Raw genomic sequence first — 144,179 nt, 5'->3', positions numbered from 1 at the left:
CGTTTTTAAAGACAAAATCTGATGTGAATCATGTATTTTGCAAAGCCAATATATAAATCTGATTTACATGTGCAATTATTAATCTTGCGTATGCATTTATCAAGATATGCGATTCTTTATATCTTGAGTAAATCGTGAATATATTCCTTTTTGAGACAAATCTCTCCACATATAGATGTTGGGTACAAATGACAGTAATATGTAGTGTACATTTTCAGTTGCAGAGGGTTCTTCCCAATAGAATTTACCACTGAAAACCTTTTTTGGATGGGCATTAATAAATGTCCATAATTGATGAGTAATCCTTGCACTAATACACATTTCATAGTTCTAAGTTTAGGTGTAGTATGCACCTGTCCTCTTGGGCATGACCCGTAAGGGGCGATGACACTTCATGAGACAATACTGTACAAACTAATGCCAGCTGCAGTCAATCACAAAGGAAGAAGAAATGCAATGGCAATGCAAAGCCACCAGAGAGCAGTGTCGGCCTCTGTTTTAAGTAGACTTGCTGAGAAACATGGCAACAATTTAAAGCATTTACAAGTAATTCAAACCAAACTCTTGCGATTTTCAAATTCAAGCATTTTCAAGGATTTCAAGAACCCCTATACATGTAGCAAGCCAATAGCAAGCCAAGCCATACAGTAACATATACATATACATATTTCTTGGGTTTCTCTTTTTTTTTTTTTTCAATCATGTTGTAACCAATCCGCTTAGTGGCCTTAGGGTTGGGCGCCCACTTCGGGAATAGGAGGTCACAGGTTCAAGCCTCGGCCGAGCCATACCTAAGATATACAACATTGGTACCCATTGCCTCACTGCTTGGCGCTCGGCATTAGCGGTTGGAATTGGGGGGGTAGGGTCACCTATTGACTAAAGATCGATAAGGCAACCAGTTCAGGGTGTCCCCTGCCCAGTGCTCCAGCACCCCTGCGGCCCTACTGAGGATAAGCAGTGTAGATAATGGATGAATGGATGGAGGTTGAAGCTTCTTCTATCAATAATACAAACAAATGATCATATCTTTTATCCTTTTTAACAATCACTTGTTAACACATCAACCTTCCTTTTAGTCATCATCCTTCCAATCTTCTCTTTCTTCCACTCAGTCGCTTTACTTCCACATCCTCTCACATTTAGTGACCCTATGAGTAGGGTTTGCGAGACCTTTAAGTCTCCCGCCCCTTTTTTGCTACTTTTTCCTTTTCTTTGTTTTTTTTTTGTATGTGTTTGTCTTGATAGACAGACTTGTTAACACATTTCTGAATAACAGTATATAGAGTATTTGACATTTCCCGAGATTTTTCCATTCGTCTCCCCCCTCATTCTCTAACAACAATATATGTTAGAAGTGTCCTTTCTCGTTTTTAGTGTTGCATTGACCTTGCGAATAAACTAATTTCATAGGTTAAGAAAGACAATAAAACGTGTTTTTCTATGCTGCAGTTTATATATTGCTTTTTTGCCCTGCTAATAAAATGATAAGATGTAAATTCATTCAATTGGAAATGCGGATGTACTACACTAAACACGAATCTCACCACATGTCACTGCATCATGCAATCGTTAGAAAAGGTGGAGAAAGCGTTTCCCTCCTTAATTTAGCCAACCTTCCCCTTTGTCTACTTCAATTTGGGACAGCCCTCCCCCCTCTCCTTGAGGTCTTTCTTTTCTCGGTCCTCTGCTGAGCTGTAACAAAACAGCTGCTGTCTCTTTACAAGTTTTTCGTGGCCAGGTCACAACATAAAACACTGGCAGGGGCATTACAAGCACGAGTTGGAGCTACAGCTGTCAGTCAAAAAAGAGAAAGGTTTTGCTATTAAAGAAGGGGAAGTAGTTGCAATCAAATTCAAATTTTTTAGAAGGACATTACAAGAAATATATTGTTACATGCTAGCCATCCAAAGAGGGTGCTTTTGATGTCGGGAAATGTAGGACTATTCATTTTGATGCCTTTTTCGAGTCATTTCACATAAAGAAACCTACGACTGCTTAAAGCCCCGGAGTGGATTATTTAGTAACCCTAGTGGTGTAAAAATACTTCATTTATCTAAAAAACACAATTGACTCCAATAATAAGCAAAAGCATCCACTATCTAGTAAACATGTTTTTTTAGGACTACTGTAATCCCTCGCTAGTTCACGCTTTTTACTTTGCGCCCTCAGTGCATTCCAGGTTGAAGAATATTCCGCGATCCGTTATCCCCGATCGCATATTGCTGCAAGCGGGGGCCTGTAGAGCGCTCTTGCAGTGAACTGCACTTGTGCCGAAGCCATCTAATATCTCAGATCAAATACAGCTGTGAGTAGGGACCGGCAGAGCGCACTTTTGTTGAGCCGTTTTTTCCGCTTAACTTCGCCTGTGCGACCGCAATCCATTATCTCCAACTTAGGGTGGGGCCCGCTGAAGACACTTTTTCCCGGAGGTGTACTGTTCTTGCCATGCTAAAATGATATGTACAGTTGTCGCTGCAGTCCATTATCCCTGGTTAACTATTGCTGAGAGCTGGGGCCAATCGGGCTGCATTTTTTTTTTTGTAGTTCAGGACACTAAAGAATGCCATTGTGGGCTGCCTAAAATAAACTTTTTTGGCCACGATCTATTAAGCCCCAGTTGAGGGGGTGGGCAGGGAGCACGTCAAAAGTGGAAAGCCCTTTGAGGCACCGTGTGATTACGGGCTATACAAATAAAATTGAATTGATGTTTTTAGCTTCTCCCACTCGCTGTTAACGCGAGCTGCTTACATTAGCTCTGACCAACTCAAGCTAATCGCTCTTTTCAGCCACTCCCTTTTTTGTTTACGTATGCGGGGAATAAATCCAAATTTCATTTCTTGTCACTGGCTGAAAATTATCCTTGCTCACGCAAGAAAATATGAATGGCCTTCAAATTTTGTGAAGTGGTATCCTTCGGACTTACATAATGTGTTGTCTTCAAATTTAGCTCCATTCTAAACTACGACAACCTCTAACGTGAATTATTACACAGTGTTTGAATGTCAATTCATGTTTATTTATTACACTTCAATAAACATTATTATAGTTACAAAGATAAATAAATAACAGAAAGTGTCTGTTAACAATATGGCCTTGGTCTTCTCCTGGATTTCTAATGGAAGCCTTTGGTAGGCCATTGTCTAACTGTAAAGCACAGCTAAAGACAGGGACCATAAAGTTTTAAGCATGAAAAAATGTATAGTTTCAGCAATCAGAAAGAGGCACTGACGATCTAGAAGACAAAGTCACAGAAGGAATGGTGGTCCTGCTGAAGCTCTGTTTACAGAGCTGGCTTTGATTATAGGCCACAAGCGCCCTCTGGTCTTCATTAAGGCGCCACATTGTGGAGGGTGCCACTCTTTAAAAGCATGTGGACCATCAGGACATTTTTCCTTACAGTCTTTTAATCCATCAACAACTTCAGACCATGCGTTATATGGGACATCTTGAGATGTTTTAATCCGACATGAATTTAAGAAATTGCTCTGACATCTTTGAGAAAATCATCCCAGATGATGCAATTTAATTAGGGCCATTACAGGTGGAAGTCCAATTCTTTCGTTTGTCTAGTGTGGGTAAAAAGGATTAATTGTCAAATACTTGTATTGAGTTTTACTTCTTAATTAAAGCCATGAAAACAATATTGTCTACTTTGCATACAGTGATGTAATCTGAGGAAGAATGACCAATGGTAAATGAATGTCAACAGGCGGACAAAAAAATTCAACTTTTAATATAATCCAATATTGAAGTAATGAATCTGACTCACACTGTAAAAAACAGTTGTATCATAACCCCTTTATCACTGCAAGTTAATTTGTTCTATTTGAATATTTTCCTTTAAAAATATTCAAAATTCACAAAATAATGAAAATGTTGCTCTTTTTTAAATTTTACCTTACTAGAAAAATCTGTTATATAATGTAGGAAAAAGCCAGTAAACGGTATATACATACAAGAAAAAGGAAGAAACTATCCATAAAATAATCAAGAGAACTAAATTGTCAAACATTGCAATGGTAATATTTTCTTTGATGAATAATTACTTTGGAGTTAGACAAGAAAAATACTTGAAGTGAGATAAATGATCTTCTGTCTTTCATATCAGAAAATGTTATAAAATAAGTTTAAGAGTAAACATTAAACAAGTGAAATTAAAAATAAAAATGACTGCGACAACCGTGGTTAAGGTAACCAATGATCTTCCCCTGGCAATGGACTCTGGCACTTCATCACTGTTGCTGCTGCTAGACCTCAGTACTACCTTTGACAATATGGACCATAATATCTTAATAGATCAGCTAGAAAAATTGATTAACCTTTCAGGAACTTTCCTCTCATGGTTCAGAGCCTACCTCTTAGATAAGACGCATTGTGTTAGATATGATGAAATGACCTTTGAACCTTTTAGCGTTACCTGTGGCTCAGTACTGGGTCCTCTTCTTTTCGGCTTGTATATGCTTCCGTTAGATATTATTCGCAAGTATATCAGATTCCATTGCTATGCTAATGACACTCCGCTACATTCCAATGGAGGAATCTGCCTTACTACATTGTGGAAATGGCTCCCTGTCATCTTAAGATGTTATTTGAGGATTCTGTTAGCGTCATACAAAATTATTGATGTACCTGCCCCCTCAATTCTTTCAGATTTATTTACCCCCTATGTTTCTGCTTGGGGCCTTCGCACGGAAAGTGCTTGTTTACTGGTGATCCCAAGAGCCAAGAAAAGATCTGCAGGTTTGAGAGTGTTCTCAATTCAGACCCAGGTGCCTTGGAATGTTATGCCCTCTAGGATTCGAACTGCAACCTCAGGGGAACAGTTTAAATCTAGGCTTAATACACACTTATATTCTATACCTTATGAATGACCTATGTATCATGTTGATTATGTCTGTGTATTGTGTGTTGATGCCCTTGCAACATACATTGCAGCTTGGTCATCGTGGAAGAGGGATTACCTCATGTGCAGTCCCTTGTCAAGGTTTTCTCATTTTACTCATACTGAGGTTAAGAGTTTTTCCTTGCCCTCTTGTAGGTTTTAGATCAGGGAATGATGTAATAATGGTCTGTAGTCTGTAATAGTCTGGTCTGTGCAGCCCTTTAAGACTTCTTGTGACTCAGAGCTATACAAATAAACACGACTTGAAAAAAGAGAAGTATCCCTATATTGTATGCTATTTGGTTAAGATTCCCATTTATTCTGTGTATCCCAAAAGCCCGTGTGCATAATAAATAAATTAGAGAACTGCCTCCCGTTTCATAGGGGCAATCCTGATGAATTGTTTACATGTCAAGGGAGGGTAAAACAGTGGCTTGTCAAAGGCATAGACTTACACTACATATGGATAGATACAACTGCATCATTTTCATTGTTGGCGCACAAAAAATTAAATGGAAATGTCTCGAGTAATCAAACAATACACTTGAGGATTTTTAAACAAGTCGAAGTTTGTGTGAACTGTTCATTTCTCTACTGCAAGTCCCACAGTGCTAAAAATATTCCAGATAAGGCAAACTGTGCAATCCCAGTAATGCCACAAGTGTGTTAAGCTCTAATAGATGTATGAAGGGAAAACTATTCACCAAATATTTACCTTTGATAGGTTTAGCGCAAAGGAAAGGCCAAAAATAAGACAAATTTCAAAGAATAACATTTTACTTGATGAAATTGATGAGATTGAAGTAAGCATAATACAATTTTGATAAACTGTTTAACTATCCGGTGACGTCTCATACGTTACGGATAGGAAAGTCATGGCCTGAGGGTAGGGATGATGTTCCACTTGCAGGATGAAAGCGATCGCTCTGAACAAAGTTGTGTTGATTTTGTGTGACCTCTCACTCCGAGAGAACAAGTGGCCTGAACCGTGCCGGCCAAAGGACCTCTGCAGCATAACACAGCCTCTCCGTTCCCCTGCGGGGGTTCCTGAACTTATTATTTCGAGTTTCCTTCAATTTGTCAACTGTCTGTGATCAGGCTTCGCATGCCGGACTTCAGAAATACCGAGTTGTTGACCTTTCACAAACACACACACACACACGTAATAAAATAAATGTTTTAAAAACGATTGCCTCTCTAGGACAAATTCACATTTCAATGGTCTGTCAGGTGGCAAATTCAACCTCTTTTAACTTTCCCCATCAGTGGTTTTGTCAGTCGAGCAGGTCGTACCTTTTGCTTTTAAAGGTCGTAAACCACCTTGTGAAATGGAAGTATGTGTACACACACACACACAAGTGCACAAGTCAGGCTTTGAAGAACCATTGTGAATTCCATTGGAAAAACAACATATGCACCACCCCAGTATAAAAGCCCTGGAATTGCACAATGTAAATTGGTGATAGAGTGATATTATGTAACATTTGACCACTAGATGTTGCTGTATTGTGTAGTGTGACCGAAAATAAAGCACAAGGAAGAATAGAAACGACGGAGACTCAAAGTGACCAAACAACACTATATTTGTTTTCATTTTTTTTGCCCAAAGTTTCACAAGGTTTTTGGACCTTGGGTTTAATACTAGTTTCTCAATTTATGAGTATTCGGAAAAATATGAAATGAAATGAAATGATCTGCATTTATATAGCGCTTTTCAAGTCAAGACTTCCCAAAGTGCTTTACTGTGTGCTTCACATTTCCCAATAGCGGTCGTGCAGCCATGTAAGGCGCTAACCTGCTTTTTGGGAGTATTAGGGGTTCAGTGTCTTAACCAAGGACACTTCGACATGTAACACGGAGGAGCCGGGATTCAAACTGCGATCTCTTGATCCTAAGACGAGCGTTCTACCTCCTGTGCCACTGCCGCCCCACATAGCAGGTTCATATGATAATTCATGTATTTATACTTATTAAAATCAATATATATATTATTACCACTAGAAGGCACTAAAAATACACATTGTTCCGTTTAAGTTTTGTGAGTTCTGCGATGTCAAGAAAGGCATTGCCATGTGATAAGGTGAATGGACAAGCTTGTGTTTGGAGTAAAAAGGTTAATTGAGTAATAAAATAATATGTGAACAAAACATGAGCGACATCAATTAAATGGAAAAGAAAACCTCAAAAAAACTTTGAAGGTAAGCAACACTTGCTCATCAGGTTGTTCAAAAAAGAGTAGTATTACATTATGTTTCGTGGTCCCGTCGTCTTGGCATCCTTGTTATTGTTCTTTCGGTGTTTGAGTAAATACCCTGCGTCATCTTTTTTCATGTTTTGTTCAGTTAATGCTAGTTAGTGTTCTAGCAAATCGTTTGTTGACTTTCATGTTTTGATCAGTCTGAGGTAGTCCGTTCTCCAGCATTGTATCATGGTCTCTGTCATTGTATTTTCGTGATTGTTCTGTCCACGTGTGGGAATGTCCCTTGAGTCATGTTCATTTCATGTTTTGTACTGTTATGATGTAGTTGTTAATCCAACATATCCCGAGTTGTATTTTTTTCACATATTGTTAATTATAGCTAGTTTGTCTTACCACCATTAATGCTGTTCTTTATATTCATGTTTTGTTATTTTGGTTTAGTTTATGGCATTTTCCTTTCATGATTTGTCCTGTTAGAGCTGGTTGGTGTTGGAACTTTATGTAGTTCTATCCATGCATAAGTATGTTCCCTGCAACAGTTGGTATTACACCATATTGTGCGTCTTAATTCTCTAATGTTTTTTCTTTTACATCTAGTGTGTGTTTTAAATGCTGCAAGGATGTGTAGTTGAGCCTGTGTTTGAGCTGTTTCAATGATCTGTTGCAGTTCATATTTCGAGACAGTTTCTTTTTCTGTAAATAAATCCTTTTATAAAATGTTTCACTGGAAACTGACACTAATTGGAGACAAAATCATGTACAGAAACGGGTGTTATGTTGTATGATTTACAAACACTACTAACATCTGACGATTTATGTGACGAGACTGACTAGTTTTGAATTTATGCACTTCTTAAATAATGTCTATTTCTTCTTTTCAGAACAACACTTTCTGAGACTTGACCGTCTGTTGGAATGAATCCTACAATAATAATAGCTGCACTTTGGTAAGCTAAATTGATCATTTTAATCTTTATTGCTTCACTTACACTGTAAACTTCCGTACCTTATAAATTATACTGTATTTCCATCTTTTGTGTGATGCATGTGTGAGACCCTGGGAATCCAAGAATCATCCGTGGACTCCAACAAGTCTCATTTTAACCCCGCACTCTCCAGACAAAAGCCACTTTGTGTGTGAGAGCTGTATGTGGACTGAAAAGGTTTCAGGAGGTGAATTTCAAATAAGGCGATCTCTTTTTTTTAATAGTCTTTTGCAAGCGTGTCTTTCACTCACTTCCTTGCCTCACAAAAGTAACAGGGCATCTAGACCATTCAGGAAGCTCAAAAAGCTGTGACAACCTGCAGCTGGGATGCTGACCGGCAGCGTTGCCAGTTACTAACTGTATGCTTATCCGTAGATGCCATTCAACTCTTTCGGCTTTCATTCGAATCGTATTAAACGAGACATACACACTTAGAGTAATGAGCGCAACCTTTTGCTTGTCTTTCCAGCTCTTCAAACATAAGAGCTGCACCAAGGGGGAAAAAATGGCCTGGACAAAGGTGAAAACGGTTTCTTGCAATGTAGGACTCAAATGAGGTCAAATGGTTAAAACAAAAGTGGTGGAGCAAAATGAGCTTTCCAGTGAGTATCAAAAGACATTACATAATACTATACCTTCCAGTATATATTCAGTTTTTCAAACTAGTTATTTTATATAAACTAACCGTACCAATAAGGCTTCCTAAGACCAATTATATATTTTAACTACAAATACAATACTGAAAAGTACAAATACACCGAGAAAATTCATGTTTCTTGTAACCTGTATGACTTTGTTGAAAATAAAAACAAATTGGGAGAAATCCTTTTTTGCTAAAAGATTACTAATATATTGTGGTTACACAAGAATGCACATGGATTGATAAAAATGATGCTTAGTTAATAAATACAAAGTCATTCAAACTAGGTTGAAATGAGCCTGTGCTTTTCAAATTGAGGTAATAAAAACAGTCTTAGCAGGTGGGTTAAATTTTTCTATACATTTGGAAGCAAAGCATCAACCTGAACAGTTTTGCAACGAGAAATATAGAGATACAGTAAACGTAGGATAATAAGAATGTCATGACAGATAGGCCTAAATCGTAAGGGCCTAAATCGTAAGGGCCACTCAAATTAATCTATTAATTTAGGGCAAAAAATCAAATCAATCCATTGAAAAAAATGTATTTTGGCAAATCTTGAAATCAAATGTCAAAGTTCAATAATGCTTGTTCTTATTATTAGTCTGGAGTCACGATTATTAACTTTTTTTGCTAGTTTCTTCCTTTTTTTACATGAGCTACCTTTGTATGTTAAATTGGCATTAAAATGTATTTTAAAGTATATTTTCCTTTCCGAAAACAATAACAGTCTTAGCAAGTGGGTTACATTTTTCAATAAATGTGGAAACAAAGCATCAACAGTGAAAATATTTAAATGTAATTAATAAATTGTCTTTCTCAGGAAGCTAGTGTATAAAATATATATAATACTTAGGAGTTTACAAAAAAAAAAGGGGTTAAGTAGTGACAGTTAATTGATACGGTACACAAAAGAAACACATTTTTTTCTTTTTGTGTTCAGTTGCTCAAAAATGATCATTTGCGATGGAAACAGATTAGGGCTGAGTGATAAAGCAGTCGGTTTGACCAATATTGATTTAATATGTTTTAAATGATTGACTTCATCCAACACACGTTTATTCAAATAAAGCTAAATGGGTTAAAAAAAAACTATGTGAAAAAAATCGGAAAGGAAAATATACTTTAAAATACATTTTAATGCCAAAGTAACATACACGAATAACTCATGTAAAAAAAAGAAAGAAACTAGCAAAAAAGGGTAAAAATAATGACTCCAGACTAACGATAAGAAAAAGCATTATTAAAATTTGACATTGGATTTCAAGATTTACCAAAATGAATTTTTTTAGGATAACAAATCAATGGATTAATTTGATTTATTGCCCTAAATTAATAGATTAAGTTGAGTGGCCCTAACAATTTAGGGCAGTCTCCAATCATAGACTTATAGATATTATTGCCTATCCATCATGACATTCTTATTATCCTACGTTTATCTTTATATTTCTCGTGGCAAAACTGTTCAGGTTGTTATCAATGACAATTCAAATCCATCCATCCATCCATTATCTGCACCGCTTATCCTTAGTAGGGTTGCGGGGGTGTTGGAGCCCATCCCAGCTATCCTCGGGCATTGGGCAGGGGACACCCTGAACTGATTCCCCCAGAGAGACAACCATTCACTCGTTCATTCACACCTAGGGACAATTTTAAAGTGGCCAATTAACTTGACATGCATGTTTTTGAAATGTGGGCGAAAACCGGAGTACCAGGAGGAAACCCACACAAGCACAGGGGGAACATGCAAACCCCACACGGAGAGGTTGTGATAGCTAGACTTGAACCCTGAACTTCTGCGCCGTGGGGCTGCGCACCAACCACCCATCCACCGTGCCGCCGAATTCAAATCTATTTTATTATATTCCATTTCTTGCCAAGTACTAAAAGTTATGCTACAAAAGGTTTTTAGTTGTGTTGGTAACAGTCTTTACTCCCATTTGAAGATCAGTATTTTCCCCCCCTCATTGGGGAATTTCACCTACCCTAGTGTTTTTTACCCCCCAATTATTTTTCTGTGACGTAAACGAAAAACATTTACCATAAATGTAGACAGAATGTTAACCTCCCCTGTGACCCCTCGCGTTTAAAGAATGATGGAAAAATGTTAGAAAAATGACAAGTTCCTAGGCCAATATCAAAGCCACCTTTACATGAAAGCCCAATCAGGCGTTAACAAAAAACAGAAAAGGGTGAAAAACTTTCAAGAGTCACAACTCAAGCACTCGTTTCGCTAACCAGACGCTTGGAGCAGGCTTCGGCTCATTCAACGACATCTTGCCAGACCTGATTCTGGGCTCCCAAATGCTCTTAAGAAAACACAGGGTTTAATCACGCATGCATGCCATATCATTTATCACCGAAGGGGATAAATGTCTGAAAAGCGGACTATTTCCATTGTGCATTCATGAAAAACAACAGTACATGATCAACGACTGCTAGGAAGTGAGACTAGCGAGATAACAATCTTTCATTTTTTCCATTACACATTATTAGACTAACAATATATGTAAGCTTAGACCAGTATTTCTCACCTGGTGGGTCAGGACTCAAATGTGGGTCATGGACTAGAATCAGTGGGCCTTTGCAAAATAATGCTAAGAATAAAAAAAAAAAAAAACGGTGGACCAATTACACTCCTTAACAGTACATGGTGATATTGCCCTGCTTGATCTCTTCTACAATTTCAGACAATGCATTTGAGAGGGAGAATAACATTTTATTGTGATTCTGTCGGTTTTATTTCCCTTTTCTGCTTATAATAATTGGTCCCAAGTAAGTTAGTGATAAGCGGAAGGAAAAGTCGAGAACAGTGACAATGATGGAGTCAAAGAAGGAAATGATCCCGAAATAAGAAAAAGTTGTACGAGTGTCTGCCATTGAAACGCTTCTGGAAGCTATAGAAACTGGTTAAAGATTTTGATATTTTAACCGTTTTACCATTATTTTATTCTTGATTAATTACATAATAGTAGCTATTTGTAGATACACACTTTATTAATATTAATTAATATTTATTTAATAATTTCCTTTAGTGTGTGGCTATTTTAAAGCAGTTTTATGGTGTCACTTTCACATATGAGATATAGGCTTATTCTCAAACATATACAGTACTTGCTGTTGTTTTGGTTTTGCTGTTTTTACAATTCTCACAGAAAGCCAATGGCAAGTTGGCCAAAGGGCTACTGCCAACATTGTTTTTTTGGTACATATTTATTTTATACTGCGGTCAACGTTATCAATTTTGATACAGAAGCCAAATAGCTTAATTTACACGGAGCTGCCAATGTTAACAACAGGGGCTGGTGGTGAGCTATAGCCAACAGCCAAGAGGCTAATGTGAGTGGCCAGAGAAGGAAACAGTGAAAAACCAATGATGAATCACTGGATGCAGTGACAATCACTTGCAGGGCTCAGCTGTGGAACGTGATTGGGCGTTAAGTGCTAATAACATCCCCTGGACAAGCTACCTTTGCAATAGCCTTATCTGAGCTTTCGTAGTTATAAAATGATGGCCAATCATGTCATCTTCTCAAATTAGGTCTTTACAAATTTATAAACCTAATCCCCAAATCCTTATAAAACACTTTTTATGAGATCGCACATGGGTTTTTGCTCATTATGTGAATTAATAGTTGGTTATTTAACTCAATGAAGCATTTTACACCCCTAAAGGTCGCTATATAACACACACTAGGGTTTTAAGGATAGCTATTTTTGTGAAGGTCCTTGTTCATCGTTTTATTTTTTAAGGTTTTCTTTTAAGTATGCTGAAAGTGTTCAAAATATATGTGTGTGTGGGGAATGAGTGTGTAAAGGAAGTTGAATACCTCCATATTTTTTCTTGCAAAGTATGTTTGTGCTGCAGGAACATAACCTACTTTTACAGTAAATTTTTGGGGCCCCGCATGTTAAAAAAAATATACTGATGAGCTCAAAGTGGCCTGGCTTTGCATTATATATATGACTTCATACTATTAGTTTGAAGGTTTTCTGGCACGGAGCAAACAATGGATCTGAAATAGAACTATAAACAATCTTACCACTAATACCTAAATGATGATTATCAAGCAGATCTCGTTATTAAACTTCCTAGTTTTCAGTCTTAAACCCACAGAACAGAAAATAATTTACTGGTACTTTCAGGTAAGTAACAGCTCCTTAGTTCATGACCTTCAAACACAAATATAGGCAATATTTCCAGCTCTTGTTGGATTTATTTGCTGATAATGCGTTTTTCAACACCCGTGTCTGACCGCAGAGATTCACGGAGAGATTAAACTCTGGCAATAATTCAATAGTAATTGCATTCCGCTCAAAGTGAAGGAGTCGCGAAACGTAAACACTGAAGTAAACACAGGGATGTGCGTGGATTTGCGTACGCACAGGAAATGGAAATAAAAATGGACGTGAAAAATCAGCAAATGCTGCAGTTTATTATAACTTCCCTAGTGGGAGAGTGGATATTACACGTTTCATTCTCATGTAAAAAGTAGAACTGATTAAAGAGAAATACGTTTCTGCTTCAGGATTCTTTAAGTTTTAAATTATTACATTGCTCTTATTGTCTATAGGAGTATATTTTTTCAGCTTATTTTTTGACCCAACATACACTTTTTTAATTTGAAAAGTATTTTAAATATTTTAAATCAAGTCATATTTATTTGTATAGCCCTTATCTCAAAGGACTGCACAGGTTACAATTACACTGTCCCCTGATCTGAAACCAACATGCTGGCGAGGAAAAACTCAAAACCTCAGCACAAGGAAAAACCTTGAGAAGGGCCCTCACTAGTGGTAATCCCCCTTCCAGGAGGACCAGGGTGCAATAGATTTAGCATTGGGAAACAGTGCACAAAACGTAGTGAACATTAAAAAAAAAATAGGTAAAATTTCCAAAAAGTCCATAACAGCAACGACGCAGCTTCCAATCCCTGCCAGGTGGTCTATGCAGGCGAAGATTTCTAAAGGTATCTAAAAAATATCAAATTCATATTTTAAAATGTCTTTGTTTGTTAGTCTGCACAGGCAGACACAGGCAGAAAAGAGGCGGGGTGACTGTATAGCCAATCAGAATGCAGATTGCACGATGAAAATCCATGAAGTATCGAAATTGCGATACGTAAACTCCAATACAGCAGGGAGTTACTGTATTATTTTAAGTCAAGTCATGTTATTTGAATAGCCCTTAACCACACAAAGTCTCAAAAGGCTGCTCAGACCACAGACTATTACAGACTACAGACTATTATTACACCATACCCTGATCTAATACCTATTCTATTCTATATTAATGGAATCACTATTGTACTGCTTTACTTCCTTACTTGTACCTCGTTTATCAATACTGAATTTAAAGAATCTTATGGCGCTGGTGCTGCAAATTGTTAAAACGCTTGTTGAAACGTTTAGCTGTTGTAAAAGGATAGTGGGATGTTTGGACGCGCTCTAATGGATGGGCAGGGCACCTGTATGATGGGGCAGGGGTAAACCAGTGAAAGCTGTCGGGCCCTGCTATTAAACAGAAGAGTGTGTTGTGTCACCCTGACCAGAGTAACAAGGCCACTTTCTTGTGTCCCGTTTCATCTGGAGGGACAAAAGCATGACCAACGTGGGTGCCCAGGTGCTTAACTTATTTGGATGTTTGGGCATTTGGGTTGGCCATGGTCCAAAAATGTTTGTGTGTGTTTTTTGCTATTTTTTCCCTTTTTTATTTTCTTTTTATTTTATTGTATTTGTTATTGTATGTGTTTGTCTTGCTGTTGGTCACCCCTTGAGGGATATGACCAAGGTAGATAGATAAAAACGCTTAGCGAGTCTTATGTGGCCTGTGTGCCATATCTTACTCACCCCTGCTCTTTGGTTTGGTTGGGAAGAAGCTCAGATAATCCATCAAGATCTGCCCATCCATCTCAAGACTGATTTGATTAAAGCAAAAACAATAAAACACATGCAAAAGCCCCCCACCTCTCAAAAGCAGACACGTGAGCAAATATTTAAAGTGGCGGTCCGTCATTGTTTTCACGCCTCCCGAAGAACACGCGGCGTGGCCATCGCGATTTCACGGGTGGAGCGGCGAGGTGAGTCACTTGGACGGAAAACAAAAGCGCCGCGCCGAGCTTGTTAAGCGTTGAAAATGTCTTCCTCAACCTGAACCGAAGGAGAATGTTAATAGGTTTCAAATTAACGTTGTTTAGTTGTCCAAATACTTGTAAGCCTTTCCATGCGCCGGCCCCAGCTGTGCAAATACGAAAAATTTACCCACCGGGAGTATAATTTTCGTTTCGTACGAGAAACCCCGTGGCAGACGTAGACGGACAAGCAGATAGAGTTCAGACCTTGGAAATAAAATATGGGAGGGGGACAACTAATCTGTCAGTTTTGGAGCTGGCAAGTTGATCCCAAACCACATACGTGCACCCTGAAGAGTAAAATCTCTCTAATCTTTTCCAGAGGTAGCCTTCAAATGTAATCGGAACATCGATTTATGCTTATTTTGGAGGGGAATGAGAGGGATGAGGGTTGAAGTTCCTCCAATTAAAAGATATCCTATAGATTTATATGATTTTCTTATAAGTAGCAGTGTGTAATAGTTAACCACTAGAGGTCGTTGTAGCTGAGAATGGAGCTGAAGTATGTGCATTAGAAGAAAACAGACTAAGAAAGCCTGAAATATACTGCTTCAAAAAAATTCAGAAGCTAGGATAAAGCTCCAGGACATGAAAGCTCGTCTTAATCCCTAAAAGAAACAACAAAAGACTGAGTGCTAGATACATTTGGAGCAGCTGAAAAAAGCCAATAGCCATAGTTGGTAAGAGTTGGTTTATGTTAAGCTAACGTTAGCGGAAGAAACTACTAAAAACGGTATTAGAAGATTGAAAGCAAACCAAAATTTGTGACGCGTCAGGACCCTTAATTACAGAACTCCGCGAAGTTTGCTTGCATGAGTAGCTGTGGAAGGCGAGTGAATCTGAAGGATGAAGCAGGAAGCAGAGGCAGCTAACGATAGCAGTAGAGGCTAGCTGAGAGTTATAGTTTGCAGCCCAGTGGTTAACATGCGTGGCTATAATGAATTCATTTTGTACATTTAAGGATCTGATAAACCAGTTTTTGAAGCTCAGACCAAAATGGATCTAAAGTGTGTGCATTCGAAGATGGTCAGGCTAACATTGTCAGCGAGCGTGAGGAGCTACTAAAAATGCTAGTAAAAGATTCAAAGAGCAAAGCAAAATGTTTCAAGCGTCAGGACCCTGAATCACGGAATCCAGCCGTGGAAATCGAGTGATCCCAAGCTTTATTTACATGGAGCTGCTAACCATATCCATAACCTCTCATATCAAACCATAGCCTTACCAAGTGACTAACATGAGTGGCTAGAAAAGGAAATAGTGGTGAAAAAGTCAATGATGCCTGAATCACCAAACTCTGCAGATATCAGAGCTCAGTTATGGAAAGCAAGTGGTCGCTATGTGCTACAAACACCACCTCGAGAAGCAAACTTTGCAAACCTGTGTTTTGGGCTTCTATAGAAGTAAAATGGTGGCTGAATTTGGCATAGCAAGCTGTTTAACATAATTACAACTATCTAAACCTATGAGTGTTTTAGTGAAATCATATTTATGAAAAAGTACATTTGTTTACTTATTATTTGAATAATTCATATTTTATTTGAATGAATTAATAATTTTTACACCAACAGGGGAGGCAACATAACACAATGGGGCTTCAAATTAGCTTCTATATTGGTCTCAACGAGTGAAGTAAGCCTTATAGTCAGAAACTGAGATGAATATCAAGACAGTTATTTTGAATTTTGTCAAAAATTCGATTAAACGTTAAACCCAACAATATATCTAATTAATATTTGGAGGGGGACAACGCTCCGCTGTTAACATCCATGAGTACTTCCACAAACAATGGACGCAGATCAAGTTGCATCCAAGTCGCAATTAGTTGGAAATGTGAACGATCCTGTAAAAACATCGGATTTCACCCCAAAGAATCGAAATTGAGCATTAAGCTCTGCAGTAAGATTCTAGCCAAAGTGGTGGCCGGGTGAGGTAATGATCTTCACACGCATCCAGAAATATTTTGTATTCTGCCGATGCCATGAATAAAAGGACGTTTGAATATGTTTGAAGAAGCAATATAATGTTTAAAAATCAAATCCGGGACGTTTTTCAGTATTACGATATATTTCCAGCCAAAAGTGTAACCTCATTACATCAATAGCAAATAACTTCTTATCTCCTCTCTCCTGAGATATCAGCTTTTTCTCACCCTGCCTCTTATAAACAAACCCCACACCCATAATTAAAGCTCGACAGGTCTGTTGAAGTCGACGGACCACAGGGGTCACTTGATCCTGTCTTTGTCCCCAATCCTGGGAACAAGACATCCCTTATCAATATCACAAAGCGACGCAGAACTGCGAACCAAGCTCATCTGATAACGGCAAACAGGCAAAGGAAGAGAGACAAGGATAGTAAAATATGGAAAGGAAGGGATGAATCAAAGTGGAAGATAAACACAAAGGAGTTTCACGTCGGCAATAAAGCGATCGGTTCCGGGTGCGAGCAATACGAGCGCCAGCTATCAATGGCATCCCAAGACTTTTTGGGTGTTGATTGAAACGGAAGGGCTTTTGCTTTTGTTCTTGATTAACAGGGACTGTAAAAAAGGTTACACTACCATCATTTAGGTATTTGTTTAATGTGTAAGAGTGCCGTATTTTCACAAAATGAACACACTCATAATCACATTTATATGCACTGTCTGAGATATCTAAACAATGGTATCTTGGTGGTTGAACAACTCTGTGTACTAAAAAATCGGTATTCGACCCAAAATTGGGTCATTTTTCTCTGGTATTCAGACAAAAAAAATCAGAACTCAGACAACTGAACAAAGCTGAACACATGGCCAAGTGAGACAAGTGGCTTTGTCTGCTTCTTTTGCTCGGTCAGTGAGCATCATTTCCGGAGAAATCGTCAGTCCCAGTTGAGAATTTATTGTCATTTACTGCGTTTTATTGCCTTTTATTGCCCATAATGATGAGTCCAAAGAAAGCTAGTGATAAGGGAAGGGATGGAGAAAAACAATGCGAACAACGATCAATTAGAAGGAAATTCTTGTGAAAAACGAAAATGTGTATCCAAGGTACAGTAAATAGTTAAAGTTGTTTATCTTTTTTATGTTCATTCTTCATTAGCTACGCATTTAAATAATCATTGTTGTTTAGTTGCATGTTTTTTTTATATTTCGGGTGTTGGGTAAAAACTTAAGGTCCCGAAAAACAAAGAATAACATGCTCAGAGACAGTTTCTTCCCGTCGGCCACCACCACCTAAACAAGCGCACACAATTTTAACTGTAGAAAAAATTCTATTTTGGAATACGAAAGAACACATAAGAGGAAGGGCAGCACAGCGGCGCAGTGGTTAGCGCGTGTGTGCCATAGGTCTGAGGTCATGAGATCGAACCTTCCTGTGTGGAGTTTGCATGTTCTCCCCATGCTTGCGTGGGTTTCTTGCCGGCACTCCGGTTTTCTCCCTCATTCCAAAAAACATGCATGTCCGGTTAATCTGCCGGTCCAAATTGTCCCTAGGTGTGAATGAGCGAGTGAGTTGTCTTTTCTCTGTGTCCCCTTTGATTGGCTGGCAACCAGTTCAGGTATCACCTGCCCACTGCCTGAAGACAGTTGAGATGGGCTCCAGCACCCCCGCGACCCTACTGAGGATAAGCGGTGCGGATAATGAATGAATGAATATAAAAGTAAATACTATTATTTCTTGCAGGAAAAAAGGGTTTGATTCATTGTTTAGGTACATGTTTCAGGTTTTTGGGGGTTTATTGTTTGTTTATGTAAACTACATTCCAGATTAAAGACGACATTATAGCTTTCACTTTCCACAGCTTTCCTCAATACAATACAGTGAGTTGTCCTCCAAATTACTTTTCTGGGAACCAGTACTGTAACGCGTTATAATTAAAAGGTTGCAACTTAACTGACTACATGGTGCGTTACTGCAATATTCCACTCCTTTGTTATTTGCAAATTGTGAATAGCGCCGTCCTGATCCAGGGCTGCAACAATGAATCGATACAATGGATTATTATTTAAAAAAAAAAAACAAACATTAATTTAAAAAGTAGGCAAACATACGTGCCTTTTTAAAAAAAAATGCTCGTAGGTCAAGTAATTAGCATTTATTTGACATAACATAAGCCTCGCGTAGAAGGAGCTAAAATGGTGTGGTTTGGTCACTACGACCTTCCTCAATTTGTATTCTTCCTAGTACTCATTAGCACTGTTTTTGGGTTGCGCGACAAAATAAAGCAACATCTAGTGGTCATACGCACTATCCTTTGAAAACTCATAAACACTCGTATTATTTTTTGAATTTGATTCCCACCATCTATAACTTCTCAATTGGTTTTGGCTAAGACCTAACGAAAACAATTCCTCTTCATTGTAAGGGGACTACATTTTTAGCCATGTTTATGAGTCTTAAGTGACTGACGACATTAGCATTTCTGCTCGACGTTATTGGAAGAGGCTGATTTGATGACAGAAAAGCCGCAATGATTTATTCCTCATTTTCCACGTCGGTGTGATGTGAACCGAGCAAAGTCTCTCATTGGTTAGCGTTGACCTTGATTACGTGGTGATAAGAATTCCGGCATGCCTGGAGCAAGCATATATTTGCGAGAGCACCTGTCACATCCACAAATCACTCGGAACTCTCGAGAGAACGCACAGGAAGAATTCTCCCAACTAGCAGTTCCCATATTGGAATGCGCTAACACGCTATGAGTGACACCAGATGCGAGAGCTGAGTAACATCGAGCTTTATGATGGAAATAACAAACGGGACAAACGTTGTATATCTCTCAGAGGCGGACATTTTCTTTTAGAATTCCGTCAGAACTTGAGATTGCTGGGATTTTATTGCAGACCAAACAATCAGACCAAAATAAAGATACCATGAATTCCAAACTACAAGCGGCTGTTTTAATCACTGCAGCCTTAAATACTGTGCTTCTTTTTCGTGGCGGCACCGAAGAAAATGGCAAGCTGCTCTTTTCCAGGACACATGCACTCTAAACAATACGGTGGCATCTGGAAATATTTATGACGCCCTTCGAGAGAAATTAGTCAATTTTTTTGCCAAAATTACTCATATAATACATAATAGGACCAAATCGGGGCGTGGACTGACAGTATTCTAATAAATACAACGTACACACAATATTTCAACTTTTTCACCCACAAATGAAGTCCTCTATCCGAATTGAACAGAAGTGGAAGTTATCAAAAAAGCTACACTTCTCTTTCCATATCATCAGGGTCCTTGTCAGGTCGCTGAGTATATTTTAATCCTCGAAGAATGATAATGCAGTTTGGTCCATTACCGCGGAAACCACCAATGACAAAAAAAATAAGTTCGTGTCTGTGTTGCAATCTGGCACTATCCTCCCTAGTATGGTTGTACCATTACTGCATCCACCTGAGACACAATACCTCAGCATTCTCTAGCAAAACTACGCTTAAAACACTTGTAATCTCTTCAAGTAATTAACACGTAAACAATATGGCGACCTGCTTGCCAGGATGCTGGTGTTCCTCCGATGACGTCACAGCTCAGGATAACAAAGCAAGACAGGCTGTCTTCAAAATGCATTACCTTAGGAAATAATTGGAACATACTGATTGAATATATATAGAGATCTAATGCAAAAAACTATTCTATTTCTTCACATTTTGTATCATTAAGAATTTAGGAATAATTTTTAGCCTGCGTCTTAAAATCTGGTGCGTCTTGGACAAAGTACAGATTTTGGATTTCACCATGTGGCTTCTAATCAGGTGCACTCTGTAGTCTCGAACTTATGGTAATTAAGCGAATGGTAAGGGCAAGATGGATGACATGATGTGTTGAACTCCCTGGTGCATGCTAGTAGTTCGCTGTCATTCGGGAGTGACCTTCCACTCATCTTCTTCTCTGATCCGTTGACCCACTTGACCACACAGAAGTGCTCCATCAGCGGGGTCACAAATGCACTTTGACCCCTTTGGCTTTGGTGATGTAGGACATGTGTAAATGCTGGGAAGTATCGCCGCACCCCCGTTTACTCTGTGGCTCGTTGCTATAGTAACGGAACGGATTTCAATCGGATGCTGTGATTTACACGGCACGTGTATTGTTGGACCTGAAAGTTGGGGATGAATGGAATGATTTAGGATGTTGAAAGTGATTGTTTGGAGGTTAATGAGGAGGTCAATAGGATTTCATAAAGCTGTGTGCCTTGAACAATGTAAAAGGGTAAATCAATTGGTAGGAGAATCATGGGGAGGGGCTTTTTTAGTCAGGGTGATTTATCTCTATAGAAGCCATACATTGATTGCGTGGACAGCTCGGTCGCAGCTTCATTTATGAAAAAGCGAGTCGTGAAAAGAATGCTTCGGGTTCTAACTGAATATTTTATCATTTGAAGAGGGAATTAATGGCAACTTCCCACTTTTTATATTGCAGTGGCATCTCTTTCTGAATTCAAGGCTAATGAATTGAAAACTCGTGCTCACCACCGGATATAAAAGTTGGGATAACTATGGCTGTTTTTATTCATTTGTGAAATTTCCCTGCCATTAACAACCCATTACAATCATAATTTAAAGGATTTACCAAACTATGTGACATCCTACCCACCCAGTTAGTAAATAGTTTGTAGCAGATCGATGTAAAATATCTGTTTTTTTCTATTTCAACTGGTCTTCTGCAGCCCTTTGAGACGTTTTGTGATTGAGATTTATACAAATAAATATGACTTAAATTAAAGAGACAGTGTGTATTATGTGACCACTAGACAAGTGCGAAAAGGCATACAAACTACTGAGACTAAAATTAAACAAACCCCACCAATATGGCAGACAATTATGTTAGCTCCCTCTAGGTGACTTATGCTAAGTCAAATAAATGCTAATTTCTCGACCTATGAGTGTTTAAGAAAAAGCATCTTCTATTTTTGCTTTGTTATTTTAAATCAATATTTTTCACCAATTGTAATATATATGACTGCATTTATTCACGTATAACTTGCATTTTTTTAAACCCCATAATAACCTCAAAGTTTGCGTTACACCAGAGGTAAATTACCGTATTTGTGCACTGATTGATCGGTAGAAAAATATCGCGGACCACAATTACAAAACATTGGTTGCAACAAGAATCAAACCTAGGTTGCAGCAGTGAAAGCGCCAAATCCTAACCACTGGACCACCAGTGGTACAGACAAATAAAAAGGCACTACACTTTTATTTGATTTTCACACTATGTTTATGGTGCCACCAGTCTCTGGTACCCTGAGTAAAAATTGTGTGATGATGAGATTAAAGCTGATGCCTTTTCATGTGTCATATACATCACTAGTGGTCCAGTGGTTAGAATTCGATGCGTTCAATGCCACAATCCGTGTTCGATTCCCACGGCATCCAACCACAAAGCTTGAGCTGAGAAAAGTGCAACAAAATGTAATAAAGATCTTTGATCAAGAATTAGGGGTGTGTGTTATACACAAGTGCATATTACACATGAAAAAATACAGTACTCTGTACTTCTTCATTCCTTTATAGGACCTATTAGCAGTCTAACAATGTGCCTTATTTAACCATTACCCTTAAAGACAAGGGTCTTTGTTTTTAAAATACAATTTTAAAATATATATATCAGTGTTACCTCTACTTACGAATTTAATTCCTTCTGGGAGTAGCTTCATAACTTGAAAACTTTGTAAGTAGAGCGGCATTGTTTATGTAAATGTGCTAAGACCCACAAAAGTACAGTATGATATTTTTTTGATAAATCCTAAAAGAGCTTAAGAACATAAAACTAACACATGTTTAAATTAGATTTCCGCACAAGGAACATAAAACGAGTGGCACAAAATGTAAAAAAAAAAAAAATGAAAGGAAATAATAAAAATATCCATATACCTTTTTGCCTCATTTATTGAAAAACTGATCCAATGACGTTTGCCATTGCCAGTTTTTTCATGGAATTTTGCTAAAATGTCTTTAATCTTGGCTGATTGAATGATGGCTGCTTCATGCCGGAAACCCTCCTCCCCATCTGTGAACTCTGAACAATCACGGTGACACGAAGAGTATGCTGAGAGCACGCATGCGCACTGAGTTGCCAGGCAGATTAGAAGCGCATACTGTACTGTATTTTTCACTTTGTACCTAGAGGCAATATTTTACCGATCAGGTACTTCGTAACCTGAAACGTTCTTATGTAGAGGTACCACTGTATATATTTCTAACACAGCCAGCCACCCATGCTTCAAAGATCACATTAAGAGATAGCAAACTGTACATTATCACCTGACAAGATATCCTAGTAGCTCGTCCTTGGTCGCGATCCGTTGACCCAAGGGGCAAAGCTCATCTACCTCCTGGAAACGCTTAGGGAAGCCAAAGCACGGCCCTCACCCCGACCGCGACACACGGCAACTCCTAAAACGCAAACATGTGCAAAGGATTTATCGGGATAATGACTTCACTACAAGCAGGTGAGACCAATGACTTCTTCATGACGGCACGTAAACTAAGACGCGATTACTCGCTCTTTAGTGGGATGCTCGTTGTAATATTATAATTGATAGCGTCTTTAAAATACAGATGCAAATGTGGTTTTGGCAGCTATCGGCCGTATTAAGGGGAAAAATTAACCTGTAAATTTGAGAGATTATTCAAGCGTACTGGTTTGGTTTGTAAAGAAAATGATTCTGAACCACATAGAAAATGAATTAAATAAATAAACGTTATTAGTAATTAAACTTGAAATTGAATCATGTAAATTACACACCCGCCACCTAAATCCTTCTTAATAGATTAAATTAAAACTAGGTAAACTTTGTTTAATGTTTTGATTTATTTGTTTAGTTACATTATCAATCAATTGCTGATACAAGGAAAACCCCTGATTTTTGTTGTTTGATTTGGTAAATCATAAACACAAAATAAGAAAACTTTGAGATTTGATTTGTGATTACATTTTAACAATTGATACTACAATTTGTAGATCACTATTGTAAAAAAGCCAACTTAGGCAGCCAATATTGGCTAATACCTGATATCATATGAGACCTGCGATCAGGGTTGGGTAGGGTTACTTTAACTGGATTACTTTCAATTACTTTTGGATTACTCCAATACCAAATATGCTAATAAAAGACAAAAGAAACTAAATATGAATAAAATGATGACTCACAACACGTGGTAAGCTTTCTCTCCTGGCTTTGATCTCTTTGATCTCCGGCAAAACTAACATAAAATGCGACAGAAACGCAATAAAAATAAATCCAAACAGCTTGCCAACATCATTTTTGCCGTTCCATGTATTCCGTTACTCCCCAAGCCTGCACAAAATTTAGTTATTTTATTCATATTTAGTTTCTTTTGTCGTTTATTAGCATATTTGGTATTGGAGTAATTGAAAGTAATCCAGTTAAAGTAACCCTACCCAACCCTGCCTGCAATAGAATAAGACAGTATTAGTGTCCATGCCAGTGGCAATACCAGAAACCAGATACAGATACTCTGGTATTGAGCAGTCATTATTACTATTACAAAGAGACCAATACCAGTACAGTAGTACATACATTTCCCTCCCCTGACACTAAAGGTTGACCAATAATAAAATAAAATAACAAGAAATTCCAAAATATTTGCTTAGATCGGAAGGAAGTAAATAGTTTTATTATTTGTTATCCCGATTGTGAAACTTCCTCCAAGGAAACCTTTATTGGCTGATACCTGGTACCCTAGGATACCTGAGATTGAATAAGGTTTGTATCAACAGTGATATCGACAGCAATACCGTTCCGAAATATATATACTTTTGTAATAAATAATCTTTGACACTAATTGAAAATACAGATACCAATAGTGGATCAAATTCACTCTCAACACACAAAAGCATAATAATTAAAGTAGATGCTTACAAATTCCCAAATATTTAGCTTATATCGAAAAGAAAGAAATATTCTCTAATATGAAGATCATGATTGTTGAACGGCCACTAAGGAAGCCTATACGTGATACCGTGCAGTATGTTTAGATAAATCAGGGCTGGTTTAGACACTGGATACCGTATAACAGTGTTCGCTCATCCCTAAATTTTTCTTTAACAATAGTTAGAGCTTACACTATGAAATTGTTTTATATACTTAGCCTTAAAGTTGCCAATGATGCAAAAGTTCCATGCACCTTTTTAACAATGCTATAATATATATAGTATTATTGTCAGAATATGGCACACTAATGTTTTTTGGAAGACGACAACAGCCAGACCTGTTCCTCATTACACACACCTGGCTCATAATCAAGGACTGTGCCAACAGCATGGGCTGTTGAGTCATTGTCTTTGTCTTTCATTTCCAATTCAGGTTTGTTTTTTGGCTTGTTAAGTGTGTTTGACCTCTTTTTAGTTTGTGACTTTGTTCATGATAAAAAAAAAATAATTATACATATACATATTATTGTTGTTTTCTTTAAACACCATCCGTTAGTGAGCGCCCCTGCCTGTGTTCCCACTTCCAAGCATTTGGGTCCACCCGCAAAACGTGCCAAATCATATGGGTAGAGTTTAAAATGAAAAAAAATTCAAATGTTGACAATTACTAATAATCTGTGTCACATTATTCAGAAAAAAATGAACTAAAGATCAAAATATCATAAAACATCTTATCCCCATATGCAGTCACTGCTACAGTACTGTATATCAATCATATTTTGTTATATGCGCCCTCAAGCTGGATAAGGTATTTAATGTTCATCCAAGTTGCATGCTTTATATATCTTAGTTCCTGTCAGTAAATAACGATGTTGGATAACGTGTTTCATGCATTACAGTCGCTTGAACTCAGCATCTGGGAACTTTAAAGTTATCTCCACCGAAAGTCGCTTTATTTAAGAGCAGTATATGTCAGCCGTGACGATGCTTTACCGCTCCCGAAACAGACCATACACGAAAAGGACTTTGCTCCTAATCCCAAACAGACCCTAAACGTCAGTCCTAGTGATGAAAGATTAAAACCGGCCAGATCCATCAGACGGCAACCACACACTGGAGTGTGATGTACAACAGTGTTTCCTCGTTCCCTAAGAACCCCTGCCACGCTCTCGGGGATCTTCTGAAATCCACACTTCCTCAGGAAGACCACTGTAGATAAACTTTACAGCAGGGCCAGGTTACTTTCACTGAAGATATGACGACGATAATCGAGTAATGTCCTTGTCAAACATTCATAAAGCTCAAATTCAGATATACAATGCTGTTCAAAATAATAGCAGTGTAATTTGACTAACCAGAATGTCCCTCCTTTTTAGTCCATTTTTACTGTTACATGCCAGACAAGTTACCAGTAGGTTCTCAGAAAACAAACAAGACCTAGCATTCATAAAAGGCACGCTCCGAAGGCTGTGCAATTGGGCAAACAGTTCAAAGGGGTGTGTTCGAAAATAAAGCAGTGTCTACTGTTGACTGTACCATCTCAAAACTATTTTGTATTTCAAAAAAGAAAGGATTCAGCAATCCTACTAGCAGTGCGGCAACCTATCTCTGAGTTTATCAATTGTGGGGAAGAAAAAAAACAGGTGTAAATCAAATGTGGATTGGGTAGAGTCTATTTAAGAATGATGAAGCCAGCACAGGTTGAACATGCATTTGAGCAAAATGGGTCGTTCAAGACACTGTTCCGAAGAACGGCGCTCTTTCATTAAAAAGTTTATTGGAGAGGGAATAACCAATAAAGAAAAAAAAATGTTGGCTGTTCAGCTAAAATGATCTCCAATGCCTTGAGATGGGTAGAAAAAATAGAGAAATGTGGAAGAAAACAGAATGGACCGGAGAACGGCACTATTTGATTAAAACGTTGATTGGAGAGGGAAGAACCTATAAAGAGGTGCAAAAATTGTTGGCTGTTTAGCTGAATTCATACAATGCCTTAAGATGGGTAGAAAAATTAGATAAATGTGTAAGAAAACAGAATTTACTGGAGAAAAACCAAAATGGTAAAGGCTCAGCCAATGATCAGCTCCAGGACAATTAAACAGTCTGCAGTTACCTGTAAGTGCTGTACAGTTAGAGGTCGTCTGTGTGAAGCAAATTTATTTTCAAGAACCTCCACGCAAAGTCCCTCTGTTTAAAAAAAGGCATATAATTTTAAATATTACTATATTTTTTAATAATACAATATAAGACTCTGGCAGGAACGATTAAAACATGGCGGCCTGCCAGAATCTTCCCATGTATGGGAAACAAATCTAAAAAAATATATGGATGTACAATAGAAGATACATAATTTTAGCTATACAAATATTGCACAGTAATGAACGCATCTGGGATAGATGTGCAAAATAGGCCTTCAGGTCAGCATATGTACACACTATACAGAACAGTACGTAGTGCAGTAGTGTAGAGGAGACCAGATGTGTTAATGTGCAATGAGTTGATAGGTACTATGAGTACTGTCAGTAGTTGAAAGAGCAACAGATGTGCAGTTTTAACAGTCAAGTGGGCTTGCCAAATATGGGATTGATCATTTGAGGGTCTATTGGTCAGGAGGATGAAGCTGTTGCAGAACCTGATGGTCCTGCACCAGTTATCATATTTACTCATTTAGTACCTACTAATCAAATAATGAATTTATTCCTTTTGGCTTCCTCTTGCAGAGTGTGTGGAGCATACTTTTATCATAAATTAACTCATTTGAACTTTATTTTCTCGAGTTGTGTGTGTGTGATACATGGCTCAGGAAATCCTATCAAGGGTTGGACCATGGGACGTCTCATGATCATGTTAATGTGCTTCGAATGTTGTCAATTAAATGCCAGGAGAACAGAAAATAGGCGAGAGGGCGCAATTGCGTGATGCCGCCACACATGCATGTGTAAATCAAGCTTGAGTATCCGTTGTGTTTGTTGTTCTGGATTGAACAAGGCCCAACTAAAAGGGCCAGGCAGCCCGAATTTCTCTGCAATTTCTCAGTTTCAACTCATGTTTGTCCATTATGTCTATGACAGTCCTTTAAAGCAATGTTATATTGTTCTTTAGAAACAATTTTTAGATGTACTCCCTTCCTTTCAGTTTGAATTTCTAAATTAATTAAATGGGACTAGAGTGCCACAGTGTGCTTCAGTTGCTGGGAGATTATTTTACACTTTGCACTCACACCCCTCAAATAGAGCTTTAAAGTCAATTGTTATCAGCGCTAAAGCTAAACATTATGTTTCTGACTTATCTTGTGGAAAACATGCTGATAGTCTATTAGTTTGAAGACCAGCTGAACATAACAATTTGGGCCTGTGCCAGCACAAAGTGGGGGAAAAAGATGAGAATATGTTGGATGGGCATTATACAGTATAAACCTTTCTGTGTTATTTTAAAGGGAGAGTGTGTAAAATATAGTGACTATAGTGAATTAGGTAATCAAAATGGGTAGTAGAAGTTCACAGTGATACTGAGCCAACAATTTCAAATATATTTTCCGTTTTTTCGTTTGCAACTTCATGGCTAAAAATTACCAACTGTTCATGCTTGCAAGATGTTGTAATGTCTGTTACTCATGTTTGTGTTCACGCATGGTCACTTTAAGAAAAAAAACGTGTTGCGAGGAATAGAAGGTGACAGATGCGGAAGTTTTGTGCTTTGAAGAAGTTTGCTTTAAAGTCAGTTTGTGTGTGCACGCGAGTGGTGTGATTTGCGACTAACAGTAGCTCTTGTGTGAATGTTTATACTGCTTGTTATTTTGTTATTCAATTGGCAATGAGACTTAATCAATGACTGAGTGCATCATTGATCACATCTTGGGGAATTACAATATATACGACCAGTATTAAGACTAATGCATTACAAAGGAGCAACTGCCTGAAACGCAATTACTTTTCTACCATTTTGTGACCAATGTCGCTACTAGCTGATGGTCTTTTATGTTACTCCGCTACTTTATAAATGCAGGACGTTAAAGTGTCTTTCATTTGTGGTGTCACATACATCCCTTTATCTAATTGAGTCAATCCTTGAAAGATGTTTATATTTACCAACAAAATACAACTAAGTACAGTTATGGTAGAGCCACAGAGTACGAGGACACGGAATGTTTACGTATATACCCGCAACAACAAAATAAGATAGTCAAATCAGGGTGTCACCTTAGATGCGCATATTTGGTGGTGTGTCACCAGTAGCGAATGGTAGGCAGCGCATGGGAGGGGGGCGTGGCTTACACAGGAACAACAAACTAACAGGGCAAAGGTGAGCACAGAATTTACAATAAAAGTGTACTGAATTTTGGTCTTATTCGTAAAATCCTTTTTGCAATACAACAAGCCAGGAGAAGAAAAAACACTTTTCGGACATTACTCAGAAATGAAGGAGATCTTCGAGTGGGAGACAAAATGGATATGGAGTTTATCGTCTAGGTGTTCGTTTACAAGCCCTTAATATTGCACAAGCCGAGAAATATAAAATATGAAAGGCATACTGTTTCCACATGTTGGTGTATACGTTTTCTTTTAGATTTTTTAATTATGTGGCTATTTGCAGTTTAAGGGGGTCAGCTTTTATGCAAGCATGGAATGTAATTTGAAACTAGTTACTTTTACAGTAAAGCGCTAGTTTGTTGTGTCAGGATTCTGTGGAGTACCTTAATTACTTTCTAAATAAAGTACTATTAACTAACTAATTACTTTCAGTAACGTGCCCAACACTACATACGACAGATCATTGTTAAGATGTGTGGTACTTATTTCCCTAGCATGTACAGTGGTACTTCTACGAACAAATTTCACAACATAGGAAACTTTCAGGTTACGAAGTATCTGAACGTAAAAATATTGGTACGAAGGCATTTCAGGATACAAAGTTAAAAATATAGTACTGTACGCGCTGCTGTTAGCTGCTCCCAGAGTTTGCCGAACATAAACCAACAGGCTATCGCTTAAAATCTGCCTGGAAACCCAGTGCGCATGCGTGCTCCCAGCATGCTCTTCTTGTCACCGTCACAGTTCAGACGAGGAGGAGGTTTTCCAGCAGGTTAGCGGGGGAGCACGCACCTATCATTTAATCAGCCAAAATTAAAGACATTTTAACAATATTATGTACAATAGTATTCTTATTATTTTCTTTTCTTTTTTTTTTTACATTTTGTGCCTCTCATTTCATGCTTTGACGCTCTTTTATGATTTATTAAAAAATATACTGTACTTTTGCGGGGCTTGGAACGGATTTGCGTTTTTACATTCAAAAGGCGTCTCTACTTACAGATGTTTCAGATGAGAAACCTTCTTCCTGGACAAATTAAATCGGTAAGTAGAGTAACCACTGTACTTTTTTAAGTGTCAGAAAAAACTGGAGATGTTTTTTGCCGGTTCTGAAAGACACCAGATACCCACAGCGGACTGGAGAAGATGGGAAAGAAGGGAGGCATGGACATTCTTAGCCAACAGCCAAATGGCAGAGGAGTGAGAAGTTGATGATTGCAAAAAGGAGGAGGAGAAGGAGGTGAAAGGATGTGTTTGAGTTCACAAGTCAGATTGAGGTGTCATTTTGACACATACCAAATTGATCTTACAGCAACATTTATCAGCTAATGCAAAATGGAGCGATGGAGATAAATCACAATTACCACCCTCTGGCTCGTCTTTAACGGCGACATAACTCACTTGGTGTCATGCAGGACTTCTTCACAGCGTATGTTGACCTAGTATTGTAAACTATGCTTTTAGTAGGCTGTTTTTCCGTCATCATTGGGGTCTTCGGTGTCAAATAAACACACAGTGGGTTGCAATACATGACACGGTTCACATGCGTATATTTGTACCAAGTGCTATACTCCATTTGAAGTTACAATAAATGAAAAAACTAGCTATAGTCAGTTTGAACATGGAGTTCAGTAGCTAGCATAATAAGCTAAATGTCGTGAGCATAAACTGAAGTAACAAACAAACGTGTGCCTGGATACAATAGACCCCGAGGTTACAGCGACTCTAGGTTACAATGTTTTCTCTTTACAATGTAGAATACAATGTTTTTTCGGCCCATTGTTACAGCAATTTCACCACAATAGCAACAACAAATTGTTTTCCATACCCAAAAATTCACAAAATCAAACTTTCTGCCTCATAAATTTGTAAGATGCGTGACTGCTATTGGATGACGTCACATAAGATAACGGTCTACTAATGGTGTGTGTCGCTGCATTATGAAGATACTATTGGCTGAACTCTCTCACAAAATTTTCCCTTTTTCTTTTTGTTATGTGTTCTAAGACATGCTGTGATGCTAAAGGGAGAAGCAAAAACATGATAACCATGGATTTTACCTTTACATGTATATTTATTTGTTATGTTACATAAATATATCCAGTAATATTGTTTTGTTTTACCTTGGTTCACCTAGGAATGGAACACATTTTCTAATTACCATAAGTTTCTGTCCATCGTCTAACGGCAATCCCACCTTACAAACCCCACCGCAGGACGGAATAATGTATTCTAGAAATCTACTGTACTACTTGATATAGTAAATGTTAAGTATCAAAGAGAATAATCATAAAGCCAATGGCCCCAAAAAAGTAAATGTTTTCAGTATCCTTTCTAGAAAATAGTGAATTACGTCTTTAAAGGAATGTTTTATTACTCACAATTTTAAAGGTTTTTGCACTACTAATTACTGGGGGGAAACTAACATTCCACGTACCCAGTAAATAATTATTTTACACCAGATTTTTATTGTGTACCTTTAAATAATTTCAGTATTCTGTTGGTCTGTCTTCCTAATAGTTTCTCACTTACTTCGGTCAAGAACCGGAACAGGAAGAAGACCCAGTGGCGTGACAAGCTTTATTTCACGGGAAATGGGGCAGTCATGCACGTTAACCCAAACGTCAGTGATTCAGAGATCGTTGGGCGGAAGACGTAAGGCAGCAATCTGGCGGGGAATGACAGAAAACCAGAGGCAGACAAGATCGATACCAATTGCACGATCAGATAGCGGACAGATGGGGTCGATACCTGACAGGACGGGACAGACAAGATTGATATCAGGCAGTGGAGACTGGAGTCCGCTAACAAGCAGGACAAGATAGACGGAAACGATACCAGACACTGGAGATCGAAATTAAACAGGACAAACTAGACCGGAACGCTACCAGATACTGGAGATCGAAATTAAACAGGACAAACTAGACGGGTACGCTACCAGACACTGGAGATCTATATCAAACTGAACAAAATAGCCGGGAACGATACATGAGATCGATATTAAACAGGACAAAATAGATGGGAACGATACCGGACAGGAAACACAAGCAGGAATCGCACGTCGAAACCCACGTCTTGCGGGTGCGGAGGTTCGTTGACGTACTGACAAAGGGTGAGTAAGAGGACTGAGCTTAAATAGGAGGGAAGCCAATCAGTCAACGAGCCGCAGCTGGCGCCAAACGGGCGGGACCAATTGTGCGCCATGGGCAACCGTGACAACTTAAAAAAAAAATCTTCAAATGGTCCTTTTACATCACGGACGGGGGAAAAATGAAAATTAGCTATCTGTCCAATTAGGGAATATAAAACCATGCTTCATGTGCTTTGTTAGATTGCATTGTCTCCTTTAAAAGTATAGTGTATAATATGTAGTCCCTCCTAGAGGTACAAACAACTTTCATCCGGTAAAAAATCTAAAAACCATAACATTCATTTGAATAATGTCGAAGTGTCTTCGGGCAATACACTGAACTCCTAATGCCCTCAAAGCATGGCATCAGTTTGAATGGGTGAGTGTGAAGCACATTGTAAAGCGCTTTGGGAGGTCCTCAGTGATTTGAAAAGCGCGATATAAATGCAGACCATTTACCAATATTAGGCAAAAATACATGAACTATTTTCCAATTTTGGCATTATTTATGAGTCATGAAGGAGCCATTGAAATAAATCTTTACTTTTATATGGTACATATACAAGTGCATTTTTAGTTTGTATTTAATTATTTTGAAATAAATCCAAATGTATTTGACCACTTCTACCTTTTAACCATTGTTTACACATATGCTAACGATTAAAAAAAATATTGATATAGTTTATGAAAAGCGCTATATAAATGCAGACCATTTACCATTTATGTTGACTTTATGGACCCTGGAATGGATTAAAAAGCTATTTTAAATAAATTCAAGACAAAAATATTGCCTTTTCTTCAGAACAAAACCTGACCCCGGTCCAGATGCTCCAAATGAAAAGCATTACCAGGGTGATTGGGACTCATTGTCTGAGAATGTCTGTTCAAGTGGACTCGATTGCACTTCAAGTGGGTATAAAAAGCCGAACTGGAGATGGCACTGGAGGACATTTCAGGCCTACCACACACCATGCGAATATTTAAAGTCACAGTGTGTAATAGTTCACCACTGGAGGTCATTGTAGCTTACGTTTTTACATTAGGAAAAAAACACACACTATGGAGGCCATAAGGATACTAACATTCGGAAGCCTAATTCCATATTGTCTTTCATAAGCAAAGATGAATTTCAGCCTGCGAAAGGACATAAAGGCTGATGTTTATCCCTGCGAGCAACCATAAGAAAACAGAGGGAGCAGCTGCACAGAGCGGTTAGCTGGAGTTGGTCAGAGCTGGTGTAAGCAGCTAATTCTAGCGACTAAAAAGGAAATCTAAAGAAATTCGAGTCACGTTTATTTGTATATCCCTTAATGACAAATTATGAAAAGGCTAAAAATCTTTGTTTTGGGAGGCCATTTTGCAAGTTGGCTAGTAAAAGATTGCAAGCGCAATCAAAAAATTTGTCAAGCTTCAGGACCCTGTGAACGATGAAACTCTGCAACGTTCAGTTACCATGAAACTGAAGGATGAACTAAGCTTTATGTAGAAGTTAAGCTCCGCAGCCCAAAACTGGACCCCCAAAGTTTTCTTTGGTTTCTCCTTGATTCATTATTGTATCATACACCGAGAGTTGTAGTGTATTGGTTTTCACTGTACTGTATGTATTCTTGAATTCTATCATTCAACAGAATGATAGAGAATTGGTATTATATTTTTTCTTTGTGATTTTAGCACACTTTTGTTAAAATATGAAATATAGGCTACCGATGCTGCGTGAATAATGTCAGTATATTTCATGCAATAGGGATTTTCATATAAAGGACATTTTTCTTTAGTGTCTGTTAAAAATTAAAGATGACTGACATCACCATCAGAAAATAGGAATGTTTCTGATCAGATTGAAATATATTTGTTAGCTTTTCAGTTGGTTCAACTAAGTTCACCAGATTATACGAGGGCTTTTGAAAATGTTCAACATTTGATCAGTCTGGGCCTTTCTTTGTTGCCTATTTTATTTATCAATTTGACTTTGACACCCCTGATTTACACATAACAGCTAACAATATCAATGGCGATTAGTGGCAAGCCATTACCTGCAGCCAAGTAGCTAACATGAGTGCCTAGGAAATGAAACAATGGAAAGAGTTAAAGATGCCTGAATCAGCTATGGAAGGTCAGTAGCCATTAAGAGCTAGAAGAACCACAGCCGGGACAAGCTACCTTCTCTAAATCGTCATTTGGGCTTTCGTAGTACAGTACTAAGATGGCAGCCAAACATGTCAGCTTTTTCAAAGAGCTTCTCAGGTTCTGTAATATAAGTAGATTTATAAAAATACCGTTTTTTTAAAAAAGAATAACAGGTTTATGAGACAGTACATGTGTTGTTGCTTCTTATTTTACATTTACAGTGTTTTTATTTATATGAATACAATATTTTTTCCACCACTCAGGGTCGCTATACGCTCCACACTGCCGCTTAAAGAAGGAATGCAAGTGTTTGACTACCGTGACACACTCGCAAGGACTCATAAATGCCACAAATAACCTGCATGAAACGAATACAAGGGTACAAAAATGTCTTTGTTCGAGACCTTAAGCAGATTTACATAGATTACCTTGGCACTACTAGGATCGCACGGGTGCGTGTCGAGGGGGCTCAGTGCTCTTTCTGAAAAACGCCTCCGCTGTGTCTGAACAAATGTACAGCGAGCAGCCAAGCTTGTGTCAGCTCGTAATGCCGAGTGCTGTTAATTCCTGCTCGAGTGGAGGGAAAGCTGCACTCAAAGTGAAAGTTGGATTGCAGAGGACAGACTCTGAGTATCACTGAAAAAAGGACCAAGAAAATCAAGTGTTTTCTGATAGCTTGACACCTAGAAGGCAACCAGTTCTTGATCTCATGTCAAGTGTGGTAGATAAATAAAATAAAGTTTGTCGGTTTAAAAATCATTGATTATACCGGACCATTGTTATTAAAGGTGGTGTCCGCAACTTGAAGTTTTTCTCCTCTCTGCCGCCATCTCCTGGCTTATAGTCATGATCACGACCTCAGTCAGCTCATTCCTCAAGTACTAGTAAACTTTTTCTTTGTGGGAGTTAGGTTGGCGTTCGAACTGTAGTCCAAACAGGCCTTTTCTTATTTTTACAATATTTCTGAAGTGTCAGAATGCTGGATTGGATAGCTTAAATTAAGACTGAGTCCATTTTAACCAAACTTCTAATAAATACAAACTGGTAATAAAAACACAGCAACATTGTAACAACATTGTAATAACATGATAACTTGTTATTTAATAAATGCATATCAAACTGGTAGCCTTTCGCGTTAATCATTAACAACAGCTTCATAAAAGTCTATGACCCGTGCACTCCTGTATTAATAAAAAATATGTGTATTACAGTTAAAGCATTAACTCTGTTTGGATCTTTAACTTTGACAACACCATCAAAAATCACAAAAAAACAATTAGCATAATAATTTAGAGCGCCTGGGGGAAGTATGCTAGGTTTGTGTATGCGAGAGAGCAACTGATTAACAGCTGGGTCATTATTGAGTCACAAACCTCCGACTAAGAGGCTTCAAGCATCACATTGCAGCTCTGAAGTCTCCATCGGGCTAAGGCTCGGCTATGTTTCCGGAATGTTATTCTAGACTCTTTAAGATCAGCAGGTAGCATTAAAATAGAACAAAAGTCGAGATTTTGGAGAGCAAAAGAAGATTCCTCGCTGTCATGGGCGACTCGGAGCATCCTGGGTGGATAGTGGTGGAGATTGCCTGCAGAATTCTTGGCATCTCCACAGCAACAGGTAGGAATATACAGTGTTTACTTTGAATAAAACAAGAAAGCTCACAGAACCATTATTATTTCTGTCCTGCTGCTCTTAGATTCTTTAGCAAAAAATCTGAATGTCATGAGACATGAAGTGTTGCGACATGCTGACATCTGATGCTGAATCAACGCCTGCTCATCCATATTAAACAATACTATTTTTAAACGTCAGCTGGGTTGAAATAATAAAATCGCTGCTTTGAAGGGTTGCTCATATTAAATAAACTCTGGGAAAATGCATTAGAAGTTTTGAATCAGAAAACATTTGAATGGAGATTTTTTTCTATCGATCTGTTTTAGGACTTTTCTTGGAGCTTGCTCACTTGCTAGCAGCAAATGGCTACTTGTGTAACTAGCTAAACAGCTAGCAATGACAACTATTTGCCAGGCTAGCTAGTGTATTAAAAAATAAAAATTATTTTGTTCTTTTGATTTCGGGTAGTGAGAATGATGGTTGTCCAAAATACATGCTGAAAACGATGAACAATTCCTTCAAAAAATTTCATTTACAGAATATTCCAGGCACAAATGAGTTACAGACAATAGCAGGTCACAAGTACAAAGACAAAAGGGCTTACAATCATCCATCCATCCATCCATTATTTGCACCGCTTATCCTCAGTAGGGTCGCGGGGGTGCTGGAGCCCATCCCAGCCATCTTCGGGCAGAGGGCATGGGACACCATGAACTAGTTGCCAGCCGGTCGCAAGGCACACAGGGACAGACAACTCACTCGCTCATTCACAATTTGGACCGGCCAATTAACCTGACATGTTTGTTTTTGGAATGTGGGAGGAAACCGGAGTGCCCGGAGGAAACCCACGCAAGCACGGGCAGAACATGCAAACTCCACACAGTAAGGTTCGATCTCGTGTGCCGCACACACGCTAACCACTGCGCCGCCCTGCTGTCCGTGCTTACAATCATTTCTGAAGTAATAGAGGTGGTCCAAAGATGGGAACAAAACCTTATCTTAAACAAAACCAAAAATTTTACTGGTGGAAATTTCCTCTGCACAGCAAGGGTATGTCTGAACTGGTTCCAGCAGGTATAGTACTGAAATGATAACGCTCAAAGCCACTGCTGGCTACAAAACAAAGCACAGATAAAATAATAAAGTTTTATAATCATGACTAATTAAGTTATGAATTACTGAATTTTAGAAAACTCACAATCATGACAAATAAATGAAGTTATAAATGAGAAAAAATAAAATAAAATCATGACTAGATTTAGGCAGTGACACACGTCACTAGTTAGCAATTTTATACATCTTGCTATATATCCATGAATCTATATCTGTCGTTCTGTTTATCCATCTTTTTATGCTAATCATGCTTCTGAACAGCTTTTGGCTAGCTAGCAACAAATGGCTATTTGTGTAATTAGCTAGATAGCTAGCATTAGTGACTATTTGATCAATTTCCATCCATCAGTCATTCCATCTCTCCATATCTCTCTTGTCAATTATGTTTTAATGACTTACTTAACGACTATTTGCATAGCTAATTAGCAAATTTGATCAGTCCATCCATCTTTTTTATGTCCATCATAATTTTATTCGTTTTCTGTGTAGCTTGCTTGCTAGCTAGTATCAAATAATTATTTGTGACTAACTACAGATATAACATTCATGAATATTTGCGTAGCTAGGTAGCAATTATCTATTTATCTATTATTCTGTCAATCAATATTTGTTTTGTCAATCATGTTGTTTTGAAATAACTTTGGTGTCGCTTGCTACCTAGCTATAATTAGATGGCTATTCGTGTAACTAGCTAGATAGCTAACATAAATTGCTATTTGTGCAGGTAGCCAGCATTTTTTATCTATTTATTTAGTTTCCTTAGCTGAAACTGTTGCCAATGCTCCTCATTCTCTACAGCTAATGTCAGCAGGTTTACTACCCCAATTTGAACTCGTATTGTTTTATACACTCATATTTACATTTCCTTTCCAATGTGTGCGCACATTTAGGTATCTGTCTACTCCAGCATGTTTTCAATAGACAAACAATTACACTTTAATGTGGATTTTCAACTGGCCTGTGTCTGGTGTTTATCACACCCTATAAACGAGCAGCAAGATTCTAAAGCATTCTCCTGACTTCCCGCCGATACCGATTGTATCGCTGCATTTTTGCTAAGGCGTCCGTAAAAACTGCTTCCATGTGTGGTCAGAAAGGCGATTTAGCTGCCTTAAAAGCATTTCCAAACCAAAATATTACGAACACTGAAAGGAATTATATTTAGTGTGTTTAAATCTGTTAAGTACGTTTTAATGAATTTATGGTAAACTTGTTTATGTTTTTAAACATCTGTCATCAAAGCTGTTAAAACATGGATAAAAGGGTACAGCAACTTAAAACTGTCTAAAATTATGGTACTTATTGAGAGTTGAATAGTCAAGGTCAGTGTTTTTCAACCAGTGTGCTGCAAGAAATTGACAAAATTTGTCTTTTTAAAAAAACATGTAATTGTTAAAGATGTTTGCTTCCTACATTTGATCAGTTGAGTAACTAACACCGAATCCACCCTTTCTAAAGTTGACTCGTTCTCTCTTTCTGTTGACAATTCCTCAGTTTTTCCCTCCCCTCTGGTGAAGAGTCTGGGTGTCATCCCCGACAGCACACTCTCCTTTAACTTTCATATAAATAACATCACCCGGTCAGCCTACTTTCACCTGTGCTCCATCAACCGTCTTCGGCCCTCCCTCACCCCCCACACAACTGCCATCCTCGTCCATAGCCTTGTCATATCACGCCTCGATTACCACCACTCCCTACTCTACGGTTTACTTCAAAAGTCGCTCCATAAACTTCAGCTCGTCCATAACTCTGCTGCACGCATCATCACCAAAAACCTTCTGGCCATCAAGTCACCCCTGTCCTTCAGCAACTCCACTGGCTCCCAATTAACCACAGAATCAACGACAAAATCATGCTCTACATTTATAAACTTGCCCCTCCCTACTTCCTTCACACTGCTACACACCTTCATAGCATCTTCCTCCTTTCCATGGGGAGCAGAGCTTTCAGCCGCTCTGCCCCTCAGGTCTGGAACTCATTGCCGCCTGACATCCAGAATTCTGTGACCCTGTTCACCTTCAAATCCCGACTCAAAACTCACCTCTTCAGACTTGCCTTTTCTTGATCATCTGCCTCACATACCACCCCCTTTTAACTCTACTGTGTTTTTATTTGCTATCTATTACTTGCTTGTTTTATTCTTACTTTATGGTTGTTTGTTACTATATGTACAACGACCTTTGGTGTCCTGAAAGGCACTTCGAGGTACAATGTATTATAATTATTTATATAAATATTATTTATAAATATATATAGGTGGCAGCATATTAGCATGTTATTTTATACACTAATTTTCTGCTCAGGAGGAGGTACAGTCTGTTTAAAGACTACCATGTGTAGTCTGAAAGGCGATTTAGCGATACTTGCCTTCAAGGCATATCCAAAACAAAATATTATGAAAACTGACAGAAATTATATGTATTGTGTACACAATTAGTAAGGAACGTTTCAAATATTTTGTGGTCAACTTGTTTATGTTTTTAAAGCTCTATCGCCAACACTATTGAAACACTACTAAAAGGTTACAGCAAATTAAAACGTACTATAATTATGATAATTATTTAGACTTGAATAGTCAAGGTTAGTGTTTTTCAACCAGTGTGCCCCTGTAAATTGCCAAATTTTGTCTTCATACACTGATTTTCTGTACATGATGAGGTAAATCTATTATACTGTGTATTATGTTTGATTAAGCCATTGAAAATTGCACTGCAAAAATTGGTATAAGCAAATATTTTTTTCTATTTCAATGAAAAAACTCAAAAAAATTGGAACATAGTAAAAGAAAAATTGGCTCCACTAGCAGATCTCGTGCTCATATTAAGTAATGTTTTCATTTTTCTACAAATACCAGACATGTAGTAAAACTTAAAAAACAGTTTAAAATGTAATAAAATCCCAACGTGTTCACCAGAATGAAGAAGCTGTATCTCTTCCCGAGCTACGGTGATGACAGATGATGAAAAAACTGTCTATTTAGGGAATGTGATCATTTATATTTCAAAGAAAAAGTGATACCAGGAATGGAATATAAATGTTTCTAATTTAAAAAAACAGATATGCCTTGGAGGGCAGCACGGCAGCGCAGTACTTAGCGCATGCGTGGCACAGTTCTGAGGTCAAGAGATCGATCCTTCCTGTTTGGAGTTTGCATGTTCTCCCCGTGCTTGCGCGGATTTCCTTCGGCCACTCCGGTTTCCTCACAAATTCCAACAAAAAGCGTGTCAGGTTAATTGGCCGGTCTAAATTGTCCCTAGGAATGAATGAGCAAGTGATTTGTTTGTCTCTGTGTGCCCTGCTCTGTGTGCACTGGTTGGCAACCAGTTCAGGATGTCCCCTGCCCACTGCCTGAAGATAGCTGGGATGGGCTCCAGCACCCCCACGACCCCACTGTAGATAAATGGTGCAGATAATGGATGGATGAAGGAATGCCTTGGCTGAAAAAACGTTGAGAATTACTGGTCACATTTATTGTAAAATGAGGCAGCATATGTCACTATTCTATTTACCAACGGCAGTTGCATTCACTGTAATAGGAAATTGCACTGCTTGACCTTTATTTTTTTATTTTTTTATTTTTTACAATTTGGTTTGAAGATGAAGCCATCTGAATTTTACTCGGCTCCTCGCCGTCAAGTTGAGACTCCGCTAAAGCTCGACTTGTTTCTGGCTCCTTTTCCAAAGAATTCAGTTTTAAACAAAACAATTGTATGTATCATCGATCATTTGTGAAGTCAAGATGTGTGATAAGAGCATATGCAGTGATATCAAAATACTGGGTTGTATTTCAGCCCATTATTGTAACTACAATAACAAATAGCACAATTCAGTGAACCTGACTTCTGACACTTGGATTGGATGCTACAAAGTGTTTACTTCCTGTTAACCCAAGCAAATCAGTTCTCAATTCAATATGTCAAAAATCAACATTATTCTTTTATATTTCACGGGGAATGTAGACAAAGACCACTTTTGCAGAACAAAAATCCGTTTTAGGAAAATGATGAACCAAGCCTGACTCCTGGTGGACATAATTTGCCAATTTCAAATGTAAAATTAATATATGTTTATTCTTTTTTTTAGTGTTGTGTGCTGTGGGAGTGGAGACACTACAGCAGGGAGAATTTGACAGCCTTGGAATCTACCTATTGTAAGATTTTGTTGGAAATCTGTTGTATAGGTTGCATATAGGCCTACATTTTAATTATTACAATTATTATTCCAGTCGTTCTCATTCAAAAATACAGTGGACTGAACCCTGGGTAATCTCAAGGAATACATTTCAAAAAGAACCAGTGATAGGCAAAATCTTTGAAGTAAAAACCTTTATTATATTTTTTATTGTTATACAATAACTATTAAACACTGAAAGCAGAGGAGCAACCCCTTTTTACAAGTAATAAAAACCAGATCTCTTTTTTTTTGCTATACTGTCAACTAATAATTTAATCATCAAGGTGTAGGGAAGGTAGGAAATAAGCGGAGAGACAGTTATGCCAATCAGAATGCAGAACACAATCCATGATGAAAATCAGTGAAGCAGCGCAATAGTGAAAAGTGAACCGCGTTATGGCAAGGGTTCACTGTATTTGAGTTTTATGGTTAATACAGCCAGTTACAGAATGGATTAAGTGAATTTCCGTGAAATAGGAACCATTCTATATAAATAGTGTAACACAATTAATCAGCTTACTTGTGTGGATTACTGTTTCCCTATATTTATATGCCCTTAAACACTGAACAGGTGAATGATACAAGCAGACTTCAGCTTACCCAATGAAAAAGCCTAATGTGTATTTGTTAATTTTTCTGGGAAAATTTACATTTTATTTTCTACCCCATGGCAAACAAATAACACAGTTGAATCCATCCATATATAGTGTAATGCAACGGTTCTCTTAAGTCACATACGAGCACAACTTGTAAATACACAGCAATGGAGCACACGTTTAAAGCTAGATCAAACAGGCACGGTATTTTGATGATTTTAATGGGTGACGTGAATACATTTTCCTTTATTTAACGTCAAAATTTAAATACAGAAACGTAGTCTTGTTGTTCTTGCTCGAAAATGGCATGTATTGGCGTTATTTGTTTGATACCAAATATGTTCACAATTTGTTCAGGTCTCAGATTGGTTTTCGTGTACTGGTGCTTGTAAAGTGACGCTGAAATCCCATGAACTACAAATTTATCCGTGGAACAAAAATCGGCAACGCGACAAAAAACGTGAAAATCAAACAGCAAAATGGCTAAGTAATACGGAAATGCAGAACCACAGGAAGGTTTCTCCCATGTGGGAGAGCTCTTATCTCTGTTCTCCTAGAGGAGACCAAATAACTGTTTACAATCTGTTTTCCAAGATGAGGCTTTTTGTGTGATGAGTTCCATCCAAGGGGCTTATTTTTCTGGTTCACTAGATGGTAATCAGGGTTTCAAATGGGTCAATTACTGGTTCTTTATTCAGAGAAAAACCTGAATTTACTCACAAGCTGACGTTTCAGTCTGTTCTGGATGATAAACTTTTGTGGTGTGAAATAATCATTTCTTTCTCATCAGGGTGTCTTCTGCTGGCATGGTGATATTTGAGTTGGCCTATTTCCTGGATGCGATTTTGATCATGTGCCTTCCGTGAGTACAGATTTTGAATAAGTACATATAATAAATACGTGTTTTGTTGAGACTCAGTTTATAAACATTCATTTCAACATACTTTATACAAAAAAATCATAACCATATGATATCATAGGACTCAGTTGGATTGGAAGTTTCTTCATAAAATAAATTTCACAGAGATCTTCATCATGTGCTTTGTAGCAAATCGTATTTTTCTTCTCCCGTGTGTTTGTTTGAACACGAATAGTGAGACGGAGGGTTATTAAATGAAGCGTAGAAAGATGAGCAGATCCCTCAAATATTTTATTTACACAATATTGTGGGCAAAGATGAGACACAGACAATGGCTGTTGACTGGTTATGATTTCGAAGGGGAAAATGGGTAACATTCATTCTTATACTTACAGATCACTCCATAAACCTAAACAAAAACTAAACTTAAAGAAGTACAGTGGAAATTTCCACAAGCCTTCGTCTTAACAAGTACTCATATAATGGCGCTCAAGGCTATGCCTGGCTGTAAAATAAAAGACAACTGAAGTTACATAACTACAACAAATACAAAATAAAAAAATATAAAGAAGTTATAAATGACTGAACAAATGAAGGTTATAAATTGAGAGATTATACAATCATGAGTAAATACAGACAGTGGCACATTTCATTATTACAACAACTTTTTGCAAATTTAATCTAACAGACAAACTCATTAATCTTAATTTTGTCAAATTTTTACAAGTACTATACGTTCCTCCAAACTTTAAATGTAAATAATACAAAATGTAACAGGGTGTTTGTCAATCAACTGACTGATTTTTAAAATTCTGCCAGATTTAAGCTATTTAATTACGAATATATCTGGGAGGTTTTCAGTAATAACAAACAGATGGTAGTGTGGCTTTCATGACGAATTAAACACAAACATAAATACCACTTTATCAAACTTTATCTGATCTTTATAGTAAGTATATAAGACTTAGTATGAGAAAAATGGCAGACATGTGCTTACTGTAGAGTGGCTGAACTTTGGATGACCTAGATTTTCCTGTGAGGCATCATTAGCTGTCAAGGCTCCTGGAAATAGGAAAAAATAGAAATGAACGAATGAATGTGTGAATGAATGAGTAAATAAACAAAGAAGAAGTAAGGCTAACAGCTGAGCTTAGTTTAGCACATATTATACAAACTTCTTCAGCCCGAAGGAAAATCCGTCAGAACCATTTTAAAGAGAGAATTTTTATGGGAAGATTTTGCAGATGAGGCAAAAGCACAGCAAATAAAAAAATAAAAATAAAATAAACGAAAAATAGTGGTGCCTGTTTTTGAAGAAGCATCACTTGGAATGTAGCAATTTAAAGTGCAAATTAGGAAAGTTGATTTTGTTAAAAAGAGTTTATATAAAAGAACACACTTGTAGTTTAATATATTAAAATGGGGGGGGGGGGGGGTTGTTTTACCTATGGTAAGATCTGACTTCACAACTGATATGCTCGTTTAAACATGATGCGTTTGCCGAACACAGGACATTTCCCATTTCATACCAGGAAGTGTGCGTTCAAATCGTGATTCTTTAAAAAGCAAAATCAATAAATTTAACACGTATTTTTTTGTACTCTTTAATCGTGTTAAATAGTCTAATTTAGAATGACTACATGATTTATAATTGCTTTTGACGTTAGCCGGAGAGAGTTTTGAGGTCAGAGATGGACAAGTCCAACATCCTACTTTCCACAAATGTAGCATTACTGAGGCTTCATTTATACTATAAATTTTATAGTGACGGTAAAATGAAGCCCCATAAAGCAGTGAATCCTCAAGGGGAATGCTCCACACACGTAGGTGCTTCAAGATGATTTATTACCTCGACTCCGCCATCATGTGGATAAAAATGTATAACACGCTTGTGTAAAATACTTCGATTTAAAAAAAAAAAAACATATTTGAAGAGTGTACTAAGAGAGTAAAAGAGTAAGCGTGTTTTATGAATTGTTCTGTGTTACTTACATACGCAACAAGTGAAAAAAAGGAGGTAAAATAAGTGCTTATTCATTCTAATTTTAAAACAACATTTTTTTCCGAGGTTTTTAGACCCCAGCAAATTTTTTTGCAGATAATTTCACCTGCTTTATAAAAAAACTATTTTACAAGATAGATGCAAGTTTGTAAAGAATTATAGAGTGCATACTTCTGTGATTACCAGTACTGATTGAGGACTTTCAATTCTGCGGCTCGTTTCTCTGCCGTTTTATTTCGAAACTACACTCAAAGTTTGCGAATTATTTCCTGAATCAGTAATGTGGTACACCGTCGCCGCGGGGTTTCAAACATCACCGCTTGCATCATTATTACACACCTCGACACGGGGTTCATGAACCACTCATCTAAAATACTCGGCACACGCTTTAGGGATTCGAGGCGAGGAGCACATCACTAATATTTTTTTTGAAACAGCACGAATGTGCAATTCAAATGATAGTTTTATTATATTATTGACTGTGGCACGGCAGGTGAGTGGTTAGCGCGTCCGCAGCACAGTTCTGAGGTCGTGGGATCAAATCCAGCTACCACCCTTCCTTTGCAGAGTTTGCATGTTCTCCCCGTGCTTGTGTGGGTTTCCTCCGGGCACTCCGGTTTCCTCCCACATTCCAAAAACATGCATATCATGTTGATTGGCCGGTCCAAATCGTCCCTAGGTGTTGTTTTTTGTGTGCCCTGTGACTGGCTAGCAACCAGTTTAGGTTGTCCCCTGCCCACTGCCCAGAGATGGCTGGGATGGGCTCCAGCACCGCCGCGACCCTGCTGAGGATAAGCAGGGTAGATAATGAATGGATATATCATTGTCCTAAAATAATTCTTAACAATGAATGAATAACTTGGAAAATACATCATTTTTTGCGACACTTATTTTCTCTACCCTCTGTGCATTCCTTGAAAAATACATTTTGTTAATACTTTTAAATATTACCTATGCTTATAATCTTTTTACTCCTACTTTTTTAATCCTGGAGTGTGCACGTTTATCTCGTTGTAAACAATGTTCACTACGTTGTTATCAATGACAATACAGTAAAGACAATTCTAATGATACAGATGTCGCCCAATCTCTGATGAAGTTCTCTGCCATCTTTGCAGATGTCCACCAGACTGTTTCCTCTTAATTTTGTGGGGGAAGATGGCAAAAGTAGGAGGCTTCCAGAAGTTCCTCTATTATTCCATCATGTCCGTAGTCTGTTTCCTGCATCCTGTGTTGGTATGGCATGCTGTTATTCCAGGTATTACTACAAACCTCAATAAAACAAATGCAATTACACATATTTAAATGTATTTGCGCTATTTTAGGAATAATGCTTCTAGTGACTGCTTTATTCAACTTCATACTCAGCAAGAAACCAAAGACTGGTTTGGCTAAAAGCCTGGAGGACGGTTATATCAGCCGAGGACCTACCACGGTGCGTGTGAGAGAAGTGGTCTTCCAAGCGGCAACGGGGAAAAGAGTTGCCCTGGAAACCAGGGACCAATTCCACGGTGTGGCCGAAAGTGCAGGAGAGAGCTTCCAGGCCATGCTCGAGCAAGCACCAAAAGAGAGAAAGAAGAAGGAGAGGAGGCCCACGTGGACGAGAGGACGGAAGGAGGTGGTGGAGAGGGAGATGGAGGAGATGAGAGATTTGGGAGATTTGGAGATAGAAACCACCTCGGACACTGCACCTATGATCACCAACTGATGCTCGCTTATAATCTACAAGCTGTTCCACAGAGCTATGAAGATGAGGAAAACTTTGGTGAATTACCTGTCATCAACAGTTTTACAGAAACAGACCTAAAGGAAAACAGTTAGCTAACACGACCATCTGAGAAGTAATGTATAAGATTAGGTCTGGACAAAGGGTACCACAAATTAAAAGAAAAGAAGTCCCCGAGCTGTGCTTATTATTAAGAGAGTAGAAAAGACAAGTCCTCCAAGATGACGTTTTATACCGTTTAAGACCTCATGGTACAAAAAACGCTTGTCTTACCACTTTTGTGATTAAGGGCTATATACTGGTAGGTATACGTCACTTGACATGATTTAGCTACAACTGCACAGTACTTATTAAACAGAAAACTAATTGTTTGTTTTTCACAATGACAGGTGATGACATGTAAAACATTATCCCATGTATAATTACCAAACCAAGAGTAAAAAAATCTAAAATAACTCCTGGATATATTGAAGTCATGAACATTTGTTGAAGAGGAGGTCAACCCATATTTCAAACAATACAAAACTGTCTCGATGACTGATGTGACTCAGCTGTGCCCGCTCGTTTGGCGCCACCCACCGCGGGTTCTGATTGGCTCCCTGTCACTATTTGAACTCAGTCCTGTCAATCCCCTGTTGTCAGTCCGTCAGCGAATCTCTGTGTATACTAGGCAAGCCTTTTTCGACCCTGACTCACACCTGTCCCATTTTTTTGCTCCGGTTTGTCTCTCGCTACGACTTGTTTTGATCCCTACCACGTCTGCTCCCTATCCCGGGTTACGACTCGTTTCCGACCCCCACCGCGTCTTGCTCTACCAGTCCCGGCTACCGACCAGTTTTTCCGCCCCTGACACCGCCATCGCTTATTACGGAAGATCCACTTCCGTGTTCGGATCACAATCCGAGTACGAGAGCGACTTGTTTCTCGCGCCCAGCGCACACAGGATCGTGGGCGCAGCCCTTCCTCTCTCTTTCAATAAAACTTGTGGTAAACGTCACGCAAGTGGGTCCTGCTTCCGTTCTGGTCCTGACAAAAAACGTGTAAAAGTTGACTTTCTCATAAAAAACTGTGTTTGAAGAAAAGTTACATGCACCCATTTTTTTAATTCGAGTTGAGACGGCTTTTTTTTCCCAGTTGAGTTTGATATAATGTTGGTAAAGGTAGTCACAATTGTTTTTCAAAGGACAGCATGTCAATAAAAGACGTTTTAAGAAGATGAAAGAAAGCAGGGGGTCCCTGATTGGTTAATGCCTGGAAACTCAGGATATCCCTAATTGGTTGTTACCAGAGCAATTGTGATGTCATATTTAATTGACAGCAAGTGGCAACATGTCTGCCCCTTGGTTTAAAAATGGTGGCAGTTTGATTTTATTCCACAAATGCAATATAATCCAAATATTATGTAAAGACCACGTAAAACATAAAAAAACGACTTTGTCAGAAATTAAGCTAGAAATTTAGTTAAATAATAAAGTGTCCACGTTGCAAAATAGTTTACCGTAAATTCCGGACTATAGAGCGCACCCGATTATAAGCCGCACCCACCACATTTTAAGAGGAAAACCGATTTTGTACGTACACAAGCCGCACCTGTATATAAGCCGCATGCCCCCACATTGAAAAAATGTAACACAAGCACAAAATTAACCCAAACCCGACTTTAAGCCCCGCGATTGAAACTGAATGTCATTCATTAAAGTACACAGTCCAAAAATCATAGCCGGCAAAATGAACGGAAAATGATAGCGGTACTTAAGGTTTGATGCAGACCTGCAGAGTCCGGGTCTCGTTGAAAGTAATCCAAGGAAAAAAGTGTATATTTCCAAAGGTAAGGGTGGGAAAAATATATATCCACTATTGTCCGCTGCATCCACAAACAGGTCTCACCTTTACCCCACTTCCCGTCACACCCCGTTTGTTCCGCCCCTTCTTTTTCATTTGCCCGTGCAAAACATATCAGAATAAGTCTCTAAAATAAATACATTACAAAAATATACAGTTGCAAATAGATATTATACATGGTTACACATATTTACAAAGAAAGACGGTACACCGAAAGAGTTTTCAAAGCTTTAATAATAACAATATTTCATCCCAAACGGTGCCTGTGACAGGGCAGTTAATGGTAGCAACATGCTAGCAACACGCTCGCAACACAGTTAACGGGTCTGTTAAAAAAACATACGGTACTTGTAAAAACACGGTAAACCGTCCTCATCTTCCTCCTTAGAACTGAAGCCATCAAAGTCGTCTTCCTCAGTGTCAGAAAGAAACTTTGTCGTATAGACGCCGTCCCACGCTCCCACAGCCTCACTCACGCTGTCACTGTTGATGGAAGTCTCATCCACTCCTGATTCTGTGCCCTCCTCTCCGTCACGCAGCAGACCAGCTTTTCGGAACCCGTTTGTGATGGTGGATTTTTTGATGTGCCTTTCTTTTTGCATTTTGCATGATGAGGGTATGTTTACGCTAATTTAATTTATGCACAAGCCAAGAAGTTGCAGTCTTCCTCGGCGCATATATTCCACCGGTCTAAATCTTACCTTTTGTACTCGAGCGCCGCTGGCGGCCGTTAGAAAAATTACATAAATTGGCCGCATCACTGAATAAGCCGCAGGGTTAAAAGTTTGGGGAAAAAAGTAGCGGCTTATAGTCCCGAATTTACGGTAGTTATACAATTTTTTAAAAATGCATATAAATTGATTGACGAAATAAAATACAAGAAATATTTTCTATTTTGGATATTTCATTTCTTAATTTTCTAACTGGACTTATGGTTAAACAATTACACAGTGTTTTTATTTTTATTTTTATTCTAACCACATCAATTTGTGTGACAGTAATACTCCAAAATGCTCACTAGTAAATCATTCCAAGTGTTATTATTTAGTTGAAGCCGGATGAGTAGGAGACTCTTATTCACTAAGGGCTGTGGTATGGTATGTAGACTAAAGGGGAAATTTAAAGGAACAGTGTGTATTAATTAACCTCCAGAGGGATTGTGTCGTGCTACTGAAAACGAGTGCTAAAAAGCACAAAGAAGAATACAAACTGCGGAGACTCCAAACCACACTGTTTTCCTTTTACTTTTCCCCCCAGCCTTTTGTGTGGTTTGAGGTTTTTGTGTACCTGTAGCATGAATATGGCAGGCAATCATTTTATGTGTGGTTATAGGAAAGACCTATTTTATTATTAAAATCAACATTGTTTCTCTTAATGAATAAGGTCAACTTTTACACTAGGAGGACCTAAATGTCACAGTTAGCAAAGCAAAATAAGGTTGCATTAAATATCATGTTTGCATTTTTAATATTGAAAAAATGTGCAAAAGTTAGCACTAATCCTTCAATACCTAATTCAGGTTTCATTCATTTTGCTAAAATAACATTTTACAAAATTTCACGTCATATTTCAAGTTCCTAGTATGCGTGTGCATTCATAAACGCAAAATCGTGATTTCCTATAGCCAGTTTTACCATTTGAATCAATTAACGGCACACATGGTTCTCTTCAGCCTGATTTAATCCGTATTTTCCTGAATAGACCAGGCCAGCGACACTAATGCACACCAATCCAATCTAGTTAATATCTCATTCATTATTCATGAGACCATAAAGTGGATTAAGTGTTTCACTCGTTGAATGACAACTGTGGAAAAATGTGCAAATGAGAAAAACGGGAATTACAGTCACATTCAAGTCACCCTGCATTGTGTGTTTATCAAGTGGTTACTATAGTAACTGAGCTCTGGCAATCCTGCACAACGAACAGTGTTAATATCTGTAACGTGACTTTGATTTGTTAGAGATATTTAATGCCTTGGGTAGGGAATGATAAAAAGCCTACTTTTCATTCCCCAATGGACCATGAAGGCTGAGTGCAAATCATTAAATTTATACATTTCACTAACTAAAAAAGCCTGATATTTTTAGTATAAAAGGGTGTCCCCCCAAAATGCATAATGGTACTTTTTGACTTTAAATAGCCAATAGACAGATTTGGTTTTGGAGTAAAAATGGTGGACAATGGGCTCATGCAATAATAATAATAATGATAATAATAATAATAATAGATAAATAAGTAAATTAGAAAAAATCTGAAAATATCCTGGAAATTTTAAAATAAAGCTTAAGTGCAAAAGAATGTTAGGGGATCTGTGCGTGGAACTCTGCACTTATTTTCACATTTCAGAATGTTTTCTGAATATTTTTGTACAAATGTAAGCCCAGTGTCAGCCATTCTTACTCCAAAATCAAATATAAAAAACAATTAATTGGCTGAATCCAGATTGTTTCAATTTTTAGAACACCCTGTTTATATTAGCCCTATTTCTATTTGTGCTTCATTTTAGAACACAATAAATGTGTCTTTATTTTCATTGATTAGTAGTGTAAACAAATGAAAATGACTTGACTTAACTTGACAACAAGAGTAAAATACTTGGAAAAAATATAAAAAAGCTTGATAGAATATACAGTATAGGCAATATTTACAAAGAAGTGTGCTTGTAGACAGGACTAAGTTGTACTGTAAATGCATCAAAAATAGTGCAATGAAAGTAGTGCAATGACAGCGGCAGCAACATTGTGCAAAAATAAATCAAATATGAATACAAATTCTTCCATACATATTCATATGCAAGATATTTTTAGAGAACAGACTGAATAATAGACGCAATTTCCTAGTAGTCATAAATCCCCCTTGTGAGCATGTGAGGGAGACTTTCTGTATTTTTCCCCTCTAGTACAATGGCTCAGATGGAAAATCCGGGATAAAAAACAGGAAGGGAGGAATAACCCGTTATAAGCAAAACAGATGGTTTTCTTTTTAATTTTATTTTTAAATCAGAAAAATAAAAGTTCTCATAATATACTTATGAAGGATAAAAATAGAATTCAACTACTTTCCAAGCCCACACGAGAGTGCACATTAGATAAAAAGGATTAATTGTTCCCTTTAAAAAAAAAAGTGGTCAAATAAGCTCCAGGACCTTTATTAAACCGTAGAGCGGAATGCAAAACTAATACGCAAGCCCCGCCTCGGCATCACGCTGATTGGTCCAATCATCTCACTGTGATCTATCATTGGTTCATTTTACTGTCAGTTTGGCGGCTTTCAGGGAGCAAGGAGGCTGCAGAACATAAGCAACAAAGAAGACGAAGACCTCAAATGCTAGGGTAAGAAGCTTATTAGTATAATGTTATTAAATTTAACTCTGGATAAGATATTTTAGCTTTAAAAGTTATGATTTTGTTTTGGTGATATCATATCTAGAAGCTAAACCCTCCGTATGTATTGGTCCTAAACAATTCTGCGTCGAAAGCGTCACAGTTAGGTGTATTTAATGTATAAATGAGTGGTGGATCACGTGATGATAGTTAAAGGGCACAGGTGTGATAATTGGACTCACATCTCGCGATGTTTCTTTGTCTACGCGGCAGGCTAAAGAACGAGAAGACGTGCATCTTTTCTAGTCCAAATCTTTCGATGGTCACGTGATAATGGTGATAGATTTAGGAGTACTTTTTAAGGTGTCGATATTAATGAAGGGATTTCTACCGTTTCTGTGGAGTCTTAAGATCATGTAAAGAATTAATAAACTAAATGATGTCATGTTTCTTCACTCTTGTTTGATGGATTTGACCCAAAATGGTTCATTGAGTGTTTTACAGTTGCATCTTTCTCTTTCTCTCTTTTTTTCTCTCTCTCTCTTTCCTCTTTTTGTCATTTTATCTCGCTTTCTGTGTATTAATGTATCTCTCTCTCTTTCTCTTTCTCTTTCTTTCTCTCTCTCTCTTTCTGCCTCTGTCTGTTTCTGTCTGTCTCTCTCTCTGTTTGTGTGTGTGTGCGTGTGTGTGTGTGTGTTTATGTAATTCTTTTACTCTTTCTCTTTCCTCCTTTTCTCTTTTTATTTCTCATACTCTTTCTCTCTTTCCTCCGTTTCTCACTTTCTCTTTCTCTCTCTCTTTTCCTCCTTTTCTCATTTTATCTGTCTCTGTCTTTGTCATTCTCTTTCTCCTTTTCCTCCTTTTCTCTTTTTATTTCTCATTCTCTTTCTCTCTTTGCTCCGTTTCTCACTTTCTCTCTCTTTCTCTCTCTCTCTTCCTCTTTTTCTCATTTTATCTGTCTCTGTCTTTCTCTTTCTCTCTTTCCTCCTTTTCTCATTTTATCTGTCTTTGTCTTTCTCTCTCTCTCTTCCTCTTTTTCTCATTTTATCTGTCTCTGTCTTTCTCTTTCTCTCTTTCCTCTTTTTCTCATTTTATCTGTCTCTCTCTTTCTCTTTCTCTCTGTCTTTCCTTCTTTTCTCATTTTATCTCACTTTCTCTTTCCTCCTTTTCTCATTTTATCTCTCTTTCCCTTTCTCTCCCTCTGTGTAATTATCTCTCTCTCTCTCTCTCTCTCTCTCTCTCTCTCTCTCTCTCTCTCTCTCTCTCTCTCTCTCTCTCTCTGTATTTCTGTTTCTCTCTCTGTGTATCTTTCTCTCTCTCTCTCTCTCTCTCTCTCTCCCTCTCTCTTTCTCTCTCTCACTCGTTATTTATTTCTCTTTGTTTTTTATAAATATGAATGCAGTCAAAATGTATTAATATATGTGTTTTTGATTTAATTCTATCTAATCATGTTACTTTAATATTTTGATTTAATACAATTTAAAACTACTTACAATATGTTCTTATTTTGACTTGCTTGAATGTCATCTTTTTGTTTAATTAAATACCACTTTACACGTACTTTCAAATAAAATCCAATGTGTTTATTTGAATTTGATTTAGATAGTTGTTTTAATCAAACTTGTGTTTTTTATTTTTACAAATAACTGAGTAATTTAAAAGATCAACGAATGAATAAACAAGAAGTTGAATGACACAAACAAACTTATGATTAAATTGGCTTTTCATCCTTACATTTTTTTTAATCTTTAATTTTTCTTCTTCTTTTATCACGTTTGTACTGGTGTGCCACGGCTAATCTCGTTATAAACAGTGTAGACTACATTGTAATCGATCACAATAATATTCTATTCTATTCTATTCTCATCTCATCTCATTAACTACACCGCTTATCCTCAGTAGGGTCGCGGGGGTGCTAGAGCCCATCCCAGCAATCATTGGGCAGGGGACACCCTGAACTGGTTGCCAGCCAATCGCTGGGCACACGGGGACAGACAACTCACTCGCTCATTCACACCTAGGGACAATTTGGACCGGCCAATTCACCTGACATGCATGTTTTTGGAATGTGGGAGGAAACCGGAGTGCCCGCAGGAAACCCACGCAAGCACGGGGAGAACATACAAACTCCGCACAGGAAGTCTGGAGCTTGATTTGAACCCACGCAGGAGGTTCCCAAGACATGAACTGTGCCGCACATGCGCTAACCACTGTTCCGCCGTGCTGCCCCTATTCTATTCTATTCTATTCTATTCTATTCTATTACTGCATCTGATTAAGACAATTCCCGGTTAAAAGTCTTCATTACTCTATATTGTGATTCCTGTGTGTGCAGTATGGTTGGTTGGTTGGTTGGATCCCTTAACCACTAGGGTTGTAGGGGCACCATTTCCTGTGGTGTTTCTTGGTTATGAACAGCCTGGTGGTGCCCAAAAGTCACACAAATAATTAAATGATAAAGCCAGACAAGAGACACTTGCATTCCTGTCTATCAACGCAAGGGAGCAGCATTGTACCGCTCAAAACAGTACAAGATCGAGTTTCTTTCTGACTGTATCAACTCTAGTATTTTTAGTTTCATCTTTTCATTACTTCTCTCCAAATTAACTAATCCCAAATTGTCTATAAAGTGCAACTAAAACCCAGAAATGTGCCAGAGGTTCGCAAGTGTGTTTTATAACCTGGAGCACCGTTTAGTCCGGGAACATTGCAATGCTACTTCATATTGTAAATATGTTTAAATCAGTCACTTTATTTGAGTTGTGACAACCAGATTTCATAATGTTTGTTTATGTTCTATGAAGCACATTTTTAATATATTATTTAAATTCCCTGACATTTTAACTCTTATACGGTAGTAATATTGATTTAACGTATCTCATAGTCCAGTGCACCTTATACATAGAAATATTCCAAGAAAGACTATTTTTGAAGCTGTGCTTTAAATCCTGGTCGGTCTAGTCTGAAAAAATACAATCTATAAGTAATTAATTAACCAGAACCCCCTGTGAAACGTCATAAATATGCAATGTAGAAACCTTATTTATTTAATGAATTATTACTTAAGAACAAACATAATTTACAGGCTCAAGTATCTGTTTGACAGAAGTACTGTACTTCTGAACTTTTTTTTACAAATAACTTCTGTGCTGTAAAGTTATATTTTTCCGAATAATGTTGCTGTTTTATTGCACAACTTTATGAATTATGGGCCCGATTTATTTCACTTTACATGATAAGTTGCCACCATTTACCTTCCGGTTCTGTTCTACAGAGATCAAACATTATTTTAAAAAAAAAAGAGCCATTAGAGAGCGCCAAAGACCCGCATGCGTCCCCTGAGCAGGTTAAGCGGGTGTAGAGGTCGAACTTTGTTGGCGATAGAAAGCATCTTCCTCTGTTTAGCCAATCAGAATGCGGAACACATTGCACAATGAAAATCAGCGAAGCAGTGAACGAGCAATAACAGAAGCGCGAAGTAGCGAGATGTCTCTCTAATTGTTTTTGCCCAGTCTTTTGCTAGGTTTTTTTGTGCCACCCGTAGCAGCAAAATGACAGACAAGTATGTCAGCTCCCTCTAGTTGAGGATCATGTTATGTAAAATAAAGGCAAATTTCTCGACCTTTTTAAATGTACATTTATATAATAGTTCATGTAGTTTTGCCTGATATTTAAATCAATAATATTATTTAATGTCGGAAGTGTTTTTTATCACCAAGAGTCACTAAATCATGTGCATATCTTCCAGAAAATACACTTTTTACGACATTTTGTCAGCCAATCACAGATCAGTTTGTGATAAATCCCCTAAAATGCTTTTCTGCTTTTGACAAAAGGCTCTTTTTAAGCTGCCCACTTTTACTTTCCATTTTGCAACACCAGAATCCTGGAAAATAGGGCTTGTCATGACATGTTCATTGATTCTCCAGTGTAAATAAAAAGTGATAAACCATCCTAACAAGAATGTGCGTGGGAGTTGTAATACACACCATAAACTACTCACTTTTATTGTTTAGTGTCCTGTTCATTTTATCAGTTATCATTTATCCGTTTTTGATTTTCTTTTAACTTAATATACTCTTGAAACATAGTTATGTAGGTAAGTTATGTGACGTGTGTGTTATGTTAGCATGCTAAGTTTGCCAAAAATATCAAAGAAAGGTGTAAAACAGGGCTCTTAAACTCGATTTACATGAGGGCCGCCAAAGCTCGAGTCTCGGTGAAATTGGGTTTTCCGCAAGAAAAGCTCTGAAATCTATAAATAAAGAATTAAGAATAAATATGAAAGGAAATATATCAATCAGTGATAAACAAATCCATAATCTGCATGGGATGCACTTGAACTTTTTATTTAGGCGAGGGTCTCAAAATATCATCCCACGGCTGGAGTTGGCCCGCAAGTTGCATTTTTTTAGACCCCTAGTGTAAATATCGCATTTTTTTTTCAATAAACTAGTTGAGGAAACATATATACATTGGATGGTATTGTCTTCAACCGCCCTTATATTCATGACTTAAAGCAAAGCATGAAGTATTTATTTTTGCGCCTTGAGCAGCTTTAATCGTTTGTGCCACAACTTCGACCAGATTTTTACCTGGTTTAACATTTAGTCCAATTTCTGGGAAAATTGACATTTACTGTCCAGATTCTCATCTTAGTTTCCGACCATAAAGCCCGATATCTTAGTTGGAGACTAATTTAGGGGCGGCATTAGCTCAGGAGGTAGTCTTGGGACAGGGAGGTTGCAGGTTTGATTCCCAGCTCCCCCTGATTAAATGTAGATGTATCCTTGGGCAAGAGAATAAACCCCTAATGCCCCCCAATAAACATGGCTGTCCCCGCTATCGGTGTGTGTGAATGGGAAAGTTTGAAGCACATTATAAAGCGCTTTAGGTGATTTTCAGTGACTTGAAAAGCGCTATATAAATGCAGATCATTTATATTTAGTAGATTTATTTTTTACTAAGCGTAAATTTCAAGTCTCGGTGTGTGTTAAGTAGTGGCCCCTAGTGGTGTACAATACTGAATTCATTTAAATAAAACACTATCGATTAAAATGAAAAGCAAAAGCGCATGTACTATTACGTGAACGTGATTTTTTTTAAAAAAGGTTTAGAGATTTTTAATTGTATTACACAACTTGAAGAAGGTGACATGCTTGCCAAGCATCTTACTACTATGGAAGCCCAAATTACCATTTTTGAGAAGATAGCTTGTCCCAGTGGTGCTTCTAGCATTTAATTGCCTTTTACCTTCCAAGTTCTGCATGTGAAAATTGCCGAGTCCTGTAATTCAGGCATCTGGACATTTTCCCGACTGTTTCCTTCTCTAGCCACTCATGTTAGCCACTTGGCTGCAGCGTATGCCTCACCGCTATCTGCTATTGTTATAGCTAGCTGTTCCTGGCCTTGTCCTTCAGGTTCAGTCCCCTTCCACAGCTGAATCCCTGTATGTTTTTGTTGCTGAGTTGTGTGATTCAGGTGTCTGGTGCTTTACTTTGATCTTTTGTTCCTCTGTTTCCATCTCCAGTGACTTCTTCTAGCCACTTGGTTGCAGGCTAAAGAAAACTTATGTCCTTCAGTTGTACTCACCTTTAACAGCTGGTTAGTGTAGCTGAGTTCTGTGATTCAAAGTCTTGTTACTCGACTAATTCTGCTTGGCTCTTGCAATCTTTACCTGGCCTTTTTTAGGTAGCTTCTCCCTCTAGCCGCTAAACTTAGCCACTTAGATTAGCTCTGACTATCTCAAGCAGTTTGCTCTTTTCAGCAGCCCCGGTGTATCCAGCTTACTCAATTTTGGGGGCAATCGCAGGGATTCACAAAAGTCATTTGGCTTGCTAACGTACGAAAAATGGAAGCAGGCTTATACATTTTCAGGCTTTTGTAGTGTGTCTTCTTTGAATTCACTCACTTCAACTCCATTTTAAGCAACAGCAACCTCCTGTGGTGAATTATTAAACATTTTAAAGGGATATAGGGAAGTATCAAGGCCTTCCTAGTGGTAAAAACTGCATTTACAAAAATAAGATTGAGTTGGATAATAAGCAAAAAATTCATGCTATCATACTAACGATCATGTAAATGTGCATTTTATTTATACTTGTAGGTCAATAAATTTGTAGTTTTTTTGCATAATAAGGCTAACCTAGAGGGAACTAACATTATTGCCTGCCATCTGGCTGCTAAGAGTATACCCAAAGACCCAAACAAAACCTGCGCAAAAAAACAAGAAGAAAAATGATGCAGTTTGGTCACTTTGAGCCTCAATAGTTCATGTTCTTCCTTGTGGTTTGTAGCACTCGTTTTCAGTTGCACTACACAATACAACTCTCATTACCTCAGTTGTAGACTGGCAGGACAACCTAGCTTTGTATCTAGTAATTTCATGTACTTGTTAAATAGTTTGACATTTCTGGAGAAGACAAATGACACATTCGGACACACTTCAAGTTGTTTATTTACAAAACAACACCTAAAATGTCAATATAAAAAGTAATAAATACTACACATAGACAACATTGACTGTTTAAAGCTGTAGAAGGTAAATTACATTTAGCCTCCAGGGCTATGTAGTAAACACGATATATGCGGCGATAAATAAATAGCAGTACTGCTAAAACAATCTCTTTTCAAGCAGACGACAGAATTGAAACTGTCCCGACACTTGATGCAACATGACACAGTGTTGAGCTGTCTAAAGGGCCCTGATATCAGTCTGGACCGCAAAGTCCAATGTACTCTTGTACAGCAATTGTATTCAAGTTCCACTACTGACGTTTGTCGGAAATTCTCCCGCGTTGTCGAGAACGCTGACCTCTTCGCCTTCGCCTCCTCCTCAGGCACGTCTTTACGTTGCGACCCACAGATTTTGCTCTACAAAACAAACAATATCCTTTTATAACATTGAAATCACATTCAATGTCTGTGACCTTTAACCTTGGCGGTATATGATGCATCGCCGCTATTATGTATCGAGGTCAACGTCTGTTTTTAACCTAAATTAAAGGATTATACGGGGGTTGCCTCAGCAGAAGAGTTGCAAAGCATTGCAACACAAAGGATGTTCTTCTTGTGTGAGTATTACGGGTGTAATGAAAATCAGTTTGAACCAAAAGTCATTTTTAATTTAAAAAACAAAAATATATTGTTAAATGTATTTAATTGTTTTTCTTTTTTTGTGGAGTTCTCTTTAATCGCCAACTGAGCTGTAAAACTTTGAATCTATTTGTAATTACAGTGATTTTCATTGTCTGTCTGTCTGTCTGTCTGTCTGTCTCTCTGATATGTATATGTATACTATATGTTTGTATGTGGTAAGTCAAAAAGTATTTTTAGGCTGAAAGACTTTAAAGAGTTTTCAATTTATTTAATGTTTATAAGTTCATATTTTTCATTCATTATTTTTAATTAGTTTACACACACACACTCACACATATATTATATATATATATATATATATATATATATATATATATTAATTAAATCTTTAACTTGTAACAAAAAAATTACAAAAAATCGATTAAAGTTGAGCTTAAATACATTTAAATTAAACTATAATAACATTTATTAAATTGGCTTAAATGTATTAAAGGTATTAAATAAATAAAAACAAATTGAATACATTTGAAGTAAAATAAAAATAAAACAAATACATAACTAAAATGCAACAAAATGAAATAAATTAAATAATCATATTAAAAGAAATAATAATAAAAGAAAATTAAACAAAACAAATTAAATTAATACAAAAAAACCTAGCGAGGATAAGTGGTTCAGAAAATATAAGGATGTATACATGTTTAGGATTTATGATATTACACGATGTTTAAATACGAAAACTTGGTAAAGGAGAAAAAGCCCTAATATCCGGTGAATGCAAGAACAGTAGCTGCCAATGATTTGACCTTTATAGTGGACCATTCTGTATGTCAAATGTTTAAAAAAATAACCTAATAAATTGTTTTGGGTTTTTTGTATGAAAAGTATTAATAAAATCAAAGTACATAAAAGCAATAATCTGGGTGCACTTTCAATGTATTTCACACCTGGAATCATCCCCCACAATTAAAAAAGGAATACATCACATTTTATATAAAAATAAGCCTGAATCTTACCTATTCCAGCATTTTACCAGGTGCTTCCCCATCTGAGCATCCGGATTCAGACAAACCGGCTCATTGTTTCTCCTCAGCGTCACTCTGTTAAACAAACGCAAATACGTTTAATAACTTAAACACGTGCACGAGCGTGCATGCGGCAGGTGCAACTCACATCACAGTAACTTTATCGCAATTTGGGTTCTTGGGGTACACAGTGAGCTCCTGCAACCTTCCCCTCACCGCGGCTTGCGTCTCAGGACACAAACATCTTCCCGGAACAAATGTGGCGTCTGAACAAACACGAATAACAAGATTAGGTGGTGGGGGTCACTCTGTGTCGTGGGATTAAGTTACAGAGTAGACGGTAAACAAAGAAAATCGGATGGATTTTCTCACCTGCATTTAGCAGCCAGCAAGCAGTTAGCAAGATGATCTTGCAAAGCGACAGAAGGTTGAGCCTCATGTTGGCCGACTTAGTCTTGACAATGATCTAGTGACTTGCACGCCGCTTTGCTCTTTTATTCCCTGCAGCTCCTCCCACGCACACTCCAGAGCTGGGCTTTCCACACCCGGAAATTCCCTTAAGCACTTTCTTTCTTGGGATGGGGCAAAGAATCTGGACATCATTACTCTGCTGGCCCAGACACCCTCAAGGACCCTGTTAACAGTTTTTTCCAGGATGGAGAAAGTCCAATATACGTTTTACATGACCTCATTTGGGTTAATACTTTACATCAGTGCTTCTTAAATGTGGGAAGTAGAAGAGTGCTACTAGTACCCCTGGGGACACAAGAAAGCATTCCAAGAGCTACTTGGGATTTTACAAAACCTATGTTCAATCACACCAATGTTTCCTTCCTACCCACACTCCAAAAACTGTTTTTCTCCAATTGAGAGATCATTTGGCTTCTTGAAGTATTATTTTATTACATTGAAAATTATTTTGCAAGCAACATATAATGTAATCTGAAAGGCAAAAGTATATCTTATTAAATAATCCTGAAGAAATAATAATAAAAGGAATATTATTAGTTTTATTTTATTAAGTGTTATTTTAATGCATTTTAAATTAGGTTGCCAACTTTAAGTAGGATATTTTACAAACAAAATAGTGTAGATTTTTCAAGTGTTTTTGTTGTTGTTATTTTGCTTGTAAAAGTACACGTAATATTGTAAATTAGGACAAAAAATACAATTTTAACCAAGCAAAAATTATATATCAATAAAAAAAAGTTAAGGAGCATCACTTTACATAGTAATATGCTCTGTTCCTGGGGTTCCTTAAAACTAACCCCCAAATTTTCCGAAACATGTTTCAACGCAAAAACAACACTGCATGACCAGAAGATACCTGCGGTGAAAAGTCATGTCTTGTGGTTGTTATTCTCCATCTGGTAGTGCGGTGGCTTTTTGGTTTCCTCTCGTCCGCCAAAAAGATGACGCTGAGGAGGAATTCCGCCATTCAGCATGACCATGTTAAACATGTTTTATTGGCCCATCTGGAGCCTGGTCCTAAAGCTCACCAAGAATCAGCCTGGAAAGATCTTGGAGATCATTTATTCTTATTGTAATCTGTAATAGTACAATAGACCCCTTGGGATACAACGTCCTTATGACATTTTTATTTTACAACATCAACAAGAAATTATTTTGCCCAAGCGAAAATGTACAAATTCAAACTTTGCTGTGTTAGTGGGTATGACTGCGAGTTGTTTCTCTAAGATGCCTGTCTGCTATTGATTGAAGTCGTATTCGATGCTTGTCTACTATTGGTTTGCGTCAAGGCATCAGGAAAATGTGGATATTCTATTGGCTGAACTCCCTCCCATAATGCATTTCTCTCTCTTCATTCGGTTCAGAATCTTGTGTGCTTACAATACAATACTCGTTGTTCTGGCCCAAGACACTCAAGGAAGTGGTGCACCTATGACCCTGGTGGTTAAGGGATCTGTGAGCCATGAATTAGCCATGCAGGGATTCTGAATGTAGAATTAAAACTTGATAACCATAAAAAACAAATTTGTGATGATCAAGAAATACAAAGAAAGCCCGCGTATTGTTCCCCTCGCTAATTAATATGGTCAACGCAAAATTCGATGTTTTTTGGCCCCTCGTTACGACATTTTCCCCACCATACATCAACTAAAAGAAGTATCATTTGCCTCACTCAGGAATTTTTACCATAACCAATCGATGATTGGGACTATTTGACAATAAGGCGTTGAATAAAAGCAACCACGTCTTCTAAGGGCATGGCAATCCTTGCAAGAGAAATTTTTAACATCAGTTTTAATTTCTATCCTCACTCTATGCATCCACCCACTAACTGCACTGTACCCGCTCAAGTCCAGTCACACCAAAAGTAAATACAATTTTCTTTATTTACATGTACATTTATTTGTTATGTTACTTAATCATATACGCACATATTTTACATTGGTAGTATCTGGGGTACCTGGGGTCAGAACCCATTATCTAATCACCGCTATATAGCAATTTCACTTTGCGATCCCACCTAAAGAACGGGAATAATGTCATACCCAAGGGTCTACTGTATTCCAATGCATCTTCAGGGGTCTGTTCACTTTCTTTTTCGGAAAACTGATTATAATGTAACCTGTTTCAAAAAGAGAAAGTGCAAAAAGGAATCACCTATCAATGACACGAGTTATGATCAAGGATTTGCCACTTGTGTTGACAGACTGTTGCCTCACATTCAGTCTGATGGCTTGGTGCCAACAACATCATGTGATTTATCCTAAGTGCCTCTCGCTTCTGGTTTCATTCTACATGTAAGACTTTTTACTGTGTAACTAGTAAAGGCAACCACTACAAAATATCTGTGTTTCTTATGTTTCATATGTTCAAACAACTCTCAACGTGGCATTCTGATTACTGAAGCGGTGAATATTGAAGTAAAATGCACCTAGTTTTATCCATCTCAGGGAGTAGACATTTGTTGTGGACTTAAAATAAATTTAAGTATCTCTAAGATCAGGTGAGGATCAATTACGACTTACCTGTTTTTTGAAGCTTGGATTGGTTGGTATCTGAGCAACTTTCTTGTCTTAGTTAAAAGCCTCGCTGCAGCATTTTGTACTAGTTGCAGGCTCTTGATTTTGGACTTAGGGGGACTGGAGAGTAGTGCATTACAGTAATCGAGACAGGAGAAAGAATAATACAACAACAGAGACAATCATGCTCATTTGCTTTATGTTTTAAACAATTCTTTTCTATCTTTTCCTTTTTTTTCTCTTCTTAAAAATATTTTTAAAAAACGTTTAAAGAGTTGGAATACTATTATTTGAATCTTTTGCGAGGTGATCCACAGAGAAAAAGACCAAAAAACGATGATAAAATATGGTGACAATCCTTTAACCGAAAACATGCTAACGCTAACATATTGCTTTTGGCCACAGCTGAACTCTCATCAGAATGGAACCACAGCAAACCTACGTGAAGCTCAATGAGGATAAACTGATACCGAAGTGAGTCCATTTTAATCTGCATTAAATAGTTTGGAACCTAATTTGTCCTTTATCTGTCAGGCCAGACATCCTGCTCCTTCTGCGTACTTACAACTGTTACCATAAAGGCAAAAACTTCCAGCTGAGGGCTCGTGAGGTAGGACTCCCCTCTTGGATTAAACAATAATAAGTTTGTTGATGCAACAGTGCATGTTGTGTGCTCATAGCAAAAGTGACACCAGTTCAACAAGGCTAAAAAAGGGGATTAAAACAGGCTGTGTTCGAGAGTCTGGTACGTCCAGTAAGGGCCCCTAAAATTCCCCTTTTATTATGGAATTAAATAGCGGGCCCCTCAGAATTGCTGTCATACGCACATAGAAACCGCTCGCCAAAGTAACCTTTTGCTGTTGGCTGTGTGAAAATGTTGGCTTATTTGTTTGATAATTGTTCCCTGGCATTTATGGCCAGGAGTTTCCCTTCTGTGTTGCAGTGGTCGGCTGCAGATGTATGTAGGTGTTTGCATGTGTGTAAGTGTGTGTGTGTGTGTTTGTGTGTGGGTAGCCCACTATAGTCATGATGCACCCCTTATATTTTGTCTGGATTTTGTATCATTCTGGGAAAATCCCTCACATTCCATCTGACGGCTACCTACACATGGACTTCATAAGGAAAATCACGTATTACAGAAAGTTGGTATATAACATTTTTAGCTATTTTCATAATGAGGACTGGAACAATGGTAACACACTAAAAAAACACGAGTTACCAATTACCAGAACTGATGCTGATTCAGTTCAGCCCCTCCCAAAAAGGTTATACATATTAATAAATTAATAGTCAGGAAGTTAGTTACCGTAATACACAGGCATGAAAATCTCCCACCTTTAGGAGGAAATTTGAGTTTTGAAGTCAAAAAGGGTGACCTTCATGAATTGTATAGTTACAAAAAGGGGAGATTTCCCAGAGTGAATTGGCTGCTTAAGGTGGTGCGATTGAATTAAAATCAGTGTAGTTCTCCACAGGCAGGTGTACTGTACTGTATTTATTTGTGCATAGCACGCATTCGATTTGATCTCATTATCACTGTATTTGTATTCACGGTACCAGAGACGAATGTTAGAGAACAGAAAAAGTCATCCTGAGAGATTAAAAAAAACGCAAAAAAGCATGTCAAGAGAGTGTGTCTAATGAGGAATCAGAGGTTGAAGGACTTGATATGAATGCATCATACATTTTTTGTTGGTATTGTGATCATAGTTGCCAATAATTATTTGAATCATGGTCGCATGTAGGGCAGCACGGCAGGTGAGTGGTTAGCAAGTCCGCAGCACAGTTCTGAGATCATGGATTTGAGTTTGCATGTTCTCCCTGTGCTTATGTGGGTTTCCTCCGGGCACTACTGTTTCCTCCCACTTTCCTAAAACGTGCATGTCAGGTTAATTGGGTGGTTCAAATTGTCCCTAGGTGTGAATGAGTGAGTAAATTGTCTGTCTCTGTGTGCTCTGTGATTGGCTGGCCACCAGTTCACGGTGTCCCCTGTCCACTGCCCGAAGATAGCTTAGATAGGCTCCAGCTCCCCCCCCCCCAGATTTGAAGGTAGACAGGGTCGCAGAATTTCGGAGGTCAGGCGGCATTGAGTTCCAGAGCTAGGGGGACAGAGCGGCTGAAAGCTCTGCTCTCCATGGAGCTGAGGCGGGAAGGGGTATAGTGAGATGGAGGGAAGAAGATGATCTGAGGGTGCGGGATGGAGTGGCAATGTGGAAGAGTTCAGAGAGGTAGAGAGGGGCAAGGTTATGAATGGCCATGTCGGCGTAGAGCAGGATTTTGTAGTTGATTCTATGGTTGATTGGGAGCCATTGGAGTTGCTCAAGGACATGGGTGATGTGATGGTGAAAGGTGGTTTTGGTGATGATGCGTGCAGCAGACTTATGGACCAGCTGAAGTTTATGGAAAGCCTTTTGAGGTAAACCGTAGAGGGGGGAGTGGCGGTAAACGAGGCGTGAAGTGAGAAGGCTATGGACGAGGATGGCTGTTGTATGGGGGGTGAGGGAGGGGTGAAGACTGTTGATGGAGCGCAGGTGGAAGTAGGCTGACCGGCTGATGTTATTTATATGAGAGTTAAAGGAGAGTGTGCTTTTGAGGATGACACCCAGACTCTTGACCAGAAGGGAGGGAAAAACTGAAAAATTGTCAAAGAGAGAAGAGGGTGGATTTGGTGCCAATGAGAAGTAGTTCTGTTTAATTGCTGTTCAGTTTTAGGAAGTTTATTCCACATACTTCTCACCTTTTTAGCCCTCACCCATTTTCAGGCCTGAGTTTATGTCAAAGAGACAGTCAGCCTAAATGCAGTTAACATGCATATATTTTTGCTTTGGTTATATAGTTGCGTTGAAAAAAATGCTTGTTTTAAGTATTATTTTCCTTCATTTTATTAAATATTGTATTTCTTTTTAATTATTTAATTATATTTTTATATGTTTTCTTTTTTTGTATAGGTTTATTAGAATATTTTAAGTTAAAAGATGACAAATATTTACTGAATTGAGAAAAATAATTCTTCAACTGTGCAAAATTACAACAAGAATAATAAATAGAAAATAGAAAATTGGACCAAGGAAGCTTTACAAAGAAAATTTTGGATTACTATACTATTTTAGATCACAATTTTTTTGAAACACTGAGAAAACCCCAAAGGATTACTGTATATCTCATTAATATTTATCTCAGGTTTTTCATATATTTATGTATGTTTTAAATATATTTTTTTATAGAGAATGGGGCTGCAGGCAAGCATCTATGTATTTTTTTTATTTTTTATTTTTTGCAAGAGCAAGGCACAGGCAACTGAACTCAGTCGTACACAAAATGTGATCGTAATGATAAAACGGGGAATCCGGGAGGCAAAATCCAACACACAAAAAGTGCATATTGGTTCTAAACTAAGGAAGTATAAAATGTTAGCATTGACACTGTACTTTGAGCAAACAGGCCCTCTTGCAAAAAGAAGGTCAGCGTAGGGAATAACAACCCATTCATCCTGTTGTTGCTTTTTTTGTCGATGACATCAGGATCACGCTTACTGGGCGTGTTGGCAGGTGAGTCAGGTGCGTTGAAAATTTAAAGTGTTTTTTTTTTTTTTGTTTTTTTTACCTTCAAAGTTGTCCTGACATGTTTCCAGACTAAGTGTAACAGTGTTACCTGAATCAGCAATCGGAGAAAGAGGATATTAGATTGCAGGATGAACCTTGCTAAAACTCAATTTAGGAATCAATTCTATAATACACTTGAACACAAATTTTAAAAATGTATAATACAACTAAAATAATGTTGAAAGGTGCACGTCAAAATTTGCAAACATTTCCCATTTTATTTCAAACAAATATTTATGTTGGAATGAGGGCACGGCACTGTACAGTACTTAAATCGATGTACTGCAGTAACAAATAGCACCCTCTAACGGCTTAAGTTATTTTGATTTAAGACGCCAAAGTTGACCTTGCATATTTTACCGCTAGAGAGCACTGTTGTATAGCAGTTATTCGGCTTAAAAATACAGTACAGTATACATGAATCTATTAATGTAAACAAGTTTCTGCGAAAAAAAATGAAACACGCAAAGATGGATAGAAAACAAAAATCAATATACAATAGTTATATTTAAAAATAAAACATAATTGGAAAATAAAAACAAAATAATATATAAATAAAAACTGATGTTTACAAACATATATAAAAATATATAAATTGAAAAAAATACACATATGAATAGGATTAAATATACATCCAATTTTTAATTTTTTTATTTCATGCTGTAGACACTTAGCACGAAATGCTGAAAAAAACGAGGGGGACGATGGAAGTAGTTGAAACAACATAATTTTGTTTCGTTTTTTCTTCTTTATTTGTTTATTTTTATTTTTATTTTTTTAGGTCTGGGTGTTTGGACCTTTATGTACAACTAAAGTGGCCCCTAAACCTTAATAATAATATTATTAACATATTTATGTTATGTATCTAATTATCTAGCTCTCTAGATACATGGATAGATGGATCGATAGCTTACTGGTGGTAGAAAATTGCAAGTTTTGGCTTAGACCTAATATATTTTTTGATAAATTTACTAATGTATTTCTCGCATACAGTCACTGTACCTTGGGGTAATTTCTTATCATATTTGTGTGCTAAATTTGCTTTTTGAACCCTTTTTAAACGATTATCATTATTAGATGCCAAAAGAATATGTGAGCTTATGTCAAGGCAGAAGGGTATGCATGTGGTGAGTATATTTGCCTCACAGTCATGTCGTACTTGTTTGAATTCTGACTCTAACCTTTCTGTTTAAATTTGTCATTTTATCTGGATCCCACCATGAATATGCATGTTACATGAGCGTAAATTGTCCATCGTTTGCTGTGCAGGGGTCACCGAAGTAGTCCGTGTGGACAGACTCTCTCGTCTGTCATTAAAACTCAATCCCATTTCTCCCTCTACCCGTCCATCTTTCCCCTTATTCTTGCAATTTTAGTTTCTAAGGAAATAAAGACTCTTCCATTCTTGTGCAAGTGTGGGGCAGGGGCTGCCTAAGAACACCTGAGTAGCTTGTCGACTGATTCTCAAAGGAGATTACCAGTGATGGTTCATTGTGATTTTCTAGGAACTATAATGGGCATAAGAAATTATCGACATGATCGGTGTTTTTATATTTGTGATCGATTTATCCATCCATCCATCCATTATCTGCACCGCTTATTATCAGTAGGGTTGCGGGGGTGCTGGAGTGCAGCTCAGCTGTCCTTGGGCGCAGTGGTGAGGGGACACCCTGAACTGGTTGCCAGCCAGTCGCACACAGAGACAGACAACTCACTTGCTCATTCACACCTTGTGCCAATTTGGACCAGCTAATTCAACTGACATGCATGTTTTTTTGGAATGTTGGAGAAAACCGGAGTGCCCCGAGGAAACCCACGCAAGCACGAGGAGAACATGCAAACTCCACACAGGAAAGTTTGATTCCTTGACCTCAGAACTGTGCCGCGGACGGGCGAACCACTCATCCGCCGTGCCGCCCTGTAATCAATTCTTACTATTTTAATTGAAAAGGAGTTTAATATATGTACTATATTTTCGAGACCAAAAAAACCCCATGTGCACCTTATAATTAGATGAGCCTTATTTATCGGAAAATAGGCTGGATAAAATTGGAAATTAATACAGTATTCATTCATGTGCAAACATGAGGTTTTACAGTACTGTATATGAGCGTAAAAAGTAAATTCTGATTCAACATCAGATACACCCAAAAGTTCTTTCCCTCGTTGTACTTTTTTGCGTTTATCTATATCTTTCAGGACGACTTTTTGTTTTCACTATTCGCTAGCATTTATCTCTGGCCCTGTAAGTAAAACTAGTGTGATGATGAAATAAAACCAGATGCCTTTTCATATGTATCTTTATCAATGATGGCTTTTAGGACGACTTTCTGTTTTCGCCAGTCTCTAACATTCATCTCTGACAACCTGAGTAAAACTAGTGTGATAATGCGATAAAATCAAATGTTTTTCAGTATGTCATCTGTATCACTGGAAGTCTCGGGGTTAGGTTTCGGTGTTGCCTACTGATCGATCGTTGCACTAATAAATACCATAAGTCTATAAAATGTGTAACAGTTACACACATTATCTCTTCCTGTAGTTTTAATTCCATGTGCCCTATAGTCCAGTGCGCCTTATATTTGAAAAATATATGACACAGGACTATTTTTCATAGTGCATTAAATACTGTAAATCACTCACTACCCTAATACAAGATGTTTTAGTGGTTTACTGGGCCTATTGTAACCCTACTTCTAATAATACAACTCGGTAATAACATGTTAACACATATTAAAATCACAATGAGTTCTTATTTTAGAAATGCATAGCCCTGTGCTATCGGTAAAAAAAAAAGTAGCTTTCAGCTTGAAAAAAGTGGTGACCCCTGTTGTAGTCGTTGAAATAAAGGCATCTTCATCATTATACAATTTCAAAATTTTATTACAAAAATGAGAAGTGTCAAAAAGAGAGCCTGTCTCCACATGACATGCAAATAAATAACCATTCACTCCTTGTTCATCATGCCCAAATATAATATCCCAGTCACCTCACATAAAAAATGTCCCCTTCAAGTCCTCATTTGAGCAAAGAGCCAATCCACGGGGTCTTTTCCTCGACTTTCTTGCTGTCCCCCAAGAAAACAATCCTCGATGCCGTTAGAACTAACATATGAAGTCCGACATGTCCTGAGGGCCCGGGGGGAGCCGCGGGGAAGCGAGACGGATGCAGGATGTTTCACAGGAGTCTTGGACAACTGCCTGAGCCTGGTGGGTCTCTGGAGCCTTACGGGGCCCGGGCTGGGGGCCCCCTCAGGATTGGCCAGGGCCTGGATGCTAATCATGTAGTCGTCCAGGGACTGAGAAGTCTGGGTGTGGCGCAAGGGCGAGTCCTCAAGCGTCTCCAGGATGGTAGGCAAGAGAGGCAGTGACTGCAGCAAGCGTCTGTGCTTCATGCTGAAAAAATTAGGATAAAATCAGTATGACATTTTAATTGTCTCCCAATAGATAAATAATTGAAGATATTAAAACGTTAATTGAAAAAAATGACTAGAAGGATAGTGTCTAACTATCAATTAAACAAATTGAAAACCTTTTAAAAATTAATTATATGAAATTATTTATTCATGATTTCACTCAATAACTTGATTAAAGTAATACATAAATGCATACATTGACAGTAATAACAGGTAGTAAGGTTAAATAACCAATTAACAATATTAAAAAATTGTACTATTATTTTTTATTTAAGTTAAGTTTTATTATTAAGTTTTATTTTAAAATTAATCAAACAAATTCTACAGAAGTAAACACAATACTTTGATTAAAGCACAGTAATGGTAATTATTTTTCCTTCCTATTACTTTAATCACATTATATGATAAATGGTCTACATATAATGGGATAGAAATGGAACAAATTGAAAATATATTTAAAAATAAACTCAATTAAATTAATGTAACCTAATTATATTTAATAATTCACTAGAAATATATGAACATAAATTAAATAATGAGTAAAAGAGGCTAGCCAACTAATAATCAAATACAAATTTGACAAATTGAAAACATTTTTGGAAATAAATTAAATACAATAAATTCTACAGATTATATTCAATAATTTGTTAGAAAAATACAGACATAAAGAAAATGCAAAAAACAGATAAATAACCGACTAATAATTTAATACAAATGTAACAAAAAAGATCAATTGAATACATTACATTTTGCATTACTATGTTAAATATTTTGATAAAAAATACATTGACATAAATAAATAGAAATAATAAGTAGAGAAAAGTATAAATAGCCAACTAATAATTAATGAAAATTGAAAATATTTTTGAAAATAAACTACATACAATAAATTCTAAGGAATAATATTCAATAATTTGTTTAAAGATAGACTAAAATAAATAAGTAAAAAGGATAATTGCCAACTAATAACTGAATACAAATGTAACGAATTAAAAACATTATTTTAAAATCAGCTAAACAAAATAAGTATGCATAATTAGTATCAGTACAAAATATATAGAGATCAATTTAAAAAAATTAACAAAAAGTGGAAAAGGGATGACCTGCCTACTAATAATCGAATAAGAAAATTTACCAGTAGGAAACAATTTTAAAAATCTATCAGATAAGTTATGTGTCATTAAATTCAATAACTACAAATGTCATACGTATATTTTTGAAAGATTTTAAAATTATACAAGTATTACAAAACACAGTAAATGTGTTAAAGCTGATATGCTTTTAAAATAATTTCATGAGTGTTTTTTTTTAAATTCAAGATGTACAGATTAATTTCTGAAATCACATGCATAATTTTTAGATTTAACTGCGATTGATTTATGCTGTAGTACCCATTTGAGCCCTGAAAGATCATTTTGGGTTGCAAAATGTCATTATAGTATTCAAATATGTATTTTCCTAATTATGCTATTAATATATATTGTGCAGCAGAATGGATAATAGTTAGATAGTAGAGATAGTAAAAGGAACCAATGTATCCACCTGTTGCTACTTAGGCATCATACAAACTATGCAAACATCTTTGTTCTGTTTTTTTCAGATAGCTTTAATAAGGTTTGTAATTTAGTTTTGTTGTACTTTACTTGAATAAATAATAGTTTGCAGTCTGGAAGTTGTAACATCAACGTTTCATCCAAAAGACCCATTGATAAATTTATAGTTTAGCAGACACTCAAAATAAACTACAGTACACTTACAGTAAAATAGAATATAAAAACATACTAATTTACCTTCTCAAACTCACCTGTGTAAATCCTTTTTGCTTATAGTCGAGATGCAACAATGTTGTCCGAGTAAAAACTTCTGAGCTCTGGAGTTGAAATCTCTCTTTTATAGAGGAGGCAGTACGGTGATTAGGCGTGACTGCTAAATATAACTGCGTGACCTGAGTGTGTGTACGTGCATGTACATTTTAGCGTACTTGTGTGCGGAGAGTGTGCACTTGTGTATCTGTGTACGTGTTGTTTTTTTCTGTCCAGAGGGCGTGTTCATGCGGAAACCTCGACACGCTGTTTTTGCAGGCTTGGCCTTTGAATGTTTACATTGCAGAAACAGACCAGCCACCACGGGAGCAATTTGGCCTCGAAAAGTGACTCAGTCAAAACAAGTTTTCGCTTTTTGGGTGAGGCCGAATGACTTATAACAAGGACGCAGGTTGATTTGTTGTGCACTTTAACACGGAAATATAGAATATAAAAGTCCTTATTGTATTTTAAAACAACATAGTAAAGATTCTTTACAACAACACATGGCACTCAAGAAAAAACATTTACATTTACTTTATTGGTCCCTTTAGGGAAATTCACTTCCACCAACCTTACTAGGGGATAACAACAAGCATTACAGTACATTACAAAAAAATTATGACAATAAAATAAAAAAACATACATGATTGTGGGACAATGAAGGCAGACCACTTGGATGGGTCAGCGGGGCCTGTTGTTTGGAGGGGTGATTGCAATGGGGATCAGGCTTTTCCCAAGGCGGGCCTTCCTAAATCGTGTTGTCCTGTAATAAAGAAACACGTCATAAAATACTCAAAGCAGGGGTCTTAAACTGACGGCCCAGTGGACATTTACAGCCTACAGGATGAAAGTTTGAGGCCCCTGCCTTAATAAAAAAACTAAGAGACAGTGTGTATTATTTAGCGCCTTCTAGTGGTAGAAAAGATTATTGGAACAAAAACAATAGTTAAAAAAGCAAAAATATACAAACTATGATGTAGAAGTTTATTTTAAGAACACTCACAGGTCGAGAAATTTGCCTTTATTTTACATAACATAAGCTAATTGGCCTCTCCGTCTTGCGATGATTTTCTGGGTTGTGTTGATGACTATGTAAGGTATTTCCGTCTGCAGCCTTTCTTTCGGGATATCACACCCATTATGCTCTCCATTCAGAACTATGGAGTTGTATAAACCCCAAACTATTTTTAAATAAAATCATTCATAAATGTTTCGACTATCAAATCAGATTCGTCTTAGTTGATGCGTATCGCTGAAAATGTTTCGTAAGCTTTGGGAAAACAAGTTTACAGCAAGTACAACAACAAGAACAATGTTGATGCAAAACCTTTTTACTAACTAAAAGAATATATGTATCTTGCATTTTTTTAAACGTTTTTTTACAAAACTGTAAACAAATGTTAACGTTCAGGAATCAAAAACCGATTTGAAAATTGCAAATCCAACAGAAACCCTAAGCACAAAGAATGACTTTTAGACCCTGAGTGTCATAATTATTTGGTGTACGTGTTTCACCAGAGAAAATTTATTTCTAGTTGTATACCTATTTTGATGTTTCAGGGCCACTGTACTTCTGAAAGATGCACTTTTATTTTTTTTTACGCAATATTAGATAAACCAAAGAGAAATCAAAGCCTTTTTTTCTTTAGGCATATACTATAGACTGTATGTATGTGTGTGTGTATATATATATATATATATATATATATATATATATATATATATATATATATATATATATATAATAGTTTTATAATGTATGTATATAAAATATAATCCTATTTATATACAGTCTGTATTATTGTTGTATTCCTGCATTATGCTTATTTTTTTCCTTTTTTTTTTAAATCCTTTTTTATTTTTATACTTCATCTAATTTGAGTGTATTTTTCACCACTTTCATTATTGTTTTTTAATCTTGGTTTTGTTTGTTTTTAAACATATTTTACACGTATTTATATATTTTTGATCAGATTTGTCAAGTGAAGTCACATTTCTCTAAGTACTGCACAGGTACTAATACACCATATTTGTTTTTACATTTTTAATTCTGTTTTATATTTTTTATGTGTAATCATATTTATAAATGTATTTCTGTGCTCCCACGTTTATTTTTATAGTCTTATTTTCTATATGTATGTTTACTCATTAATTTATATTTTTTTTATCCAATTCGTATCTGTGTTTTTTGTATTTTCACGTTTATTTGATCTTTTTAAGCTTGGTTTTTTTTAGTTTTTATTTGTTCTTATAAAAACATTAATTTATCTATTATTGATCCTATTTGTATATGTATTTTAAGTATTTCAACATTTGTTATTTTTTTTATCTTATGTATTATTTTATTTTTTCAATTTATTCATACATTTTACATTTAGCGATTTTGAAATTTCTGTATGAATTTAAATTAATATTTTTTTCTCAATAGAAATACATTTCACTATTCTTTGTTTGTATCTTTAGTTTTGGCCTTTTTTGGTTCTCCATATTTCTATAATATTATTACATTATTCAGTTTGAACAAAGACGTTCTGGTAATTTGAGATCTTCAAAAAAAGGAACCAATAATATTGATATATAAAATATTCAACGATCAGCAATAAGCAATTCAAGTCAATTCAAGTCATGTTTATTTGTATAGCCCTTAATCACAAGAAGCCTCAAAGGGCTGCACAAACCACTATAACAAAGTATTATCAGACCATCCCTTGATCCAAAACCTACACGAGGCCAAGGAAAAACTCGGTTTGAGAAAAGTGAACAAACCAAGCAAGATTTTTTTTTTCATCCATTTTTTTCCTCAAAGGTGCTGTCCAGAATTTGTTCTACTTGCTGATGCTATCTTCTGGCTTAAAACTTTATTGACGTGCAAGTACGTGATTTTCTAAGATGCACCCAAACAAACTCACCCTTTTTCATCTTTTTGGGGATTTAGGTTGGTGTTCGGACTTTATTCGAAACAGTCCTTTTCTTACTTTCACCATTTTCATGCTGCACAGAAAACTGAGAGCACAAGCATAAAATGACCCTCCACCTGCCTCCCACCTCTCCTGCTTCCTAATGCATTGCAAGCCCCAAACCACTCTGATAAAAGTAAGATAAAAGGAGACAGGTGCTCTGGAAAAAAAAGTTAAAGGCTCTTTGTACTCAGTTGGACATTGTTAACACATACTTAATGGAGAATATATTTTACTTTCAGCTTTTTAAGGATACCTCAAACAACACAGCCTATCATCAAATGTTTGAATTGCTCCCCCAATTATTTTTCCTTGTACCTTGAGTACGTGACCCAAAGCTTCGTAGACATTACTTCACTCCTTCTTTATACTAAAAGGGTGTTTCACTTTTTATTGCATTTCCAGCTTGACCTTGGAGCGCCTGTTCTCGCACGTACACCTGCCGGGAAGATTTTCAGTCAGGATTTCCTTTCTCAACAATGATTTTGTGTTTACACAGGAGGAGGAGGGGGCTCTCATCCTGGAGGGTTTGCTCAACATCCACTGGGGCCTGCATCGGCCAATCAGGCTTCAAATGCACGATGACAACGAAAGACTGCGGCCCAATCGGTACAGGATGATCGATACCATGTTTGTTTTTGGAGACTAATACTAAGACTCGATTCCGATACAAAATAGCTATACTGCTTGCAGATGCAATTCTCTCACCATTCTCAAAAAGAGTGCCTGTTAATTCAAAAGGACAGTGTGTAATATTTAGTGTGACCTAGTGGTACAACCGAGTTTCATTCAGAAAAAAACAACAACTTTAATTTAATTGCCAGGCGAAGACACATGAATTATCATACCAATATGATTTAAAAAATATCTACACAGTATAAGTCAAGTGGAAGCCATACCTAGGCGTCACCGCCATGTTTGTCTGCCGGGTTGTTGTTTGCGATGGCACGTTTTTTTGTTCGCATTAGACAATAGTACCATCTATTTGTCAACTATTACACACTGGGGCTTTTTAATGTAATGTTAACCTTCAAACTTCATGAGTTTGTCTAATTCATATAATTCTAGTTCTAGTTACTGCCCAGGTTGGAATCAACCCCTTTAACTAGGGGTCGGAAACCTTTTTTGACGCAAAGAGCCACGAAAGCATGAATATTTAGATTTTTTTGGGAGAGGGAGAGCGCCCGCTATAAAGTTATGACAAAATTCAACAGAACCGCCATACCAGCTCACCAAACAAACGCTGATTCTTCAGCACAATTTATTTCAATGTGTGTCATTTGATAATTTGATCAAATCTATGAAATAATGTGAGAGCCTGTGGTGTGTCTTGAGCACATACAGCTGGTGGCGTCCATCCCTGTCCAGGCCAACATATGTTTCCACCAGGTCTTGAACCTGGGACCTTTCGCATATTAGGCGAATCTGCTAATCAATGGACTACATAAACACTATAACTCTTAAATTTTGTCTCCCTCCGGTAGTTAGTAAAGACTGTTGAGGCTCATTTTGACCTTCATTTTGTCCTAAATATTAGTTTCAAAACAAGGTACAAGCAAAGTTATTTTGTAAAAATGTCTCAAAATTCTGCAAACAATACGGATATCATTGTATCTACCTCCAGCGCAGACCGCACTGAGCAAGAAAGCAAAGGGAGTGAAATATACCAATGTGGCTGCAATCCATTATCGCCGATCATCTATTGCTTACAGTTGGGCGGCTCCTTTTTGCCGTTATTTCCACCTTAAATGAACTGTAATTGTGACGGCACGGCAGATAGGTGATGAGCACACAGCCCCACGGTGCAGAGGTTCAGGGTTCAAGTCCAGCTACTGCAGCCTCCCCGTGTTGAGTTTGCATGTTCTTCTGGTTTCCTCCCACATTCCAAAAACATGCAGGTCAGGTTAATTGGCCGGTCCAAATTGTCCTTATGTGTGAATGAGCTAGTGAGTTGTTTGTCTCTGTGTGCCCTCCAACTGGCTGGCAACCAAGTCAGGGTGTCCCCTACCCACTGCCCGAAGATGGTTGGCATATTTATTATGTGTGTTTTTATAAAAACTAATATATGGCTGCTACTATTTTGAGAAGAAGTATCTCCCATTTCCTTGAAAATATTCCGCGCAAGCAAAAAATAATGACAAAAATTAAGTGACGGTCTTTTTAGAATAGCGGTGACTATATTTTCTACTTATGTATACTTTTTTTGTTCCTACAGGAATAACACATCTATACTTGCTAAAACACACTCAACAGAGTCAAACAACAATGCACTGAGCAGAGAAAACAACCCAGCAGGTGAGAGAAACCACCACACGTGCGCCTTAATCCTACACGTACACACCTGTTGATTACAGATCAGGACAATTCACTTAGCGTAAATCAGCCACTCACGTGCAGACGTAATCTGATCACAACAAGCCGATCAATGCCGATCACGTGTAGCCTGCCTGAAACGTATTAACAGCTTTTCACCGGTCGTGTTTCAATGTTTTCCATTTCTCACCCCTCGTTGCACTTTTTTTTCAGTGAGAACATTTACTGCAGTCATAGTTCCAAATTGGATTTGATCCCTTGCAGATTTCCGCAATTTAGTAATCCAGATTATTGGATTCGAATGTTACAAATTTAGCTGTGTGGTGCTTTTGATCAGGGTTTGAAATTCAATGAACATTCCTGTGACACAAGAAACTGTGTATTTTTAAATTAATTGCAGTAGGCTTCCAGGATACGACATTAATCCCTTCTGAGGTGGGGTCGTAAAGTGAAATCGTTGTACGGCAGGGTATATATAATGTGTTTTAACCACCATTACCACAGAAGGAAAAAGATTTAAGTTCTACTGATACATGTACAGTATGTTATCAAAGTGCGTACACCCCTCATATTTCTGTGGAGATTTCATCATAATGTTTAATTGAACAACACTGAAGAAAAATCACTTTTACACAGAAGACTTTGTGAAAAGCTTGTACAGACGCTCCCCTACTTACGACCATTGGACTTACGTAAAATGGCAGATATCATCATTTTTTTCGGGATGTCAAAAAATATCCGGACATTGCTATGAATAGATTTTATATCATGTGCACCTTTTTCCGAGTACAGGACAGTACTGTAGTGTTTCATTCCGCCGCTACCGGCTTGTAGCGCTGTGAGAGGTCACCCAGCATCCACCTGGAAGTCCGTGTGTAAACATCTCTCCTTCACCTGCTTGTAATGCCACCGCTGCCCCCAAAGTAGCATGTCGTTTTGTGTGGATAATGGATTACTCCTCGTTCATGAAAAAATAAATTTTCAGTCTCTTTGGAGAGCGACAACTGTCAGCACCCGTCGATTGTAAACACACCAACTCTCTCAAAAACTAAACTCTCGTGCTCTCCTACACTCTCGCACCAACTCTTGCGACATTCATCGACCTACTGACATCATTCATGCGCACCTCACATTCAGCGCCTACATTATCTCCAGCGCGCAATGAACTTTGACACTTTTTTTTTTTTTTTATATCTCGTGCACCCATTTTCTATGTTTGGTGTAAAGTCTAAAAAAGAGGCGTGCTGTTTCTTTTGAAATGAAAGTGGAATAAGAAAGCATGATGCGGTTGATAAAATGGTCGAAACGCTTTTTTTGGGCCACTTTTTACCACTGAGGAGGACCTCTTGAAGTGCAGTACATCTCCCAAAAGTAAGTTAAACCTCACTTTATTTATCTTTATAGAGCATATCATTTTAATAAATGTTTATTTTTTGGTACAAAACAATCCAGGTTAATTTTACAGGCCTTAAACATATGAAATATAGCACTGAAGCAACTTACGAACACATAGATAGATAGATAGATAGATAGATAGATAGATAGATACTTTATTAATCCCCGCAGGAAAATTCACAACATTCAACTTATGAACGATGGTCCGGAACCTAACTCGTTCGTAAGTTGGGCAGCGTCTGTATAACAGTGTAAATTTAGTTTTCCCCTGAAAAAAATTCAAAATATCACCATTAGTAGCTAAACACCCAGTAACAAAATGTGAGTACACCCTAAAGTAAAAGTCCCTGAAGTGCAATATTTTGTGTGGCCAATATGATTTTGCAGAACCACTTTAATCCCCCTGGCCATGGATTTCACCATAACCTCACAAATTGCCACCGGAATGCTTTTCCACTCCTCGATGACAACATGATATAGCTGGGGAATATTCAAGGTCTTGTGCTTCTCCACCTTCTGCTTTAGGATGCCCCAAAGATGCTCTGAAGACATACTTGGCCAGTCCATCCCCTTTACCCTTAGCCCCTTTAGAAAAGCCTTAGATCATCTCAGACGTGTATTTGGGGTCATTGTCAGGCTGGAACATTGCCCTGTGACCCAGTTTCTGGAGGGAGAGTATCATTCTCTGCTCAATCTTGAGTTTGTGTTTCCCTTAATGAAATGCCACTCTAAATTCCAGTTGCACTCATGCAGCCCCAAACTATGACATCCCAATACTATGCGTGACTTTAGGCACAGCACAAATGTGTTTGTATTCCTCACCTGGTGGCCACCACACATGCTTCACAACCTCTGAGCCAAATAAACTAATCTTTGTCTCATCGGACAAGAGGATATCTTTCTAATAAGCCATTGCCTTTGTTGATAGACTTCTTTTCGTTGTGTCAAAGTGATGATTCTTCAGTAATGTTTAATCAAACATTATAATGAAATCTGCAGAAATGTGAGGGATGTACTCACTTTTGTGAGATGTTGTGTATGATTAAATAACATGAACAATATCCATGTAAAGGAAACCTTACATTTTTTTTACTTTATGTGTGACGTGATTTGAGCTTGTCAGGTGGGGTAGCGGGTGGATGCCGGAATGCAAAGAACAATCATATAAGAAGGTCTGTATCCCTGAATTATAAAGGCTAGAACCAAAATTCCTGCGGTCTGGAGTCGCATTTCATGTCCTAAAGCTAGTTTCAGCAGATACATGTGGGGGAAGGAGATGACAGATTATTTTTAAGGTCCACTTGAAAGAATTTTCTATTCAAATTGTCGATTGGTTTCAGCTTTAATCCTTCACGTGTGACATTTCTAGATAATCGCAAGCTTCGTTTCCAAGGTTATCATATTATTGTATAGCATCACTGCAAGTCTTGGGATCCATTACTAATAAATACAGTACAAAATACAATATGCCTTTGCACTAGCTCACAATTCCTTTACAAAGCAATAGAGATCCTGAACTTAACAAAGAGACAGAAAGTCATTGTGGGAGGGAGTTCACACAATACAATAGAGCAGGTGCGGCAAACACGTGGGTCTAGAGCCGCATGCGGCTCTTGGCCGATAAGAATGCGGCTCTTTGCCTCATCATATTTTCTATATACCGCGGCTCTTTGCCTTGTTTCATGTCTAGGTTTTTTTTGTGGGTATTGAGGGTGGACACTCCTTGAAATCAACACAAGAACAATACTTGTTGTATTGTAAGGAGAGGAGTGTGTTATGGGAAATAATGTTTTTAATTGTGTGTGTTTGTGTGTGTCTGTCTGTCATGGAAGGTCAGTGCGTGGTGTGGCTCTTTGACTCTCACAGATAAAAATTTCGGCTCTCTGTGTCAAACTTGTTTGCCACCCCTGCAATAGAGAAAAGTCTTTATCATATATCATTTTCTGTGGCCCACGAGGGCTTAAAATGTCTGAGCGTCTAAAAATAAAAGGGTCAGAATAGTGCTTTGAAAACTACATTTTCCAAAATGCCCGTGGACTACGATACCACCGAAATGACACCTCAGCCCCACTGCACGCTAGTATTTACATGTCAATGCCAATGCCAATGAGTGGTATTTAGAAATAAATGATCCTTAAAAATTCCATGAAGGTTTTGTTATTTTGTCTTATTTCATTTACAATATGATATATCTGTCAAGTAGCATTTTTTTTCATTCGACTGTAATGTTTATGACTTGAATAAATAATTAATTCAGAGTTACTTAACATGAATGAGTAGTTACATTTATGTTACAAAGCAATAACACAAACTCATATGTTACATGAGACCCTTTGCAGACAGCCATTATACTGATGTGGCCCTCTGTGAAAATCAATTTGACACCCTTGTTAAATCGTGTCAACCAAAAGTAAACACACTTATTAAAGACATATGAGGCATGTGACTTAGACTGCCGTGCGCATGAACACTGCAAGATATGCATTTTGTATGTCTTTGACGCACAATATCATTTGTTGTTGATGACGTACAGTGGGAAAATGCCCTATAGAGGGGCCGACAAAAACATGTTATTCCACATGTAAAATAAAAACATCGTAAGGTGGGGATCCCTCAATTGGGGGTCTTCTGTAATCTATACAGAAGCCCTAAAATTGGAAGAAAAAGAAAAAAAAAATCAAGACATAGTAATTGCTTTTGAAATATGGCAAGAACCCTAAGTACCTGTAGTAGAGGTAAAAACTTCTGACCAAGCCCAAATCTAAGCCTGACCCGACTTGAATTTCAGGTCCGGCCCAAGATCTCAAAACTTCTCTACGCTTTTGCTCATGCCGATGATACATTAAATCAGGGGTCTCCAACGTGGTGCCTGTGGGCACCAGGTATAGTATAGTGCTCGAGGAGTATAGTTGAGGTGCTCGAGGAGCTGTTCTGAAAATAGTTTACCAGTAGTGGGTTATTATGATTTTCTAGTAAAATAATATTTAATTGGTTGACTGAGTCTATTTAACCCTATTTTTAATATTTAACTTGGTAGTAACATAGTAACAACATAGTAACATAAGATGTTATTTTATAAATTCAAATAAATTCCAGTTCATGGGATACATGGACAAAAATATAAATTAATGTATTGATGATTATTTGTAAACAATTAATTAAAATAATATAATTACAATCTATTCATGTATTAAACAAATGTTTTATCCATCTTTTTATTTACCAAATTCAACTCAATTCATATTTATGGATTTCATAAAGGGAATGAGCAAAAATGTGCCGTTTTTTTAGCTAGCTATCCGGCTACCTTTTCAGCTTTGAAGCTAGCCATCTTCCTGCCTTTTTAGCTATTTGGCAAGCTATTTAGCTAGCTTTTTACATGCTTTCTACCTAACATTTAATATTTTTTGCTAATTATCAAGCTAAATTTTGGCTTCCTTTCTTGCTAGCTGGCTACTTTTTTAGCTTTCTTATTGGCTATTTAATTGGCTTTTTACTCTTTAAGCTAGCTATCAAGCACTTTTAGTTTTTTTTACCTGTTTAGCTTTCCAGCTAACTATCAAGCAACCTTTTTACTTTTATAGCAAGCCATCTAGTTTGTTAAGTTGCTATTTTAGAAATTGATATCAAACTGGGTTCCCTTTGAGCTAATTAGGAACAAAAAATAGCTTTCAGCTTGAAAAAGGTTGGAGATCACTGCATTAGAATCTTTGGCTCCCCTTTTAGGAGGGTCCTCCTTGTAACTGGAAACTGATTAGAGGAATTACAGAATTTGATGCAACTCCAAGACCAGGTCCATTCCTGGTTCTTTTCTATTCATTTATTATCTATCTATTTGATTATTAAATCTTAGTATTTGTGTTGTCATTTCATAAGCTTTTTTTTGCATATTCTTTTAGTGTTTTTGGTGTTTTTTATCCGTCATACTTTTTTTCAATACATCTGTGATGTTACCTCTATTTTTACTTATGTATAGTGTTTTTTCTCTGTGTTTCATATTTTTTTGTATTTATATAGAAAGCTAAACTAAAGGAATACTTGTTATATAATGTGAAATTTCAGTTTGCTTCGGCCAGGGTCCTGCAAATCATGTATATTGTTTGGGCTTGGTCGGGCTTTAATATCCACGGGCCTGGGTTGGGCTGTTTTTTAGGTCTGATCTTCCCTCTGACCTGGACAACATGACTTTTTCTTGTTCAGAGTTCATGATGGAGGTAATGCAGGAGGAAGACGAGTCTCCACAACTTCTGAGGACCAGGAGCGACGCGTCCTTCATGCACACCCAAAGAAGGTTGAGAACAAACACCGCCAGAGATCTGCAGCATCTACGCACACACAGGTTCTCCATTAACGGCCACTTCTACAACCACAAGGTACAAAAAACACGGGCGGTAAAATGTCCAGGTGCACAAATTGAGGGAGGGAAGGTCTTTCCTGGAAGGAAGTTCCTGTACTTGCACTGTTCCTATTTCACAATAGCTTGGCCATGTGCAGATTTTGGTAATGAGGCCTTTTAGGAGCACTTTATTAATCTTCTTGGACTACCTTGTGTGTGTTTGTGTTCCAAAATTGGGCAGCTGCTCAAGCAGGGCCAGTTGGGACTTCCTGTGCAAAAAGTTCAAAGCTTATAATCGGGTAAAAGGCAAAATAACTGAAAAGTCCGAAACAATGGAGTAGCAGAAATCTACGAATGTGGAAACTTTTTTTTTATATAGATAAAATAATTGAAAATGTCTGATTCGATTAAATCATGTTATTCTTTTTCAGTTGATGTTTTTTAACATGGGAAGTGTTTCATAAACTTTCAGAAAATTTACAGCAAATACATTTAAAAAAAAATGGTGTCTTCACACTTTTTACTTTTTACTAAATCTAAACTAACAAATGTTTTTGAAAGGAAACTGAAATATATATGAAATCATAAAACCTTGAACAGATGTTAACGTTCATGAAATGAAAAACAATTTAAATATTTCAACAGAAATACTAAGCACACAACGTGACAGTTAGACCCTAAGTGTCAATAAGAAATACCGTGGAAATGTTAAAATGTCTTACTAATGAAATGTTTTCTTCCTTTTATTTTAAAGGTTTTGGGACAATTGCTTATGAAGGTCCAAAGGCCCCAAACCCAAAAATGAATGATTAAACGTATACAAGTGAAAAACAAATGTAAAAAAATATGTTTGTATAACTCCAGACACCCTTAAAGGTGTTGTCCATAGTTTTGAAATGTTCTACTCACTGATGCCAACTTCTGGCTTAAATTATCATCGCAGCCTTAGTCCTGCTCTTTACGTAGCACATGCAAGTACGTGCATTCTTTGGGCGCACTCGAATAAACTCTTCTTTTTCATTATTTTTGGTGTTTGGCTTGAAGTTTGGACTGTATTTGAAACGGGACTTTTCTTACTTTCACCGTTTTCATGCTGCACCAACAAAAAAAACGTGACAAGAATCAAATCACGTTCCACCCCATTCCCTTCCGTCCTGCCAATCCTGCTTCCTAATGTGTTGTGCATCCTGAGCAGCGTTGCTCAAAGTCAGAAAAGCAAATGGGCGCAGTGGAGAAAAAATATAAGGATTCTTTGATGTAAGTTAGGTATTGTGAAAACATACCTTATAGGGAAAATATTGTACTTTCAACAATGACACATTTCATGCAAATAGTTTCTGCACCATTATAAAGAAAGTGTGAGTGCAGAGCCTTTTTTAGTAATAGATGTATATATGTTTTTTATATCCATGCGTTTGTTTTTGTATGTTTGATATTGATTTGTTTTTTAATCTTGAATTACTTATTTATTTGTTTGTTTGTTTATTTGTGTAAGTATTAAGGTACAGTGGAGAAAATAAGTATAAAAAAATCATGCATGGTCATTTCTGGATTTTTCTTTTTAGTTTATATCTCTCGCAGTTTACATGCACCTACGATAAAAATTTTAGACCCCTCCATGATTTCTAAGTGGGAGGAATTGCAAAATAGCAGGGTGTTCAAATACTTATTTTCTTCACTGTAGTTAGTTAGTTAATCATGACACACAGCCAATTTTGCAAGACCTGTAATTTTTTTTTTGTCGATCTTGATGCAGACATCTGTGTTCACGCCGGCCTTTGGTTCAGTCACAAACGTGCGGGTAAACAGCACCATGACGACGGTACATGTCCTTAACATGTTGCTGCAAAAGTTTCGGGTAAGGTAGTCTGTTGTTTTAATGACGATACTAAAAAAGATTCTTATAGAAACCAACTGCTATTGTCATTATTCAGGAGCATCTTACTGACTCCTGTCAACCTGTAAAGTGACCTGAATTTCTGTCTATTTGTGTCATAATCATTACAACTACTGTTAGTAGTAGTGATAGCTGTACAAAGACTATATAATTACTTGATAAGTTCATTACTGTACTGTAGTGTTTTGACAATAATCAATCATCCTCGTATCGTTAAAGGTGGAAAATAAACCTGAGGAATTTGTTCTCTATATGGTCCACGAGTCTGGCGGTAGGTTATTGGTTTCATAATGAATAATAATTTCTACAAAGACACAATACTGTACTGTATTCATGGTTCCTTAATCGAAGGTTGTTTTGGTATCCAGAACGGACCCGATTGAGGGACAGCGAATGCCCGCTGGTGACGCGTTTACTTCACGGACCTTGCGAGTCCATCTCCAAAATCTTCATTATGGAGGCCGACCTGGGGGAGGAGGTCACGTATGATGTGAGTCTCGGTTTCTATGGTTTCGTCCGCGGATGACCTCTATAAAACTAGCAACAAACAATAGACTAATTAACTCGGGTAAATTTAACCGGCTGAGGAAAGGCTTGGGCACTCTTCTGATAATCAAGGTCCATGTTGTCGAACGTTTAGTAGATGTTTCATTAAAGCTAAGGAATAAAGTAATGCAAAGTGATAAAACCATGAAATGGACCCATGCTAGGTGAGAAACTATTGAGTCATAAAGTAGCAGAAGAAGTCCTCTTTGTTTTCCCCGACGGCAGCACGCCAAGTCCCAAATGGCTTCCTGTGTACATGTAGCACCGTTCTCTCGTTTCGTGAAGGCAGCACACCCTACATCCCAACAGAGTGGGAAGGCCTGCCACAGCACATCCAAATCTTGTTGGGGGGGAAGGCAAAGGCAAATCAGAATAAAAGGATTGTCGTATCTTTAGAATATTTCCTTGATTTAATATCCTCCTTTTTAAAAAAATAAGGATTCCACTCATGGTTATAGTCATGCAATTAAGCGAGGGTAGCAAGTGTGCTCTCTTCATATTTCTTAAAAATCCCAAGCTTTGATTCCATGGTGTAGAAGTAAGATCGGACCTAAAAAATTACAATCTGCAAATAATGAAAATGCAGGCGAAAAGCAGAAAGAAGTTTGTAAGCCTTTAAGTTATTGTCAAAATGCGGAAAGGACTTCTGACAGCCACGTAGAGGAAAGGGGAAGCGGCGCATCGTCTACTGTGACGACAAGGATAGACATTTCTTTGGATTTCATGTTTTGGAGTTAAACTGATAGTTTGGTAATTTTGATGGGGTTGTCTGAATACTATAACTTCAGCACTGAACTGCTGTGCTGAAGTTTGTTACTCAAGTAAAAGTACTGTTATTTCAGAAAAATATTACTCAAGTAGAAGTAAAATGCAGTCACATTCATAATTACTTGAGTAAAAGTAAGTGCATGCAGTGCAGATCCTCCACAAAGTGGGAAAAAAGGCGAGATAGTAGCACGAGTGAATGATTGACAGTTTAAGCCTGAATTTCAAGGCATGGTTTGGGCCCTGGACCAAGATCTTACTTCTACCATGGTTATCACATTTTTGCTTTACTGCAAGTGTTGGACCCATAAGGAATGCATACAGTACAAAAAAATACAAAAAATATCCATTTCTGTTTCAATTTATTTATGCAATAAAACTTAATATTTATCCTCTTCCTCTAAAGTTAGTTGATCATTTGAACTAAATAAATTATGTATTGCGTGACATAATTTATCTAAAGGATAAAGTCAAACAAGAGCTTCTTGTTAATCCCTGAAAAGAAAAGTGGTTTTGTAGTTATGTTCTGAAATTTTAGTTACTGATTCAGTCACTGCTCTCATTTTTGGGAATTTTCATTTTGTGCTTTCCAATGTATCTATTTATTATCATCTGACCTTCTTTCTGAGTGTGACAACAATACATTTTTTAAGTCAAATAAAATTGGAATACAGTGAACCGGTGAGATAAATCATGAATCCATTCTGAGGTGGGAATCTCAAAGGAAAATTGACGCATAGCAAGGGATAGAAAACTTTGGTAATTAGCTAATGTGTTCTGAATTTGTGTGCTCTCTTCATTCTTCTTGATGATCACAAGCTTTGTTTCCATGGTCATGTTTTTGTGTTCCTTTAGCCTCACTGCAAGCCAAGGGAACCATAGCAACGGAAAAAAAAAAAAAAACAGTATTTATGCGTAAAGTCTTTGCGACGCGAATACGATTGTAAACTAAATAAAGAAAGAGAAGGGCACTGTATAATAATTATTAATTTCTTATTTTTATTTTACTTTTGAAGAAAACCTAGTCAAGTCATATTTTTTTGTATTGCCCTTAATCACAAAAAAAATCGTCACATAGAGCTGCACCTAATTTGTTCAACTGCTGATCATTTTTGCTAATTTTAAGTATCATTATTCTTATTTCTGCGATTGGCTGGCAACCAGTTCAGGGTGTCCCCTACCCACTGCCCGATGATAGCTGGGATGGGCTCCAGCACCCCCGCGACCCTACTGAGGATAAGCGGTGCAGCTAATGAGATTATTGTTATTTGCCTTTAAAAACAAAATCTCACAATGCGTAGTTACAAACCACATGATATTCTAATGTGGCAGCACAGCGGCTGAGTGGTAAGCACGTCCGCGGCACAGTTCTGAGGTCGTGGGATCAAACCTTCCTGTGTTGCGTATGGATGTTCTACCCGTGCTTGCGTGGGTTTCCTCTGGGCACTCCGGCTTCCTCCCACATTCTAAAAACATTCATGTCAGGTTAATTGGCCGGTCAAAATTGTAAATGAGCGAGCGAGTTCTCTGTCCCTGTGTGCCCTGCGACTGGCCGACAACCAGTTCAGGGTGTTTCCTGCCCATTGTGCCCGAGGACAGCTGAAATGAGCACCAGGGCCCCCGCAACCCTACTGAGAATAAGCGGTGCAGATAATTGATGGATGGATGATATTCTGACCTGAACAAAGACAAAGGCATTCTGGGAAGTAGTTCAGCCAATACCACATCTCTATTATTATGCTGTGAACGCACACCAATGGCAGACCAGAAATTTTATATGACGTTGACCAATAACTGATAGGCATCTTTGAAACGTCACTTGTAGTACGCTCAAACACTCCAAAGTTTGAATTTGATCATTCTGCCCATACAAATAGTTTGTCGTTAAGGTCGTTTAGTGGGAAAATGCCTTAAAGAGGGGCCAAAAATATCGTATTCCTCTCTGTAAAGCGAAAACGGCATAAGGTGAGGTCGCCGTATCCTGGGGGTCTACTGTACAACCTTAACATCCATAAATCCTATCATGCAACCTTTCCAACCCCATCTTCATCGTTTTAATTTTCGGGCATGTTTTTTTTCCCTCTCCAGGTTGCCCAGTACATCAAATTCGAGATTCCTGTTTTGGACAGCTTTGTGGAGAAGCTAAAGGAGGAAGAAGAGCGTGAGATAAACAAACTAACGAAAAAGTATGTGAACTTTCGCCATACACCACCTCCTCGTCAAAACATGTCCAATCGCGTTATGTAAAGACAATTTGCGTATCTCCTCCGCGTTATGAAATCAAAACAGACGGAAGCTGTTTGAAACTTCTGCGGTCATATGCTTGACATTCCGGCAGCGCAAGACAATCGATGTGATCGGTTGAAGACTGTTTAATTTCTTTCTGCAAGTATAAACAACCATTTGGTGTCCTAAATTTCATAATTAGAATCGGTTGTTGCTTTTGATATAAAATAATATCCATAATCTAAATTTCTTATTTTCTTTTTTCTTTGCAGATACATTGCTTTGAGGTCCATGATCGTCCATCAACTGGAGGGCAAAACTCATTCTTGTGACTAACTATAAGGCTAGGTGAACACTGCAGGGAAAGTTGATTTTTTTTTTTTCGCAAGCGTGACTTGGATCCTATCTGTTAACGGCACAAATCTGATTTTTTTGACATCAGAGTAGAGTTAAGATCAGGCCTGAAAAAATCTAGCCTGACCTGACCCGGCCCATGGGACTATAGGCCCGAACCCGACCAATTAACTTAATTTTAGGGACCGTGTCATGATTACTGATGTGAATCACCTATGCCCGCTCCTTTGGCGCCAACTGCCTCGGACTCTGATTGGCTCCCTGTCCCTATTTAAATCCACTCCTATCAATCCCCTTTTGTCAGTCAGTCTACAAACCTCAGTTAACACTAAGCAAGCCTTTTTTCGACCCTGACTCCCACCTGTTTTTTGCTCCTGTCTGTCCCCCGGTTTCGACTCGTTTTTTACCTTGACCACGTCTACTCTCCTTTCCTGGCTTACAACTCGCTTCCGACCACGTTTTTGCTCTCCTGACCCGGCTACTGTGCTGTTTTTTCCCATTCCCGACACCGCCATCTCTCGTCACGGAAAATCCACTTACGCATTCAGAGCGACATGCTTCCAGCATCCAGCAATCACCGGATCGTGAGAGCAACAGACCGGGCCCGAACTGCCGAGGTGCAGCTTAGGGTTTACTTTGGGCTCAGTCCCTCAAATTAAGTATAAGTACTGTTACTTCAGACCAATATTACTTAAGTAGAAGTAAAAAGTTACTCAAATAATTAGTTGAGTAAAAGTAAGTGCGCCAAACAGTATGCATGCTGTGCAGATCCTCTACGAAGAAGAGGCCAGACTTGAGTGACATTTAATGCCCGAACCTGGCCCGGCCCCAAAATCTTACTTCTACGCCAGACCCAGGCCACATTCAATTGTGGTCCTAAATCTGATACATATCTGCTCTTTTGGAATGCGACTTCTGTGTGGAACGGTCAAGACATTTTCATGCCACCTGCACGCCATCGATAGGCGGGAGGAAACGTAGAACTCAACAATTATGGCGGACGAACAGACAGAAAGCATTGTCTCGAGCTCTGAAGAATCACACCTCGAAAGATCTCGTTCTAAACACCGGTACCCCACAAGGATGTGTTTTATCACCTTGTCTTTATTCCATATTTACGTATGATTGCAAATCTCTCGATGATAACAATCTAGTTGTTAAATTTGCTGAGGACACTACTGTTTCTGGTTACATTATGAACAATGAGAGCGCATACAGACGGCAGGTGGATAACATCGTGGAATGGTGCAATGGAAATGATTTGATATTGAATTTGGACAAAACCAAAGAAATGATTATTGACTTTTGGACGAAATACAAAAACCAGAAGGAATTTTTACTTATCAATGGCAAAAGAGTCGAGCAGGTGGAACATTTCAAACTTCTCTGGACTTTCATTTCAGAAGATCTAAGCTGGGCACTGAACTCGGAGAAAATTCTAAAGAAGGCACGCCAAAGAACTTTCTTCCTAAGGATGTCACGAGGGACCGGACCAGAATGGAGGCAGGAGGCAGGAAGGGAGAACTCTACTGCGTTGACGATCAAAACTTTTATTTACCAAAATAAAAGTCGTCCAAAACTCCGGGACAAAACAGAACAAAAACAGGCTTTTACTCAAAACGTAAAAACACAGGTTTCCTCCGAATCAAACAAAACAGGACAGAGCAAAACAGAACAGAAAATGCAGACAGAAAATGCAATGAGCCAGCACCCGCAAAACCCAAAACCCCACTTAAGAAGCAAACGCGCAAATTAGGCGATCTGCTTCAGCTGTTGCCCAGGGGGCAGGGCCAGCCAGTTGCCACGGCGACCATGCTGGACACGACAAAGGAAGTTGAACTCCTACGATGTTCATCAGGAAGTCCTAGTCAATTTTTATCGTGCGATTATTGAAAGTGTTTTAGCAAATTCTATTATTGTTTGGTTTGGTCAAATCACAAAGAAAGATCTGTCGAAGTTCAATTCTGTAATCCGCACAGCGGAAAAGATTGTGGGCACCGGTCTGCCATCCCTGGAATCTATATATACAGGTAATGATAGAGTTTTGAAACGTACCTTAAATATTCTTTAGGATGAGAGTCATCCTGGTAATGATCATTTTCATCTGTTACGGAGCGGTAGACGCTTGAAGACATTCAAGGGTACTGAAAGGTTTACAAACTGTTTTTACCCGAGTGCTGTCCGAATTTTCAATAATAGTAAATTGTAATTTCTGTTTTTCGTTTTATTTTCTGAATGTTGAATGTTGTTAAATTTTAAAATTCTCACTGAGCCGAGACAACGAGACAATTTCCGATGATTTTTATGTGAAGATTATTGGTTGAATAAACTAAACTACAACAAAACAACTACAACTTTAATTGAGGGAATGCGAGGTTTTGGGTTTTGATTAATATTTGGGTTGACAACTTTGTTTAACCTCAGGTAGCACAATAACTTTCAAATTTCTAGATACGCTATACCGTTAGCATCCATGTACCTCCGCAATCACTGATCTCATTAAATTCGCATTGAGTTGGAAGTGTGAACAATCTCATAAAAACATCGGATTTCATTTAAAAATTGTAATTTAGCATTATGCTTTGCAGTGAGAACCTAGCCTAAGTGAGACTATAAAATTGTCCTCAATATTAAGGGGACCGTGTGTATTATTTGACCACCTTATGTTTCTGCATTATGTCGTGTAACCGAAGACAAGTTCTAAAAAAAATCAAGGAAGAATACAAAGTGGCCAAACCGCACCGACTTTCTTCTGTTTTTTCAGATGGTTTTTGGTCTTTAGGAGTACCCGTCGTTGTTCGTTGGGGTTGTTCATCGATTCGATGATGACCATCTTCTTTTATTTGTGAGTCTGCTGATGTTTGAACAGTCCGATCCTGGATTGTGGTCAGAGACTCAGGTAAAAGAGGATACCTGCGCAATGACGGTTTTTAAAGTGGCGTAAGGGGTGCGCTTTCCCCAACGCCACTATCTTATTTGTAAAGAAGATGGTTCCAGTGGCAAGGGAGACCCTAGGCGACCGGCATCTTTCTACAACTGCAGGCGGCTAACGGGATCCAGGTCTGTAGGAAACCGCCTCAAAGCGTGCCGCCACCAGCTTTGGGATCACTCTTAGTCTGGACTCTACCCTTCGACCTGTTCGGCTTGGGTAACCCTACCAGGAGTACGAGACTCCCGCCGACATAGCTCTAGGGGTCATGGAGAGGCGCAAAGTGCCCCACCACGTCGGGAGTACCCGTAGTAGAAAAATGGCAGACAATCATGTCGTTTTAGGTGAGGCTCATGTTAAGTAAAATAATACACCTCTTTTCTTCCTGTTAAGTCAATCGGAGCCAAGAAGGACTTTGTCTCATTTTGTTGGGATTGGGTGTGTTATAGTGCCTTTTTAGTGTACAATGTGTCCCACCATTCGCAAAAATATTTGAAATGAGAAATGTATTTTCACTCTACTAGTTTGTTAATTTACTTAACTTGAAAGTATGTAAAACTATCTCAAAAATATTTTCCAAGTAAAATAGGAAAAATTACCTACAAAATAAGAGAGGTGTGTTTATTCCTTTTAAGTGATCAAAAAAATTAGATAATTAGATTATTTTTATTTTTGTATTTTTGTTTTATGTAAAATAAGAATAATCTGAATTTCAAATGTTTTCTTAACAAAGTGTGTAAAAAAAGGTGTAGTTTTTTTACTAGATTTTTTGAAATTTTACCTGTAGAAAATATTGTTTGTTCTAAGAATTATTTGTGTTATTTCACAATATTTATGTCGAATAAATACTAACGTCCCGACCTTCAGAGTATTAAAAAAAAAATGCAGTTTTGTATGATTATGTAAAGGGGCAGTGTGTATTATTTAGCTCCTGATAGTGGTTGAAAATACCCATCATTCATTAAAAACAAATATAGATTTGAATAATCAGCAAGATGTACATGAATTATCATATCAACATGTATTTTTATAAATTCTTGTTGGTTGAGAGATTGCCATTTATTTGACATAACATGAGCCTCACCTAAAGGAAACTAGCAGAATTGTCCTCTTGCTGCCATGGGTACCCAAAAACCTTTAAAAGGTTAGGTAAAAAAATGAGAAGTAAAACAATATGTTTTTCTAACTTTGAGTTTACATAATTTTGTATTCTTCATTTTGCTTTTAACCACTCATGTTCAGCTGCCATTACACCTACAGCGATATCTAGTGGTCAAATAAAAAATGTCCCTTTAAATCAGAATTGTTTTTTTAAATAAATGAACGTACTTTAAACCACTTGGAGATGCTACATAATAAACACTGACCCTTTGATATACAGTATACATAATTTGTATCGCGATTGTAATGTTTTCGAAAAGTTCTGTAATAAATCAACTGAAAGTTTCAAAACATACAAGACATAGTAAAAAAAAAAAAAGACTTATCATTTCCTGTATGGCCAGAGTAACTGATGAGTAGCATTGTTCTTCTGAGTGAAACTTTCTGCCAACGGTTCCCATGCGCCCTTAATGGATGTGTTAGACAATGGGCTATCCTGAGAGAATTGGGACATTTCTTGTTTCCCACACTTGAGAAGTGGGGACTCTTGTCATTTTCCACATTGACCTCTATGCAGTATGCTAGTATTGCCAATTAATGAATGCTATAAATAAAACTCCAAATTCAATGTTTTAATTGTCTTGAAGTCCAGCAGTGGCAGGCTAAGCATTTCACACCTAGTTCTACAGCTTCAGTCTGTCCTATTGATGTGTTGTTTGCGAACAAACTGTTCTGAGAGCGTGCTTTCACAAGTGAAATTTCGGGTGGAGGAGAGGTGATTTCGGCCGGACACCCGGTTCTCTGTGTCCAACGGAGCTATATGCTACAGCTGTCGCTGAGCACAGCCCACTCTGGTAGCCGGCGACATAGACTGCATGAAAGAGGGATGGGGGCGCGTGGCACGTAAAGCCTGTCTTACGTTTGGTTAATAACCATTTTAAAATGTCAGGAAGAGATCAGCTAGGCCAGACCTGAACATAATGAATGACATTTTAGGCCCGACCTGGCTCAAATTTCTAATTTTGTCAGGCTTGAGCTCAGGCTTCAAATCTTACCTCTGGGCTGAAAGTGGCGGGCAAAACCTTTTCCCACTTGCAAAAGGATTTCTTGGAGTTTTCCGACCTTTTGCTATTAAATCAGCACAACAATATATTTATTTGTGCAGCTCGTTCTCTTCAAGTTTTATGGCTGTTGGCACGATCGCCTTGGTGGATTACCGCTCCTAAACCAATCAAAATTTGTGAAACCAGTGACTTTTCGTAAGGCCTGCTAGCAGGCACTCACTCCCCAGCTTTAAATCACATTGGCTTAGCCAACAACTTTCTGGAAGACTGATGTGATGTTACATGGCCTTCGGGATCTTTGTGAAAGCCTTTGGTTAGATTTCCAAGCCTAGGAACATGGCTGAAATGTGATGTGATGTGTGGTTAAATGCTTATATATAAAAGTAAACATCTGAAAACCGCTCAATCAGGGAGAAAGCAATGAAAGAAAGCTGACAGGCCATTTGGAATTATTTAATAAGTATTGATGGACAAAATATCATTCATATCACATGATTATTCGAACATTTTATTCAGGCCAGCAGAGAAGGCCTTGCAGGCCCTGATGACTCACCACTGAAGTCAAGCCAATAATATCCTTACAAAAAATAGTCTACGTGCCGTCGCTACTTTAGGTTTACGATTTTGATTAATATTGTGTTTTTGGAGTGAAAAGAAAATTGTACCTGTTGTCATTCTTCTCTGTTGGTGGCCATTTTATGAGTTGGTGTCCAGAATTTTGCCGAGGGCTCAGTATACAACCAATCAGGCGACACCTGCTTTCAGAAAGAGGCGGAATTGGTCATTTGCTGAGGCCTTGACATTAGTTTCATCATCCCCTAATAAAAGCTCTCGAAGATAGATAAACATATTAAGGATCCATATACAATATAATATTATGTCTCTGTGTGCCCTGCAACTGGCTAGCAACCAGTTCAGGGTGTCCCCTGCCCACTTCCCGAAGATAACTGGGATGGGCTCCAGCACCCCTGCGACCCTACTGAGGATAGGTGGTACAGACAATGGATGGATAAATAGTATTTTGTATGGCAACTATTATAATTTGATAAATATCCGGCTGTTAATTACCGTATATATAACAATTGTAAAAATGCTGTTCTCTGATGAAATGAAAATGAAAATGAAAATCTGGTCAATCATCTGAACATATGAGCAGTGTTAAACCAATTTAGCCCCTATTTATGCCTCTTAACTGAAAAATCGTGAAACATTCAAAGCAACGATAGCACTCTATTAAACTTGGTTGAAAATAATCTTATTTGTATTTGTAGAAAGCTGATACAAAACCTACAAACACCAACAGAGGACATCTACTTGCACAGGCTTTTCCTACTACGCCCTCTGCTGGATAAATATATACTCCAGCAGCAAAACTTGAGACAAGGACAAGACAGTGATCATATAACCATCATTTTAGCTAACTGCGCTGGAACCCTCTCTAAGAAGTGACTTGAACATTCTGTTGCTAACATACAAAAGTTTGCATGGTCTTGCTCGTCCTTCTGATTTAGGTGTTTGGATGTTGACTATGTTTTGTTGTGCCCACGCAACAGCCATTTCAACCTGGTCATCCTGAAGGGGGGATTACCTCATGAGGAGCCCTTTTTCAAGGTTTTTTCCCCACATGTTTTTTTAAGTTTTTCCTTCCCCTTATAGGTTTGGGATCAGGGGCTGTTGCACAGTACCTACCTTCAATGTGCGTCTGCGCAGCCCTTCGAAACTGTGATTAAGGGCTAGCCAAAGAAATGTGGCTCGACTTGAGGTAAATGTGAAAATATACGGTTAATATGTAAAGGGTAGGCGGCAAGGTGAGTGACTGGTTAGCACTTCCTCCTCCCACTTCAAGATGAATGGGTTCTACTATTACATCTTGTACAGTGCGGAATTTGCATGTTCTCACCATGAATGCGTGGGTTCCTTCCGGTCTCTCCCACATTCCAAAACATGCATGGCAGGTTGGTTGATGATTTCAACTTATCCCTGTGAATAGGAGTAGGTGTGCCCTGTAATTGCCTGGCAATCTGTTCAGGGCAAGGGTGTCAAAGTCAAATGGCAAGGGACAATTCCGAACCTCAGTGTAACCTGAGGCCCGGACAACATTCCGGGGCGGGTACTTAGGGAGTGCGCCGATCAGCTGGCTTGTGTACTAACAGACATTTTCAACACCTCGCTAGACCAAGCCAAAGTACCATCATGCTTCAAATTTGCCAACATCATCCCAGTGCCAAAGAAACCCCAGATCTTATCACTCAACGATTACCGGCCCGTTGCACTGACTCCTATCATAATGAAGTGCTTTGAGAGACTGGTTAAAGAGCACATCACCTCCAGTCTCCCCTCCTCATTCGACCCCTTTCAGTTTGCCTACAGGACAAACCGCTCCACCAGGGATGCCATCTCCTCTGCGCTTCACCTGAGCCTGACACATCTAGAGGAGAAGAACACCCATGTGCGGATGCTGTTCCTGGACTTCAGTTCAGCATTCAACACCATCATCCCACAACATCTGGTAGACAAAATGAGACTCCTGGGTTTCAACACCCCCCTGCGGAACTGGCTGCTGGACTTCCTCTGTGACAGACCCCAATCAGTGCGGATGGGTCAGAACAGTTCAGATGTCATCTACCTCAGCACGGGCTCCCCCCAAGGCTGCGTCCTAAGCCCCTTGCTGTTCACCTTGATGACACACGACTGCGTCCCTAGGTCCGCCACAAACCACATCGTGAAGTATGCTGACGACACAACAGTGGTGGGCCTCATCAGGGATGACAACGACCTGGCCTACAGAGAGGAGGTGGAGCAGTTGGTGGGCTGGTGCAGGGACAACAGCCTGGTCCTGAATGTCGACAAAACTAAAGAGATCATTGTCGACTTTAGGAAAAACCAGCCCAACCATGCCCCACTTTGCATCAACAACAAGGCTGTGGAGGTTGTCAGCAGTATCAAGTTCCTAGGGGTGCACATTACAAACAAACTCACCTGGTCCGTGAACACTGCATCACTGGTTAAGAGGGCACAGCAGCGCCTGTACTTCCTGCGGAGGATAAGGAGAGCCCACCTGCCCCCACCCTCCCTCATTACATTCTACAGGGGCACCATAGAGAGTATCCTGACCAGCTGTATCTCTGTGTGGTGTGGAGGCTGCAGCGCTACCGACTGGGGTAGTGTGAGGAGGGTAACGAGGACAGCAGAGAAAATAATCGGGACTACACTTCCCTCCATTCAGGACATTGGCCAGAAGCACTGCCTATCCCATGCTAAAAACATTACCGGGGACCCCTCTCACCCCCATCATGGACTGTTCACTCTGCTAGCCTCTGGGAAGAGGTACTGCAGTGTGCGGTGCAGGACCACCAGGCTCCGCAATAGTCTAGTCCCCCTGGCCATTAGACTGTTAAATGGTCAATCTAACATATAGTTAACTTAAATCTAAACGGCTGCTAATCTGACTTTTTGCACTACTGGCAGTTTTTTTTTTTTTTATAGCTTGCCACTCCTTGCACATTGCTCTCTGCACTATTGTAATTACAGCGTTATTGTTACAGTGTTAATGTTACTGTGTACCTGACTTGTTAACCTGACTGCCCATTTTGCACATCTGGTTAGCTACTCTTCTTGCACTATCGGCACTATGGTAAAATACTATACGTAGCCAAAATACAATACAACATTATTTATATCTGTACATTCAAGGAAACTGTGGGGGTCAGATGCATCGACATTTCGTTCTGTATACACGTGTACTAGAATGACAATAAAGTAGATCTGAATCTGAATCTGAATACTAGGCAAGCCTTTTTCGACCCTGACTTCCACCTGTCCTGTTTTTTCTCCCGTCTGTCTCCGGCTACGACCTGTTTTGATCCTGACCACATCTGCTCTCCCGTCCCGGCTTGCGACATCTTTTTTTCCCCGACTACGCCTACTCCCGTTCTGGCTTACGACTCGTTTCCGACGCCGACCACACCTTGCTCTCCCAGTCCCAGCTACCGACCAGTTTTCCGTCCCTGACAACGCCATCGCTCGCTACGGAAGATCCACTTCCGTGTTCGGATCACAATCCGAGTACGAGAGCGACTTGCTTCCCGCGTCCAGCGAACACCGGATCGTGGGCGCAGCCCTTCCTCTTTCCTTCAATAAAACTTGTGGTACGCTACGCAATTGGGTCCTGTTTTCGTTCTGGTCCTAAAAACAACAACAACACAATAGTCCCTGATCCTTCTCTCTCGATAACCCAAAACACATTATAACAGATACATGCAATAGTTTAAATACAATAACAACAAAATAAATAATAATAGAGGTAAAAAATGATTATGGCAAGGCACAGACTAACCACGTGCGGAAAGGGACCCGAGGGAGGCTTATCCACACTGATAGCAATGGCCTGAGGATTTTTAGCCATTAAACCACACCCTACCAGTGTGGTACCCCCAAATGAAGAAACACTGAAATATAAAACAACTGCAGAACAAAACATAAAAGTACGATACAGTAAAATATTAGAAGTTACATCAAAACTAAATCAAAATGTTTGATTAAAAGCCGTATTAAAAAGTGGGTCTTGGGCCTCCTCTTAATAAATAGCAAAGGGTCCCTGTTATAGATTTTAATTTGTTTAACAAATGTTTGAACCTGTAAAAGGGTTTTGTTTTTTGTTTACAATAGAGAATCTAATTGTATATCAATTGTGGAAAAAAAGGTTTCCACATATGATAGGCTCTTTTTTGGAACAAGAGCGAGCCCCGTGATCATGTAACATTAAAACCAACCGTTCGCTACGTTTTATTTTGAAAATCTTCTCCTTATTTGCCCTCGGAAGCTGACTAACAGTTAAATATGACGTCGCTGTCCTCGTCTTTGTTATTGCTTTTTTGATTCTGCGTGGAACTCAACATAAAGAAAATAGAACAATACCCCTTAAAAAATCCCTCCCCCCCTTAACGATGTCGGCGGGTTCCGAGGCTCGAATAGTTATCGTCGGATGCGGAATTTCGGGAATAGCGGCCGCGCATAGACTCTTTCATGCGGGGTTTAAACATGTGAGGATACTCGAAGCCACCGGAAGAAGCGGCGGGAGGATTAAAACGGGAACATTTGGTAAGATAAATTGAGGAATTTATCTTCTGATTCCAGATACCCAGGGAAAATTAAAACAGTCTTTATCAATAATTTTCTATTCTTGTTTAACATTCAGTACAAACAACAACAAAATGTAACTGGAACATTGGTAATTTGGGTTTGTGCGTTTAAATAAAAAGATGTTATGAAATTAAGTACAGTAGACTTCCGGGATACTCCATTAATCCGTTCTGAGGTTCGTAAAGTGAAATTGCCATAACGGGGATAATAGAAACCTATGATATAGCTAATGCGTTCTGAACCCCCGTTACTCCCGATTAATAAACATAAAAGTAACAAAATAGTATACAGTAAGTAGTACTCGTGTGTAATATACAGTATATGATTAAATAATAAATTTAAGGCAAATGAAATGGTATTTACCTTTAGCAAAATTAACCATTTGGGAATGCGTTTTCACTAAATCAGTATGTATGCTGCAATTGACACGATACTGTTTACACTTTTTGAAGCCGATTTGCCATATCCAAATAAATTTAAATGGATTTGGCATTTTCCCAGCAAATTATTGGGCAACAAAACCTCGACTTACGAATTTAATTTAGCTTTGAGTAGCTTTGTTACCTGAAAACCTTGTATGAAGAGACGCATTTATTTATGGAAATTTGTCAAGCCTCGCAAAAGTACAGTAGAATTTATTTTTTAATAAATCATAAATTAGCATAAGAGAATGAAACAAATACATTTTCAAACAAAAGGCACATTATGTAAAAACAAACAGAATCAAGGAAATGATCAAAAAATTCATTTACCTCCTGGCCACGCGTTTATCGAAAAACTGATCCAATGACGTCTGCTTTTGCAGGCTTTTGATAAGCGGTCAAAAAATGCGCGAGGCAGTTGTAGTGTCTAGCTCGACTTTTTAACACTTTTCTGGGGATTCCTTTCCATAAATTCCTAGACTTCATGGAAATTTTGCTAAAATGTATTTTATTTGGACTGCGTCGTCCTCTCCGCTACGTGACGATGACATAAATAGTCTGCCTGGAGCGTGCATGCACACTAAGTTGCCAGGCAGATTTAAAGCAATAGCTATTTTTTTTACGTTTGAAAACTGGGAGCGGCAAATAGCATTGCGTACTGTACTGTATTTTTGACTTGTAACTAGAGGCAATCTTCCTAACTAGAGGCTATGTTTTCCCGTTCATTTACTTCGTAACTTGGAACTTTTGTATGTAGAGACATTCGTAAGTAGAGGTACCACTGTTTATTATGGAATAGATTGTCATTGTTACATGTGAAATAAGAGTGTGCCATCCTGATGGTGCAAGAACCGTTACAAGATAAAATACCACCGTTTTAATTGATAAGTTATGTCTAATAGTATGAAAATAAATAAAATGAAATAAGAAAGAAAGAGCGAGAGCTGTTGTTTAATATTAGACAAACAAGAATCCACTTCAAGAAGACAGTGTCAGGGTAGTCATACTGTGGAAAATAGTGCCAGATTGCGACACAGCCGAGAAAAGTCATCTTTTTCTGTTGTTGTCATTAGTAGTTGCCGTGGTCACAGACCAAATTGCATTCGCTTGTCATCATTCCTGGAAGTTTAAAGCAAACTCCAGCAATCCGACAATAACTTTGAGGAAAAGGAGAACTGTAACTTTTTAAATGGATAACTTCCAATTTTTCTCAATTTTGATGTTTTAATTAAGGACTTGATTTGTGGGTGAAAATGTTGAATTAAAGTGATTAGGTGGTAAATATTGAATATAGAACCATCAAACTTCCTGTTTTGCACCTGTTACGTATTATGTGAATAATGTTGGTAAAACCATCAAATAATGTCACAGAGGGTTTTTTTATTTTGCGTTCATACGTTGGTGGAAAAGGGGCAGCTCACCCTTTTTCTCGGTCCTACACACATTTGAGAAATTTATATATACATTAGTTGTAACGAAGCGGGTCGGGAATCAGGAAGTTGGAACTAATTTGCGTAGACTCTCTGTCACTTTAATTGAGAAAGAAAAGTTGTCCAACACACAAACGGACCAAAAACAAAACAAAGCAGGCTCAAATGCAGGCAAAACTACAGACTAGGCATTCAACGGGATTAAACAGAACTTGCAGGAATCTCTCAGAATGTTACACCTAAGTCCAACAAGCACAACAAGAATAAACAGGTATCAAACCGGCATGAACAGGTTTTCAACAAGGGTAAACAATGATCTGGCAAAGAGCAGTTCCAAAAGGCACGTTTAAGTACCCATAGGAGTAATCAGGAAAATGCAGGTCAGCCGGTGTCAAGGGGGCGGGGCCAGCTGGGCGCCATGATAACCGTGCAGGACATGACATTAGTAGTTACAAATGCTAATGCAGAGTGTGAAAACTACAGCAGGGAAATGTAATGTTTGGCTAATTACGACTTTAGAGTCTCATCTCACAACGACTCGCATTAGTTTAGGAAGATGGGACTAGTTTACAATAATAGCTGTTTTGTATCGTTTTTAGGCAATAACATAGTAGAAATTGGAGCCAACTGGATCCATGGACCCTCAGAGGAGAACCCAGTGTTTTGTTTGGCTCGGAAATATGGCCTCTTGAGTCCAGATGCCCTCACCCCGGAGAACCAGGCAATGGATGTTGGAGGACATCCTCCTTGGACCCCCAACATCTTCACCAGCTCAGGTCACTCCTAGGATTTTTTATCTCTTCCCATTAGAACCCGCAAGGCCTGATGAACTGTTTTTTTCTTTACAAAAGGTCACAAAATGAGCCTTGAGGATGCATACCCGGCTTTTGAGCTGTTTAAAGAGCTTTTTGATGAGAGTGCAGAATTCCAAGAAAAGGGAGGAGAACCCTGGCCCAGTGTTGGTCAGTTCATACGTGCTGAGGTATGACGATTTTCTCCGCGCTCTAGCAGAACTTCAGAAAAACGTTCGTATGTTTTCTGATTTCTACGCAGGTGCTAAAAAGATCAGCAAAGAAAGGGAGCGCAGACAAATCGGAATCCTTGCTGCGTTGCATAATTGCCACCATGTTGAAGGTGGAATGTTGCGTTAGCGGCACTCACAGCTTAGATGACCTCGGTTTGGGCGCTAGCGGCCTCTATAAAACCACACCAGGACTTGACTGTACTCTCCCAGGGTTTGTAGTCCAATATGCACACTCCATGATCTGCACTTAACCATATATTCTCGCATATAAGTCTACATTGCTATAACTGCTTTAAAATAGCCACAGACTTGAATAAATATGCACTCAAAATATTATTAACACATTAACCAAAACAAAGATAATTATTTAAACATGTACATAATAAAGATTGATAATAAATTATAAAGACAAAATTAAACCATTTATAGTACCTTAAAGCAGCGCTTCGATGGCAGACACTCTTATACCATTTATGTATTTCACGATTATTACTATCATCAACTTGGTCATTTTCACTATTTTTCACTTTTCATTATCATTAATTTCTTGGTGGGCCATAAAGGCAACAAAACATGCAAAATCATAATAAAATGAGATTTTATATTTGCATATAAGCCGAGGAACTAAAACTGCTTTAAAAAGGCCGCATAATCAAAGGAACAGGTATCCAACATATTAACGAAACGTGAATCAAACAATAATTATTAATTGTGTAGATAACAAAGATTAATACCCCAGTAATAAAGATAAAAATAAAACAATTTTAAACCATTTACTGTACCTTTAAACAGTGCTTCTATTGCAGACACACCCCATTTTTGTATTTCGCAATATTTTTTTCTTCTTTGACTCAATCGTTTTTGTCAAGGTTTTCCACTTTTCCTTCTTATTAACTTGGGACCCATTATTATAGGCCAAAATAGGCAACAAAATGTGCTATATCCCAATACCTAGATGGTAAGGCGCCCGCTTTGAGACTGGGAGGTCGGTGGTTCGCGCCCCGGCCCAGTCATTCCTAAGACTTAAAAAGTGGTCGGCGGCGCCCTCTGTTGGCTGCGGCTGCATCGGCTCGCTACAACGGGTCAGGTGCAATCGACATTTCGTTCTGTGTACATTGTTACACAGAATGACAATACAAGGAAATTATTATTATTATTATTATTAAAAGGAGATGTGATCCCTTCCAATTACACTCGGGTTGGCGCCGGTGACTGAGCAGAGGCTTGTTGGTTATGTGTGTCTTATGCCCCCTTGTGTTCATTGTGTTTTATGGACATACAAACCTACCCTCAAATTCGGCTTACATGCAACATCACGACTGTGATTAAGAGGAACCACATCTCATTTTACTGTGATCGAGTGTGTTTCGTTGTGTTTTGAACCCATACTAATGAGTCCAAAAGAAGATAAGGGGGTCGAAAAGAGGAAAACGGTGACAAATACAAAACGGTGTATGAGTGTCTGCTATTAAAAGTTCTGCTTTTATTAGGTACCGTAAATTGTGGACTACAAGCCGCTTCCCTTTTGCTACATTTTAAACACTGCGGCTTTAAAGACCGAGCGGCTTATTCTTTTTTCATGCCGTTACTGATGAAAAGAACAATCTGCTCGTTTCCACAATATATGCGCTCTAAATATAAAACTCCTCTGTGACATCTGAAACCATTTATGATGCCCTTTGAGAGAGATTTGCCAATGTCTTTGCTAACATAGTTTAGATAATACATAAGGAAAGCAAACTTTTCACCCACAAATTAAGTCCTCTATTATTTCTACGTACACATTGAATAGCAGTGGAAGTTATCTATTAAAACCATTTACTTGTCCTGTAACATCAGGTCACTGAAGTTTCCTTTAACTCTCTAGGAACGAAAACAAGTGAATGCAATTTGGTCCGGTACTTCGGCAACCAACAATGATACCACAAAAAATACGTCTGTATGGCAATTTGGCGCTGCTATTTGCCACAGTATTCTTTCCCTGACGCTATCGTTTAGAAATTCAGGGCTCACATTGTACAGGACGCAGCCCTCATTCATGGTTTCTTTCCGCGCAGTAGTAAATATGTGCTCATCTATGCCATCGCCATCTTGAATGGTCACATGATCCGAAACGTAACGTAAACAGAAAGGAGCAGAACTGAAAATGACACAGTCCTGCCTCGTACAAAGACAAAATTGAGTTTTGTCCTTAAATTTGAGCATGCAGCTTTCAATCTGTCATCCAAAATTGACTGAACTTCAATTCTGGTTGTAGAGGTTATGAAGGTCTCACAAGGAGCCTGATGTCGGAGTTGCCTGCCAGTGTGGTTAGCTACAACCATCCAGTTCGCTGCATTCACTGGAACTCGGGAAAAAACCAAGTGCAGGTCGAGTGCGCAAACGGGAAAATGGTGGCCGCAGATCATGTGATCCTCACGGTTCCTTTAGGTAAAAACTCATAATTAAGAACTTTATGAAGTTGTGATGCACCAACCCTGTCCAACGTTTTTTTTTCTTCGACCAGGCTACTTAAAGAAACACCATACGTCCCTGTTTCGTCCTCCTCTCCCCCTGCACAAAATGCACTCTATCCAGAGAATGGGATTCGGCACCAATGATAAAATATTCGTGGAATTTGATTCGCCCTGGTGGGATGAAGATTGTGAGGTCATCCAGTTAGTGTGGGAAGATGAGGTGAGTACTTCGTTTTCGTGGAATTATGTATTCCCATTAGAATGTTATAGTTCAAAGATGGACCCATTAAGCAGGGAAGCAGGAACTAGGGCAGGTGTGCTCGAACGGGATGTTCAATAACAAAACCCAGGAACAAAGTAATAAACATTCAAGTAGTCTCAAAACAACTAACAAAATGTCTAAATGAAAAAGAAACCTGACGTGATTATGTAGCCTGTATCTGACATTGTCTCAAAAAACGGAAAATAAAAAAGTGCAGGTGAGGAGATTGATAAAGCACAGGTGGGTGCTCTCCAGCCACTCCCTCCAGGTTGATGCCCTCTAGCAAGTGGATGGTGCGCCAGATCCTGACAGAATCCAATGTGAACTAGAATTTCGCAACAGTAAATCCTAATAGTGTGTCTTCCCAGTAACATGGAGTCATCTTACAAAACTCTCGTCTATCCTATTTTTAAGTATTTTGAAGTTTATCACCAGAACTGAAAAGATCACATCATTTGGAAATTGGTGACCACAAATTTTCATTCAAAAGGAATGAAAACCTCTCCATCTTAAAACCTTCTAATTAATTAGGCTGAAAATGTTTGACATGTTCAACTTTTTTCAAGTACAGTTGAACAGAGTACCCTTGGCCTAAGATTTATGACATTGTCCATCTTGTTGTAGTATATTTTTATTTAACGTGTTGTATGAACTAACAAATCAGGTGATTTATCATTCTAAGCCTTGCTCTGATACAGCTGAAATGAATATATTGTATCTGCGAATTATTGAGGCTGTAGATGTATGACATCTTCAGCTTTGCTCTAACACACTTTGAGTATCATTGGTCTTAGGTTGATGACATTGTACTTCTCTTTCTAATACTATTGTAATGAATATGTGATATCAATGAACCTGGAGATTAAGCACATTTTCAGCCCTACTTTAGTAGATTTTAAATGGATGCATTCTATCAGCCAATTAATGAAGCTGTAGATTTATGACAATCTTTTTTGTTTGACTACATGTCCTATGGATGAACTACCTTTTTTTGCTGGATGATAATAGATATTGATGTAATGTCCGCCTTGTTCTAGCTCAGTTGAACTGAATACACTGGGTGTGTCAGTTGATTAATCTGAAGATTTATGTCATTGTTCCAGTACAGCTGAAAAATAATGCCGCATCAGTTAATTGATGAACCTGAAGATGTATGACATTTTTATTTCTATTGTAGCCCAGATTAACTGAATCTCCTTGGTTTAAGATTTATGACATTGTTTTAGTGCAGTTTTAATGAATGTTGTCTCAATTCATCTAGAGATTTATAACATGTTCAGCCTTGCTCTGGTACTGTTGAAATTAATATATCATATCTGCGAATTAATGATATTTGAGATTTATTGCATACTTTTCTTTCTTCTTGTACAGTTCAAATTAATAAACTTTACCTGTCACTGGATGACGACGAATACTGAAGTTATCTTTAGCCTTGTTTTAGCTAAGTTCAACTCAAAACATTGGGTCCGTCACTGAATAGGGATTTATGACATGGTTTTAGTACAGTTGAAATAAATACGCCATGTCAGTCAATGGATGAACCTGAAGATGAGTGACATCTTCACCAATGATTGTTGCGTATTTGAACTATTTGGTCTGTCATTGAATAGATCTGTAGATTTATGACATGGTTCCAGTGCACTTGAAATACATATGCCATATCAGTAACTGGATGAACCTTTGACTTGATTTGAAGATGTATGACGTCTTCAGAAATGAGTCTAGGGCAATTGAACTGCAATCCGTTCATAGATCTGTCATATGATTAATCCGGAGATTTATGATATTGAACTTTGTAGTATTGTTGTAATAATGAACCAAGCTAGAGGGGATATTTGTGGGGTTTTCAAACTTCTTCTAGTACTCTTTAAATGAATATACTGTATATTTTGACAATGCTATATAGGAGCGTTATCTTTTTTGTCAAGGCAGAGTTGGTACTGTGTTATACAATGAAGCAAAACTTATCTTGTATGATCTCATTCTCTTTGATGATTAATCTTTGACAAGCTCATCTTTTTATTTTGCACAGGACGCTATGGAGGACCAAGTGCAGGATGTCCCGAGATTCTGGATCAAGAAATTATTCGGCTTCACTGTGTTAAAACCCACTGAAAGGTCAACAATCCCTTCCAAACCATTGATTTATTAGCAATAAACTTAGCATTGATATCTTATTGCAGCACTTGATTGAGGTTTTCCTCTTAAGTTTTAAGTCATTTCAATTTTCCAGGTATGGCCATGTTTTATGCGGCTGGATCGCAGGGCATGAGGCAAATTATATGGAAACCTTGCCCGAACAGGAGGTCCTGCATGCCGTTACGCAACTCGTCCGTAGGTTTACAGGTGAATGAGTAACCGTCTTTTATGTTTTTACCACACTTGCCCGACTGTTTTTTTTTTTATTTTTATTTTTTTATTCTTCCTGTTTTTGTTTGCTTAGGCAATCCTATGATCACTCCGAGGAGAGTCCTGAGGTCTCAATGGTTTCATGACCAGTGGACATGCGGATCGTACTCTTACCCTTCCATAGGATGCTCGTTGCAAGATTTGGAGAATTTGATGGAGCCCTTGCCGTCTAAGGGATCGCTCTCACAAGTACTGATATTATAAAAATGTTTTTTTTGACTCATTCAATGCCAAAAAAAATTCTCAAATTGGGACAGCCGGGGCGAGCCAATTTATGCCATTTTAACCCATTTCTGGAAATTAAGTTTTATAGCTTTTGTGTGTTTCTGGCTTATACCACTGTTTAGTAAACAATAGTTCAACGTTGCAAAATTTCTTGAAAATACTAGTTTCCAAAAAATCTTCTGAGAAAAACAAGTTTTCTTAAGTGATGCATTTCAAGCAGAACTTTTTTTTTTTTTGCATTTGTGATTTTTCCAATATCTAAACAATGATTTCCATAAACACAAGGGTGCTTTGCTTCGAAAATAACATTTTATTGCAAGAACACTGAGGTGATGCAGGAACTTTTCAGCGCCCAATATCTGATCACATGATTTTGGTCACCATGGTGATCGTGTTCCCTCGGGCGACCGCATTGCTGCAGATGCTGCGAAATTGCATCCAGGGTTCGTACGGGCGATTGAAATCATTGAAAATGGCTGAATTTTAGTGGTATTGTTTCAAAAATGCCTGAATTTGCAGGGAAGTGCTTTTGAATGCTTGAAATTGTTGCCAGGCATTCTGACTTGATAGACCACGTATCAAATAAATAAATAAATCAAGTCTGCTTAAAAATCATGCCGACACGAGTGCTCTGGTGGCTTCGCTTTGCCATTACATTTCATCTTCCCTTGTGAGTAACAGTAGCTGACATTAGTTTGTATGGCGTTGTCATGTGAAGCATCATCACCCCCTACTCATTGCGTCCTTGAAAACAGTTGAAGAGACCAAGATGACGGATATTGGAGAAATTGAAAAATTGGCTTTGAAAGTGTTTCAAAACTGCTTAGATTTAGCTATGAAAAAGTTATATGAACCCTCGTCATCCTTCAAAAGACCATACCATGAAGAGGGAAATTGTTGTCTTTCTTTTTCAAAGGAATAAGCTCTGTTGAAGAGTTAACTGCCTATTACTATTTATCCATGTATTGAATCTCTCACCACACTGCTTCACTATGCTTACTCACCGTAAGGGGCTGCCTACGCACATTCACTTGCAGGATACAGGTAGCAAAATTAAAAAGTTTGGCTTCTTCGATGTGAGAAAGCCACTCCTGCCATCTCATGGTGATTTATCATACTGAAATCATTCCCAGAGGCTTGATACTTACATATAAGCATCGCCAAACCTTTACAATTTTTTTTTTAATTAAAACAAGAAAAACATAGTTTTACGTCCTGGGATTCAGATACAATGCTTCTGAAAATGTTTTTTTTACGTTACGGCACGTCACGAGTTAAAATGGTGAAATCAAAAGTCACTCATCACAAACTCTATGTTGTGTGTTTTTCAGCCGCTGCAGGTTTTGTTTGCCGGAGAGGCCACACATCCTTGCTACTTCTCCACTGTCCATGGAGCTCTTCTCACTGGCTGGAGGGAAGCTGATAGGCTCATCACTCACTACTCCACTTCTGCACAACCTACACAGTCAACCAAGTCAAAGCTTTAAAAAATGTACACTCATGGCCCGCAAGCCAAATGTGGTCCGCCACATCATTTTATGTGGCTCGCGAGACAAAATGAGTCAAACATTGATTTGCAGTTTTGAATATGTCCAATGGATGTCGCCAAAGCCAGGCGCCACTTGCAAAGCACCCACATCCCTGAATCATAATTTAATCGTGAGCCTCCGAAAAGACCCCAAACCCATCAACTAAGGCACACTTTCTATGCCATTCATTTACTAGACCAGGCTTCAGGAGAACCATTTGACACCCCTGATGTACACAAATTTGATATATAACTTGTTACGGGATTTCTCTATTGAGAAGCATTTAAAAATTCCCAACGGCAATTTTTTTTGTAAAATGCAGTGTTTTTTTAAGGAGTTTGCCTTGTCTAAGTATTCCACAGGAAATTTCCCAGTTTTATCTTTGCAAAAAAGCATGTCATAATTCAATATATTTGCTTTCTTCCAGTAATCAGCTGATGGTATCATTAATTTAGGTTGCAGCATTTTTATATACTAATTATTTGCTCATCAGGTAGTACAGGGAAATATATTTGATAACTTATTTTGTTTGATGAAGGTGTTTATAATTGCTCTGCAAATAAAACAATAACATGAGAAAATCATTTCATGTTTAGTGTTTATATTCTGCTTATTACAATGAAGAATGTAGTTGTATTTGGAAAACCTGCAACAAAGTTTGCTAATAACGCCAGGCTTGGGTTATTTTGACTATTATTGAGTGATTTATTCGCATCATTGTCACTATTTGCCAAAGATGTTGCTTTTCTTTAATTGCAACACCCATTATGATTTATCTGATTTTTGTACCCTAGGAGATTTTAATAGAAAGATGGCTCAGGGGAAAAGGTTGGATTTTTACATCTTGAGGATTATGTATGGTCTTCACCTGTTCTACTTGCTAGCTCAAAATGTTCTTACGCCTCTTCTCCTTGTTTTGAGAGAAACATTTCATAATATTAACCAAATAAAGTGGAAAGTGTGTTTATATGTTTTTTTATTTTAAATGTTATCTTATTGAACTAAAAGAAAATAATTTGTTTAAAAAAACCTAGTAAAAATGTTTCACTGCCCGATATTTTTTTTACTTATTTTAACTTTTTACTATTTAAAAAAAACATGATTTAAATGTAATAAAATCCTTGTTGTGAGGGGTTGTTTAACTGAAAACATAATGAAATTATTTAAGTAGAAATCTTGTACAACGTGTATTACCGGCTGAACCACACTAACCACAAATGATCCAAACAATTTCCAAGCATTCTGTTTAACCGATAAAAGTACTGTTTGTTTGTGGGGTTTTATGTATATGTGGCACAGTACAAAATACACTGACCACTAATTAACAAAAGGGAACAACATGTTCGCATAGCAAACCTGCTACACAATACAGTAATATAATATGTAAACGTGTGCCTAAAACAAGTAAGATGAAGCTGTATAAACTTTTTTTGTTTTTAGAAAAAAACTCCCGTACTGTCAAATATTAAACCGCAACGTCATTGGTGCTCATGTAAAGAAGCAGGGTGACTGTTCAGCCCATTAGAATGCAGAACACAACGCAAATAAGTGAAGTAGTCAGACCGTGAAAAATGAACCGCGGCATAGCATAGGTTCACTGCAATTTCCTCTAAAACTTGAAGATTGAGCACACACTCACCCAGTTTAAACAAACAAAGAATAGCATGATAAATGCCACATTTGAGGTTTAGCTTAGTATAGTTGGTATTTCAGTAATAAATGAATTTCCAGTGCACTAAAGCTAGTTTTATTAAAAACAACGTCAATTGATAACCCTCACACTTAGCACTTTACACCGCGCTGAGCCACCTGGACCACCGGGGAAGCTACGTCAGAATGCTCTTTCTGGACTTCAGCTCAGCCTTCAATACCATTATCCTAGAGATCTTGGTGGAGAAACTCTCTCACCTAGGACTATCTTCCTCCATCTGCCACTGGATAATGCACTTCCTCTCAAACCGCCCACAGTCCGTGAAACTCTGCAACCACGTCCTTCCCACCCTAACACTGAGCACTGGCTCCCTCCAACGATGTGTACTGAGCCCCCTGCTTTTCACCCTCCACACCTCTGACTGCTCACCGGACCACCTCACAAACACAATTGTTAAGTACGCCGACGATACTAGCTTGGTCTGCGTCATCTCTGAAGGGGACGAGGCGGCATACAGAAAAACCACCTCATACCAAACACCACAAAAACAAAAGAACTTATACTGGACTTCAGGAGGAAAGGCATGAACCCAGCACCACTCATTATAAACGGAGACTGTGCAGATTGAGTCCACTCTTTCAAATTCCTGGGTGTGCACATCTCTGATGACCTCTCCTTGTCTCCTAACACCAGAGCGGTGGTAGGGAAGGCCCAGCAGTGACTCCATTTCCTGAGAGTGTTTAGGAAAAATCATCTGAAACAGCAGCTAGTGTCCTTCTACAGAACCACAGTGGAGAACATTCTAACATACTGCATTACGGTGTGGCATGCTGGGTGCACGGCAGCAGACAGGAAAACACTTCAGAGGGTCATCAACACAGCCCAGAGAATCGTTGGTTGCTCTCTGCCCAGTCTGGAGAAGATTGCCTGATCACCATCATCGAGGCCTCTTCCCACCCCGGCCACCACTTCTTTGACCTGCTGCCTTCCAGCAGACGCTACAGGTCACACAAAACAAAAACAAACAGACTCAGAGACAGTTTCTTCCCCAAAGCCATCACCACTATTAAGAAACACTGCACAAAAAACTGAAACTCTTGCAAACACACTACCTCATACGGATGTAAAATTGTATTCATGCCTATTCTTACTTTGCACAATGCTGCATATTGCACTAACACGATCCCAAAACTGTATGTAAACACCCAATGTAAATATCTTCTACCTCTACATGCCCACGCTTTCTTGTGTAAATATTGTGTAAATTATCTTTTATCTTTTTTGTTTTTAATTCTCTCAGTAAATGTGAAACTGGAGTGCCACGTTTTGTAACAATGATAATAAACGGATATTCTATTCTATTCTAGATCGGCGAAGAGGAAGCGCGGAACTATGTTTAGGTTTAAAGTTTCGAGTCGGCTTGTAAATAGTGGTGTGCAACATATCAACCCCGTAGGTTGTATTTCATTTTCTATCAAATCAAAAGCGCCTTTCACGCAATAAATGTATGTGAATGTGACCATAATTCACATACATTCCTATCAACATTATGAAATTGTATCGGTCGCTTTGTAATGTCGCAAAGTTTCGAAGCACGTTCGACTTTGGGGAACGAGAAGTCGCTCACTGGTTCCCTGGACACATGGCTAAAGGTGACTCCAAGTACAACAATTCGAAGAAAACATTTAAAATTTAACCACGAATTTGTACAAAGCTGTTTTTTCTGTCGACTGTGCAGGACTGAAGCAGATGAGAGCCAGTTTGAAGAATGTGGACTGCATCATAGAAGTACACGACGCCAGAATATCCTTACTGATGCTGCTGTTTTATCCTCCCATCTTTTAAAACGGTGAACTTTAACATGAAGTACATCCCCTTCTCTGGAAGAAATCCTATGTTTCGGGAGACTCTAGATGTCAAGCCACATCTGCTTGTTCTCAACAAGATGGACCTGGCTGATCTATCTAACAAACAGGTGCTACACAACAGTTCCTGAATTCAATTGCAGTTTCTTTGAAAGTAAACTTTGTGAGGATAATATTGGTTGCTTACTGTTTTGGGTGGCACATTTTACAAATAAATCCATTGATGTGCTTGAAAGTGTTGTGCAATGTGGATAATATCTAATGATAAGTATGTAGGCATCTGGTGAAGGTCATGGGATGACGTTGTTGCAAGAAATCACAAGCTGATATGCTGAGGGAACCGGGGCGGATGACATTCACGAGATATCTTAACTTTATTTGAGAACACTATAAAGACCAATGTTGAACATCTGGAACTTTGAAAGTGTCCCGAATGCAATAAAGCGCGTTCCCTTTTTGCCATATCTCCTCTCTGCGTATATTTTGGGGCGATGCCTAACGACGTTCTCGCCAAAATAAGTTTCTATAGTAGACCCTCGGAATACGACATTAATCCGTTTTTAGGTGAGGATCGCAAAGTGAAATTGCTGCAACCTCTGGTAGTAAACTGATCAATCCTGAACCCCCAGATAAGTATTTCTAAAATAACATATTAGTTTATAGTAAGTACTACAGTATACATGCACATGATTGAATTGCATTGTTAAAAAGTATACATCTAAAGAAAAAAAAAATAAGGTCTACCTTTGGTGTAACATGACTTGTGCTGGTTGAGTGGAGTAGCAGGTGGACGCAGAGGGGGAAAGGCGACAGGGGATTTAAAATGAAACAAACTTATTAGCAAAGATTGTCGATTCGTGTTTATTAGTATAGCCCTAACTTTTCATCCCCTTAGAACATTTCCTTGCTATATATATATAATGGTTCTGATTCTCGATTGTTTACGGCCTTGCAACCTCAGAAGGATAGTGTGTTGATTTGGTTGGGGGGGGCTGGAGCAGTGGGCAGGGGACACCCTGAACTGGTTGCCAGCCAATCGCAGACAACTCATTCGCTCATTCACACCTAGGGACAATTTGGACCGGCCAATTCACCTGAAATGCATGTTTTTGTAACGTGGGAGGAAACCGGAGTGCCCGGAGGAAACCCACGCAAGCACAGGGAGAACATACAAACTCCGCACAGGAAGTCTGGAGCTGGATTTGAACCCAAGACAGGTTCCCATGACATGAACTGTGCCGCACAAGCGCTAACCACTGCGCCGCCGTGCTGCACATCTCAATATTTAATATTTAATTTGGGAGCCATATGTACTCATGAAAAGAGCCATATATGGCTCCCGAGCCATAGGTTCCCTACCCCTGCTTTAACCTGTCACTCTTCTCTATATCTCCTGCAGAAGATCATAAAGGATCTTGCCAAAAGTGGGGTGAAGAATGTCCTGTTTACTGACTGCCTAAGGCAGAGCGACAACAGCATCCCCAAGGTATTTGTTTTTCGTCCCGCAATACATTTAATTATCAGCCTAATGTCGATTTGGGTGGACGTTGTTGATAGAAAGCTACTATGCATTTCTTTATGCAGTTGGTGCCGACACTGCTCGAGATGATGTCGAACTCAAACCGCTTTCAAAGAGAAGAGGTAATGGCAATATAACAGCCAAATTTGTGTTTTTTGTTACAATCGCATGTAAATTCACGATTTTCCAGGTTCATGGTTACTGCCTGATGGTAATCGGAGTGCCCAACGTGGGAAAATCCTCACTTATCAACTCGATAAGACGGACATATTTAAAAAAAGGTACTTCATGTGCACAGCCACTTTAGTCTGTTCTAACTTTTGAATAAAACTGAAATATGTTTTTCAGGGCGTGCATCTCCCATAGGAGGAGAGCCTGGTATAACTCGAGCTGTGCTTACTAGGATTCAAGTGAGTGCTTTAAGAATGTTTAGCTCATTCATTGCCAGCCTCACAAAAATGGTTCTTTAATGTACGTAGCCTTCTTTGGCAGCATAGTTGAAATGGATATTTGTCGCCTATAGAAATATACAGCAGATGTTAAGTTAAAAATTGGCTTTTTGTTTTTGTACATCTACAGCAACGGTATCAAACCCATTTTAACTCGGGGGCCACACGATAGACAAAGCATTCTCTAGGGGGCCGCACTAGTAGATTAGAAAGAAAGGAAAAAGAGAGAAAGAAATATGAAATGAAATGATCTGCATTTAGAGACTTCCCAAAGTGCTTTACAGTGTGCTTGACCTTTCCCAATAGCGGCCGTGCAGCCATGTAAGGCGCTAACCTGCTTATTGGGGGCAATAGGGGTTCAGTGTCTTACCCAAGGACACTTCGACATTTAACACGGAGAAGCCTGGATTCAAACTGCGATCTCTTGATTCCAAGACGAGTGCTCTACCTCCTGAGCCACTGCCGCCCCTTATAAGAGAAAGAGAGGGAGAGTAAAGAGAGGGGGCGGGACAAAGAAGGAGGTAAAGAGAGAAAAGAGAGAGAGAGAACATAAGAAAGTAAAGAGATAAAAAGAGAAAGAAGAGAGAAAGAAAGAAATCCAACTAGAAAAAAAGAGAAGAGTATAAAGAGAGAACTGGAAAGCAAGAGTGAGAGAGGTAAAAAAGAGAGCAAAAAAGGTGAAAAGACAAAGATGAATGAAGAAAGAGTAGAAGAGAGACAGAGAGAGTTAGAGAGAGATATAGAGTGAGAGAAACAGGGAGGAAGAGAGAGAGAGAGAAATTCAACTACAGCGTCTCTGTGAGAGGCACCTGGCCTTGGCAGCAGCAAGTGGACATATTTCAACCTGCATCTTGTTTTTCTCTTGCGCTTCTCTCAGCGTTGTCTTGCGGGCCGGATTCAATCCCTTTGCGGGCCTGATCCAGCCCGCGGGCCGCCTGTTGTACACCCCTGATCTACAGTGTCATGTATCATTCATAGTTCACTCATTCCCTGCCAGTCTCACTATAATTTGATGCATGTAGCTGTCTTTGACAGCCTAGCTAGAATGGAGTTTTGTCATTTGTAGCTGTCTATGGCAGCCTAACTAAAACAGATCTTTGACACCCACAGCCTTCTATGGTAGCCTAGGGACAATAGATTGTTGACGTCTATAGCCGTCTCTGGCAGCGAATGAGTTTTAAAAATGGCAATTTTGTTGTTGTCCATCGTATATGTTACGGAACATTTACAGGTGTGCGAACGTCCCATCATGCACCTGTTGGACACACCAGGAGTCTTGCCCCCCAAGATCGAAAGTGTGGAGACTGGCATGAAGCTGGCGCTATGTGGTGAGAAAGTTTAACCAGTTCATTTAATACGACAGGGAGTTCCATTTTTTTGTTGCTGATTAAAACAAAGGGCTACTGCAGTGTCTGAAATAACGTCTGCCTAGACGCCCGCGGGGTGCATCTTTTATGTCAGGCGTACAACTTACAAATTGTCTCCACCCGGGTGGCCGACAAATTTTTCAAGAAAAAAAAAAAAGAGAAAGAAAAACAACACAAGTTTTTTTTGTTTTTGTTTTTTCAAATAAAATGTTTGCTTAATTCCGATTTCGAAATCTTTGTTCGGTTTGGAAATTTCTGAATTTCGTTTGGCAATTTGCATACTCGGCAGCCGAACAGAAGCCTGCATCGAATAACTTCCTGCTTCCGGACTTTCCCGAGCGTTATAGGGTCGTGCATTTCAAAGTAGACGCACGGAGAACACAAGAGAAATGGAGAAGTGGTTAGGAATCAAGCCAAAACTAGCCCCAGAAGAAAGATTCAAAAGAAGCTAACAAAATTTATGACGCTACTAAACGTAAACGTACATTAAAAGCATCGTGGAAAGAGGAGTTCACGTGGCTTGTAGCAGACGACGCAACGCAAACATTGCATGAATGAAGATGAGTAAATACAGGTACATACTGATGGCAGATGGAAAACTGCGATGTCATATACATAGAATTAATTTTATAAGTAGATTTATCCATCCATTATCTGCACCGCTTATCCTCAGTAGGGTCGCGGGGGTGCTGGAGCCCATCCCAGCTGTCATCGGGCAGTGGGCAGGGGACACCAAAGTAGATTTATAATAAACCTAATTTTAAAGTGTTGTTCTGTTATATATTCTGATTATCAATCCATAATACTTTGCAACAATGGCTTTTTGTGCGATTAGTCGTCTTATTGCATTTCAAGTTGTGAAAAATGAGGCAGGCAACTTTATGGCTAGGCAACTTTTCAGAGTTTTCTGCCCTGGTGTCCGGTAACTTTTTGTCATTAGTTTCAGACACTGGCTACTGTTATAACTATGTTGTTACAATGTTACTATTGTTTTTACCTGTTTATTATCATTATATATTATGTGTTTATCACGTATTTAAAAAGTAAATGAATTCTTATGCTAGTTAGAAATAGAATTTCCTAAAAGAAAATCACAATGACGGGTGCGTTATTTTCAGAACCATTCTCTGGGCTACCTACGTGTTTTAAGGGATTTACTCATGTCCGTGGGCCACACATTGGTGACTCTTGAAAAAAATTCAACCCAAAACTTGTCAAACATACTTCTTCTTCCGTCTTTCCCCAGGAACCATCTTGGACCATCTAGTGGGTGAGGAAATCATCGCCGACTACTTGCTCTATTCCCTGAACCGGCTTGAAAATTTCAGGTAGCGATCGCCGTGCGTGATTCAAATCGATGCTTCGTTTTCTTTCGTCGAATGGGATTGCGTTTTTGTGCAGCTACGTTGAAAAATACGACCTTCAAGAGCCCAGCGACAATATCCACCATGTCCTGAAATGCATTGCTGTGAAGCTCAGGAAGACTCAGCGGATCAAAGCTCTTACTGGAGTGGGTAAGGGAGAGGATTTCTACTCACAGATGCACGCTTATGCCATTATTGCCTCCAAAATGGAGTTAAGATATTAACTCTTTAAATAACTCTTTAATAAACTGTTGAAGGACAATTTAGATCATGGAGAAACGAAAAAGGAATTTCAGAGGTAACCTTTCTTAAAAGACCGCTACAATTTAGCGTACTTTATTTCCTTTATGTAATATTTTGTCATTTAACTCAATGTGTTTTCCTATGATCTACAATAAAATCAGACTTTTTTGTTCGCACAGCATTATTTCCAGTGTTTTTAGGGATGTGTTTCACAATTAGCTTTAGTTTATTCTTGTATTTTTGTAATATATTTGTTGTTGCACTGAAAAGTCAATATATTTAATAGACATTTTTGTTGCCATGCAGGAATTCCAGGTTAAAGTTGCTTGGTCGTTAAACGCAATGAAATGTTATTATTTTTTGGTAAAATAATGGATTTTTAAAAAAACATTAATTTTTTCTGTGCACAATATGACAACATTATCTGTAATATATTGAACCAAGAGACCCCCTAAACCTGTCTTTTTAAAAATTTTTAATTTATTTTTTTCCTTTTCTTTTATACCTTTAGCCCGCTTGCTTTTTATTTACTTTTTCTTGTTTTTTATTCGTTCCTGCTTGTTTTTTTCTTTTTTTCTTCTATTTTATTCTGTTTTTTCTTTCATTCCTGTTTCATTTTTCCTAGCCTTTTACTTATTTATTTTTGCATTATTATTTTTTTTCTTATATGTTTTATTTTTCCTCCTTTTGTTTCTTTTTTTATTAACTTTTCCTTTTACTTGCTTTTCCTATTTTTCCTTCCTTTCTCTTTGTCTTATTTTTCAGACTGCCCTCACCACTACACCCGGTTTTCTTTGGGCGGTAACTGCTAACCCCTCCTGCTAACGCCCCTGAAATATTATTCATTCGTTCATTAAAGGAGCATATTTACATAGATTTGTTTACCAAAGGAAAATTGTTTTTCTAAGTTTGTTTTCTATTAACAGACAAAAAAGATGTCAGTAGTAGGGCTAAAAAAGACTAATTTATTGTGCCGTGTTGCATATGCAGAGTTGCAGGCTATTTACACTGCAGTCAGACATTTTATGAACCAAATAAAGTGATCCTGTGTTTAATAACAACCTAAGGGCTATACAAGTAAACTTGACTTGACTTCTTCTTTCCTTTAGGCAACGTCACCATCACTGTTCCTAACTACCCTGCAGCGGCATACGATTTCATTCGAGCTTTTAGGAAAGGACAGTTCGGCCAAGTCATTCTGGACTAGGACACCTGTATATATGTATCTTGTAAGTAAAATGACGTAGGCAGAATTGGTTTCAATTTGTGTTTATTTGCATTGAGACGGATAACAAATATATATGTACAATACACAAGTGCTGTATAGATAAAGGAGGAAGCTTAAGGGGATACATCACAACCCGTTTAAGAAGCACCATAGTTTGTCGTTTTTACAATTAACTTACAATTATACCGAGCGTCCTCAAAATACCAAAGAGCCTTTCGTCTCCTATCAGAAAGAGGTTTGAACTGTAACAGCACCTTCTAAAACATGGACACTCAGAGGAGTTCAAGTAGCGATTTATGTAAATGATTTCCCTGGGAATTTACAGATAAACTGAGTTTAGGAGTGTTTCCCATTTGCAGCTAGGTTTAAGAGGGTCAAGTTAATGTTTAATCAGGTAATCAAAGTTACTCAATGACCATAAATATTAACCTCTGCCTCCATTTCTCATTTTACGTATATTATTCTCCTCTTTTGAAATTCTTGTGTTTCTTTATGAAAAAAATCACTCTTAGAATTAGGCGAAATATTCAGCAAATAATGGATAATTTTGTTCATTACTAAAATAAGAAAGAAAACACTTGTTTTGTTAAAAAAAATATAATACTAAAGAAGCAAGATTGAATATGTTAAAATAAAAAAGGACTTTCTAATCAAATATTTAATCTTGGTCTTTTGTTAAAATAAGAAAGCAATTGTGACAGGATAATCCTCATATGGAATTCCCATTTTAATTGAGGTCATTTATCATATTGGGCTAGGTAAACACATATTGTAGTCAGGGGTGGGCGATTGGGCACAAATATATATCTGATTCCATTTCCAAACAGAATTACGATTTTTATTTGATCACAATTTAAATAAATTGCAACAATGCTAGCCATCCAGCTAGGTTACTTGCTGCTAGCTTGCAAAAAGCTCCACAAAAAGATGGATAGAAATTGTTAGCTAGCTACGCAAATGGTCAAGTCAAGACATGTTTTTTGTGACCCCGTTAATCACAAGGAGTCTCAAAGGGCTTCACAGACCACAGATTATTGCAAACTACTGACTAATAATAGACCATCCCCTGATCTAAAACCTACATGAGGGCAAGGAAAAACTCAAAACCCTCAACACGAGGAAAATTAAGTAACCGATTATGCTAGCTATCTAGCTAGTTACACAAATATCCATTTCTTGCTAGCTAGCGAGCAAGCCACACAAAAGGACATTTAAATAATACTGTGTTTTCCGGACTATTAGGCACCTAAAATCTTTTTTTTTTTTAAAGAAATAAATTTGCGGGTGCAACTTTTAGACTGGAAAATACAGTAAACAAAATTGTTAATACATAACATTTTATGACTTAATCTATGTTTTTGTGGTCTGTGCAGCCCTTTAAGACTTTTTGTGATTAAAGGCGTCACAAATAAATGTGACTTGCCTTTTACTGGTGAAACCAGATGTTAATTGATATTCCATGAGAGAAGTTCTAATTTCCTGATGCTTTTTTATGCTACACTAGCTCTTACAGTATTTTTTTTTCATTCGCCTTACATAGGAAAAATATTTCTTAAAAGACTTTTTGAGGGGGAAACATTTCAGTTTAAATATGCGCATAATTTAAATGTCTTGCCTTAAACAGATAGTGTGTAGTATTTACTGTACAAAAACCCTCCTTCAGTTAAAAAGACCACACAAACATTGATTTAAATAATAGGCAAAAACAAGAACTATCATACCAATGTCATTTTTTAAAAAATATTCACAGTTGGAGAAGTTTGTACTGTATTTCTTTTACACATCGGAATCCTGGCATCTTGCTCAGCACTGGTATTCTTTTGCATACAGTGCCATCTAGTGGTCAAATATTACACAATGTGGTGGGTGTATCCCTTAACCACACGGGTTGTAGGGGCAACGTTTCCTGGTGGGTGTCTTGGGCAAGTACAGATTTGTGGCAGCAATCCCCCTCCAGAACAACATATGTTTCCACCCTGTCTCGAACCGAGAACCTTACGGGTGTCAGGCGAATCTGCTAACCACTGCACTATGGAAACACTATTACACAGTGTTGGTCAGTTGGTTGATATTTGATCTTGTTTCTTAAATGAAATAGAAAAAAAACATATTTCCAATATTTAGCCAATAGTAGATAATCTTGGTCTTTTGTTAAAATAAGAAAACAAATACTTAAAGTGAGCAATGAATCCAAAGAGATAAATTTGCTTTTATCAAGTTACAATGTTATTATACTATTACTACATTTTTTGAAAAAATATATATTCACTTTTAATGCAAATACATAAGCATTAGAAGCTATCATATGTACCCACAATAGTATCATTTGTAGTCCAACTGCAATATTTTCTTTAGCAATTATAGCAAAGCCAGCCACAAAAGCATTGCTATTTGCTAATGTGGTTAGCAGTTGCATTGAGGTAATTGTAGTTAGCCTCAGAGACACTCTAACAATCTCTTCCTTTTATTACATCACAATCTTGTGTAAGTCCCCTATAATTTAATATCCCTATATCGCCCACCCTTAACTGTAATGTAGATTTTGTCTTTGTGTATTAATCGGCATTCATCGTTTTTGACCCGTTTGGTCCACAACATGCTAGCTGGTGTTGGAAGAGTGCACGGACTGGTGCGTTTTACGTGAACAGTGCAGCATTTACTTCACAAATACATCTTCCCATCAGTCTTTCCAGTTTTTTTCCCTAGCTTGTCCTGCCGGAGTCATATCCAGCACATTTGTTTTCTTTCAAAATCTCATTACAAGAACACAGAGTCCCACAAGAGCGTATATTTGGAGGCCAGCGTTGCCACGGTGATGGAGAACATTTGACAGAAGGACGCTCCCGCCGCAGAGCCGGAGATGTGAGCATCAAAGTAACCAGTCCTGTTGTAATAATCCGAATCCTCGTCGGAGTCTGCGTTGCTACGGCGATAGGCGGACGCGTACCATTTATCCGCAGATAGGGCCACCGCCGCGCCGGCAGCTGCCGCGGCAGCTACCCGGACCGGAGATGTTCGGCCCGAGACCCTGAACCGGGAACGCGGGCCGCCGTAGGAACCCGCCCCTCGGTAGGAGCCCGACGTGGAGCTACGGGCCGAGGTGCCTCTGGAGGAGCCCCGGGACCCCCCGCGACCCCCTTTGCACAAGGCGGGTTCACACAGGAAGGCGGAGAGAAGGAGGAGAGTCCAGCAGGTTGCCAGGACTCGGTTCATCTGCGGAGAAAAACATAGAAGAACATTCTACCATTGTTTGAATGTAGTGAGTGTCGGACATTTTATGACAAGGGTCTCAAATTTGGAGCCCTCAGAACGATAAATTGAATACCCCCCCTCCCCGTAAAATGGACAGTATGTATTATTTGACCACTATGTATTATAGTATTCTGCCGTGCAAACAAAAACGAGTGCTAAAAATCACATGAATATACATGATGGAGGCTCAAAGTGACCATAAAACATCATTTTGCTACTTATCATCACAAAGAAAATCTAGCAGGGGAAAAAAAGAAAAAGCAAGAAAATAAAAGGAAAGGGAGGTATGGAGGAAGGAAAGGGAAAACAAAAAAGGAAAAACGACAGAAAAAAAGTGGAAGAAAGAAAAGAAGAAAAGAAAAAATATGAAAAGACATTTAAAAAACAAGGGGAAAGAAAAAAAAAGATTTTTTTATCTGAGGGAGGGTACCTGTAGCAGCCAGATTAGGATAATTATCTCAGCTTTTTTTTCCCTTTTGACCGCTAGGGGGCCTAGCTGATTATAGATTAATTTATTACTGATTTTTTTTCATATGAATTCTTATTTTGAATTTTAGACATTTTCTTTTATGTGAGGAATTTAAAAAAAGATTTCTGTATATGAAAACTAAGGAATGTTTTTATCTGAACTTTTTTGATCTAGACCCTAGCTCCGTCGGGCCCCGAGTAAATTCAGATTGAGACCCCTGTTTTATAACATACAGAAGACTCCTAGGATACGGCGACCCCGCCTCTTGGCATTTTCACTTAGGGATGTGGAATAAGATGTATTACGTCTCTAAGGTCTGCTATTGTTCGATGTCAAATAAACGTCTGATTGGTTTTCGTCAAGGCCGAACAATTTCTAACAATGCCTTTCTCTTCATTCAGTTCAAAATATTGTGTGTTTCGTAAAGAATTTGCGAGTTAGTGCAATGTAATACGGTATCTTTTGTAATGTATTTGTTGGATATGGGTCCCAAGGCTTGCAATGATACTAAAGGGAGAAGCAAAAACATAATAATCATGGAGATGAAGCTAACAATTATTCAATCAGATTTATTGTCGTTGTAACATGTCAAATTCACAAAATTAAAAAGTACCATCTAAATTGTTCAAGAAATATTTAGAAGATAGAAATCCGCCGTCTCCTCTCCCCTATGCATCCATCGGCTACTCCACTCAACCAGCTCAAGTCACACCAAAGGTAAGTAGAATGTATTTTTTCTTGTTCATGTACTGTATATTTAATTCCTATTTAATGATATGCACTTATATTACACATGAGTAGTTCTTGCAATGTAATATTTTGTTATAATCTGGGATACCGGGGGGGGGTGTTCAGAGTGAATTGCCTTAAAGCAATTTAACTTTGTGATCCCCACCTCAGAACGGATTAATGTCTCATCTTGGGAGACTATTCATTTGATACCATATTTTGGGATATAACATTAAAATAAGGTGTGATTCCAGGTAAGTGATGTGATCCTCATTATTTCCATAAATTAAAATAAGTGACAAACGAATCAATATTGCTCTATACACATTGCCTGTGTAAAATCAAAACAACGCGTTATATTTAGCTTTTTTTTCGATGAACCAGCATGAAAAATTTTGCAATTCTAGTTTGACATAAACTGCACAAACACTTGATCATCAATGGACGCTTACTGAATTATACACGATGCACCCCGTTAAAATGTGATATTACATCTTTAGCCTACCGTGCTAATTAGCCTAAGAGCTAATTGCACCCCTCGTGGTAGATGTCAAAAACGAAAATGATTTCTTCATCCATAATAATTAAAAGCATCGTTATGTTTGACGCCTACCTTGATCCTTGTGTATGTTCAAAAAGGGAAGAAAGGTAGTCGGGCACGGAGGATGCTGGTGCGCGTTCACGAGGATGGCGGCCTGGAACGAGCAGCGCGCTCCGCGTTGCAATTGACGCTCTGTCGCTGGTGATGGAATAGACAATCTTTGATGCGTGCTGCTATGCGTGCAGCGTGTCTTCCATATTGGGTGTGTCACAGAAAAAAACATTACATTTATTAGCGGTGCCCTTTCTTTTAGAATAGGGGTCTCCAACATGCAAACTCTACACAGGAAGGCTGCGGTCGCTAGACTTAAACCCTGAACCTCTGCAATGTGGGGCTGCACGCTAACCACCCGTGCCGCCCTAAAACTCTGAAATATACTGTACAAATTGCAGTGGGAACAGATAAAAGAACCCTCATTTGAACAACAAATCATTCTTATAAAAGGTTTAACTCTGACAAAAAACGATTTCAGTTTTAACACACCGTTTTTCAAGCTCAGGTAATAATGGCCAAATGCAATCCACAATCACTGCTCTTTTGAATTAAGTCAATTTGAGCTTCTTGGTTTTCAAATGCTACAATTATTTTAGCCTGTGATTATAACTAGGAATATCTGTAACCGTATTAGGTATTTTGATATGACTTATGTGTTTCTCTCCTGTCATTTTTGTTTGTTTTTATTTCATAGTGTGTTGTACAATTTGTTTATAATGTAAACAAAATATTGCAATGAGATGTTTTTATGGAAGTGTATATGTGTTCTGTTCAATATAGTATTAGAAAAATAAGTCTGTGATCTATGGAAGCTCTAAAGTTTTATAATTCAATTCATTTAATGAAAATTCAAGATAAAAATAAAACCATGGCAACTATGTGAAATTTAATAGTGTCAAGTCAAGTCATGCTTATTTGTACAGCCCTTTATCACAAAGAGTCTCAAAGGGCTGCACAGGCCACATATTATTGCAAACCACAGACTTTGACACCATCCCCTGATCTAAAACCTACACAAGGGCAAGGAAAAACTCAAAAACCTCAACATGAGGGAAATAAAGAGAAACTTTGGGACGGGACCGCACATGAGGTAATCATGATCACATTTCAATTATTTTTTTTTGCTACACGCTTCTAACTTTAAAATGCCGTTTTAATGACGTAAATGTCCGTTTTATGGACGTTTTTGGTAATGGAATATTCATTTCATGAATTGAATTTGGCACTCTTGGCTTTCCACGGTGAACTCCTTTGCCAACTCAATAATGGCGGCGGGGTTAACGTACGATTTGGGCCTACAAAATTAAAATCTACACTTTATGGTATGTTGGAGAAAGTTTGTCTAAATTTAAACCTATTTTCATTCTGTTTAGCATACCAGACAGTACATATTATTACGTTTTCTCTCTGACTAGCCAATAAGTGAAATCACTAATTATCACGTCACTATGCATTATTAACACCCAAATGAGCTAGAGGGCGCTAAAGAGTGAATACACTTCATTTCTTAACGAAGAAGAAACATCAGGAAATAGTGTGCAATTTCAGTTGTAGTCATAAGTCGCCAACCCAAACAGTCATCATGGCTTTCGTCTGCAGAAAAGCTGCCGCGCTCCTAAAATCGAACCGCGCCGCACCCGGCATGGTCTCAACTGCCGTCCGCTTGTGTAGTTCGGGTACGTGTTTTAAATTAAAAAGACTCGCGTGATCTTCTTCAATGTCATGTAGAACTGCGTCACCAGCTACTCGAACATTCCCTAGTTGCATTTGGCTGTAAGGTAAAAAGTTCATATCGGTGTGAAAGTTGCCTTGCATTTGATAAAAGGACAATTAAACATCATTAATGTTATTACATATTTATGCACCTGGACGACTGTACACGTGTCATCATTGACCTTAAAATATGAAAAATGGTGTGTTATTGAATGCAGTGTTTTATTGTGCAAAGGCATTTCAAAAAATGAATACTGTTTATCTAATTAATGAGCTATCATTCCAGGACGGCAGGTGGGCTTGGATGTTAGTTGTGTCTACTGCCATCTACTGGATGCCCTCAAAACATTTTGTTTGCTTTTTTCCCCCCGACTATTTTCCTAAACGGATGCTTTATATCAGGGGAAGGGAACCTATGGCTCGGGAGCCATATATGGCTCTTTTCATGAGTACGTATGGCTCCGAATTAAAATTTAACTATTGTATATCTCTCTGTGGCGTTCTGAAGTCAAGTGATTGCATCCCAATTTGGTCCATATAAAGCCGAAGCAACTGAATGCAGAAGTTTTATAAGAAACCATTTAAACTGATAAATAAAAACGCTGGCAAACGACTTTGATTGTGTGAGCAGTGCAGGTAGGCGCATCCCTGCACCCAGCGCAAGGCACTTCCTTCTCTCTATCTCTATCTCTATCTCTCTCGCTCAGTGCAGTCTACACCGAAAGTGAATATGAAGATATGCTTATCATTTGCAGTAGTTTGTGACATTTTTACAAGAGAATTTTGCATGCACATTGTTTTGAAACAGTTATTAAAGACAAATTTCATGGAATAAAATTGCCTCAACACTCTTAACTGAGGGTGGAAGACAAATTGTAAATGGCATATTTATATTGATTTGGGACACAGGATTTGGCATTATTATCATTTTATACATTTGATTAAATCATCAAATAACACAGTGAAATAAAATGTGCTGAAGAATTAGCTTTTGTCTAGAGAGCGTGTTTGGCAGTTTTTTCAATTTTGTCTGAAAATATATGATGTGGCTCTCTCAACTTCTTTTTAAAACATTTTTTGCTTTTATGGCTCTTTCGGTCAAAAAGGTTCCTGACCCCTGCATTATATCGTAGTGCAACCAAAAAAGAGTGGTAGAAGGCACAAGAATACAAACCCCGGAGACTTAAAGTGACCATACCATTTATTTTGCCCAGCTTTTGGGAGGGTTTTTATTAACTCTAATGGTAAATGGTCTGCATTTACAGTATATAGCACTTTTCAAGTCATTGAAGACCTCCCAAAGCGCTTTACAATGTGCTTCACACTTACCCATTAACACACCCAATCACACACCAATAGGGAGTCAGCCATCCAAGGCACCTACCTGCTTATTGGGGGCATTAGGGATTCAGTGACTTGCCCAAGGACACTTTGACATGTAACACGGAGGAGCCGGGAATCAGACCTGCGACCTTTTGATCCCAAGACGAGCGCTCATCCTCCTGAGCTAATAGACCTAAAGAACACACACTGTCCCTTTAACATCAAGTTGTGCCATGGAAATTTTTATGAATCCAGGAAAAATCGGTGTCTTAAATAGAGATCCTGGTCTGGAGAGGGGTTGGCACCCCCAGGCTGTACTTGCCCTAGACACACCACAGGAAATGGCGCCCCTACAACCATAGTGTTTAAATCTACCCACCCAATGGCAAAACAAGCTAACTGCATGACTTTACATCAGTTGGAACTTTTAAAGACAAAAAACTATGATAACATGATTTACAAATCCTAACCTTTCCTACCTATGGTAGATAAGCTAGTCTGAATGAGTAGAGTGGTATTGTTCACAACTAGCCCAGTAGATTGTTTTCCTTAAGAGAAAACCATTTTATTAGGGGGGATTAAATGTGACCGGGAAAATACTCTCTCCTACAAAATGTTTTTACAAATCACACACAAATCCCCTCAGACTGATCTTAGAAGCTCAAGCAGTTTGAAATGCCTTGGTTGTTTTGGTTTCCATTGTTACCAGTGGCACGAGAAGCCTCAGATACAGCAGCTTCATCATCTGGTTGCCAATATTGTCTGTGTGATGCTGCTTCCCGCATTTCTTATATATAAAGATATTATGTACTTGAGTCATATTTCTGTAAATTCTCTATGATCTTGTAGAAAACACATCAGGGGAGATAAACAGCTGGGGGTGCGGGGTTTGGTTTTTTTTCACCCCAAGAAATACAGAGGGCAGCTGGTGACTGAGGTAGTGGCCATGGGGTTTTTGGACAATGTGGTCGGCTTTGCTGCGGTAGCCACAACAGGCAATGTCCCCGAGACTGGGCAAAGAGCAGTTGTTGATTTTGTGGCCTGTGTTGATGACTCACTGAGGTTTGTAAGCAGGAAATCAAGTGTGAAAACAGTCTGGAACCACTCTGTATTTTACTCTCCTTCCAGGTTCGAGCTACGAGTACATCCTGGTGGAGAAACGAGGCGAGAAAAGGAATGTAGGTTTCATCCAGTTAAATCGACCTAAATCTCTCAACGCCTTATGTGACGGCTTGATGAAGGAAGTCGGTCGGGCTCTGGAGGATTTCGAGACGGACGGAGAAGTCGGCGCTATCGTCCTCACCGGTAGCGACAGAGCTTTCGCAGGTGAGGGCGGAGAATGTCGAAGGAATATTTCAACCAGATGCTCAAATGTATCAAAGATCTTCTCTGGTGTTGTGTTAAGCCGGCGCAGACATAAAAGAAATGCAGAATCGGACTTTCCAGGAGTGTTACGGTGGCAATTTCCTGGCTCACTGGAACCGAGTGTCGACTGTGAAGAAACCTGTGATTGCTGCGGTCAATGGATTTGCTGTAAGTGCCTGACTACGTTTACATGCAGGCTGTAGTCAGGTCGGGATTAGAAGTCATTTTTGGAGCAATCTGAATGGTTTACTATCATGAACTGCATATCCATAGCGTTTGTGAGTAATCTAAATACAAAATCAATTCAGCGTGGCTTTGCAATGAGTTGTTTTCCTCCATTTTTTTTTAGATTCAGTCAGGATGATTTCATTCATGTCACTCACGAAATTCAACAAAGTATTGTGCTTGGCTGCTGCCCTCCAAAAGTGTGAGCCATTGCTGTGTCGGGTGTGTTCACAAGATGTGCTTGTTAATGGTCTTCCCAAACTAGACCAATACTGGGGCCTTTTCACCGTGGGGGCAAACGTTAAAATGGAAATGTCCCAGAGAAGTTATCCAATAGTCATGTTTATTTGTGACGGCCTTAATCACAAAGAGTCTCAAAGGGCTGTACAGACAAGAGACCGTTTACAACTACAGACCACTACAAAAATACTTTTTAATGCTACTAAATAATTTGTAAAAATACAACAGTAATATTACAAAATACGACAGTTAACCTACAGAAATGTCTTCTATTATACTACAATACAAAATTACAGCTGTGGAAATACTACAGTAAAATTATATAATATTACAACCACAGTATGGGCCAGCACGACGGTGCAGTGGTTAGCGCGTATGCAGCACAGTTCTGAGGTCATGAGATCGACCCTCCTGTGTGGAGTTTGCTTGTTCTCCCCGTGCTTGAGTGGGTTTCCTCTGGGCACAAATACTAGAATGATACTACAAAAATACTAGAGTAATACAATCCAAAACAATACAAAAAGTTGACAGTAAAACTACAAAAAATACTGCAATAAGAGTAATGGTAATACTACAAAAATACTACAGTAAAACTATGATAGAAAATTACAACAATGGAAATACTATAAAAAAATACTATCGTAATACTTAAAATACTATTGTAATTCTACAAAAATACTACAAAAGTACTATAGTATTACTACAACACATACTAGAATAATACTACAAAAATACTAGAGAAATACTACAAAAGAACACAAAAGGTTGACAGTAAAACTACAAAAGGTACTACAATAAGACTATGCTAATACTACAAAAATACTGCAGAAATTAAACTTTTTTTTAAAAATAACTCATAAAGGTCTTTTAACCTTTTAAAACTCACAACTAGCTTATTTTGGGCTTTTGTACATCTTTGGGTTGTTGCACTGAAAAGTGGATATTTTATTTTTTTGCTATACTTTATAGGAATTCCAGGTTAAAATTACTTAGAATAAAACATTTTGAGTGAGTTAAAAGTTCACAACAGAGTGAAAAAATAAATGTTGCTATAATTTAGTAGAATAATTTTTTTTTTAAATGTATTAATTTTGTGCAGAATATTTCAAAATTATTAATACTATACACATGAGGCTTTTTGGCAAGTAAGCTGGAGTTTACATGTATCATTTGTTTGTGTACTACAAGCCCCATAGTGCTTTGCAGCATAGAAAGATCTTGAATGGGAAATGCCCATGCCCACAAGCAATCCGATAATTGGAATACTCGCAGCCGGACTAAGACATGGTTTTATGTGATTTGAAATCCGGCGATTGTCCATTTCCAATCCGATTATTGCCTATACATGAATGTAGCCATCTTACAACTGCCTTTGTTTACTCTTAGTTGGGAGGAGGCTGCGAGTTGGCCATGATGTGTGACATCATCTACGCTGGCGAAAAGGCCCAGTTTGGCCAGCCTGAGATCCTGCTGGGAACCATACCTGGTAGGACTTTACCGTCTTGCACCGGTTTCTCAGACCCATGATTTCATATTTTATTTGCGAGGACTCGGGATGAGGAGAGTTGATTCATGATAACAAATGAAAGTTAAACCAGACTGTATAAACATTTACATATTTTGTATAGCTGTGTCTGAAGAGTACGCATTAACTGACATTTTTCCACCATTAACTGGATATTTCTAAGAGTTGACGCCAACATTTTAAGGCTTTTTATCATTATTTTTGGGTTTCTTGGCAGCAGTCCGTCCTTAAAAATCTTGCGCTGAGAGACATTAGCTCAGGAGATAGAGCGCTCGTCTTGGGATCAAGAGGTCGCAGGTTTGATTCCGGGCTCCTCTGTGTTATATGTCGAAGTTTCCTTGGGCAAGACACTGAATCCCTAATTCCCCCGTCATGAAACAGATTTATGTTATCGGTTAGTTAGTGTGTAAAAGGGAATAAGTGTGAAGCACATTGTAAAGCGCTTTGGGAGGTCTTCATTGACTTGAAAAGCGCTATACAAATGCAGACCATTTACATTGACAACGAAGAACAATGACGGGTAGATAATTTTTGAAAAGTTAGCAAGAGAGATGAACATGGGCAAATTTTGGCCCGGGTCGGCCTTGGGCTTAAGATCTTATCTCTTCTATGAGTATGTATGTGTGAGTCGGGGAAACTGATGAATTTTGGCTTGATTTACCATTATTATTATTATTGTCATTGTTGTTTTGTGTTTCTTATTGTCTTGTTTCCCTACAGGCGCAGGCGGCACCCAGCGACTAACCCGTGCAGTGGGGAAGTCACTGGCTATGGAGCTTGTGCTGACGGGAGATAAAATAAATGCCCAAGAAGCCAAGCAATCAGGTACAAAAAAATGCAAGATTGCAAAAAAATGAGATGCATCAAAATTAAAACAGAATACTGGAAATATGAAATTCTTAGGCCGAAAAAATAACTACTTGTTTTCCATCGACTTGCTAAAAAAATGATACAATATAAAATGATATATAACTGACAAGCATATTATTTGATGCTAATTTTATGTATTTCATGGATTCATTCCTCATAAAACAACCAAAATAGGCATTATGTTAACCCATTTTGTAACAATGACAATAAAGGTATATTCTATTCTATTCTGAAACAAATCTAGTCAGATAAGAGAGATCTCAAGTTTGTTGCAAGTTCATTATACTTTAAGTAAAGTGGCCAGATATGGAGAAAATCAAATTGCTAGTAGCTGATACACTGCACAATTTCGCTTAACCCTTTCTCCGAGTACCGTATTTTCACGACCATAAGGCGGGCATAAAAGTCTCAGATTTTCTTCAAATTGCGCCCTCTAGTGCAGTGCACTCTGTGTCATGTAAATCGTCGGATGTAGCTGAGGACACCATAAGGCTGGCGTTCACACTCCATGTGAACCCGACAAGTGTCTCGCTTTGTGGAGAAGAGGACGCGCAACGACACACGAAATGCATTGTTTGCGCAAGTACTCATGGATGCTGACGCTGTGGCTAATTGTGCTACCAGAGGTGGAATAGAGCCGAAAATATTAATTCAATCCAAAATCTCACTTACCCTCCCTTGAATGCTTGCTGTGTTTTCCCCCGCCATGGTGTGTTGATTTCTACGCTACACGGAAAAACATGGAAACCGCCCAGCCGCGTAAGAATTGAAGATTAATCAATCAATGGTTTGCAAGTGAAGGAAGCTGAAAAACAAACTTCAACCAGTTTTTAATCCGTGCGTTTTACTCTGTAATCAATACTTAGACCACAACAAAACTCAGTTTTGCTCCCGCTATACTTTTTAAATACGTACACTTGCATGCTTCTCTATGTTGTTGTAAGACGGCACCATCAGAGGGCACCAGCGCCCTATCGTGCGGTGCAGCCTGTGTATGTGTTAAATACAGAAATAGACTGCACTTTTAACACAGTGTGCCCCATGCTCGTGAAATTACGGTACATATAGTTGGGGCATTTTATGTTTTAATGGACAGGAGACTGATTAGTGATAAGAACACAGGAGTAGGGGCGATTGACGAAGATGGTTTGGTAGTCTTTACCAAATGACATGCAACAAAGAGTCACACTTGGATACTGTAATCTCTAAAATAGCAGGAAATTAAATTGTCACTGCATATAGCTTAGCACTATCCAAAAGACGTAGGAGACAAATCGACTGAATGTCGTACAGAAAGTAAAGATGAACTGATGATGAACTGTAGTTAGTTAGCTCCATAATGTATATAGTATATTTATAAGCCAAAGTCGAGCTAGCAGCTAAAAAAAACTGGGAAGCAGAGGAACAGGCAAACTTTCGAGAAAATGGCTTTTCGGTAAAAGCTTTTGCCTTCATATTCTCACAAGCAAAATGAAAAATGAGCAGCAGTGTTATGCACAAACTTGCCCCTTAGTGAAAGCCAGCTTCACACGGCTCGCCTCACCTTAGACATGAAGTCATTGCGGCATCTTTTTCTTAAGTACAGTGGAACCTCGGTTCTCGACCATAATCCGTTCCAGAACCCTGTTCGAAAACCGATTTGGTCGATCACCGAAAATCGTTTTTCCCATTAAAAGTAATGTCAAATAGTTTTAATCCGTTTCAACACCCTGAATATTTACCACGAACGTAAACATGAAGCTAAACCAGGCTAATCGGATGTTCGCGTTAGCGTAATCTTTCATACGGAAGATTACGCTAACATGAACGTGTAAAAATAAAAAAATCAGGTCGTTTACACGTCATTTAGCACCGGGGTCTCCACAACAAGTGGTGAGCGGTTAAAGGATAAAGAAAAGATTTATGAATAGGATTTCTTACCTTGTGGTGGTCTGCAGAAGTCATGCTCTATTCCCTCGAAAGAAGGGAAACTCGCACATGTTCTTCATATTTTGCTATTATTTCTTTCTTAAATGCAATAGTTGTACGCACTACTCTTCTTTTTTCACCTTTAGCAACTTTGCTGCTTGCACCGACCTTCTTCCGAGGCATGATTAGGGGTTAAAACACTCCGTTCACCGATATTCAAAACGAAAGCAAGAAGAAGTGCGCTGTCACGTGACAACAGTTCTTCACGAGAGGTGGGGGCAATCTACACCCGTACGCCGCTCAGCATCGCCCTTAGCGTACCGGCGAAGCAAGAATTTCTCGAAATTTTTGGTCGAGAACCGATTTGTTCGAACTGAGAGGCGTTCGAAAACCGAGGTTCCACTGTAGTTGATTTTTGATTTTGTTTTTTTCGGTCAAAACTGAAAATTAACTTTTGGTCAAGTACCGAAAATGTGCATCCTTATAAATTAGTGTGGAAAACATTGTCCTGTGTGCAGGTCTGGTGAGTAAAATTTACCCGGTGGACCAGCTGGTGTCCGAAGCCGTGAAATGCGGTGAGAAAATTGCGGCCAATTCCAAGCTGGTGTCCGCCATGGCTAAAGAGGCAGTGAATGCCGGTAAGACCGTTTTAAAAGGCAGCTAGTTGAATGCTTTCTGATCAAATCCAATTGAATCGTCCTGGTGTGGTTCCAGCTTTCGAACTCACTTTAGCCGAAGGGAATCGTTTGGAGAAGCGCTTGTTCCACTCGACGTTTGCTACGGTAAGACCGCATCAAAGACATCATATACAGTGGTTTGCGAAACTATTTGGCCCCCTTGAACTTTGTGACCTTTTGCCACATTTCAGACTTCAAACATCAAGATATAAAACTAATTTCTCGTGAAGAATCAACAATAAGTGGAACACATTCTATTGGATATTTTAAACTTTTTTAACAAACGAAAAAGTGGGTGTGCAAAATGATTCAGACCCATTGAGTTAATACTAAGTAGCGACACCTTTTGCTGCGATTACAGCTGCAAATCGCTTGGGGTATGTCTTTATCGGTTTTACACATGGAGAAACTGATATTTTTGCCCATTTGTCCTTGCAAAACAGCTCCAGCTCAGTGAGGTTGGACGGAAAGCGTTTGTGAACAGCAGTTTTCAGTTCTTTCCATAGATTCTCTATTGGGTGGAGGTCTGGACTTTGACTTGGCCATTCTAACACCTTCATACGTTTTTGGTGAACCATTCCATTGTAGCTTTTGCTTTATGTTTTGGATCATTGTCTTGTTGGAAGACAAATATCCTTCCCAGTCTCGTGTCTTTTGCGGACTCCATTAGGTTTTCTTCCAGAATGGTCCTGTATTTGGCTCCATCAACCTTCCCATCAATTTTAACCATCTTCCCTGTCCCTGCTGGCCATTGCATGATGCTGCCACCACCATGTTTGACTGTGGGGATGGTGTGATGAGCTGTGCCGTTTTTACGCCAAACATAACGTCTTGCATTGCTGCCAAAAAGTTCGATTTTGGTCTCATCTGATCAGAGCACCTTCCACATGTTTGTTGTGTCTCCCAAACTTTAAACGACACTTTTTATGGATATCTTTAGGAAATGGTTTCTTTCTTGCCACTCTTCCATAAAGGCCAGATTTGTGCAGTATATGACCGATGGTTGTCCTATGGACAGATTTTCCCACCTTAGCTGTAGACCTCTGCAGTTCATCCAGAGTGATCATGGGCCTCTTGGCTGCACCTCTGATCAGTTTTCTCCTTGTATGAGCTGAACGTTTAGGAGGACGGCCTGATCTTGGTAGATTTGCAGTGGTCTGATACTCCTTCCATTTCAATATTATTGCTTGCACGGTGCTCTTTGGGATGTTTAAAGTTTGGGAAATCTTTTTGTATCCAAATCCAGCTTTAAACTTCTCCACAATAGTATCTCGGACCTGCCTGGTGTGTTCCTCGTTCTTCATGATGCTTTCTGCGCTTTAAACAGACCTCTGAGACTATCGCAGTGCATGTGCATTTATACAGAGACACAGATGGATTCCATTTACCATCGTTAGTCAATTAGATCAACATTGAATCATTCAGAGATGCTCACTGAACTTCTGGACAGAGTTTGCTGCACTGAAAGTGAAGGGTCTGAATAATTCTGCACACCCACTTTTTCGTTTTTTTTTTTTTTTAAAAAAGCTTATTCCACTTCATAATTGTTTCCCTCTTCTTGTTGATGCTTCACAAGAAATTACAGTTTTATATCTTAATGTTTGAGGTCTGAAATGTGGCAAAAGGTCACAAAGTTCAAGGGGGCCAAATAGTTTCACAAGCCACTGTTTTTCAAGATTTGTGTTGCGTTACCGTTGTGCTTTTGTTTTGTAGGATGACCGCAAGGAGGGCATGACCGCTTTTGTGGAGAAAAGAAAGGCCAGTTTTCAGGACAATTGAACTAATAATAGAACAAAAAATTATCATGTGAAGCAGAACTAAGAGCATGGAATATGGATGATGTGATCTTACTTTTTAACATTCAGAAAATCCAAGAAGAAATATTCCCGTCATGAAACAGATTTATGAGCTTAAAACAAATCTTGCATTCACTGCCTAAACTGACTATAATGAATAAGTGCCTTATTATATAGGCACACATTTATGACATCGGACGATAAAATTAATCATGGAAGCAGTTATTCAGCGGGATCATCCGGATCATTTTTAACTCTCAATAAGCTTTTGTCAATTGTTTTTTTTGTGTACATTTTGCAAATAAACGCTACGAATTCATGTCTCCTTTTTTGTTGATTTGGAAAAGTTTGTTGTGTGTTGAATTGACTCATCAAGACACTGGTTATATTTTGAATGATCAGGAGAAAGAAAATTCTTGAATACGGTAATCATTTTTAAATGTAACCATTGATAGAACGCGCCACTAGAGGGCTGTCACCTGCAGATATACGTACTCCGATGTACTGTACGCGTAGCAATTAAGTACGGCTAATGAGATGAGATAATACGCTAAATTGGAAAATAAACTAGTTATTTTTGTTTTATAATGTTAGACTGTATTTTCAATGACGCTATATACAGCATAACCATTGTAACTGAAAAAAGTATTATGTATAGTGAGTTTAATATTCATATTTATTTATTGTTTTTTACACGATGTCATTCTCTCTTCTTGTGTACAGTACATACAATTTAGGTCAGTCTACCACCAGTGCCATATAAATACTACTTATCTTTTTTTATCTCATGTTAGCTATTCGGGTATCTTATTACATATTTATTCTGGGTCCCGTCTAATCTCGTAAACAATGATCACTACGTAGTAATCAGGGTTGGGTAGGGTTACTTTAACTGCATTACTTTCAATTACTTTTGGATTACTCCAATACCAAATATGCTAATAAAAGACAAAAGAAACTAAATATTAATCAAATTACTAAATTTTGTGCAGGCTTGGGGAGTAACGGAATACACGGAACGGCAAAAATGATGTAGGCAAGCTGTTTGGATTTATTTTCATTTTGTTTCTGTCGCATTTTATATTAGTTTTGTCGGAGATCAAAGCCAGGAGAGAAAGCCTACCACGTGTTGTGAGTCATCATTTTATTCATATTTAGTTTCCTTTGTCTTTTATTAGCATATTTGGTATTGGAGTAATCCAAAAGTAATTGAAAGTAATCAAGTTAAAGTAACCCTACCCAACCCTGGTAGCAATCAATAAATCACAACAACAACAATATATATTAATAGATATTAAGTCGTTCTAATCCCTTAATCGTCACAATAGCAATAAAACGTGCGTGCTCATTTATATTTTTGAGCATTTTCATTTATGAATTGAAAATATCAGTCGTGCACGTAAAGTAGGGCAAAAAGGCTTCAAAATCGAACCGAAGAACTTTATTGTTAAGGAAAGAAAACATTGGACAAATATGATAATTATGACAACTGTTGTGTAGTTTTATTTACAAAAATTTGTGACTCGACTAATTCATAAATTACAACTTTTTTTTTATCAAATCGGAACTGATTTGTAAAGAATTTTAAGACAATAAATAGAATCTCGACGTGCTTCATGAGAACCTTCAATATATATATTTTTTTGAAATGAAAGAATAAAAACCATACAATTAAGAACGTAACCGGTTTATAATCAAATGTTGGCTGTTTTGAAACGAAAAAAAAATGCTCAACTTGGGAACTTTTATCATTTATATATATATATATATATATATATATATATATATATATATATATATATATAAGCTAAACAAGCCCCGCCCCTTCTTTCCCATTTTTATTCAAATAAAACGTCAGATGTTCTCACTGTACCCCGCCCACGAGGCCACGGCCTAATTGATTTCACCATTTCATGCAAACTCCCCCACGGAGTTTGCTTTCTTGTCAAAAACCAAACTTTTAAACGCACAAAAAGAAAAAAGAAACGTCCTCCCTTCTCTGTGGGACTCCTAGAAAGTCCGCGCGTCTGTTGGCTGTTTGGCCCTTTGAAGGCTGGCGAGAGGTCAAAATAATAAATGTCGACTCAATTGTGAGCACAATAGACGCTCAAAAGTTAAAACCGAGGCGGTTCGGACCCCTCGTGGCGTGATAAACTCATTTAAAGAAGTCCTGGAGAAAGAAAAAACAGCGTGGGTTCGAGTGGGGAGAAGTGGGAGGGGCTGTTTTGGCGTGGGACGGAAGAGCAAGGGGCTACTTTTTATATTCTAGATTATTGGCATCATTTTAAATTCTTTTATTGTTTGGGAAATATAGTTACGGCCCCGTGATAGGACAGTAATCTGTTTTAAGGTGAGGATCTTGAGGTGAAATTGCTGTGTCGTTAACCGCGTGCGATAACAGCACGACAGGTCATTTGTTTTATGCATAAGAGCATGGGCGTGACCAGCCCGTGTATAGGGGGTGCTCAAACACCCCCCAAATTCAACCCAAGTGTAACAGAGTTGAAATTTGATTGTTTTGAATGTTTTTTTTGAATTCTCACAAAATCTGTGTTTTTGTTGTATTACTGTTAATATTCCGGTACCTCATTCAATTGTTAAGTCACGGGCATCTGCGACTGTCTTTTTCAATTGGCACTTTATGGGCTTCAGCGCTTGCCGTAGCCTCAGCTAATTTGCATCGCGCTGAAGGTAAGATGTGCCCAATATCAGTTGGATAAAAAAATGCATATTTTGCTAGATATAGGAGCTGCTTTCACAAATTATTTTTGTATATAAAGATATATAAGTTGTGCTAAATGATGTATATTAAAAAAAGCATTAAATAAAAAGTGAAGTAATACGGCTTGAAACGATGACGCAACATGTTTTGATGCAAACACGCCACGAGGTGCGGCCTGTTGAGTGATGACCCGTTTTTTTGTATTTTTAATGTTTTAGATTATTGCAGTCGTGAACAGATGCCCTGACTTTTGTATTGTTTTGTTTACTGAGTGCAGGTACGTGGGAAAGTTATGTTCATTGTTATTATTAAATTTTCACTATTAATGTGCTCGCATATTGTCTGCTTGCCGTAGCGTCAGCTAATTTGCATTGCGCTGAAGGCAATAAACCGAGTGACTGTGAAACCTTGTGTCGCGCATGATTGAGGGTCGTTACACAAGCACCCCCAAAATCAGCGTTTATAAAACTCTTTCCCTCTAAGGACAAGATGGGCTTAAATACGATGAAACACGTCGAAGATTATTTTTTGTAAAGTAAAAGAAAATATGAATAACGCAGTGCGAAAATACTCCACTGTCTTGAAATGGTTCAGTCACTTACGGACAAATTCGACTTACGAACGATCGTCTGGAACCCATCTGGTTCGTAAGCAGGGTTGGGTAGGATTACTTTAACTTGATTACTTTCAATTACTTTTGGATTACTCCTATACCAAATATGCTAATAAAAGACAAAAGAAACTAAATATGAATAAAATGAGGACTCACAACACGTGGTAAGCTTTCTCTCCTGGCTTTGATCTCTTTGATCTCCGGCAAAACTAACATCAAATGCGACAGAAACAAAATGAAAATAAATCGCCAACGTCATTTTTGCCGTTCCATGTGTTCCGTTACTCCCCAAGCCTGCACAAAATGTAGTAATTTTATTCATATTTAGTTTCTTTTGTCTTTTACTAGCATATTTGGTATTGGAGTAATCCAAAAGTAATTGAAAGTAATCAAGTTAAAGTAACCCTAGCCAACCCTGTTTGTAAGTAAGGCAGCGTCTGTATCTCAAAAATGAGTAAAACGTCCCTTGTTGCCACCCAGCTGAGAATGTCACCCGAAGCTAGGAGCCTTTTGCAGTTAGCTCGTTCAGGTTCAGGGGTCATCTGACAATTATTTTCACGATCTCACATTCTTTGAGTGAAAATTGGCTTCGTCTCTGCTTTAAATGATGTCCTGGGGGCCAACAAAAACAGGCGGAAGATGAACTCCGCTCATTGCGATTATTAACATTCTTGACCCTGCCGATAAGATGTCATTTTCTCCTGGCATAGATGAAATAATAATTTTGTTGACATTATTGATATGTATATTTTTATTTCCTGATAGGTTTTCAATTTTCAGGTCAAGTCATGTTTATTTGTGATGCCCTTAATCACAAGGAGTCTCAAATGGCTGCACAGACCAAAAACTATTATGACACCATCCCCTGATCTAAAACCTACATGAGGGCAAGGGAAAACTCAAAAACCTCAACATGAAAAAAATGAAGAAACCTTGAGAAGGGAATGGACATAATGTTTTCACTTTGGGTTGAAGAAAACTCATTTACCATATTTCTCTGTCTATAAGGCGCACCTTAAAAATTCTGGCAAATATGTGTTTATTAGTTGCTCTATAGTCCAAAATTTACGGTATTCCAATTTTCTAAAAATTCACGATGACAATTCTTGGATATTCTGGATTATAAGGCTGTCGGGAACCGGAACACGATCAGGACCCAAATGCGTGACGTTTCTCACACAAGCCTTTTACTCTACGGGAAATGGGGAGTCATGCACGTTAGGCAGCAGTCTGGCGAGGAATGATAGGAAGCCAGAGGCCGACGAGATTGATACCAATTGCCCGAGCAGATATCGGACAGAGGGGGTCGATACCGGACAGGACGGGACTGACAGGATTGATATCAAAACAGGATATCGAAATTAAACAGGACAGACTAGATGGGAACGAAACTGGAAACCAATATTAAACAACGGGACGGACAGGATTGATATCTAAAAGGATATTGAGATTAAACAGGACAAACTAGATGGGAACGAAACTGGAAACCGATATTAAACAGGACAAAATGAACGGGAACAATACCGGACAGGAAATACCAACTAGAAACAGTACAGAGTCAAAACCCACATCATTCGCGGCAGAGGTTCGTTGACGGACTGATAAAGGAAGAGTGAGAGCAATGAACTTAAATAGACAGAAGCCAATCTTTCAACGAGCCGCAGCTGGCGCCACACGGGCGGGGCCAATTGGGCGCCATGGCAACAGTGACAAAGGCACACTTGATTACAAGGCGCAATTTTATATTTATGGCAAAGGTAAGTTCCTTAGGTGTGTCTTTTATTCCAGAAAATACAATAATATCTTATAACTTGAGATAACATGCACCCAACCAGCTTAATTAGTAGCTAGAGAAGGAAACAGTGAAAACAATAGTTGAAGATGGTTGTACGCAGCAACCATTTCATGCAAGGCTCAGCCGTGGAAGGCAAACGGATGTGAAGTGCTAAAATCACCACTGGGACAAGCTAGCTTTGCAAAATGGTCATTCGGGCTTCCATAGTAAGAAGATGGCGGACAAACATGTTAGCTCCATCAAAGGGCAGCTCAAGTTGTGTAATACAGTGGTACCTCTACTTAAGAATTCAATTCCATTCCGGGAGTAGCTTTCTAACTTGAAACATTTGTAAGTAGAGACGCCTTTTGAATGCAAATGCGCTAATCCGTTCCAAGCTCCAGAAAAGTATATATTTTTTAATAAATCATAAAAGTGCATCAGAACATGAAACAAATACATATACAAATTACATTACCGCAAAATATACAGTTGTTAGTTCCCAAATTGAGTATTTTTTCTATTTCAAAACAGCCAACATTTAATTATGAATTGTCTATGTTCTGAATTTTTATACTTTATTACATACAGTATGTTATTCAATTTTTCTGGGTTGTGTTGTATTTTATTAAGCGAGAAGCACATGATGTAAAAAACAAAGAATAAAGGAAATAATAAACATATTCATTTACCTTTCAACTACCCTCTTTGTTTTCTTCAGTAGTGTTTTGCCTCGCAATTCTTGAAAAACTGATCCAATGACGTCTGCTTTTGACAGTTTTTTGACAATACATTGGTATTGCGTGAGTCAGAGATCATAATGAGCGACCGCCTGACCTTTTAACACTTTTTCTGGGTGATTCCTTTTTACAAATTCTGAGACTTCATGGTATTTTTCCAAAATTTCTTCTATTTGAGATGATGGAATGATGGCTGCATCCTCCTCCTTGTCGTCTCTGAACTTCTCCTGCACAGGGGTGTGTGTTTTCATCTTTCTATCTATCTATCTATCTATCTATCTATCTATCTATCTATCTATCTATCTATCTATCTATCTATCTATCTATCTATCTATCTATCTATCTCTCTCTCTCTCTCTCTCTCTCTCTCTCTCTCTCTCTCTCTCTCTCTCTCTCTCTCTCTCTCTCTCTCTCTCTCTCTCTCTCTCTCTCTCTCTCTCTCTCTATCTATCTATCTATCTATCTATCTATCTATCTATCTATCTATCTATCTATCTATCTATCTATCTATCTATCTATCTATCTATCTATCTATCTATCTATCTATCTATTTACCCTGCTCATATCCCTTGAGAGGGGTGACCGACAGCAAGAAATATACACAAAAACAAAAAAATAGAAAAGGGAAAAAGTAGCAAAAAAAAACACACACAAGAATTTTTGGGGATCATGGCCAACCCAAATGCCCAAACACCCAAACAAGTTAAGCACCTTGGCACCCAAGTTGGTCACGCTTTCGTCCCTCCAGATGAAACATGACACAAGAAAGCGGCCATGTAACTCGTGTGTTTTCATACCTTTCTATTATTTCCCGCTTTAATTCAATGGCCAGAAAAAGTCTCTTCTTCTTTTTTTCTCTTTGTCCACTTTTCTGCATGTCTTTCGTTGGTTCCATTGTGAATGATAGCACTTCGTAGCAGTACCATACAGTAGACTGTTTACAGAGTGGGAAGGAGACACGAAGAGCATTCCGGGAAGGGGACACGAATACACACTGGGGTTCCAGGTAGAACTCGGGCAGCGCATACTGTAGTGTCATGATTACTGATGTGAAGCACCTGAGGCCGCTCATTTGGCGCCAACTGCCACGGGTTCTGATTGGCTCCCTCTTAGTATTTGAACTCAGTCCTGTCAGTGCCTGGTGGTCAGTCCGTCTGCGAACCTCAGTGTATACTATACAAGCCTTTTTTGACCCTGACTCCCACCTGTCCTGTTTTTGCTCCTGTCAATCTCCGGCTAGATAGATAGATAGATAGATAGATAGCGGGGCGGCAGTGGCTCAGGAGGTAGAGCGATCGTTTTAGGATTAAGCGATCCCAGTTCGAATCCCGGCTTGTCCGTGTTACATGTCGAAGTGTCCTTGGGTAAGACACTGAACCCTAAATACCCCCAATAAGCAGGTTAGCGCCTTACATGGCTGCACGGCCGCTATTGGGAAATGTGAAGCACAATGTAAAGCGCTTTGGGAAGTCATTGACTTGAAAAGCGCTATATAAATGCAGATCATTTCATTTCATTTCATGTCTTGATTTTGACCACGTCTGCTCTCCTGTCCCGGCTATCGACCTGTTTTTCCGTCCTTGACACCGCCATTGCTCGCTACGGAAGATCGACCTCCGTGTTCGATCACAAACTGAGTACGAGAGCGACTTGCTTCCCGTGCCTAGCGAACGCCGGATCGTGGGCGCAGCCCTTCCTCTTTCCTTTAATAGAACTTGTGAGAAACTTAACGCAATGGGGTCCTTTTTCCGTTCTGGTCCTGACACTGTACTGTATTTTTGACTTTGTATCCTGAAACGTCTTTGTAACTAGAAGCAGCATTTCCCCGTTTAGGTACTCTGTAACCTGAAACTCTTGTATGTAGAGACATTTGTAAGTAGAGGTACCAGAGTACAGTGGAACCTCGGTTTTCGAACGCCTCTCAGTTCGAAAAAATCGACCAAAAATTTTGAGAAATTCTTGCTTCGCTGTTCGGTCAAAAAATCGGAGTTGGAACGCCGGTAATGCGTGAGTGCGTATGCTAGGGTGCGATGCTGAGGGACGTACGGGTGTAGTTAATATTTTAATATAGGTGTACGAAGTGTTTTAGCCCCTAATTATGCCTCCGAAGAAAGTCAGTGCAAGCAGCAAAGTTGCTACAGGTGAAAAAAGAAAAGTAGTGCGTACAATTATTGCTGATCTTGCCTGCGCCTTCTGCTGACCACCACAAAGGAAAGAAATCCTATTCATAATTCTTTTCTTTATCCTTTTTTCTTATTTTTACACGTTCATGTTAGCGTAATCTTTCGTACGGGAGATTACGATAACGCGAACGTACGATTAGCCTGGGTTAGCTTTAAGTTTATGTTAAACATTCAAGGTAAACATTCAGGGTGTTGGAACGGATTAAAACGATTTACATTATTTTTAATGGAAAAAATGATTTCGGTGATCGAACAAATCGGTTTTCGAACAGGGTTCTGGAACGGATTATGGTCGAGAACCGAGGTTCCACTGTATAGCTCCAAATTTCGAAACCTTAAAAAAAAACCATGTCCATGAGAAGATACTAGCATTTTTACTGAATTACTGTGAAGTTGAGAATGAAGTATTTTTACACCAAAAAGGGGTTGCTATGTAATACACACTCTTTACAGATTCAACAGAAAGACATCAGGCATAGAAGCGGTTATAAACTTTATGATCACATCATAAACTTACATTTTATATCCAAACCGCACACTGTTACCTTTATTTATAAAAAATAGTCTACAATTAAGCATTTCTTCCCATTTCAAGCATTCAAAATTTTCATCAGCGGCGGTAGAAATAATCCATCACTTCCTCCGGTTCATCGGAATCCTTATTGACAGAAGCAGGGGCATCGTGATTGTCTAGGTAACCTGGCACGTCAGGATGGTATAAGTCATCCAAGTCTTCTTCAGGTTCCAGGTGAAGTCTCACGACTTTGAGAATTTCCTCGGATTCGTAAAGCGTTTTGTATTCGGGGGCCACATATTTGTGGTAGACGGCGTCCAAGTCTTGCTCAGGTTCCTCGTTGTAGAGGTTCTTTAAGGAAGGATGATGGAGATCATCTAAGTCTGGTTCTGCTTTCGGTGCTTGTTCTTCTGCCCAGATTTTCATTTTGGGATCAATGTCATCAGTAGTTCTGTCCATGTCCTCCGGGGGCTCCACTTCGACACCGAATGGCATTTTTCCGAGTTCTGCCCTAGAATAAGAAACGTTTGCAATCAACATCTCGTGCTCATTTGGCGTTTTACTCCTATTTGACCACTAGATGTCACTGTGTTGTGTTGTGTATCCGAAAACAAGTGCTTAAAAGCACAAGGAAGAATAGAAACTTGGAAGACTCAAAGTGACCTTCTCAATGTTTTGCCCAGCCTTTCACAAGGTTTTAAGTATTTATGCACTGTCCCTTCATTAAAAAAAACAAAAACAATACAACAAAATTGTATGCAACGGCAGATAAATATGCTCATTTAATTACTTTTTTACTTTTCTGCAAATTACTGTTATATCTTTCTAACTTCTTTCCAAGATTGGCTCGCTTCTTCCCCCAGAGCTTTGAGAGTAGCCCAACGATTTATACACCAAAAATTCTGGCCCGATCAGGAATCGTGTGCTAAGTTTTGGGTTTATCCATATCCGTTACCTGAAAGTCCGAAATTCAACGGATACATGCTAATGGTTACACTC

At 38.3% G+C, this 144,179-nt stretch overlaps 8 protein-coding genes across 11 annotated transcripts; 5 read left to right on the top strand and 3 right to left on the bottom strand.

The window, feature by feature from the left end:
• Positions 1-35,687: 35,687 nt before the first annotated feature.
• tmem72 (transmembrane protein 72) lies at positions 35,688-47,298 on the top strand. Its single transcript, XM_088351517.1, has 5 exons — positions 35,688-35,910; positions 41,104-41,170; positions 42,580-42,651; positions 45,769-45,908; positions 45,976-47,298. The coding sequence occupies exons 1-5, from the start codon at positions 35,835-35,837 to the stop codon at positions 46,356-46,358; spliced, it is 738 nt and encodes a 245-aa protein (XP_088207643.1). The 5' UTR covers positions 35,688-35,834; the 3' UTR covers positions 46,359-47,298.
• Positions 47,299-51,505: 4,207 nt separating this feature from the next.
• On the top strand, positions 51,506-88,720 carry rassf4a (Ras association domain family member 4a). Of its 2 annotated transcripts, none has more exons than XM_088351033.1 (11): positions 51,506-51,553; positions 63,063-63,131; positions 63,192-63,267; positions 74,936-75,045; positions 76,652-76,731; positions 82,345-82,517; positions 84,237-84,302; positions 84,597-84,648; positions 84,746-84,867; positions 87,777-87,874; positions 88,187-88,720. In XM_088351033.1, the coding sequence occupies exons 2-11, from the start codon at positions 63,079-63,081 to the stop codon at positions 88,248-88,250; spliced, it is 894 nt and encodes a 297-aa protein (XP_088207159.1). In that variant the 5' UTR covers positions 51,506-51,553; positions 63,063-63,078; the 3' UTR covers positions 88,251-88,720. The 2 variants fall into 2 exon arrangements, with proteins under 2 accessions (XP_088207159.1, XP_088207158.1); XM_088351032.1 differs by having other exon boundaries at positions 84,237-84,338.
• LOC148354215 (C-X-C motif chemokine 11-like) lies at positions 57,984-60,157 on the bottom strand. Its single transcript, XM_088351034.1, has 4 exons — positions 60,040-60,157; positions 59,816-59,933; positions 59,659-59,742; positions 57,984-58,417 (listed from the first exon to the last, which is right to left on the bottom strand). Exons 1-4 carry the CDS (start codon positions 60,104-60,106, stop codon positions 58,312-58,314), a joined length of 375 nt encoding a protein of 124 aa, XP_088207160.1. The 5' UTR covers positions 60,107-60,157; the 3' UTR covers positions 57,984-58,311.
• LOC148354214 (collagen alpha-1(XX) chain) lies at positions 69,119-71,536 on the bottom strand. The gene is made up of 2 exons (XM_088351439.1): positions 71,479-71,536; positions 69,119-69,654 (listed from the first exon to the last, which is right to left on the bottom strand). The coding sequence occupies exon 2, from the start codon at positions 69,651-69,653 to the stop codon at positions 69,270-69,272; it is 384 nt and encodes a 127-aa protein (XP_088207565.1). The 5' UTR covers position 69,654; positions 71,479-71,536; the 3' UTR covers positions 69,119-69,269.
• Positions 88,721-98,190: 9,470 nt separating the features above from the next.
• Positions 98,191-108,537, top strand: paox (polyamine oxidase). The gene is made up of 10 exons (XM_088351101.1): positions 98,191-98,462; positions 100,956-101,132; positions 101,208-101,338; positions 101,410-101,591; positions 103,638-103,810; positions 103,887-104,056; positions 106,131-106,216; positions 106,332-106,444; positions 106,542-106,696; positions 108,064-108,537. Exons 1-10 carry the CDS (start codon positions 98,309-98,311, stop codon positions 108,217-108,219), a joined length of 1,497 nt encoding a protein of 498 aa, XP_088207227.1. The 5' UTR covers positions 98,191-98,308; the 3' UTR covers positions 108,220-108,537.
• A 2,862-nt stretch (positions 108,538-111,399) lies between these two features.
• mtg1 (mitochondrial ribosome-associated GTPase 1) lies at positions 111,400-123,795 on the top strand. Of its 3 annotated transcripts, none has more exons than XM_088351472.1 (12): positions 111,400-111,564; positions 111,651-111,717; positions 111,785-111,887; positions 113,177-113,263; positions 113,362-113,418; positions 113,487-113,577; positions 113,645-113,706; positions 114,977-115,073; positions 116,359-116,440; positions 116,514-116,626; positions 117,829-117,948; positions 123,037-123,795. In XM_088351472.1, the coding sequence occupies exons 1-11, from the start codon at positions 111,462-111,464 to the stop codon at positions 117,924-117,926; spliced, it is 960 nt and encodes a 319-aa protein (XP_088207598.1). In that variant the 5' UTR covers positions 111,400-111,461; the 3' UTR covers positions 117,927-117,948; positions 123,037-123,795. The 3 variants fall into 3 exon arrangements, with proteins under 3 accessions (XP_088207598.1, XP_088207597.1, XP_088207596.1); XM_088351471.1 differs by lacking the exon at positions 123,037-123,795 and adding an exon at positions 120,712-122,016; XM_088351470.1 differs by lacking the exon at positions 123,037-123,795 and having other exon boundaries at positions 117,829-117,972.
• On the bottom strand, positions 118,538-123,293 carry sprn (shadow of prion protein). The gene is made up of 3 exons (XM_088351473.1): positions 123,225-123,293; positions 123,011-123,136; positions 118,538-121,160 (listed from the first exon to the last, which is right to left on the bottom strand). The coding sequence occupies exon 3, from the start codon at positions 121,158-121,160 to the stop codon at positions 120,705-120,707; it is 456 nt and encodes a 151-aa protein (XP_088207599.1). The 5' UTR covers positions 123,011-123,136; positions 123,225-123,293; the 3' UTR covers positions 118,538-120,704.
• Positions 123,796-124,500: 705 nt separating the features above from the next.
• Positions 124,501-134,953, top strand: echs1 (enoyl CoA hydratase, short chain, 1, mitochondrial). Its single transcript, XM_088351077.1, has 8 exons — positions 124,501-124,668; positions 127,157-127,354; positions 127,434-127,561; positions 129,245-129,344; positions 130,104-130,208; positions 132,680-132,799; positions 132,876-132,943; positions 134,552-134,953. Exons 1-8 carry the CDS (start codon positions 124,575-124,577, stop codon positions 134,615-134,617), a joined length of 879 nt encoding a protein of 292 aa, XP_088207203.1. The 5' UTR covers positions 124,501-124,574; the 3' UTR covers positions 134,618-134,953.
• Positions 134,954-144,179: the final 9,226 nt, after the last annotated feature.

The sequence above is a fragment of the Urocampus carinirostris genome, chromosome 13 (assembly GCF_059441175.1).
Source record: "Urocampus carinirostris isolate Australia breed hairy pipefish chromosome 13, RoL_Ucar_1.0, whole genome shotgun sequence".
Taxonomy (NCBI): Eukaryota; Metazoa; Chordata; class Actinopteri; order Syngnathiformes; family Syngnathidae; genus Urocampus; species Urocampus carinirostris.
The sequence above is the reverse complement of the archived record's forward strand: the minus strand, read 5'-3'. Positions and strand labels throughout refer to the sequence as shown.

Coding starts and splice junctions, on each gene's coding strand:
- echs1 (XM_088351077.1), top strand. CDS start 124,575: ATGGCTTTCGTCTGCAGAAAAGCTGCCGCGCTCCTAAAATCGAACCGC. Junction 127,562..129,244: donor CTGCGGTCAATGGATTTGCT/GTAAGTGCCTGA, acceptor GTTTACTCTTAG/TTGGGAGGAGGCTGCGAGTT. Junction 129,345..130,103: donor CCTGCTGGGAACCATACCTG/GTAGGACTTTAC, acceptor GTTTCCCTACAG/GCGCAGGCGGCACCCAGCGA.
- tmem72 (XM_088351517.1), top strand. CDS start 35,835: ATGGGCGACTCGGAGCATCCTGGGTGGATAGTGGTGGAGATTGCCTGC. Junction 41,171..42,579: donor AGCCTTGGAATCTACCTATT/GTAAGATTTTGT, acceptor CTTTCTCATCAG/GGTGTCTTCTGCTGGCATGG. Junction 45,909..45,975: donor ATGGCATGCTGTTATTCCAG/GTATTACTACAA, acceptor GCGCTATTTTAG/GAATAATGCTTCTAGTGACT.
- rassf4a (XM_088351032.1), top strand. CDS start 63,079: ATGGAACCACAGCAAACCTACGTGAAGCTCAATGAGGATAAACTGATA. Junction 63,132..63,191: donor GAGGATAAACTGATACCGAA/GTGAGTCCATTT, acceptor TTTATCTGTCAG/GCCAGACATCCTGCTCCTTC. Junction 87,875..88,186: donor ATAAACAAACTAACGAAAAA/GTATGTGAACTT, acceptor TTTTCTTTGCAG/ATACATTGCTTTGAGGTCCA.
- sprn (XM_088351473.1), bottom strand. CDS start 121,160: ATGAACCGAGTCCTGGCAACCTGCTGGACTCTCCTCCTTCTCTCCGCC.
- mtg1 (XM_088351472.1), top strand. CDS start 111,462: ATGAAATTGTATCGGTCGCTTTGTAATGTCGCAAAGTTTCGAAGCACG. Junction 111,888..113,176: donor CTGATCTATCTAACAAACAG/GTGCTACACAAC, acceptor TATCTCCTGCAG/AAGATCATAAAGGATCTTGC. Junction 113,264..113,361: donor GCGACAACAGCATCCCCAAG/GTATTTGTTTTT, acceptor TTCTTTATGCAG/TTGGTGCCGACACTGCTCGA.
- paox (XM_088351101.1), top strand. CDS start 98,309: ATGTCGGCGGGTTCCGAGGCTCGAATAGTTATCGTCGGATGCGGAATT. Junction 103,811..103,886: donor GATCCTCACGGTTCCTTTAG/GTAAAAACTCAT, acceptor TTCTTCGACCAG/GCTACTTAAAGAAACACCAT. Junction 104,057..106,130: donor AGTTAGTGTGGGAAGATGAG/GTGAGTACTTCG, acceptor TATTTTGCACAG/GACGCTATGGAGGACCAAGT.
- LOC148354214 (XM_088351439.1), bottom strand. CDS start 69,653: ATGAAGCACAGACGCTTGCTGCAGTCACTGCCTCTCTTGCCTACCATC.
- LOC148354215 (XM_088351034.1), bottom strand. CDS start 60,106: ATGAGGCTCAACCTTCTGTCGCTTTGCAAGATCATCTTGCTAACTGCT. Junction 59,934..60,039: donor TTGCTGGCTGCTAAATGCAG/GTGAGAAAATCC, acceptor GTGTTTGTTCAG/ACGCCACATTTGTTCCGGGA. Junction 59,743..59,815: donor TGCGATAAAGTTACTGTGAT/GTGAGTTGCACC, acceptor TTTGTTTAACAG/AGTGACGCTGAGGAGAAACA.